General features: G+C 45.7%; 2 protein-coding genes across 2 annotated transcripts in view; both read right to left on the bottom strand.

Annotated features, from left to right (window-relative positions):
- Positions 1–16,116, bottom strand: part of SLC22A7 (solute carrier family 22 member 7) — a 23,154-nt gene extending 7,038 nt beyond the window's left edge. The window contains exons 1-5 of the mRNA XM_074168921.1: positions 15,739–16,116; positions 13,763–13,866; positions 8,412–8,566; positions 5,756–5,924; positions 1,186–1,303 (exon numbers count right to left, since the gene is read on the bottom strand). Coding sequence (XP_074025022.1) covers positions 1,186–1,303; positions 5,756–5,924; positions 8,412–8,566; positions 13,763–13,866; positions 15,739–16,116 — 924 coding nt within the window. The remainder of the gene's footprint in view (positions 1–1,185; positions 1,304–5,755; positions 5,925–8,411; positions 8,567–13,762; positions 13,867–15,738) is intronic.
- An 18,000-nt stretch (positions 16,117–34,116) lies between these two features.
- TTBK1 (tau tubulin kinase 1) lies at positions 34,117–131,573 on the bottom strand. The gene is made up of 15 exons (XM_074168396.1): positions 131,523–131,573; positions 131,222–131,380; positions 118,868–119,015; positions 103,773–103,846; positions 96,813–96,953; positions 95,449–95,553; positions 81,636–81,701; positions 80,005–80,097; positions 79,148–79,273; positions 72,491–72,645; positions 70,994–71,213; positions 67,308–67,483; positions 64,031–64,589; positions 35,663–37,254; positions 34,117–34,543 (listed from the first exon to the last, which is right to left on the bottom strand). The coding sequence occupies exons 1-15, from the start codon at positions 131,571–131,573 to the stop codon at positions 34,117–34,119; spliced, it is 4,092 nt and encodes a 1,363-aa protein (XP_074024497.1).
- Positions 131,574–144,179: the final 12,606 nt, after the last annotated feature.

Below are 144,179 nucleotides of genomic sequence, written 5' to 3'. Positions count from 1 at the left end.
CCTAGAGCTAGGACATCACTTGAGCTTATCACCATCCCCTGGAGCCACCAGCGTGTCCTTAAGAAGGTGGCATGGACCAAGGTCTCAACATGTGCGAGTCTGAATGCAAAAATACATTTTTAAGATTGAGCTCATCACAGGATGAAGATCTTCAGATCAGCCTCATACCTTGAGCTTTGGAGTTGAAAATGGATGGCTATTTTTTAGAGTTCTCTTTCCCCTTTATTTGTTGTCATCTAGCTGAGCATCTTCACTCCATCCTTTACGCCCCTGGGGTCAAGGAAAAACGGATTCGAACCACATGCCTACTTTGCCAATGGCTGACCCTTGCCACATTCCTTTAAAACTGCTGGCAGAGCCACGACTGACTTGAGAGCAGAGCTTTAGCCAGGGAAAAAAAGCTGATTATCATAGAATCATAGAATGCTTAGAGTTGGAAGGGACCTTAAAGATCATCGAGTTTCAGGCCCCTTGCCATGGGCAGGGACACCTCGACTAGAGCAGGTTGCTCAAAGCCCCATCCAGCCTGGCCTTGAACACCTCCCAAGTGTTCTTTACACCCGCACCCACCGCTGGGGCACTGGGGCTGACAGTCTTCCAGTTTGACACGTACAGCAAGTGCAGCCTGAGGTGGATTAGCTTTTACAGTTTTGGATAACACCACCACACGCAGTATCTCAAGTGCGGTATGAGAGAAAATACGCTAACTGCATGCTATTAATGTGTGTCTGCTTTCTGCTAGCGCTGTACCAACACCTGGCAAACTCTACGGCAACCAAGGCGGCAAACATTAAGCTGCACTAATTGCTCATGCACCTGCACACTCTCCTCTCTGTTATGGCAGTGATGCCTCTGCCTTATTTTTTTCAGGCTGTGCTTCTCTCTCGCTGTGTATTTAGTGCCGTGTCCGGTGCATTGAGGGTTTTTGTCATGGCAATAATAGTTGGAAGGAGACTCCACCTAATGAAGGGGATTTCTGGCCTTATGGGAGCTGAGCCACTGCTTTATCTTTTGGAGTGGATGTAGCTCCTTCCTAAGGTTAAAATGAGCGTGGCTCCCTGCGGACCACAGTGCCCCACAGAACACATTGCAGGCTGAGCAGTGCTTCAGGTTTCAAACAGAAGTAAAATAGAGAGAGAGAAAGCAGGAGAGGAAGAACGTGTGTCTGGATCTTCAGTTTCTCACCTCTGGTGAGACAGCGAAGTCTTTACTTCCGTTCATTCTTGCACATCTAAGCAGATGCCTGTGAGCTTGTTTCACTTTGCCATTGGCTATGAGCCACCGGGCAGACTCCGGGACCCACCTGGTGCGAGGAGAGAAGACAGTGTTCCTGTTGGCACTCCATGTTTTCCACCCCACATACATGGCCCTGGCCAAAGAGTCTTCTCTGAGACTTCAAGCTCAGCTGAAAATAGCAACTGTGGTGCATGAGAATAAGAGTAATGGGACAGCCTTGTTACACATACGTAGTCTTCTACCCTTAAAGGAGTACAGTCTGCTAATTGAAGTATGTCTAGCCAATTTTTTTATCATGTGATCTTTGAGCAAAGCTTGAATTTTCTGAACTGGTTGAAGTTTCAAACTCCTATCAATTAAAATTGGTCCCAGAGTGTTTATATTTACAGATTCATGCTTTTGGGACTCTTTAAACTTTGAAATCTTAGGATGTAAAAAATTACTATGTAGAAGGGATTAGTGGGCTCTATACTTACTTTGTTAATTGCTAAAATTGTTTGTTTTTCACAATAATCAAAGCCTTCTGCACAAGACAAGTCGACTGTGGTCTAAATCATTGTGGCTGTGAAGTATCAATGCTAGTCCTTGAGTGACAAGGGACGCTGTACTGCTGTAGAGCTAATTAGCAACTCTGAGAGGTCTGCTTAGCAGACCTGTGTAGGGTGGGAGTCCTGTGACTCTCATTTTTCTGTCTGTTCCAGCAAAAGATCCAGCACTTCTCATAAAGTAGCATCTGCAACTCCCTCTTCCTGGACTTCTCCCCGTTCTTGCATCTGGTTGCAATTCACGGATACATGGCCCTGTTTGGCTCAGAGCTTCCCAGGCCACAGTGCAGCCTGTCTGGCCTAGAGGGTACAGCGTGTTTGGTTGGGGCCGCATAGTGGTCAGGGTCCAGAAGACATTGGAAATACCCCACAGTGGCTACATTCTGCAGGAGCAGCCAACACCTACCTCCTGCTACCCAGATCTGTCCCCTGAGAGAAGCAGAAAACAAAATCCGCTGTTTTCATGGAGACTTTCAGCTGAGCATCCTGTGCAGTCAGTGGGAATCATAGAATCATAGAATTGTCTAGGTTGGAAGGGACCTTTCAGATCATCTAGTCCAACCATCAACCTAACTCTGATAAAAACCATCACTAAACCATGTCACTAAACACTATGTCAGCCTGTTTTTTAAATATCTCCAGGGATGGTGCCTCAACCACTTCCCTGGGCAGCCCATTCCAAGGCTTAATAACCCTTTCAGTGTAAAAATTTTTCCTGATGTCCAATCTGAACCTCCCCTGGCGCAACTTGAGGCTGTTTCCTCTTGTCCCATCGCCTGTGACTTGGGAGAAGAGACCGAACCCCCCTGGCTACACCCTCCTTTCAGGTAGTTGGAGAGAGCGAGAAGGTCTCCCCTCAGCCTCCTTTTCTCCAGGCTGAACACCCCCAGCTCCCCCAGCCTCTCCTCACAAAACTTGTGCTCCAAACCCCTCACCAGCTTCATTGTCCTTCTCTGGACTCGCTCCAGCACCTCAATGTCTTTTTTTGTGGGAAGGGGCCCAAAACCGGACACAGCACTTGGGATGGAGCCTAACCAGTGCTGAGTACAGGGGGACAATCACTGCCCTACTCCTGCTGGCCACAGTATTCCTGATACGGTCCAGGATGCCGTTGGCCTTCTTGGCCACCTGGGCACACTGCTGGCTCACGTTCAGCTGGCTGTCCACCAACACTCCCAGGTCCTTTTCTGCCAGGCAGCTCCAGACACCCTTCCCCAAGCCTCTAGCACTGCGTGGGGTTGGTGTGACCGAAGGGCAGGACCTGGCACTTGGCCATGTTGAACCTCATCCCGTTGGTCTCAGCCCATGGATCCAGCCTGTCCAGATCCCTCTGCAAAGCCTTTCTACCCCCAGCAGGTCGACACTCCCACCCAACTTAGTGTTACCTGCAAACTTACTGAGGGTGCACTCGATCCCCTCGTCCAGATCACTGATAAAGATGTTAAAGGGAACCGGCCCCAGTACCGAGCCCTGGGGGACACCACTTCTGACCCACTGGATTTCATTCCATTCACCACCACTCTCTGGGCCCGGCCCTCCAGCCAGTTTTTAACCCAGCAGAGAGTACTCCCATCCAAACCATGGGCATCCAGTTTCTCCGGGAGGATACTGTGGGAGACTGTATGAAAGGCCTTACTAAAATCCAGGTAAACAACATCCACAGCATTTCCCTCATCCACCACTTTGTCAGAGAATCACTTTGTCAGAGGAGGAGATCAGGTTTGTCGAGCAGGACTTGCCTTTCATGAACCCATGATGGCTGGGCCTGATTGCCTGGGTGTCCTTCATGTGCTACCTAACGGCACTGAGGATGATCTGTTCCATGACCTTCCCAGGCACCGAGGTCAGACTGACAGGCCTCGGAAGACTTACAACCTTGAAGAAGTGTGTGGGTATGAGGTCTACTGAGGCCACACAGTTGTCAAGAATCTCTCACTGGAGTCTCCCACTGGGGGAGTCCGAGACCAGTTCCCTGTAAGCTGTTGGTGATTAATGTGCCCTAAATCAGGTTACCAAAAACCCCTAATGAACAACTGCTGTCACTTTTCAAGCAGTAGCTGAAAAGGATGTGCAGTGCAAAAAAACTTTGCAGAACAGGTCTTCTGGAACGTTTTCAGCTCTTTCCCATAAGCTTAAAACCCAATGCGCCTTGGGAAATATAAAGAGTGAAAGATGGCATTTTGCACTCATTGCCACCATTTCCAGAGTGTAATATTAGGTCTTTCGATCGTCTAACGTCTCAACCGAGTTCTGACATTGTGTCAACAGTATCTACAGAGTGTGCTAAATTAGATTTTGATTCCATACTTCAGGGACTTTTAATTATCCAACAATCACTGACCTCTTGGGTGCTTGAATTTTGATCAGACTACAGTATAATTTGTTAGAGAACTAACCTCCATAAAAGGCATTAACATAAGAGAAAAAAAATCAGCTATCATGGAAAGGGTGGGTCCAAATATATCTGCGAATTTCAGCACTTGCCAGGACTCTTTTTTTTTTTTTTTATGGCTGGTTGCCCTAGAGAAAGAGCAAAACAACTCAAACTAAAAAAGTCAGCAGAATGCATATTTTAGTTGTGCTGGACTTCATCAGCGAAATATCAGATGTTACTCTTTGCCAGAAACCCCTCATCACTAGCAAACCAACGCATCTTTTTTTTTTTTTTTTTTTTTTTGAGCCATTGATTAACGACAGCATCAGTTTAGATCCCGTTTTTCTTAAATATTACTTGAGATATTTCGGCTAGATCTGCGCGGCTATTTCATCTACTGCTTCATGCTGATGGACAGACCTAGTAAGCAAGCAAACCGTAGTCTCTAGAAGCCTCTTTGATGGCAGCTGAAAGGCACTTTTGCATTCAGATATCACTCTTTCTGCTCAGTGATTATGCATATAATTTTGCGGCTCAAGTGTCTGACAAGCAGAGCTTATTCTGCATGGTTTCCAGGGAGAGCTTCCCACCGTCCTGACAGACATGTCTGTGATTTCTGCAGCGTGGTCCAGCGCCACAGCGACGTCCGAGAGGAACCAAACAACCACTCTAAGGCGGAGGAGACCCAGGCCCCCATTTCTGAATGTTTTCAGTGGGGCAGTTGTGGGAATACCTGCTTGCTCATTTCAACGCAGGACTTTTGTCCAGCCAGGAAATGGAGCTGCTTATTCAAAGGACTGGTTTGGATCATCGAATCAACTGATCCAATACTCTTCACACTGCAGCCACAGTTGGAAAGAGTCAACCCTGTATTCTGGTCTGTGTTTATACATGAAAAAAAGAAGGAGGAAAATGAGTTTCTTTGGTTAAATGAACCGTCTCCGATTTTAAGGCTTAAGAGATGTCAGGTATTTCTTAAATAAGGCTACAGGAGGGAAATAGCCCACAGTAAGTGGATGTATTTTACCCATCAGGATGGTTACACAGCTGAAAAAGGCCACGGGGAGTGCAGAGATAAATGCACCTGACCCAGCCTGGAGATGCCACTGGCTCATTTGGAAAAATTGGTACCAGAGGTATCCTCCCCAGTGAGGTGGGGACAGAGGATGGGTAAATTATTTATCTTGAGTCTACCTGGGATTAAAGCCAGGGACCTGGCCTGGCCCTGCCTCCCTTTATTGGGCTCTCTTTGCTTGCTCTGAGCCACATCTGACAGCACTTGCGGCACCAAATCCTGCTCCTTTGCCCTACAGTTCCTGTCCTCAGCCCCAGTCCTGCCTCTTCCTTGTCCCCAGAGCTGTGGTGCAACCCTGGCTCCTGGCCTCATCGGAGGTAAGGAGAGATGAAATCCAGTTTTCAAAAGCTGCCAGGCCTGGGCAATCCGAGTGCAGGACACGGGCGAGTCCAGCTCCTCTTTGGGTTGCCAGAGCCAATCCTAGGATCAGCATTGGGATGCTTGCCAGGCTCTCAGAGCAGAGGAGGCAAATCATAGCCCACTCCCATCCCCACCAGCCGTCTGGCTGCAGGTGGCTGCACTCACCACAGGCAGACGATGCTCAGAAGACAAGGTCCTGTTACGGCTACTAGTAGCCAGTGCCATTCCCGCACCAAGTATGCCACCATGGCCAACAGCATGTTCCCGATGCTCCAGAAGATGCTAGTCAGGATCCCGGTTAAGGTGCGGTGCTGTATGTCCACCCACTCCATCCCTGCAAGAGAGAGGCAATGTTCAGCTGGGACACACAGGACTCCTCCAGGAAGGGGTCTGCAGGGCTTTTTAACAAGGGCAAAGTGAAGTAACATCCCTGTTCTTCTCCTCCAGGAGAATTCCACTGTTTGGCCAACATCCCACACATTTAAAATATTCATCCACAATGCTTAACCTCTTGCAAAGCTGTAAGCAACTAAAATAAAGCCTTAAAAGAAGAAATACTGGACATATAGTAAGAGACTACTAAAAACACTTTAGGTGATAGATTTTTAAAAAATCCCATTACATAGCATTCAAATGGTCATCTTCATCAAACAGATAATATTTTTTTCCTTAATCATCCTGGCTGCACAGTTTCCCATTTCTGTGCCCACTCATTATTGCAGATGAAAGAAATATATTAAGATGAATTGACATTCATGTGGAATCTACCCGAAGTAGATACTAATGCACATGTAAAGCCAGGACAGATGGTGGTCTCCTTGCTTGTGTGTGTGAGCTAAAAACCAATTTTCCTCCAAAGATCTGCACATCTTGCTGCAAACTCTAACAATTAGAAATGTCCCTCCCAAGCTCTACTTTGCCTTGCAGGCATCAGCTTTTATAACAACGAAAAAACATAGCAAGCCTTGGAATTTGTCAGGTCTTGTGTGGAGTTTTTCAGTACCGAAGCCACTTTAGCTTGATTTTGGCTGTACCTGCAAAAATCCTGGAATTTTTTGCTGCACCTGTAACTTGCTCTTGGGTACAATGAGTCTTGCCTAATATGTCCCAACTGTATCTGCAAAATCATCCAGTGCTCTGTTGGATACCTTGAAGTCTGGAGCTTGTTCTTATTATACAATTACCTAAATTCTTCAGCTTCAGTTTTGCCTAGGTCTGTATGATTTTTTAATTACTTTTTTTGGTGGTTATTTCCCCCCACTCTTTCTAAAAATACAAACTGGGAACTTAGGAAAACTGTGAGCAAACTTCAAGTCTGGGGAGGTAGAAACACCCCGTGAATGACACCCCGTGAATGACACACCGTCCTCCTCCTGCTGAGAACATGGCGAAGCTGATGAATTGTCTTAACAACGTGTTTGAAGGGTGAGAACCCAGCCTCAGAGGAGAGGGGCAGATACTTTGGTCTATGGCTGCATTGTGCTGCTGCTGATCCTTAACAGGAATTGGGTAGCATGGATTGGAAGTGTTAATGTTGTAACAGAAGTACCAATAAGTGGTTGTTATATTTTGATTAAAGGGTTAAAGCATTAATTAGACTAACAGAAAATCGTAATCCTTGGATCCTCCCAAGCGGGATGTTCTTTTGGCTGCCTATAGAGAAACTGCACACGTAACGTTTTCACAGAATCACAGAATCTTCTTGGTTGGAAGGGACCAACCAAAAAAAAACCCAAACAAAACAAACAAAAATACCCAAAAAACCCCAACCAAACACCAAAACCAAAACAAAAACAAAACCCACACAAAACAAACACCCACAACCACACCCCACACCCCCCCACAAACAGACACAACCCAACAATCTCGGGCACTAGAGCATGCCCTGAAGTGCCATGTCTACACGTTTCTTAAATACCTCCAGGGATGGCGACTCCACCACCTCCCTGGGCAGGCTGTTCCAGTGCCTGACCACCCTCTCAGGAAAGTCATTCTGCCTAATATCTAATCTAAACCTCCCCTGCCCCAACTTCACACCATTTCCCCTGGTCCTGTCATTATTCCCTTGGGAGAAGAGGCCAACACCCACCTCTCTACACCCTCCTTTCAGGGAGTTGTAGAGGGCAATGAGGTCTCCCCTCAGCCTCCTCTTCTCCAAACTAAACATGCCCAGTTCCCTTAGCCTCTCCTCGTATGACTTGTTCTCCAGACCCCTCACCAGCTTGGTGGCTCTCCTCTGGACACGCTCCAGCAGCTCCATGTCCTTCCTGTAGTGAGGGGCCCAGAACTGAACACAGCACTCGAGGTGAGGCCTCACCAGTGCCCAGTCCAGAGGCACCATCACTGCCCTACTCCTGCTGGCCACGCTGTTCCTGATACAGGCCAGGATGCTGTTGGCCTTCTTGGCCACCTGGGCACACTGCTGGCTCATGTTCAGCCGGCTGTCCACCAACACCCCCAGGTCCTTTTCTGCTGGGCACTTTCCAGCCACTCTTCCCCAAGCCTGTAGCCCTGCAGGGGGTTGTTGTGACCGAAATGCAGGACCCGGCACTTGGCCTTATTGAACCTCATCCCATTGGCCTTGGCCCATTGATCCAACCTGTCCAGATCCCTCTGTAGAGCCTTCCGACCCTCAAGCAGATCAACACTCCCACCTAGTTTGGTGTCATCTGCAAACTTACTGAGGGTGCACTCAATCCCCTTAGCTAGATCATCAAACTGCTGTTCCTACCAGCTCTGGTAGACAAGTCCCTACCGACCCATCCCCCATCAGAAGTCCCCCTCTACAATCTGGCCAACCTGCAAACCCCAACATACGTACCCAAAGGCAACACGATAAGGGAGACGCCACTCAGGGCCACCCCGGTGAGGGTCCGCGTGATGGCCAGCATGCTGTAGGAGACGGAGGTGGCGCTCAGCATCCCAAATAAGAGGGAGCACACAAGCGACAGCAGGAGCATGGCTTTCCGTCCGAACCTGCCGGGAGCACAGGCTGGGTTACAGCGGCTGGAGACCTGTCCCAGGAGTAGGCTTTGAAATGGGACAAACTGGAGACATGAGAAGGAGAATGAAAATGCTGCCCGCTCTGCAAAGAGTGCAAGATGCAACACCCCAGGGAGGAGGAAACAGCTCTAGATAAAGCCTCTGCCACAGCAGTGCAACCCCATTAGAGGGCCAGCATGCTGCATGAGCATCAGGCATGAGGCTCTCTGATGGAAAGAGCATCCCCCATCAAAACACTATATCAAGCTCCCCTGTTCAACACCATCATCAAAAAGCAGTGATGCCAGCTTGAAAACCCGTGCTGCTGGCACACCCTGCTCTCTCGAATGAGTGTCCCCATGCCTGGCTCAGCATGTCCTCCTCCTGCGGCTCACCCAGGACCAGCCACTGCCACCACTCTCAGGGAGGAGAGGGAGCCATGACACTTTCACCCCGATCCTTGGAAGACCCCAAATAAAAAGGGAAAATAAAAGGAATCCAATCATCAGCCCACATGTGCAAATAGCCCTAATGTCCTAAGGGATGTCTGAGGAATCTGCTAGGAGGTCGTTCCCCAAGAGTTTTGGAAGTTGTAGGACCATCTTCCCCCTGGTGCAGAGTGTGGAGAAATACAGAATGTCAAATAAACACAAATGCACATGTATATACACACACACACAGAGGGTGAGAAATACGTGTGTATGTATGTCTACACAACCTGTGAAAAACTAAAAATCAAAACGGAGCCCAAGGCATCAGGCTTCTGATGAACATCAGGACTGTGTGTTATGAGAGCTTAGGTACAAACTGGAGTAGTAAATTAACGCTGTCAACAGGCAATGTTCAGCCTATAGGCACTGAAATTCTGGTCTGATTCTGGCATTAGGGCATTCTCTCTTAGTGGCCACCTGAGAAGGATGATGGCAAGAACAATTGCTCCAGGGGAAAAAGTGATGTGCTGGGACATAATGCCACAATAACATTCCTAAAAGTGACCATAAATGACATCATACAGCAGATGATAGTTAAAGAATCCACTGGAGAAAAAAAACAACTTGTGGCTTGGGCTGGGGCAGTGTACTGCATCTGCTTTGAAATTTAAGCATAGCCAGTTTGCCAAAGTCATCGTAATGTCTCTGGGTGGGAGCAGCAAACACCCAGAAAAACACCAGAGCTGGATCCAGTTTCCAATAGGGTAACTGCCTAAGAAAGAAAATATGCTTTTTAAATGAACGTTTTTCTTGAAAATGCAGGAAGAAGGATATAAAGCCATAAGAGTCCCTGCAGTGCGCAAGGCAGCTATTTATGGACCCATTACTAGAGTCTCTCAGCAAATGCGTGTCACCTGCTAGGGAACCCAGAGGCGAGCTGGCAGGATTGAACTGCAGGCTATAGGGAGGCTGCTGGAAATAACGCTTTTAAAATTGTCTTCAAAGGGAGAGGCAGGAAAGCACAACCTCTGAAGGATTAGATGTAGAAGATATAATAAAAGGAGCAAACTGCACAAGCATCAAAATTAATATAAAAGCCATTTTCATAAATAGCCCAGTCTGGAAGTCTGCCAAAACATCATGCAGCCAGTTCAATACAAGGACAAGGTACAAAAGGAGAAACTATATATATATGTATCTATATATTTGCATATATACGTTCACAGTGAAGGTTTTTGGAGGGTTTACCAGGGTAAAATTTGTCAGTAGAGATGCTCTCTGTAGAGGCTTAGAACAAAACGAACCCGGACTGTAGCAAAATGTGAGGACCAGATGGTTTTCAGCCTGGAGCACTAGAGATGAAATCTCTGCATTACAGTTAGCAGAAAGAAGTGGGACATTGTCTCCGTTAAAGAAAAGGAAGGCTGCTAATGGGGTTGCTTTTAAGGGGTCTTAGAGGAGAGGTGGGGGCACGACGCCCAAGTTTTAACAAATTTACTGCAGATCTACTGGATGCACGGTCCTCACTGTGATCAGAGGGGCTGCAAACCTCTCCTGATGTGACCTGTGGGCCCCATGGCCAGGTAGCTCAGGTGGGCAGTGCACAGTCAGCTCTGCTCCTGGCTGCTCATGAGGGCACAGCTCGCTGTCAAACCCTCGTTAGCCACCACATCAGTAGACTGAAGGGTCCTGCTCCGGCTAATTGGAAGTCAAGCCATGACTTGGTCTTTTTTTGTTAGCTGTTCCAAATTTTCTCCATTTCTTCTGTATCCTTTTAAGATGGGGAAGGAGGGTGAAGGGAAGTCAAAACTGCACTCGGTATTCAAGATGTGGGGCCACCATGCATTTACATGTTACTGCATAGTGATATTCTCTTTAATTTTATATTCCTTTCCTAATGATTCTTAATTTTCTGTTTGCTTCCCCAGCCACTACTCATTGCTGAGTGGATGTTTGCCTGCAGCTGTCTATCATAACCCCAAAGTCTTGCTCCTGAGCAGCTTTGGTGAGCTCAGAGGCCTCAGTTTTAAATGAGAAGTTAGAATTGTTTCTCCCTTTATTTTAGATTAATCTATCTTGAAACTTTGTCTTCTGATGTTTCCATCCAGTCACAGCTTTTTAAGCTTGTTCTGCAGTTCTTCACACTCAGAACTCATCCCTACCCTTATCCCTACTCATCCCTAGGGAGGGATGGAGCACCTCCCCTATGAAGACAGGCTGAGAGAGCTGGGGTTGTTCAGCCTGGAGAAGAGAAGGCTCCGGGGAGACCTCATAGCAGCCTTCCAGTATCTGAAGGGAGCCTACAGGAGAGCTGGAGAGGGACTCTTTGTCAAGAAGTATAGTGACAGGACAAGGGGTAATGGTTTTAAATTGGAAGAGGGGAGATTTAGATGAGATATTAGGAGGAAATTCTTTACTGTGAGGGTGGTGAAGCACTGGAAAAGGTTGCCCGGGGAAGTTGTGGATGCTCCATCCCTGGAGGTGTTCAAGGCCAGGCTGGATGGGGCTTTGAGCAACCTGCTCTAGTGGGAGATGTCCCTGCCCAGGGCAGTGGGGTTGGAACTTGATGACCTTTAAGGACCCTTCCAACTCTAACCACTCTAGGATTCTATGATTCTACCAGCCTGGTCACTCAGAAGCAGCTGCCCACTCGCTTCTTTTCCAGATAATTTATAAGTGTGCTGAAAAGCACACAGATCCAAGCCCAGGTCCCCATAGGTCTCACTCCATCGTCAAAAGTGAACACTCACATCTCCTTCCTGGCTTTTAATCAATTATTTAGTCATGCAGAGACCTTCCTTCTTATCCTAGGGCAGCTCAGTTTCTTTAGGAGCCTTTTGTAAGGAAACTTCTTGAAATCCGTGTAGATGGCATCTCCCCTGTTCACATGCCTGTTAGCACATTCAAAGAAACCCAGTATGTTTGTAAGGCATGAATCTTTTGCAAAAACCCCACTGATTTTTCACTGGTATCTCATATCTACCCCTGTGGCCACTGACTCAATCTTTCAGAAGAGTTTCTACTAATTTTCCCGGTACAGATAGATGTCTGGCTGCCTGGCATGTAGTGCCTGAGATCTTTTTTGGAGACCAGTTTAAAAACTGTTTGATACATGATACCTTACCAGCTCCCTGCTCTGGAGGTCACACAATGCCAACAGCGTTCCAGCTTTTTCATCCCAAAGGTCCTGTGGGGCTCTAGGATGAGCACTCCCTGCTCCTGGCACTTTACTGGCCATACACATTCACCTGGTGTATTTCTCCATGCCGCCTTCTATCAGCTTCATACAATCATAGAATGGTTCAGGTTGGAAGGGACCTTAGAGATCATCCAGTTCCAACCCCCCTGCCATGGGCAGGGACACCTCCCACTAGAGCAGGTTGCTCAAAGCCCCATCCAGCCTGGCCTTGAGCTTATTTCAAAGCTCCAGCTTCAACACCTGCCCCTTCACATTCTCCCTCTGAGCACAAACTCATTTATGTTCTCACACTACAGCCTTTTTGTTTCCAGATGCTCCTTTTACACCTTCATCTTCTACTGGCTCTTCCCCCTCACAGTCCATTTGAAAAACAAACTATTTTTCATTTTGCTCAAGCAGAGACCTTCTCTTCTGCCTTATTTTGTCCTGCTCCTTTTTTTTTTTGTGATTCTGAGGTTCTTTCCCTCCAACTGTGCTATAAAAACCATTTTAGATACAAAGCCAAGACAGACAGTTTGAAGATCAGCCAGGTGCCTTGGGTCCTTGCAAAAGTATACTGATAGACTCCTATGCAAAGGTACGGATGTAAAAACGCCCATCTTCAGCACAAAGTCTCTGAGTGTGAAGCTAATTCCCCTCTGCTGTGTGGTGATTTTGCAGCTTGCTGTACACTAATGCTTGTTTCCTCCCAGGGGAAGGAAATCGGGAAGCAGCTTCCTGCGCAGGAAACTCAGACATTAAATAATGAAGAGCGGACAGTGAACGGCACATCCCGATCGCACGCCTGCACAATGAATTCTCTGGAAGGTTTCCTGGTTCTGATGTTTGCAAAAATATTTAATTTCTTAATCGACGCCCTTTCTAGATTATCACCAGACTTTTTTCAGGTTTATGTTATCACATTCTAACATTTAACCAGAGGGCAGTTTTGTTCCCGTTTTCCTCATTGCCTCAGCTCTTCCTCGAGGAATACCTCCCTGCTTCTAACAACCTCATTTACATTTCTTCTCTAGTAATGACAGAGTCACTTTTTGCCTTCTGGAGACTCTTATTTTTTCCAGATATGGCATGCATCTGGTCTGAGCCCCTCACTTGGGTGTCCTTAACCAATTTCCATATAACTTGCAAGAAGTTAACTCTTTTAGCCTTCTGTTTTGGCTTTGTTTTAACCAGCTTTCTCTCTCTTTTTTTTTTTTTTTTTTTAAGACAGTTGTCTTTTCTGAAATCGGTCTCACGGACAGTGGATTTTTTTCAGTTTTTACTGTTCCTGCAGCAATGCTGACCACAGCATCGTGGTCACTGTTGCAGTGCATCTGACTCCTGACCAAGGCCAGATCTGCTGCTCTGGTGGTCTGCTAACTGGCTGCTCCATTAATTTAGCCAATGCACTGCTTCCAAGTATGACTTTAATCCAATTATCATGTGAGAGGCTGGATTCTCCCTTCACGATTGTGTTTTCTCCTTTCTCTGACCCTCTGACTGCCCTTTGCAGGTCACAGGTTTGTGAAGTTCTCGCTGTGGAACTGAAGCTCCGGAGGAACAGCCTGAAAGGGGTCAAACCTGTCTGAAAGGTATCCGAACACCACGGCCCCCATCGTAACGCCAATGAAGAAGAAGGTTGCCGTTGCCTGGTTCAGTCCACGCTGCTCACACACAAGGTCCCACTGAAACACAAAGCCAAAATGACACTTAGTGCCCAGTTCGGTCTCTGTTGACCTTTCATGCCCCTTCCCTCCGGTGGTCAGCCATCATGTCTTGCAATTTATATTGGCCAAATCTGATGGAGGGGTAGAATCCTGCACTAAACTGCACATAGGGCAGTGCTGGAGTCCTGAAAAATGTAAAGTTGTATCTTACGAAGCTCCCAGTTATCTGTCCCCACTGTGGCAGCCTCTCTGTGGACACTTGTCGGGCATCAGAAAGCTTTCCTGGGTAAAACTAATCATGGAGACATCCCCTTTTCCCTCTCCTGTGATAGCTGCTCTCAACCTGCCTGGTTATTTGTCTCCCCAGCTCCCTCTGTCATGCCCTGGGACTGTCCTGGTAAGGTGGGCATTTGCAGGGTGCCAGCACTGCCGTGAGCTGTAAGATGTGCCTCAGCCTTCCTTAGGGAACGTGGTGTTGAACTCCAGTTCCTGCTGCCCTGACCAGTTTCCTTCCTGACCAGTAGTCCCTGCAGGGAGGAAGGAGGGCAGAGGGGGAGTCAGGCCAAATGCTTGCTCCTGATGGTAACTTACTGATTTCTTACTGAGAAGTTGGTCTAGACAGTCTTCCTAATCGAGTTAATGAGCATCATTTCCCTTTCTTGGAGGTGCAAACGTCGCTAATCATTACAGAATGCTGTGGCCGAGCTGCAGAGTTAATTTTCTGTATGTGCAGACTTGGCAAAACTTAGTTTAATCATCAACCCAGCCTCGCAGCCTCTCTGACCAGGCCAACCAGACCTTGAGCAACCTTTCTTGCTGCAAGAGCAAAAGACTCCGGAGAAAGCCTTGGCCTTGAACATGTCCCGAGGCCACTGCACCATGGGTGCAGCACCACAAGGCTCCATGCTCAGCATCCCTGCGGCAGAGCACCTCCCCTGCCTCTTCCCCCAGGGGTCCTTCACACCTTTCTCCCTGAAACAGTGCAGAAATCAGGTACAGACCTGGTACCGGACCCTCACCTCTGTGTCTGACGAAAGCAGGGTGGTTGGGAGGAGGCATCAGCTCTAGGTTAAGACTTGGCCCTGCTCTCACTGAGTCAGTCAGCTGCAATCATTTCCAACCCAACCATGCCCTTTTTGTCTGACCAAATTGTCCCCTTCCCCAAGACCTCCTGTGATTTGGGCTGCTTTTCAAGAAAGGTAAAGCATTAACACCCAGAGGTATCACTGTCAGCCCTAGCAAAGCGTTTCAGAAGGTGGGTTGTTAATGTTTGATGGGCAGGGACCTCGGGCAGGCTCAAGGTTATGGCTGGCCAGCATGCTGCATCTCAGCAGGAGGCCCTTGGAGAGAAAGAGACACCTCGACAGCAAGAGACACGGGTGGGAAGAGAGGCAGCAGGATGCTGGGGAGAAGAGGGGGAAGACGGAGATCATTGAGGAGCGGCGGCCAAGGGAATAGAGGTTACAAAGTGTTTGGAAAATCAAGAAAGCAAGTCGTGGGCTCATATGACATTCTGTGCAAGTGCCATGTGGCCCAAGCAGAGAAAATCCTGTATGTGTGTCTTCACCCCACCCCCCCAATCTCTCAATCACCTGGAGAAACTAAAATGCTTAGAATGAGAAATGTTGGTTTCAACTATCGATATAAGCAAGACTAATAATAACAATATAATAATAATAATCAGAAAATAATAAAAATAAAATGTTAGCTTCTTACTCTGAGATTCAGAGAGCTTCCCTGTTCCAGGAAATCTTCTCCAACAAATAACTTCCACTACTTAAAATGCAAAGATTCCCTTCTGATTCTGTGCACCCAGTGAATACCTCTCCATCTGGTCCTCAAAACACCAAGCTAATTTCATTTTCAGCTAGATCACAGGGCAAGCGTTACCTGGGTGGAGATGGTAGAGGTGAACTGCGAGTGGTCATAGACCCATCCATGCTGACAGGGCTGGATGATGGAGTCGTTTTCTGGTTGCAGAGAGGAATTGAGCAGCAGGTGAAACTGAGGCTGCGAGAACATCTCACAGGACCTGAAAGTGCCATCGGGCTCCCGGGGGATGCTGATGAGCAGAACTTCCTCCACGGTGAGGTTCACAAATGCCTCTTGGTGTGGAATGGCACAGTGATGAGAGGGGGTAGCAGCAAGAAAATTGTGCAGCAGAAAATGCATGGGAAGGTTGATTCTTGGGAGGCAGAGGATAAACAAAATCAAAATCTGGAATCTGCCAAAGCCACCAATTTCCAGCAAGAGATCCTCAAATTTCATCTTTTCTGTGGAGTTTGTTCATTCAGAGCAGCTATGTACCAAGGTGCAGCCACATGAGCTTGGAAAGCTGTCTCTGTCCTTGGAGCTCAACTTCCTATGGCTTTTCATACAGCCACTTCACTGGACTTTGAGACCTCGCTGAAAGGCTGTCAAAAGTCACAGTGAAACTCTCCATTTGGGGTAGAGCCAAAGAAATTACCCTGTGTGCGCGCAACACATCCATCTCAAGCGGACGCAGCACAAGGCGCCTCTCCTCCTGTTGGAGGAAAGGACAAGAGTCCTTCCCTCCTGTTGTAGTTTTTGAGAGGGAGATCCGCATTAGGGAAGGAGTGCTGTGGGAAGTGCGCTGTGAAAGCACTGTTGTTTCTGGTCTGGGGGTACCATGCAGCATCTCAGTCGCTGCAACAAACTCCGTCTAGTGTGAGCTGATCACCAGCCAACCCAGTTGGACCATAAAACAGGCACTCAGGAGAAGAAGGGTGACCCACTGTGTAGGGATGCCCAGGGGCACCAAAGCCTGGCTGCTGTGCATTTTCAGACGCTTCAGCTTCAGCTATGCGTTTTTTAGTATGGCTTGTGTCAAGTGATGACCTGGGAGAAGGGAGTATGGAGAGAGTAAGAAGGTGCTCAGAAGAGGAGATGAGTCTCTGCATGGATGCAAACAGGGAGATAAGCGCTTTGGGGAGAAAGGGTGGGCTGTGGGTGAGGGCCACCTGCTCACCACCATCCTCCAAAGGCTTCAAAAAGTGAAAATGTTTCCCCACAAAGTCCCTTTCTCCAACTGGGAGAGTGCTTTCCCACAACACATGCACGGAAGCGATGGGAGCTGCAGTGCTGGCACACAGAGAGGCTGCCCCTGACATGAGAAGGACCATGAAGTACTCCTGCAAGGTCACGGTCTTGTGCTGGTGTGCTCTGGGGGCTGATGTGACAGCCAAAGGAGTGAATGTGCAGCCCCTGACAGGGCCACTGCTGCCAACCACTGCATGGGCCTTGCATCATGGTTCCTCCATTGCCTGCTTCAGGTAATGGTTTCCTGGAAGAGGTGGGTCTTTAATATGAATTTCCACTCTTCTTACTCTCTTAACCAAGAAAATGAGCTCTTTACTCAGCTGGAGCTACTGTAGAAGAATGATAACAGATGGAACACATCAGAGGCTGAAGGTGGCTAGTCATCAAAGGTGTATAACACACAGTATTATGTCACACAGCTGCTGGGCAAAAGCTTTGACCCCAGGGTGGCAGGGAGCAGAAAAATTGCTGAATTTTTGGAAAACTTATAGAAACAATGCCTGGAAAATGCAGGAACTAGGGGGATGTGGCATCAGAGCTGGCACAGTTTGGTTCACGCAACCAACATGGTTCAAAGAAAAGTCCCTTGTCGGTGAGCCAGGAACGAAAACATCCAGCAGAAGTAGCAGCTCCAGGTACTCCAGGCATGCCAAAATTGCTAGGAGGTGTACAACCTCTTCCATGGCTGGCAGAGACCTGTCAGATGACTGGCACTTCAAGACAAGATAGATACAACTCCCTGCCCCACAACTGAGCAAGCTTAGGAAAAGGGGTGAGATTAGGGCAGTTAAACTGGGAGCAGTGGGAAGAAGGGGGCACTACCCTGACTCTGGAAAGCCCACAGGACCCTTTCCTGCAAGTCCCTTTACACCCTGGCCACGTCTGGGTACAAGACATGGGTACAAGCACTCCCTTGCAGGGGGTGCTCTGGACAGGCTCATCCCGGGACGAACATGAAGAAAGCACAGAGGAGTGAAGTGGGGACATCTGACAATGCTGCGCCTTCAGGGTTACAGTTTAAGCTGAAGTTGGACTACGGGACAAATTGTTTTTCTTCACCACTGGTCTTCTGAGAGCAAGGAACAGAAACTCTCATTGATATGCTGTTGCATATTTAAACTGCGAAGCAGCTCTAGCCTCCCCACCAGAAGCGAGGTTATGGGTCATTGCTCTGCAACTCCTGGGGCTCTGCTGTTCGTACTGCGATTGCTTAAAATCTACGTCAGTCGATTGCTGTAGACCAGTTACCAGATTTAGTTAATGACCACCACGTGTGCAAACCCTGTGACTGACTATACCCTACCACTTGGTTAATTAGACCCAGGACCTGACTCAAACAGCTTGGACTTGCCCGGCAGTGGTGAGAGTGGGCTTTCTGCTGCTGCTTTCACCTATAAAGCTGGAAAAAAAAAAAAAGAGTTTACCTTTTACTTCACACGTGTATAATTTTCTTCTGCAATCTTTCTTTCTTCTCCTCGTCAGGATGCCAAATGCTCATCGAGAGGGAAGATTAGTAAATGACTTAGTGACTAATGGGCTGGCTTTTCTCTTTCCAGCAGTAATTTCATAACACCTTGCGTGGAGCTGTAATGGGCTGGATGATGAGAGTCATGAGGGAGCTGATTTGCTCCTTTAGCAATTAGAGCCACCCCATGGGTGTCTCAGCCGCTGCAGAGTAGCTGGAGATCTGATCGGTTGTTGCAGGTTGGTGCTTAAATAGTATTTTTCTCCTACGGGAAAGCTGTACATCCTGAAATCCTCCCTCCCCTCTGAGTTATGCCTGACTGCCATGAAAATACGTGTCCATCAGAGCCAGTGAGCAAGACTAACAACGCTCTCAGAGGGTAAAGCTGTCCCCATCCGACTGCAGCTCATCGCAGGCTGGGATGCAGGAGGGAGACATGCCACACACGGGGAGTCTCCATTTTTTCTGTTATCTGCAAAGGCTGTATGGACAGCGAGGTCCTGCAAAGTTGGCCAGAGCCAGCTGAGAATGCCCGCAGTACCAATCTAAGGTGCACCATACTGCAGCGGTGTGTCCAAATGCTCTTGACACGATGTGTGCACACCAGATTTTGTAGCTCAGTTGGAGAAAGCAGAGGAGCAGCCAATAAAGAGGTCCATGGGGCTCCTGAAGATCTGTGGTGTTAGAAGAAAGTGACTTTGTGCGATTCTGACTTGGTGCCACGTTAACAAAACTCCTATACTTTCAATTGCTTGCAGTGGTCTTGTGTGCAGACATTTTGCTTGGTCACATAAACAAGTAACAACTATTTTGTAAATAAGCTGGTTCTGGCCAAAGCTTCTTTTCTTGCCTATCAGACATAGGAACGTTGATCCTGCTTTAATGTGAAACCACGTGAGCCACTTCCATGTCTTCTGCCACGTGTGATCATGGGTCCACGACCAGTGCTTGCACCCTCTCTGCTCCCTGGCCAGACCCCGCAACCTGTTTCGTGGCCCCTCCCATGGTCATCTTATGGAACTATTTTCTTTACATTTTCATCTCACCAGTGCTGTTAGGAAGCTGTAGCAGGCAGAGATTCAGCCCAAATGATTAGGCTGGGTTTTACTGAGGGAAGGGCAAACCCAAACTACTCCTTCAGCCAGTGAAAGAAAGAATGAGAAGGAATGGGAAGACCAGGCAGGATCAAATCTTTTCTGGGGTGAGATGCCACCGGATTAAATCACTCTCACTTGCAGAGGATAATCCTGTGTAAAGTGAAACGTTGCCAGGGAGCTCAAGACATGGACCCACTGGTTCAGGGAGCAGCACCAGGAGGGGCTGAGCCAAGAGCCAAGGTGGCCATGCCCTCCCCAACTGGGCACAGTGCCTCAGGGTCACAGCACATACAGCAGAGCCAGCGGTGGGACAGGGTCCATCAACAGCCCCAAACCCAGCAAGGGGATGAACTGGGACAAGAGTCCCTCCGGGGAGCCTGATCTGGAGCAGGAGATGGGGTAGGAGACAAGGCTACAAGACAGGTCCAAGGTCCATGCGGCAGCCAGGCCTGGAGACAAGGACACATACAGGGACAGGGGACCCAGACCTGAGCTTAAACGAGCTCCTGGGCCATAAGCAGAAGGTGCATGGATGGCAGGTGCAAGGCAGTTAACACCCATTAATGATCTTGAGGCCCTGACACACTGCCTCTTAAATGAAGTGCTGGGGTTTTACATCAAAATGTAATGCCATGCTGCCTGGGGAGCTTGGAGCAGGCTTTAGCGCTGGCTGGAACACTATTTTTGGAAAGCCTGTGCAGACAGTAAAGGTGTAGGAGTGAAGGTACACACAGTCACATACTTTTTTCCACTGACAGAGGAGACAGGGCAACTGGATGCTGGGAGTGATTTGTAGGTAACCGCTGAGTGGGCGAAGTGAGGTCTAACGCTCTGCTGCCCCAGCAGCTCCACAGCTTTGTCCTGCCCTCCCTTCCTCTCCCAGGCCATTCCCAACATGTCTCTCCCCAAAAAGGAGTAAAGAAAAGCTGCAGAGCATCCAGGGGAGCTGCCTTCACCATACAGCACCAGACCTCCAACCTTTACATCCCCCACCATACCTTCTCTGTCAACAAGCAGCAGGTCAAGCAGGGCTCTTTCCCTGGTTGGCTCTCTCACCAGCTGTTTTAGGAAGTTGTCTTCCACACACTCCAGGAACATCCGGGACTGTTCCCTCTCTGCTGTGTCATATTTCCAGCAGACATCTGGGAAGTTTGAGTCCCCCACGAGAACAAGGGCGAGTGATCACGAGACCTCTGCCAGTTGCTTATAGAATATTTCATCAACCTCTACATCCTGGCTGGGGGGGTCTGTAACGAACTCCCACCGTGAAGTCTGCCTTATTGGCCTTCCCCTTGATTCTTACCCATAAACACTCAACACTGTCATTCACATTGTAAAGTTCTAGGCATTCAAATCTGTCCCTAACATAGAGGGCCACCCCACTGCCTCTCCTTCCTTGCCTGTCCCTTCTGAAAAGTTGGTAGCCATCGATGGCAGCACTCCAGTTGCGTGAGTCGTCCCACCACGGTTCTGTGATGGCAACTATATCGTAGGTTTCCTGCTGTGCAATGGCCTCCAACTCCTCCTGTTTGTTGCCCATGCTGCATGCATTCATGTAGATGCACGTCAGCTGGGCTAATTGTCCTGCCACTTTTTGGGGGGGACGAACCCTAATTCCCACCTGACCATGCTCAGACCCTTCTGTAGTTGCCATCCTTGGCCCTTTACCCCTAGGCTCATTACCAGTGGGCCTGGTTTTATCCCTTTCCCCCTTTGATTCTAGTTTAAAGCCCTGGCCATGAGCCTTGCTAACTCTTGGCCTAGTACCCTTTTCCCATTTCGGGACAGGGTTTTCCCATCCTTTGCCAGCAGGCTCGGTGTCCTGTAAATCAAACTGTGATCAGAGAACCCAAAGCCCCGCTGGTAGCACCAGTTTTGGAGCCAGACGTTGGTCTGTCCAGTCTTCTTGTTAACCCATTCATCAGTCCCCAAAACTGGAGGGACAAAGGAGAACATGGTTTGTGTTCCCGAACCCTTGACAAGTCGTCCCAAGGCCCCGAAATCTTTCCTCATTGCCCTCAGGCTTCTTCTCTCTAACTCATCCCTCTCTACCTGTAAGACCAAAAGAGGGCAATAATCTGAGGGCCCTATCAGGCCAGGAAGCTTCCCGGTTACAGCCCTAACATGGGCCCCAGGGAGGCAGCAGAGCTCCCTGTGGGAAGGGTCCGGCCTGCACATGGGACCCTCAGTTCCCCTCAGAATGGAACCACCTAGAACTATCGCCCTCCTCTTGCTCCTCACAGAAGCAGCCTTGATACATGGAGCCGGCTGCTTCGGCAATTCCCTGGATTGGGCTTTATCAAAATCCTAAATTCCCTCATTGTCTGTCTCCAGAGGCCCCTGTCTGTTCTGTACGGGCACCTGGGAAGGCGGGGGAGGCCTGGAGGGGACTCTCCTGCTGCCCCGAGAAGGTACCTGCTTCCATTGACCCCCCATGCTCTCCTAGTTCTGCTCCTTCTGCCTGGTGACAAGAGGGCAGGGGATCCTCTACCTCCCACGGAACACGATCAAACCCTTACTTAGGGCTGGGTTGGGCTAGGCTGGCTTAGCTCGGGCTAGTTTACATCAGGCTAGGCTAGCTTACCTCAGGCTGGGCTGGGCTGTTTTACCTCAGGCATGGCTGCACTGGTCTAGATTACCCAGGGCTGGGCTGGGCGGGCTAGCCCAGCCTGAGGGAAACCAGCCCAGAACAGCTCAGCCCAGCCCTAGGTAAGCCAGCCCAGCACGAGGTAAGCCAGCCCAGCCCAGCCCAAGATAAGTCATCACAGCGCAGCCCAGCCCAACACGAGGAAAGCCAACCCAGGCAAGTCATGCCAGCCTACTTCGTGGTACGGCAGCCCAGCCCAGCCTGAGGTAAGCCTGCCAAGCCCAGCCCAAACCAGACCGAGGAAAACCATCCCAGTCTAGCCCAGCCACTCAGCCCAAGAGAAGCCAGCCCAGCCCAGCCCAGCTATCCAACCTGAGGAAAGCCAGCCCAGCCTAGGCTACGGTAAGCCAGCCCAAGGAAGCTGGGCTCCCAACCTAAGGGAGGCCAGTCCAGCCCAGCCCTAGGTAAGCCAGCCTAGCCCAGCCAAGCCATCCAGCCCAAGGTAAGGCAGCCCAGCCCAGCACCAGCTAAGCCAGCCCAGCTCAGCCTGAGGCCTGAGGTCGGCCTGCCCTGCCTAGCCCAGACCTAGGTAAGCCAGCCCAGCCGAGCCCAAGGTAAGCCAGCCCAGCCTAACCCAGTCCAAGGTAAAGCCAGACAAGCACACCTCAGCCCAAGGTAAGGCAGCCCAGTCCAGCCTGAGGGAGGCCAGCCCAGCCCAGCCCCAGGTAAGGCCAATGTAAACCAGCGCAGCGCAACCCAGCCCAATGTAAGCCGGCCCAGCGCAGCCTGAGTCAAGCCAGCCCAGCCCAGTATGAGGGAGGCCAGGCCAGGCCAGCCCAGTTCGAGGTCAGCCTACCCTGCGCAGCACAGCTCAGCCCAGCCCGAGAGAAACCAGCCCAGCCCAGCTCAGCCTGAGGTAAGGCAACCCATCCTAAGGGGTGCCAGCCCAGCCCAGCCCGAGGTAAGCCCAGTCTAGCCCAAACAAGCCTGTGGTAAACCAGCCCAGCAGAGCCCGAGGTACACCAACACAGCTGAGCCTAAAGTAAACCAGCCCAGCCCAGCAGAGCCCGAGGTACACCAACACAGCTGAGCCTAAAGTAAACCAGCCCAGCCAAGCCTGAGAGAGGCCAGCCAAGCCCAGCCTTTGGTAAACCAGCCCAGCCAAGCCCATACCCAGGTAAGCAAGCCTAGCCCAACTCAGCCCAGCCCAAGGTAAGCCTGCTCTGCCCAGCACAGCCCAACCCAGCGCAGCCCGAGGTAAGCCAACCTAACCTAAGACTAGCCCAGAACCAGATAAGCCAACCTAGCCCAGCCCAGCATAAGAGGAGCCATCCCATCCCAGCCTAACATCAGCCTGCCCTGCCCAGCACAAGCAAGCCTTAGGTAAGCCAGCTCAGCCCAGCACAGCCCAAAGTAGGCCTGCCCTACCCAGCCCAGCTGTGCCCAATGTAAGCCAGCCCAGCCCAGCCTGTGGTAAGCCTGCCTAGCCCAGCCCAGCCCAGCCTGTGCTAAGCTTGCCTAGCCAAGCCCAGCCTCAAGTAAGACAGCCCAGCCCAAGGTAAGCCTGCCTAGCCCAGCCCAGCCCACCCAAGGTCAGGCTGCCCTGCCCAGCACAGCCCAGCCCTAGGTGAGGCTGCCCAGCCCAGCCTAAGGTTAGCCTACCTAGCCCAGCCCAGCCCGTGGTAAACCTGCCTAGCCCAGTACAGCCCAGCCTGTGGTAAGCTCATTTGGTGTGTTAGACTGTGATTAGGGCCACGAAGATGATCAGATGATCAGAGGGATGGAGCACCTCCCCTATGAAGACAGGCTGAGAGAGCTGGGGTTGTTCAGCCTGGAGAAGAGAAGGCTCCGGGGAGACCTCATAGCAGCCTTCCAGTATCTGAAGGGAGCCTACAGGAGAGCCGGAGAGGGACTCTTTGTCAGGAAGCGTAGTGACAGGACAAGAGGTAACGGTTTTAAACTGGAAGAGGGGAGATTTATATTAGATATTAGGAGGAAGTTCTTTACTATGAGGGTGGTGAACCACTGGAACAGGTTGCCCAGGGAACTTGTGGATGCCCCATCCCTGGAGGTGTTCAAGGCCAGGCTGGATGGGGCTTTGAGCAACCTGCTCTAGTAGGAGGTGTCCCTGCCCATGGCAGGGGGGTTGGAACTCGATGATCCCTTCCAACTCTAACCATTCTATGATTCTATGATGATGTTAGCCGAGGTATTTTACCAGATACTCAAATGTTTCAAATAGGCATCCCAGTCATAACCGCACTCATGAAATTAGGATAAAGTGGATTTCATGTCCTCCCCATCTCCCCCTGCTGCTGCCTGGGGGCATTAATGCCTCGTAAACAGTATTTTAACCTGTGATTTAAGCCACATTTGGATTATTTTTAATGCCTAACCATCTTCACTGGTGTGGCTAGTGGCCACACTCATTCCTGCTTGGCCCTTTTTTTGTTGTTGTTGTTGCTGGCTCTTTTTTTTTGAGCTTGCAACTGAGCAACAAGAGAATGAACCTCTGTGGGAGCCCCGGAAGCCGACACGCACTTGCCGGCAGATGGCTGCTGTGTGCCTGCAAGGTGGCCATAAGTTTATGAACGTTTAGCCAAGCGTTTGAGCCCTGTGCTACCTGTGCACCAAGGATGGCCGCCTGCTTGCAAGCTGTGTCTGACCCTGCCTGCAGAGCTCCTGTGCCCAGTAAAGGCGCCCGGGAGAAGGTGGTGAGGGGTTATGAACCGAACCAATGGGTGAAAAATGATCCTTCACAGCTGCCCTGTTCCCTCTTCCACCGCTCCTTCCCAAACCTAGGTAAGAAACTGTGCTGCACATACCTGGATGTGGTCTGCACACACGATAGCCACTGGGCAACTTGCGCACGGAGAAGTGACTGTTGTAGGAGCCATCCTTAGCTTAAATCTCAGGCTGTCAGAAGGTCTTAAAAGTCAAACTCTGCCAAGCTACTGGTTTGCTTCTGCTCCACTTCCACCATATCGATGTGCAGGTCCAGCTGCAGCCCCGGCTGGCTGGTCTCAGAGCAGATGGGGCCAGTGAAATATTGTCATGCTCCCAGTGGTGCTCATATTGGGAAGACTGTATTATCAAGCAGTAAAGCAGGAGTCCAGTCGTGTAACACTGGACCTGGCCAGCTCTGGAGTTCAGTAAAGATCCTACAAATGGCAGGTCCCACATGGACCAGCCAGGCATGGGTCCCGCAAACCACTGCACAGTTACTTAGCTGGGGCATCTTGGCTTCTACCCTAAAAGCATATGAGTTTGGGTTTTTTTTTTTTTTTTTTGTTAAAAAAGCAGGCTTTGCTCTCTGACAGATGCTGTTTTGGAAGTGGATAGCTGAGCCTGCTGCCTGTTGGTCCTGAACAAGATTCATGGTGAAGGAACATGTCTGTGGTGCAGAAACACTCCCATGAACACCAACAGCCCTCCTCCGGTGCATTCTTCCAAGCCCCTCCTCTGACCTTACCTGCTTGCACGACTCACAAGCCACAAGAGAAGGGACAGTAGCATTACCCCTGTGGCACAGGGAAAGGCTACCAGCAAATCAGATAGCTCTGAGCTTTCTGGCTTTTATTAGAAATAGCGTGACCAGCAGAAGCAGGGAGGTGATTGTCCCCCTGTACTCAGCACTGGTGAGGCCACACCTCGAGTATTGTGTCCAGTTTTGGGCACCTCAATCCAAGAGAGATATCGAGGTGCTGGAGCGGGTGCAGAGGAGGGCAACGAAGCTGGTGAAGGGCCTGGAGAATAAATCTTATGAAGAGCGGTTGAAGGAGCTGGGACTGTTTAGTATGAGGAAGAGGAGGCTGAGGGGAGACCTCATCACTCTATACAACTACTTGAAAGGACATTATAGAGAGGTTGGTGCTGGTCTCTTCGCACAGGTAATTAGTGATAGAACGAGAGGGAATGGGTTAAAGCTGCAACAGGGTAGGTTTAGACTGGACATTAGGAAAGAATTCGCCACAGAAAGAGTGGTCGGGCATTGGAATAGGCTGCCCAGGGAGGGGGTTGAGTCACCATCCCTGGATGTGTTTAAGAGTTGTTTAGATGTGGTGTTGGGGGATATGGTGTAGGGGAGAACTTTGTAGAGTAGGGTTGATGTTGGACTCGATGATCCCAAGGGTCTTTTCCAACCTGAATGATTCTATGATTCTATGACCTGTTTACACGCACAAAGCAGGAGCCACATCATTGATGCTCATATTAAAACAAGGGAATGCTCCCGGTCCTTGCCAGCATGTGTTTTGGGGTTGGTCGCAGCCATCTGAGCTGTCATGATGTAGGAAAAAACAACATACCTTGTGGGGAGATTTTATGGCAACCCAGGGCACAGCTCTGCAGGAGGTGGCAGAGAAGAAACGGGGGCCACAGCTGCCACACAGCTGGAATGAAACCCAGGCACAATAGTAGCCAAGGTCCCCTTGCCAACAATTCACATGGTATTTCTGCTTCACAGGGCAACACCAATGAATGTGAGAAGACACCAATGAAAAGGTAGACAGGTTTTAATGGCATGATCAAGAATCCCCTCTTAATAACAAATCTAATGACAACTGTGTCTGATATGAACAAGAAATGGCATCATCATTTATTTTTATTTTTTTTTTAAGTGGTGTTCTGAAGTTACGCCAGGTGGATCTGTACACAGACAGGGCCTCTGTGATGCATGCCAGATTTTATGGCCAAGAAATTTGCCATGCAGTTGAACCGGATTGTGGTTCCTCGGTCGGAGTCGTACATTCTGTTTGCAGTGTGTAAACATTCTCCAGCTGCTTTCCTAAAGAACGCAAAGAAGATATGTAGAGAGATTTAGCCTTGGGACCCAGTCACATTTCCAGGCAGGCAGTACCAAGGAGCAGAAGTCCTGTCTCCGGGCCAAAAGACTTTGTCAGACTGTGCCAGAGGCGAAGGAAAACAACGTCGGTGCGCCAGATACAATATCTGAGTGTAGAGTCACATGCTATCGTGTTAAAAGGAGATATACAAAATCATCTGCGCTTCTAGCTCCAATTCCTGTCCGGAGAAGAAGCAGCCCAAGTCCCATAGCGTTGTTGACACCGGTTTTCACACACAGTGTGGTGCCTGGACTCCTTGCCTAAACCCCGGCGTCCTGCAGAGCTGGTCACACCGTCTGCAGGCGACGGTCCAAGAGCCTCTGCCTCGCACCCCGGCAGCCATTTACCCAAGCACTGAGTAAATGTCAGCCCCCGGCCTCCTCCGGCGACCCCGCGTCAGACCTCCTTGCACTCCGGGCAGGGGCAATGTGAGGCAAGCCCCACGCTGATGCCAGCCCAGCAGTACCCTCGCCAAAGCAGAGCTCCCAGCCCTGCAGCCCACTCTGGTTTAGGAGCTGGGAGCAGGAGGAGTTCTCACCTTGGGACCCTGCCTGGAACCCACCTCTGGGTTTGCTGTGGTAGCTCCCTTCCTCCTTTTAGCACAGAGGGCATCAATGCGTACTTTAAACCTGCTTTCCAGAGATTTGCAGCTCCAGAAATAAAAGGGATAATGTTCCTCCTTAGAACCCGGAGCACCAGCCTGCACGGTGCGAGGCCAGCTGCATAGGTTGGTGGCCAAGTCTGCCTCCAGCTTTGCAGAAATCCAGGAGGGCTTCAAGCCCCCAGCCAGAGAGGGACTGAGCTGCAGGGAGTACACGGTGACTTTGAAGAAGACAAGATTCGCTAGAGGAGATAAATTAGGAACGAGGGGACAGGAGATTTATGGTGTACAAATCACCGTCATTTCATGGGATCCTGGCTGTGCTCGGGACCATGGCTCACCGCAGCCAGGGCTATTCTCTGGTCTCACAAAGATACCAACCCCAGTGTTCATGGAGATGCTGCCAATCTGTCTTAATGTTTTAATGTCTTAATGCCAATCTGTCAGCTCTGCAGCTGACGACCAGCATAGTCCCAGCCCATGCTCCCAGTCCCTCGGAGCGCAGCAACAGCCTGAGGAAGAACAAAACAACCATTCATGGATCTACAGGGGATTTTGGGAGCCTATGGGCACCCATCCAGTATCAGTGGTACAGGCACGCACCACAGGAGGAAAGGGCCTGAGCCCTGATTCCAACAAACATACGGAATCAAGTGGTTGCAAACTCCCAGGTGGTCCCCATGTGCTTTGTGAAACCAGCCTAGCAATGCCAGAGCATGGGAACGTTTCAGTTAAGCCAGAAGAAACTCATTTGAAACCAAACTCGTTATGTCCACAACAGGACTTTTACTGTGTTCACAAGACTAATTTAACTGCAGTTGATTGACGTAATTGATTGCAAGGCCTTAGGTGGGCATCGGTGTCTGTGCACATGGGATAGTGGTGGGATCATGCCGAGGGTGAGTAAACTATACAGAGTAAAGAAAGAAGTGTGCTAAGGGACCATCGAGCTGCTACTGGAGCTGGTCAGGCCATCAATAGATACTTAGCCACCTTCTTACAGAGGATCTACACTGGGAAAATACCTCTGTGTTGGAAAGGAGAAACATTGAAGATTTTCTTGCCCCAACACAACTTGCTTTGGATTGAAGCGTCTCAATAGCAAACAAACCACGCTTGTGTTAGCCAAGGGCAGCCACGTGAGCAGGGACTCTCCAGACCACGATCCATGCCACACACAAAGACGTGTGGCAGTCCACCAGCTATTACAGCTCTGGTGGCAAGCACTGATGGCTGCCCACCACCCAAGCTGAGGGGTTTTTGCCCCTGGCTCACGCTCTGGCAAATGGAGCTTCACAGCTCACACGTGGTACCCTGTCCCTCCATCCACGTCCACTGTGCACAGCGGTCAGTCCTGCACACACCAGAAGTCACAGAGCATCAGGGCACTTCTTTGAAGGTAGCAGGATCCTTTTCAACCTTTAGCCACTATATATAATGGGCATTACTTATATTATATCATTATAATAATATATATATTATAATATTCTTTACTTAGAAAGGGCAAGCAAAGTCTCCTGCCTCTCACAGATTCCAAACACACTGACCCAGAGGTGTCTGCTACCGAAACACCTTTTGCACCAAGACAAGCAGAAGTGTTCGTGCTGCCAACCAGACAAATCGAGTTGAGGAGCTCCATCCATGTGTTCAAGCCGCTCCATGGCATCACTCTGACTGGTGCCATCAGTCCTTTTGCTTCCTCTGCTCATATAACCTGTCATCACCCTGGCTTAGCACTGAGAGCTTTCAGATTTGCCACTTGGCACGTTCCCCGCCCTGTATCACTGTTTCTTTGCAAACATCTCCTGGCCAGACGGCAGCCATTGACTCGTTTTTACCATCTTCTCAGCTGGCAGATAAGAAAGCAGGTGGGACCTTCGCAGACCCCACCAAAGCGAAGACTCTCAGCGGAGCGTTTGCTGTATCTCATGATACCAGGCTGTCCGAAAGACACTAATGCTCCCAACACGCATGGGACCCCACAACGCTTCCCTGAACAAGTCCTGTCCGTTCCTACCACCCATGCACCTGCACGCACAGACGCAGGCACGGTGGCAGCCTGTCCCAGAAGTCCCTCCAAAACACACATGGGCACAACCATCTGCAGCTGGCCAGGAGAGACCCTGCAGCAAACATACTGATGGGGAACTACTTAATGTCAGGCTGTTCCTAGAAATTCCCACAAACATGGAAAAGTGCTGAGAAACCTGCTTCTCCTCCCCCGACCCCAAACAGTTTTCTCTACTCTTCCTAGCCATTTCCTCTGCTCTGGTCAGCTCGATCTTCTTTTTGATCTTCTTTGCAGTGAAGCAAGAACGCAGCTGCACACCACCAGCAGTGTTTGAGCAGCCCTGTGTGTCCTCAGGGCTTGACAGAGCTTGCACACCGTGTTTCTTAGCAGAGAACAGCAGGGTCTTACCTCTCCTGCCTTTCTGGGATGTGGCAGCCCACAACGTCCTGCGATGCCGGACTGGATCATCTGGCATCCCTCAACCACCTAACTTCTCCCTAATATCACAGACCCCCCCATCCCCTCCTGCCACAAACATGATCTCCTGTGTTTGCTCCAACTATGGTAGGTGCCCTTCAAGCCTCCCTGTGGCACGGAGGAAGAAGAGAGGACACAGAGTCGTCGTTGACACTTCCGTAGGGCTGTTTTCACAGTAACATTAGCAGAGAGCATCACTGCTGGTCCACCTGCCTGCCAGAAAATCTCTCCAGAGAGACATACAAGAGGAATTTCTGCAATCGGGGTGTGCTGAGCACCCCAGTGATGGGAATACCCTGGGGTCACACTCACCACTGAGCAATTGAAGGGCAGAACCTTGAATATCAGAGCCAGGGAGGAGATCCAGAGCAGCATCCACATGGCAGGGGCTTTCTTGAGTTCCTCTGCTGACACCTGAAAGAGGGATCAAGCCATCACCTCCTGCAGCACGTGGGCTGCTAAAAGGGGGCTTACAAGCATGCCTGGGCCAGGTAGCACCCTGTGACTGGCTCTGCCAGCAAAACGTGGCTCTGTGGACCACCTCTTGTCAACAAATTCTTGATACCCACTTAAACTGGAAAAGCTCAGCACCAAAGCTCCTGTAACAATAACTTTAGTGAAGGAATGAAAGAGGCAATGTGGATCCAGCCAGGATCACAGCATCTCTCGCCACAGGGAAGGGGAGCAGGTCCAGAGACCCAAACCTGTGGGATAGACGGAGACAGTCAAGCCTCATGGGAATGACCCTTGAAAACCTCTCAGCTCCTGCGCAGGCTCTCCAGGGAGAAAGCACTGCTGCAGTCAACCATCTCTCACTGCCATCACACCTGATGGCGCAGCCTTTTCTCATCCAAAACGACCGGGGGAGCACCATGCCCACTCTCCTGCTCCCCTCCATGACAGGGAGAGCCGGGAAGCAGGTCTGTGCTGGGGCAGGGAGGCTGGTAGCACAACCACAAGGAGAGATGACCCGTGCCAGCCCCAGACCTCTGTGGACCTGGCTGCACCCTCAGCCAAGCCCCATCAAACAACACTGGGAATGGCTGTTATTTTCTGTGCTGGAAATCTCTCACTGGCTTTCTGAAAGCTGCAGGACCTGCCTGGTGGTTCTCCAACGTGTGACAGCTTTGGTATGTGTTCAGCAGCACCAAGAATCTACTGGACCACAAAGAGAGTTGATACCTTGGTGTCACCAGCATCCTGACTGCTACCTGTGGTTGGGTCGTGGTAGGAAGACCTCTAAGAAGACAGCTGGGTTTCTCAGAAAACCCTTTCATAAGAAAAAGTCTCCACATTCTTGTGAAAGATTGCACTGGACAGTTGCTTCGCAACTAAAAGCCTGCCTGATTTCTTCATCTGCCATTCTTGGCTAATCCATCTTCCCTGTTTTCATGGGCCAGAGCTTCCTTCCTGACATGGGTATAGCTGGGGCATGGAAAGCTCTTCTTTAAACTTTCTCTGGAACAAATACGTTGATTGTGCTTTATTGGCCTCCCGCGATAAGGCAGGTTTGCTAACCCTGTTAACAGTCCTGTAGCCCTCTTTCCAAGTTCTTTCAATGTCATTTTTGGCATGTGTATCTAAGACCCAGATGGAGTATCTGGTTAAGTTTTCTTAAGACTGTCATCTGTTAAACTCACATGAAGTTATAGTGCCACCAGAAGAACTGTTCACACCCTCTGTCCTCTCCTTCCCCACTTCTGTTGTGTGACCAAATGCTGAACCAGACTGATGAACTCAACCAGATGAAAACCAAACCAGCAAACCGGAGCACTTGGTGTCATGCTGCATCAGCCTTTCCAGCCCCTTCACCCAGTAAGTAAGTGCCCCAGTGTAAGGGGGTGGGACAGTGCAATGAAGCAGCTGGAACTCGGAGGGACCACCGCTTTTGGTGGCAACATCAGCTCAGTCCATCAAACCACAACCTGACCTTGGAGTCCCCAGTGCTTCTCTGCAAAGATGAGGCCATATTTTTAGACTAGAAGCTGTGCTTCTTACTCTACCAGGGTGAACAACATCAATCAAAAACAGCAAATGCTTTGAGCTAGATGAAATAAATTCTTAGCATTGGCAACACTGAGGCTGTCATATAAAGAGGTAATTCCTGTCACCTGTCTTTTCAGAGGTTTTTCTGTTCAGATCAGGCACTGGAACAGGTTGCCCAGGGAAGCTGTGGATGCCCCATCCCTGGAGGTGTTCAAGGCCAGGCTGGATGGGGCTTTCAGCAACCTGGTCTAGTGGGAGGTGTCCCTGCTCAAGGCAGGGGGGTTGGAACTCGATGATCTTTAAGGTTCCTTCCAACCCAAACCATTCTATGATTCTGTGTCTAAGGAGTACCCTGTTCTCTCAGTCACCCCGTCACAGCTCTCATGCTCTTTTCCAGAACAGTTCCTGTAGGTGTGAACAACTTCAGGATTCCTCAGGCGCGATGGCTATCAGTGTGACTGCTTGTACCTATTTTAAAATGAATCAAGGTTATTACTATTACTGTCCAGATTCCTCTATCAAGCTTTGTTGTCTGCAAACAGGAAATACTGGCAGGTAGTTGCAGCTGTGGGAATGGGCGTACAGAGCAGCCCCATTTTTGTTCTGCCTCATGCAAAACTTCTTTTAGGCATCACAATGATGTGAAGCCTGAAGTACTTGTGTCTGGAGTGTTTCTCCTTGTGAGGTGAGGGGAAAATTTTGCGACTACTTCAAGATCTCATCAAGCTCAGACAGGTATCAGTCTTCCTGGCTTTCATTTTCAAACCTTCCTAATTAGTCTGGGGGCTAAAAAGTTGGTTGATTTAGTCCTAGCTGAGCGCTAAGCTTCTGCTCTGATAATATTACTCGAAGAGCACAGCCCTTGCTTTTATGGTCACGTTGTTAGTTCTCAAGCAACATGTGGAAGAGCTGAGCACCAAGAAAAGAGAAAGACATAAACTCCACCTCCGCTACTCAACCCACTCTGCTCTCGCACAGAAATGCACAAGGTGCCCACGGTGTGCCAGCAAACCTCTCATCGCAAAGCAGCAGCTTTTGATTATACTACAGGATAATAATTTCCCACCCTGCCGTGAAGGGGAACTTTCAACCACAGTGCCAAAATTCACAAACACCAAGAGCGTGACAATAAAGCACAAGGAAGTTAGGTGCAAGGGGCACCCAAGCTAAAGGCATCCAGTGACTATTCACATCTTCAGGATGGAGCTGTGTTCGGTGGACTACGGGTCTGTGGCACCAGCCACACTCAGGTCAAGAGGAACCACCCATGTTGGGAGATGTGGTCTCCACAGATCACAGTTTGGTATTTGAGACAGAAGCGGCTGCAGCGTGCTCCCTTCCCTATCAATTAGCAAGTGCTCTTATTTCCCAGCAAGCTGCCAATGCACCCTACTTCCATCTAAATACCCACCACACAGGCATCTGCTGAAACAGCAGCAGTGTCGCTGAGCAGCAATGCCAGACGGCCTCCTCTGTGGGACGTACTGGAGCAGGCAGGAGCATCCAGCAAGACCTCCCACCTGCAGAGGCATCTCTGGAAAGGAGGGAAGAGCCCCCTCCACCCTGCCCCTGCTCTTATCTCAGCGCACAAGGACGCATCCATCCCTCATGGCTAAGCTGGTGACGATCCCTTGCTAACACGGGTGGCAGGAGGTGAGCCAACACTCAGGTAGATGGTGGTGGTCAAGGCTGGCGTTTTCCCAGCGAAGAGAGCGGAGGGAGCTGCCTGTGGGACAGGAGCCTTCCTCTCCGGCAGGCCTTGCTCTCCTCACCTCTGCTCCTCTTTCCAAAGCCAGGGTGAGTGGTGGCAACTGGTATTGCTAACAGAGAGAGGGGAATGCCTGGGGAGGGAGGAGGGTCAGGCACTAGGAAGGCTGCCTGGGTCGCTGCTGCTTGGTGCTGTGCGTTAGCAAGCGTGAGCTGCGGGCTGGATGTCTCCCTTGAAGAAGGCTCCGTGGCTCAGAGGCTCTCAGGCCCGTGGGAGCTGATCGCGTCGGTGTGGGGTGAGAGTGAGTGAAGCATTGAAGTACAGCTACTGCTATACACTCGTGGGTCCAGCATGGAAGGCTGTGCTGCAGCATCTCAAGTGTATACTATATGCAGAAGTTACCCAGTCTGTTGGGCTGGCAGAAGAAGATCATTATCTGGCAGCTGCCTTACTTTCCAGGGACACCTGCTTTCCTTTGGTTGCTGGACTCTGAGTCTGGGTTTTTCCTCTTTGTCGTTTTTTGGCCACATCAGGAGAGGGCAGGGAATCTCCTGTTGGCCCCAGGGCCTGAGCTGGAGGCTGAGGTCGGGGGGAAGGAGGAACTCGCTGAAGAGCAGTCCCTGGCTTATGCTGTCGGCAGGGAGAAGGACTTTCCCTCCGAGGCGGCAGCTGGCTTCTGGGGGAAGCACTGGGGTTTCTTGAAGGAAGGACAGGGCTCCGAGGGGATACACAGCTGGACCTCCGCGAGCTGCTCCGTGGAGGAAGAGAAGTGGAGCTTGGCGAAGGAGGAAGCCGACTTTGTATCTGCGTTGTTCGGCACTCGTTTGGGACACTGCCAGCCGGTCTCTGTGCCTGAAGCCTGCAGGGGAAGAGAAGAGGGAGGATGAAGGAGAATTTCTGCAAGGGGCTTCAGGCTCCTGGCGGGTTTGGCACGAATGTGGCCGGGCAATTACAAGAAGTCTCTGGCACCAGGTTGACAGGAGCTATGCTGTGAACAAGATGGGACACGGGTTTGAACACCATCCTGTAACTCTCAATGCTGTTAACTAGTTAAGCATTTGCCCTCATCCTCCAGCACCCTCTGGGACAACCCACAGGCACGATTTGGCTGATAGCACAAATCTGGGACTCTTCTTAATATACAGCAAGGATGCAACAGCCTATTTCAAGGCAGGAGATACAATCTGGGACCGTGGGCATGAGCTGGATTGCACCAGTTGGCCTCTGACAATAACTGTGCTGGAAGATAAACCAACCCACAGGGATCCTGTCCCTTCACCCCATGCCTCTGAGAAAGCAGAATTTGCTGGGCCTGTGGCAGAGCCACAGCAGCAGCTCTGCTCCTTGGCTGGACCTCCAGCCCCAAGGCCAGGCAGAAAAGCCAAACACTGCTAAATTCAGAAGGTCCACCTCTACTTACATCTCTGCGCTTATTTGATAGAGAGCCAGGTACCTCCCAAAAAAATCAAGGCACAGAGGGATGTGTCAAGAATTCAGACCATGTGGAGGTGGCCCACATGGTTCCAAAGCCCATGCATGTGCACCTCCCTCACTCCAGCTCTTTGCATGCTAGCCATCTTCTGAGGCAATCACAACTGGCAACCTCACAGCCCTTCCAGCTCTAACCTCAATAGCCAGGCCAGGTGTCCCTGCAGAGTCATGCCTGTGCCGAGTACACTGCAAATTGAGAGCTCAACACCAGAACCATCTGCTATTAGCAGGACCAGACCAAATGAAAGAGCTCGTGGAAGGCAAAAAGGGGCAAGAGAAGAGGGGCTTGGCACTTTGGCCACACTGAGCCAAAGAAGACAGAGAGGTAGGAATTTCACACCCCGGTGAGCTGAAATGACTGTAGGAAACAGGCACGGATCACACACTGAAACCAAGTGAAAGGTAAAGCAGTGGGAGGTGAGCAAAGCCCTGGATGATCTTCCTTAACAAGTCCAACATTTCGCATTGCTCACCGTTTTGGTCTTACCTGTAGGCAACAGCTGCATCCTGCGGGGAGCTACACAGCACTGACATCCCGACGGCCGCGGAGCTCTCGGACTTTGCCACTTCTAGTGGTATTTTCACCGGGGTGATGGGCCGAGGAATTCTGCTCCTTGTGCTTATGGCTCTCTCTTCTTTCCCCAGGAGGGCAGCCTTCTCCTTCCCTGCCTTCCTCGGGATGGAGTCATCAGAGTCGTGGGTGTCCTCCTCAGAACCGGTGGCCGACAGGGTTTCTGAGGCCCGCCGCCTCTCATCGCTGGAGGACGCTGAGGAAGAGGCCCCTGAGGCCAGCCGAAGAAGGCGGTTTTGCCTCTTCTCCATCACTAGGCGAGCCAAGTCAGGATGCTTTGCCCTCTTATAAAGCCTCTCTTTGGCCGAGAGAGAAGTTGAAAGGTCTGAGCCAGTGTCCTCCTCAGAGAACAAAATGGGTATCCGACTTCTATACCTGGAGCCCAGAGGTCTTCTGGGGCCCTGCTGCAGTGTGTCCAGGAGGGGCTCTGCTCGCTTAAGGTGTTCTACCGATGCTGACTTCTCAAGCTCAGGTTCCCTTGCGACCACCTTGCCAGGCTCTTCCAAATCCAGCGAGAGCACCACTTTGTCGGAGAGCTCCGGCTTGTCCTCAGGAGGCTTTGCTACGCCATTGGGAAGCGTCAGCTGCTCCCCCGCTGCCTCTGAGGTGGTTTCAATGTGATTAACTGAAAGTGCGCAGCTCTCCGTCTCTGCCCCCTCTAGCCCCGAATGTATGCTTCCGTTCTCTACCAGCACCAGGTTGTCCTCCAGCTCTTCTTCGATAATGACCTCCTCAAACTGGCCCGGAGGGCAGTATTCCTCATGCCTCATCATCTGGCCGCTGGAAGACATGACATTTAAGTGGGTCTTTTCAGCAATATGAACAAATGTGCGCTCAACTTTGGTAAAGGGGGAGGAGGCTGTAGCCACGGCCACGGGAGGCTTTGGTTCAGATTTAAGGACTGAGGAGAGGGTCCCTGGCTCGGATACATCCAGTTGGCTACCCATAGGCTGTGGCCGCTCGCTCTGAGGTGTCAGTGCAGCAAGAGTGCCCAGATCAACTTCTGGAGCCAAGTCTGTGGTCACCGGCGACTTCTTCAGATCACCCGGTGAAAACAGCACTAGTGTTTTTGAGCCTTCCTCCAGCTCCAGGTCCCCGTCAGCAGTGGACGCTCGACCTTTGGATCCCTTCTGGTCATCAGCCAGGAGCGTGGATGGTGCGCACTCCTGGCTGTGCTCTGTGCTTTTTTGACTCAGGTCACTGCTGGAACCACTGTGCATGTCAATCTCGTCCCCTTCCTCCTCCACCTCCTCCTCTTCATCTTCTTCCTCCTCGTCTTCTTCCTCATCTTCTTCCTCCTCCTCTTTTCCGTTCATTTCCAGATAAGGCTCCAGAGGTTTGCAAGGAGCAGTCAAGACAACATTTGAAAAATCAACTTTCTTTATCCGCTGGGATACCTTAGGCTTTTCCCAGTAGTCTGACACATCTTTTCTGAAGTCTTGATAAGGCAAACTTAAAGGCACCGCCTTGGGCAGACCATTCATTTCAAATGACTTCAGCATATATGCCTGCAAGAAGACAGACGTGACAAAAGAAAAGGTCAGTATTCAGACATAGCACGGACACAGAAGATATCAGGACCAATAGCCTTGGGAAGCATCAGTGGAAAGCATCTGGTCCATCACGCTTCCAAAATACATGCCTGAGCAGCGATCACTTGATCATTCAATTTGTACAAACCTTAGAAAGGAGAGATTCACAGAGACATATTAATGAAGGCAAAAAAAAAAATGTGCCAAAAGAGCTCCTTTGTTAGCAGTCTTTAACCTGGACCTATAAGAGCTATTTGCAAGCACTTCCTCAGGACTTTCTCATGTTTCCCCATCTTCTTCGGTATTTATATATTTATTTCTGTATTTCTATATTTACATATTCCTTACTGGAACAATTCAGCAACTCTCTTTCACGCCCAGGCCAGAGTGAACTCAGGGGGCGCCCCTGTGCTAGATGAATTTCTCGATCACTTTTCAGTACCATCCACTGCTCTTGTGGGGACGATACCCCTTGTAGCGCTCATGGTGCTCCCCTGCTGTGCTGTTCCTCCCTCCCTTCTGCTTCCACCTCCCTCCAGCAACTCCCAATTCTGTCTTTTCCAGGCTTCTGCGTGAAAGCTGATGTATAAAGTACCATTATTGGACTCTGGGGTGTCCGACCATGAAAAGCAACGGGAGGACAGGACAGAGGACGTTTCTCGAGCAGCAGTCTGTGGCGGAGACAGCCCATGAGGCACCGGGAGGAGGCTGTGAAATGATTGCAGATAATACTAACAGAAAAGCAGCAGCTCACACACACACACACACGTGCGCGCGCTTGACCAAGCAACCAAAACAAAAGGGCAAAATAAATAAGAAATGCCCATCCGTGTTTGGCCTAATTAACAATTGGTTGTAAATGATAAACCACAGCAGCACCACTCTGCAAAATGGATTTAAAAAAAAACCACCAACATTTAGGTCACCCTTCTATTAAGAAGGCTGGAAAACAAAAGCCTCTCCATAAACTCAACCAGTCAATAATGTGTCACGTTACCCTTGAAAAGTCCTAATCATGAGCAGAACATCTCACGCTCCAAACATCTGCATTTTCAAGCGGCATTTGACAGCGTCAGAGGATATTTAGGCTACACGACTAAACGAGCACCCATTTAACTACGTGGGTCACGGAGCTGCCAACAGCTAGCACGTTCACCTGGCTGGGGGAACAGGTCTTTTTGGTCTCTGGGTTGGAGGGGGGGGAAAGCTCTCAATAGCTTTTCAGTCCAATGAGACAATTCCAAATTGTCCTGAAAAATCTGCATGTTGTTCTGTGCAGAGCAACCGCCCCATTAGTATGCCTGAAAAACGGAACGTCTTTATGTTCTTGTATAACAGGGACATTTCAAATAGATTGGTGGGCAGCATCAAGCTGTTATGCTTGGTGATAAGCTGTTATCCACTTAATATTTATTTTTATATCTTATAATTAAAACACACACTCAGTTTGGCAATACTTCTGGAGTCCAAAGCTGCTTCTCTTCTTTCATTAAAGCTGAAGCCTGTCCCTGGTGACTGTGGAACTTGGACTGGTAAGAGGGACTTACTACCCTTCACAAAGGAAATTACCCACTTGGCTTCCTCCCTCATCCTCCTAATTTCTCCTCCCTCCTGATTTCTTGGAAATTAGTCCATTCAGCAGACTGGATTCTGCCTGTTGGCTGGATTTGGTTTTCCCAAGAAATACACCCACAGCCGCTGTCCCTGAAGTTCTGATCAAACAGAGGCGCTTCCCCAGTGGGACTGGGACCTAATAAAGAAGCCCTGACCAGCACCATGCCCTTGTGCTGAGCCTCCCACTGGAAAGAGCACCCCCATCCCCAACAACCTGTTGGCCTGCTGCTCTACTTCACCCTGTTCTCTAGATGCTGTTGTTGATGGTACAGCTGGAGGACCGCTGGTTGCTCTTGGCATATGTAAACCTTCAAATCTCCTCTCGGCTCTTAGGAACTTGTGTCATCTCATCTGCCTTCTGCTTAAGGAGAACTGAATCCAGTCCTGCAGCGCACATCCTATACAGGCCAGAGATACGGTTTCCGTGCCCTACAGTCTGTCCCACCAGCAGCCCTGTCTCCAGCAAACCCCTCTTTCCCTTGCATGACATCAGAAGTTTTTTCTGAGATGAGATTGCGCTAATGGATACGGCACGACATTGAGTTGGACAGCAGGACGTTGCTGTAATAAAAATAACAGTTCTTTCCTTCTTCTGCTCTGGTTCCCCTTTGCTGTCATTGAGTCGTGCTGTAGACACCATGTACTTCCATCTCTGGTTGTATAAATTCCTCGTGCTATTTAGCAAATGGACTGTCTTTCTGCCTGTCATTTCATTTTCCCTGTGTATTTTCTATTTCCCTGTGTGGACATTGCACCCCGAAGCACAACAGTGAGTGCTTCGCTTCTACTTCCCTTTGGGAGCCTTGGACTGCTTACCCTGTTGCATGCAGTACCCCAAAATTACCAGAACCTATTCCTTAAAGCAGCCTGAGACTGTGATTGTTTTGCCACTGTAAATTTACCATCCAAAGAGCATAAATATGCCAAAAAATACGAAGGACAGAAGTTACCTACAAACCCAACTAAAAGAAATTTCGCTGACATGACTCTTGTGTCAAATATTATTTTAACACATATTTTCTTACCTTCATTACTGTCATCAGCTGAAGCTGTTAACAAGGAAGACCGTCCTAGGGCATAAAAGTCTGACACTGTCTTCACTGCTGAGTTAATGTGACCAGCAGCTGGCTGCAAGTGGACACCCTGCTGAACAAGGTGTTCCCAGTTTGAAACCCCTCACTAGAGAAGCTCCTGTCCTCTCTTGGCAGTCATCATGTGTCTTTGGTACTACAGCACACTCAGCTGCTCTAGGACTATCCTCCAACGGCTGGAGAAGAAATTTGCTGCTCTGCTGTAGCGATGGGGAGGAACTGCGGGAGGATGCCAGAAGATGAGGAGGGGAGAGGCATAGCCTGTATCTTAAAATTGTAGAGTAACAAAGGTGTAAAGAATCTCTGGAGGTCTCTGCTCCAACCACCCCTCAAAGCATGACCAACTTAGAGCCAGCTGCTCCAGGCCCTGTCCAGCTGAGTTTTGAGTATCTCCAAGGGTGGAGATCCCACAACCTCTTTGGGACCCTGTCCTAGTGTATGAGGCTCTTCATGGTGAAAAAGTTTTTCTTTACATCTAATTCCTATGTCTAATTTTCTTTTCACGCAGTTTGTGTCTGTCACATCTCATTTTTTTCGCTGTGCACCTCTGAGAAGAGTCTGGCATCATCCTTTCATCAGGTAGTTCAAGGAAGAAATAAGATCCCACCCCTGTCCTTCTCTTTCTAAGGTGGAACAAACCCAGCTCTCTCAGCCTCTCCTCATGTCATCTTTTCCAGTTCCTCATCATCTTGGTGGTCCCCTGCCAGGCTCACTCCACCATGAGCGGGAACTCAAGCTGAGGCAGCCACCCCATTTTAAAAGCTACCAAGACCGAATGAGAAGAGCTAAACTGGAGCTGGACCAATCTGAGTCAAAAGGACTTTACCTCCAGCAAGCTCTGATCCCTGCCTATGTTCCCCACTTTCTCAGAAGACACACTGCCTGTCCTTGGACAGTGAACCATTTTTTCCCACCTGCTTGGGCTCAGATCTTCACTCCTGACTGTCTTTTGACTAGTCAATCGTCCAGGAATGAGGATGGCAGTACATGTGTCCGAGCGTGGGTTCCCCACAAAGTCTGCACATTTCACCTCTTTAGCACTCTGTCTCACCATAAAACTTGACTGCGCTTAAATTTAATTTGGCTAGCAATGACTTTGGGTAACAATATCTATTTGGAAGGCAATAAATATCTCTGCTTTAAATGGAGGCCAGAGTTTGAATATAGAAGGGAAGAAGAGTCAGGAGAGAAAAAGATCTACCTGCTCATATTTGGCAGAGGCAGAAACCAGACCCTTCAAGTCCATCTCTGCCCTTATGGTTATGAACAGCTAAGTGGAGACTGGGAGTTTGTCTTTACTGTAAACTGGTGGGGTTTCAAATTAGCAGGATCGTTGGCACTGGGATGTCCTCAGAGGAGACCTCTACCACCCAATATGGGCAGCAGTAAAGTTCCTACACCTCAGTGATGCTGCAAATACTGCAAGAATCAGCAAATACTGCAAAAATCAGCAAAGATGCAGCCTCCGCTTTGCTCCAGCAAGTTTACAACCATGCATTAGAAGCTCCCAGGTCTCCTTGTAACCAGGAATGTAGCCAGAGATGTTCTTCTCGGACAGCAGCATGGAGCAGGCTCATGCTGGTGGCTTCAGGAGCAGTACCGGCATCCAGCCTGTCAACGTGCTCATCTACGTCCTGCCCCATGCCAAGTCATCCCCACTCTACCCAGATCCCTACGGTAATGAAGAGTGATGACAGTGCCCGCTCTGCCTCTAGGGCTTTCTGGTGATCTCATGATTCATGAGGGCACAGAGAAGACCTACAGCTTGCCTGCGCCTGTGGCCCCGTGGCAGAGCACAGAGCCGTGCCCGGTGTCCACCAGAAAAGCCTGGTCTCTTGAGCAGCTCTGCACTGACATGGGGGAAAGGGACCAGCTTCCCGTGCGAGTCTAATCATTTTTCTCTTAGACGGTAGGATTTGGGTGTGGGTTTTTTTTTTTTCCTCTCCCATCTCTTGGTTTTAAACAGTTTAAATGCATTAATTTGTAAAAAAAAACAAAACAAACCCAACAACAGTTACAGGAAAAAAAAAATCACAATATTTGCCTAACTCATAAAAGCAGGAAACGCCACAACTCTTCTATCTACCGTTCTGTTTAAGCCCATGCTCTGAGCCTTATCTCAGACCACAGTTACCACCATGGCATCAGTGCATCCTTCTCCAGACGTGCACATCTGCCACATACCAACAGCTTTACAGAGGCAAAATAAAACACACTTTGAGGCGTTCAGCATGGAGCAGATGGGCTTTGGACCCTGCGAGATGCAGACTCAGAAGAAAACTGACAATCCGTACAATTCCCAGGAGAAAAAAAAGGGCTCACACACTGCACAACCTCCTGTCAGTCCCAGAACACAGCCTAACCCTAGCTCTTCCTCCCAGCCCGTCACCTGCCTGTACAAATTGCTCTCTGCCTTCGAGGAGGTGGGGTCTCGTGCTCCTCCTGCAAGGGGGAAAGTTTCCACCACCCCTTCCACAGGTACCAGAGCCTTTGCCCGCAGCCTCGCTCTCCAGCAGCTTCCAGAGAAACACTGAATTAGTAACTGTGCACTTCACACCACAGAAACAGAGTCTATCACTGTGTTTCCTCTTCCAACCTGATCCCAGACAGACCAACAGCAACTGGGGTTGAATCGCATGCCGCTCTCCAGCAGAGACTGCTTTCAGATGGTTACCATGAAAGGCAGAGCATGGATGGATCCATTGACCAGCCCAGGCAGGAGCACTTTACTTGCAGGACAGCCACAATTCTGCATCCATCTCCCTGAGGGAGGTTTTGGGGAGGCGGAGGGCCTGGAGGTCTACTAGATGTTCTTAAACACCTCGTCAAATGTCTGATGGGAGAGAGCCACCCACCGGCTCTACGCATGCCGCGCTGCCAGCCAGGGGAAGATGCCCAGAGTAGAGAAACCAAGAGAAATGTGATAAGCCGTTTCTGCTGTGTTCATAGGCGTTGAACAGTATTAGCTTAAGTTTAGACAGTTTGGATGCTGGTAACCATCAAGGCAGAGCTCTAAAAAATTACAGAAGCTGGGGCTAGTTGTAACCCGCTGCTGTGATATGACTGGGTTCAAGTCAGCGAAATCGGGACAGGCCTAAATTTATGTAAATTGAACTCACAGCGTGGCCTTCCCAAAGTGCACGAAACACGTCTCCGACAGTCACGGAACTTTGTTTCTATTCCCGCATCTGTCTTAACTGCAAGTTTTCGGCGATCGCATTAGTAAACGATACTTAAACTCTCCCTGTTCTACCAGAGCCCCTTCCTCTCCCTGCCCGATGCTCCCACGTAGGCAAAGATGAGCAGAGGACACCCCCCCCGGAGCTGGAAAGCAAAGGGAGTAAAAAAACAAAGCAAGAAAGCAAACAAAAAACCCAGCCATCACCAAGGTGCTGCCTTCGATTCTTTAATAAGATTTTGGTAGTATACAAGCTTTTTTTTTTTCTTTTTTTTTTTTCTTTTTTTTTTTTTTCCCCGATTGTCTGGATTAACATACATGGATTTAAAAAAGGCACAAAATCCATTGCACAGCTTCTGTTTCGTTTGTTTTTGATGACATTGCCTGTTCATTGTGGTTTCAAGTGTAGGATTTTACAGTACTCTGCAGCATTTACAGCATGGTCTACATACAGGTAATCAATGCATGCTTTTATACAGGAGACAGAATTCAACTTCTCTCTCAATATTTCTATGTACACAATAATACAGTGTTTTTCTTCTGAAAAAAGCTTTAAATTGGTCTTGCATGCTCGGTGTGCCAGAAGAATTAGTGCAAGCATATATTACAGTGTTATTGCAGTACAAAAAGGGGTTAACCTTAGGCTCTAAAGGGATTAGGTACAGGAAGAATAAAAAGACTCAAGGAAAACAAGCTTTGGATCCCTTCAGTCAACTACGTCCTTCCAAACGGATCCCTACTCAGTACCGCCGTTAAAGCTACAGCAGGCTGCTTCCCCTCTGTCTCCCTGCTGCCCTCCCCCTGAGACGACCTTCCACAGCTTCTTCAGACCTTCTGTCCCTAGCAGCCGATGAGGACCTCTGGTAATTCCCAGGAAGCCCTTCTGCTGTGCCTCCGAATGCCGGAGACCTGCTTGAAGGGGACTTTCCTGAGATCCACTGCTTCAAGCAACCTCAATTCCCAGCAGATGAAGTTTATCAAGCAAACCAGGAAGCACAACAGGTCACCTACAGCTTTTGTCTCCTCTCGGTAGCAATGACTGCAGAAACCCACGTTCACCTCCCACTTGAACAGCAGTTGGTTAAATATGGTTTGGACTCTCTCCTGCTTAGCAGTGACAGAAGTCTAACCGGTGACACAAGGTAATGCAAAGGAAGGATATGCTGGTCCCTGAGATTCTTCATGGGAGCTGGAAAGTCCGAGAAGCAGAAATCAAGTTCCCAACAAGATGTTAATTGCTCCATTGGGAATGGGAAGAGGCCTTAGTCCTGAGAGATGCAGATGGCACACAGAGAGCAAGAGCCGTAGTCCGGTCTTCCCTGTAACAGCTTTGATTTGGATACTATCAGGACCTTAGCATATCCTGGAAGTGACATTATCCTCTGCCAACATAGACTAAAGCTTGTTTGGGACTGGGAGATCTGGCAGGATTGACAACAGTGAGTGGAAAAAAACCCTAGAATCTGAGTTTCTGAAGCAGCTCTTTCTTCAAACCAGCATCAGATGAGGTAAAAGTAGCAGGGGCCTTAGAGCTGCCAGGCTTGCTTGCAGGACCTCCACGTTCCAAGAATCAGCACCATAAATGTCAGAGAGATGTTCTTTCCAGCATCTTACCATCAAACAAATGCTCCACAGCCTTTTCTCTTTTTAAATTTTTTTTTTTTTTTTTTAAACCAAGGCAAATAGGACACTCCGGTCCTATGCTGGGTAAGTGCTCTGCTCCTCCCTATTTGTGCTTTCACATGTTGTTAGGTTTGTGCCAGTTTTCCTAGCGTCTTGGACGGAAGCAATAGCTCTGTAAAGGTGGTACGCCTGCCACTTAGCTTCCCACCTCTGCACCCACCGGTGGCTCCAGCAAGAGTCAAGGCAGAGCTCCCTGTCTGAGCAGACACGGGGACCACCTCATTTTCATCAGTCAGAAGAGACTCGGGAAATGGCGAGCAAAGTGGAAGGAAATGATAATTCAAAAAATTGTTCTAGTCCCTAATTGTAAAGGCAACTTAATAGCAGCAAGAAAGAAGAAGAAGGAGGTTCTGAAAGCTAAACATCTTCCTTAGTCATAAAAATAACCAGAAGTCAGCAGTGCTGCGTTAAGAACCTGATCTGGCTTTTTTTTTCAGGAAGGACTAAGCTGAAGGGGCAAGAGTCCCACGGAAATCCTCCTTATCTGACTTGTTCAGAGGAAATTTGTCATTACTGCGCTTCATGTTGCCAGATCAATTAATTGCACTCATAATTAAACTGAGTAACTTGTTGGAGTCGTCGGAGGAAGCCCTGGGGATTCTTATGAGGCAAGTGCACTAGATGAGGTAACCGACTTGAAACACTTTGCATATGAAAAAATAAAACCTCCAAACATAAAGCAATTTTCTTTTCAAACACTAGAAGACATGCAAGTGAATGTAAAGTGGGGATTGCCTCCAATCCCCAGGTTACATGTTTAGCAGCTTGTTTAAAACGTACATTCATTGTAACATCATTTTTTTTTTCAATGGCAGGTGTAATACAAGGAGTTGCAATACATCAAATAAGACTTAGCAACATTTCCCAGAAATTAATCCTTGCGCTTCCCGTGGAACTGCAAACGCAGGTCTGTGTGTTACAGCCACCCAACCACAAAACGCACGGTACAAAGATGCAACAAAAAGGAAGGCAGTACCGCAGTGATCAGCCTTTACACATTTTATTTAAGGTTTTAAACATCACCCAAATTAGGTGTTTGCATACTAACAAGTGATGTCCCAAATGGCAGCACCGCTCCTAGCGCCAGAATACTCTGCCACCAGCTGATGGCGAATGGAGGGGTACGCACGCTACGAGACACCGAGTTAAGAAAACTGGGCTGGGCCAGGTTGCCAAAATCAGATCTGCAGCGTTTAAAGGAGGCCAAGTGTGCCACCTGAACCAGACACCACCTTCTGTAACCAACCCAGATTCGTTCTTTTGCAACAGCCTGTTGAGCACTTGGACGTGGGTGAAGTGGCCCGTGACCAGTCCAGAAACGCTTCTGTAAGGGCATGACCACGTGTGGCCATTCACGCTCCACGTGTGGGTCATGAACACATAGAAATATACATACAATCAGAAATGGAAGCTCCAGCAAAAAGCATCCCAACATCACCCTGGGGGTAAGAGTGACATCAGGAAGCACATCTAGCTTACTTTGGTCAGCCTCTCCAGAAGCTGTAATCTCCTCCAGTCACCCTGGGGAGGGCTGGCGACTACGGGGGAAGCAGGTCAAGAAAAAAGCACCCCACGTTCTCCAGCTGAGAAATATATGGGGTGATTTATTGACTTTAAACACTAACAGGAGTTTAGGGGTTTGTAAATCGTCCGTGATTTCCAAGGCTTCAGACCTTGCCCGCTAGGAAATACAACTTTATTTTCTTCAGCTAGCCTCTTGAAGCCCATCTGTTACCCAAGCAGAGCTAGACAAATATACAATAGCTATCTCCAAATAGTTCTTTCCTCTTTGTCACCAAAGTAAAAAGAGAAAAGAAAAAAATAAAAATAAAAGTTTCTCTTTTGAATAGATTGGGATAAAAGAGCCCTTTCTTATTCAATGTGAAAGTGTAAAAATGGTCTCAGCTCCAAATAAAGTTCTGAAAGTGGCGTGAATAGATGTCCACTGACAGCAATTAATCAAAGGAGTCATTCATTTAACCCAGCAGTTTACAATAAAAATAAATTAGGTCATTGACGCAGTATTATGTGGCTGTAATATAAACATGACTGGATACCACAGAGACTCCACCTCGCCTAAGGGAGGGATGGAAGACCCACTGGACAAACACAGTTGCTGTCTGTCACCGATCCCTCCAGATGAGCAGTAGAAAATCTCCTTATATTTCAAGAATAATCTTGTGCCGCTCTCAGGCACTTGAAGTTCCACATCATGGAAGATTAACTGATGGAGGTGTGAGAGGAAGGACACTAGAGAACAGGAGAAGGACTGAACACACCTTTCCATGCTTCCTGATCTTCTGTCTCACAGTGCATCCTACCGTGGAGCTATTTTACGATAGAGCGCTAAACTAGCGATGGTTCTGTTTTCTGGCCTTAATTTATTTACATCGGAACACAGCACCAGATTCAAATAGTGCATTTTTACACGAGAGAGCAAGTGAAGTTCCTGGTGATTTGCAGTCAAAGAAATGCCTCAATGATAACTTGTTGTATTTGGTATAGAGGTCCCACCCACCGTCCCGACAACTTCTAGATCATGAAATAATATTCTGCCTCCTGGAATTCTCTCTCTGCAATCAAACTCTTCACATCTGGCTTCATCCTGACGTATCCTGGAAAGGCTTTATTTGCTGCTACTTCCTCCAGTGGCCCCCATGTCACACAGCGGGGAAGTGACTCAAAGGAAAAATAAAGCACTTGGGGACCTTTTGGGTTAAGAGGCCATAGGAGGATACAAGAACTGGGACTATTAGTGTTTCTGAATAAACTCTGGAAAGGCTAAATCGAGGTGTTTGCCCTGGTTTCCCATCTGACCGCAGAAGACTTCTACTACAAAACAAATTATCAAGTCTCTCAGAAGAGGCCGTAGGCTTTGGGGCAGTGTAGTCAATGACAAAGATGGTACCCAAGCCTGGCGATGCTAATGAAACAAAAGACAAATGAGGTAGTTAAACACTCCAAAGCGAACCCTTTGGAAAGAAATGTTTGAAGCACAGAGCAGAGCAATCTCCCAAATGACATTTGTTTTGTGTCTCATCTTGAATTGCTCATAGCCTAGAGGAGCTAGAAAAGAAGGTGGATGTTAACTGGCTTTAGTCACCTTTGGAAAAGAAAGGCAGAAGTCTAGGGAAGCTGCCAAGGACACCCTTCCCTATTATCGCCGATCAGTTTGAAACAACAGGGCTCTTTGCACAAGTCCTATACGCAAAAAATACATCAAAAATCAATATTTTTTTTTTTTTTTTCCACCTCAAAAAGGAGAAAAGATTGTTGACTGCTTCCTAAAGGCACGCTCCCTTCTCATATAACACCCGGGTTTGAGCGCTGGGGAGAGCCAGCTGCCAAGTGGGAATGCAGAAGAAACCTGCAGCTGGTTTAAAACAAGCAGCTACTTCGATGGCGTAATGCCAGGGGCACAGGCCAGATCAGGGAAGAACTGTCATTGTACGTGTCAGAGTCAGGAACGCTAATCCTCGGGGGAAAAAAAAACACCACTCTGTGATAACTCCAGACAAGAGAGGCAATGAGAGGAAACACCAGTGAGCTAAAGTTAAGAGTTAACGAACAAAGCGTCTCTCGCACTTAAAATTGCCCCGTCCTGGTTGTTGGAAATACCCTAGTTATTTATATTTTTATTTGGATCCCCTTCTGGCAACTCCCAGGCTGGAGAAAGGGGATAGCCAATTTTACCAGCTCGAAAAACATCCAGTTGGAAGAGCTTGTACTGTTTGCAACTGGAGTTGAGACATTTTCTCACTCACAGAGACCAGGCATCAATTTAAATGGAACTTAGAGACAAGCTCACAACAATAGAAGCGGTGTTTAACCAGCTATTTACACGGTCTGCAACCACAGATGGTAGCTGTGTCTTAAGGGAAAGCATTTCCAGCTCTCTAAATTTAGCTGCTCATGTACACAGCAATTTGGGGGAGTTTTCTAAGTCCCAAAGATTCCAGGATTTGAAACACCTGAAACAGTCCTGAAAATGGAGGGTATCTTTCATTATCATCTCCGAAATGAAACTGCCTCTAAACAACACGATCACTATTCCTCACACAGACTCCACATAGAGCTGAGACTGCTCCAAGTGCCAAAATGTGCCGGTTTTCACTGTCTCCTCCAAGGAAAGCAGAGGGAGGGAAGGCAAGAGGCTGATCAAAGTGCCGCAGGGACTGTATGGTGCCACATGAGATACGCAATGCGTAGGAAACTGGTGCAGGAAGCAAACCTCACAGATTCTTGGGAACGGCAAAGGCAGGAGTTAGTGCGGGTACCCAGGGATGCGATAAGGATGCGAGGGATGAGATATCACATATGGCAACGGAGGTAGACCAGGAGGGCAGGTGATTGCGTTGAGTGGGACCCGCACTGGCAACTGGGATGGAGTAAAAAAGAGTTCTGTCACCTAGCGAAGAGATGGGATAGGCAAAGGGGAACAAAGAGGCAACCAGATCTAAGAGAGCTTCTCACATCAGGTGAAGATGAGGGGGTTCTACCTTCTCATCACATTGTATGTGAAGCCTACCAACAGCGCAGGGCTACACCTAACCACTGTGGTTCTTGCACCCAGATTCAGATTGAACCATAAGCTAACTGGGTGGCAGCTGAGCAGCAATATCTCTGCTTACGGAGCAATGGATGAGATCCCAGAGGAGAATGTCAGCCAGCCCTGCAGCCAGCTGCCTTATCTCAAATCCAGTCTGGAGGCCAACTGGCCAAGTACAGCTTCTTCATCTTGGGCTGGGGAGCTGGCAACACCCTCCCCAGCTCAGCTGGTGCCCTGCTGCATCCCAGCACTGGAAGGGAGAAGGTGTGCTCAAACCCTCATCCTCAGCTGAGTACTTAGCAACTGAGAGGCAGCTGGAGCTGCTTCCTACACGCTCTTCAAAAGTCACTTGGACACAGGATTTGAGGTGGGCTGATCCTCCTCTGTCCTTGGGGACCCCTGAAGAAACACCACACGAACTACAGGAAAATAGCTGAAGGGGTCTCAGAGTCAACATCGGTGATGCGGAAAGGAAAGCATCAGGCCAGGTTGGAAGTCTCTAGGAACCACAAAGACACTTAGCCCAACAAATGCAACTTTTGGACCAGTTTGTCCCTTTCAGAGCAACAATCTTGCAGCAGCCTGGACCACAACGATGTCCAGGTTCAGACAAAGAGAAGGAGTGAAAGAGCAAGAGATACTTCTCGTCATGAAGAGGTAGCATAGGGATGGGATCATATCACCCATATGGCTGTCTTAGAGGGCATTTGTATCTTAAACTCTGTCATCACTGTAACAAAAGAGACTTTAAACAGTGAAAGAGGTGATGTAACATAACTCTTCCACTTACCTGCCCATCAACACTAGCAAAAAAGTATGGGAATGGTGGACAAAGTCAGGTTCATACCAGAACAGCTTATCTTCAGTCAACCCCCTCCCACCAGAACCTTCTCTACACAGAAAGTGAACGTGTGCCGGCATAACTACATGTACCCAATTCATGCTAGCTGAACCCAAGTATTTACAGTAACATTTTTACAGAAGTCACATCTCACTAGCTCCTTCTGTGGGAAGGAGGCTGGGGAGAGAGTGACAAATTGGAAACATCTCCCGTTCTGCATAGAAAGAAGGTGAAAGGAACCAAGAGACCAAGATATAAAAAGATGGCTTTTGTATGTATATACAACTGATGTGCATTTGCTCACTGAAGTAGAGCATGAGATCCTAGCAACAGCCACCTGTCCTTCTGATGCTGATGATCTCTGTAAAGGAGTGACAAATGCTCATTTCAATCCTCATTTTGGATTCCGAGGAGAACAAGTGCTATGTACAATGGGAAGTAAAACCAAGAACATTTCTTTCAGGATGCAAACCCTGTTCTTGGACCCTTCTGATGGAACACGGTTTGCCTAAGAGTCGGGTGCTGCCAGGGAACTTTATTTCACTAGTATCGATTTACACTGACTTTCCCCAGCTGATAAGGAACCTTATAAAACATAAAAGGAAAAATAACCAGGGGAACTGGAACATAGCCCCATGATCGCTTTTTGTGTCGACAGCCCTCCATCAGTCGGTTTTTTCCCTGCTGATGGTGGCTTTCCAGCGCTGTCAGTTGTGTAAATGAACAGGGAAACAAAGCAGGAAATGAACCGAAGCTGAGAACACATTTCCTTCTCCCCATGCAGGTCCATGCAGCCACATGGACACCAGCACTGGCAAAGGGGAAAGGGCTGGAAGGGCTGGATTGGATGGGGGTAGGAGGGTACCTCTTAGAGACCCAGTACTTCTATTCCCCTAACTTGACCACGAAAACTCTGCCTTCAATGGGAAACAGCTGCTTGTCACTTCCTTTGAGCTTTCTAGGTGTTTGGGGTCTTTTTTTTTGACAACTGATTTTGGACATATTTACATTTATAATTGCAATCATTATAAATGAAACACAATAAATAAATGCAATATAAATGTAATCTACAGAGTTGTTTCAGAATTGCACTGTAACTAGTTTTAATATTAATTTATTACATTTCCATAGATATAAAAGGAAAGCTATTTTCACATTTCTTTAATTTGCCAACTGTTCCTCAACAATATGTGGATTCCACAGTAATTATTACAGTATTAGATGAAGATGTTAAAAAAATCTGCAAATTGACTGTTTTTAATACTCTTTGCATACTACTGTAACATCAGGATTCCAGCCATTAGCACCAATTAATTTGTTCAGAATTAGATTTTAAAAGCCATATTGATTATGAAATAAAACTTCCCACCAAAACCCGGGTGACAGCAACATGTCCAATTATTCTGGTATAGAGCCCAAATTTGATGGTTTAACAGGATCGGTTTAGAAATCAGTATCCCACCTTACAGAATCTGAACAGCAAAGAATTCAATGTCTTTTAATAATGTATTTCAGCAGTTTACAACCCACCCGTGTCTTTAAAATGAGCATTTTGCTTCTACTTTGACCTGTGTTACTTTATCTTCCAGTCCGTAGACCCATATATCTTTGCCTGGCAGCTTAAAAACCCATCTCGCTCTTTTCAGGCACGTACTCCTAACAGCAATCGTGTCACTTTTTAGTTCTGTCTTTTAATGACAGATTGCATTTCTTCAAGCTCGTTCTACAAGGCAGGTTTTACAGAATCGAACAATTCTCGTTTCAACTCTCCTTTTTTTTTAGGTTTTGAAAATCTTTTTAAAAAAAAATTTCCATACAAGACTTGGATATGATGTCTGGTGGTGAGCTCACCAATACAAAAGATCTCCCCTCTGCTCACATCTTCATTTCACACTTCATCTGCTGATACATCAAAGAAGACTTTTTTTTATTTATTTAATTTTTTTTTTTTTTTGCTATAGCAGCATAATGAGAACTCACATGCAGCTAATTATTTCCCCTAACTCCCACCTCATTCCGGGAGACAGCATCTCCCAGGGCACAGTTTCTCCCACTCTGTGCGTGTGACCTATATTCTTTGTACTCGAAACACGACCTTGTCCCTGGCCGAATGCAATAATTAGTTTGAACGCAAGCAACTTATCAAGCCACCCAGATCTTTCTGCAGAGCTGGCCTGCCACTGTGATTTTATCAAGCCACCCGTCTTCCTGTCACTGAAAACCTTCTCCTCAGGGATGTCTTTTTTTCTTCTTGACAGGCACTAGGGGCATGGAACAGCGCTGAACTAAGGGTAGGAGACCAGGAGTCCTCATGAGAAACGTCCCCACTTGTAAGAGATACCAACACATAAACACATTTTGTTTGGTTAGTTGCTTTTCAACTTATTAATAATTTTAAATAGAAGAAAGTCTTACTGAACTCTATATAGATCGATCATTATCAATCAGACTTTTGAACTCAGAAGAGGAACAGTATCAAATTTACTTGGAAGGAACAGTTCTACGTATAACCATGATGAGTAGCGTTAGATAGATTACTGCCCTTTAAATTTCATGTATGGAGCTACTTATCGGCTAGTCATTGTTTTTATTTGAAACAGTCAGGCTAGAGTTTATAAATACCCAGTTACCCTGTTTGTTCTCTTTTCTCACTGGCGAAACTAAAAATTGATTTTTAAAAAAATAGAACAATAGAAACTTTCGTTTCTAAAATTGACCTTGAAAAGTGAACATCGGTGTTTTGGAGATGATGAACTAAAAATTATTGAGACCTAAGATTTTAAATCTACTTCATTCCCAAATTCCTTTTTCTCTGGAATCTGCTGTTCTATTAAAGTCTCTACCGAACATGGGAAAAAAACCCATCAGAGCAGAGTCTACTTAAGGAAATCATCCCTTCTCATGTCACTTTGAGAAAAGCAAAGCCTTGCTCTTTCTGGTTTCTGTGCTTGACAAGAGAAGAGCTGCCAAATAGCATTAGGTTACTGGTTAATGCAGTCTAAGCATTTCTGGAAATGCCCACTGCCTTTTTTAAAAATAAAACTGATCAACAAATTGCAGATAAAAAATTTTGGCTGGGCACTGAAGTGTCCTGTTCACTCATGTTCTTGGGGCAAATCAAAAGATGTCAGCGATTCAAGAATGACTGTGGGAGGAGACTGGTCATGCCTTTGCCGTATCTTCTCAAGGAGGGTGTGTTGTCCCCTCCATCTACATCCCTGAACCCACCGGGATGCTCTGTGGGCAGGCAGGAGGCCCTGCACACCCAGTTTGCCTGAGCATGTCCTGTAGCATGCAGACCCACCGGCCCAGGTCCGACGAGCTTCAGAAAGCACCACCCATCCCATCTGGGGTTGCACTGTCTGGAGTTGCTCATAGAAGGGTGAATGTGATATTACGAAAGCCTCAGGCAGGCCAGATATACCTACAGAAATCCACTGGAAACACCCTACCTCTGCAGTAATATCTCCATGTCACATCTGTCTTCCAACACTCATCCCACGCCATTTTCACATCTGCCTGAGCTTTCTGTTCCATGTTTCCTTATCTGCATCCTGTACTTATATGCTTTCTGCAGGGTATTCTACTTCGAACTTGCACTTTCCTACAGCCCTGAGCACCAGCAATAACCCCTTCTTCTTTAATATTCATACTGCCTCTTCTCCCAGAAGACTGAACCAAAGGCTCATTTCAATAGAAGGCAGTTTCTACTTTCACTTAACTACAGAAGGTCTTCATACAGCCTGGTGCGTTACACTGCAGCTACACTGCGAAGGGCAACGTACGACCGCTAACCTGGGGAAATAAGGGTATTTGTGACAATTTAAATTAACTTCGATCTCCCTTTTCCTCTGAGATTCAAGTCAGTTTTAGACAAGGGCTCCAGGGGCTCTGTATACCAAGTGCTGAGGCCGGTTTATTTCTCGAGTGAGATCTGTGATCACAGGCATTTCCAAACAAGGCCAAGAAGCCGGGCTGCTCTGCCATTGAAAAGCTGCAGGTGCCTAAAATTTCTGGAATTTGGAAACAGCGCAATATACAGCTGGATCAGTAAGAAAATCCTTGCTATCCAGCTCTTGACAGTCAGCACCTCTGGGGGAAGGCAGGTAGATTTGGAGCAGCTTAGCAGTGGAGAGCAGGCAAACAGGTCCACTGTCACGTAACAGAGGCGAAGCCAGAGAGACAGAAACCAAACCGCAACAAAAGCAAAGGGATTTCCAAAGCCAAAGCAACAAAGAGATACATGATCGTAACTCCACAAGAGGGATAAACCCTGAGGTCCTGCCTCAGGTGAGCTTCCAGTGGGAGTCTGCCTCTATCTAGATGGAGTAAAACCGCCTACAGATTTGGCCCAGTGTAAGATATCAACAAAGATGCTCGAACCGATTTGCTCAGTAACGCTTGCCAATACCTCCACGGTCTCTCCACTCCAGTCATAATTTGACAATGTTTGTGGCTCGATTGCATGTGTTCAGTGAGGCAGCCCTGCACTTCCTACCCCGAGGCTGCAGGACACGCCAGCGAGTCTCTGAGATGAGCCCTGGCATCCACCTCTGTCACACATCACACCTTCACCATCTGCGTTCTCATCTTCGGCCATGCTGCCGCCCCTCGCCCAGGTTTGCTGGGAGGTTTAGAAAGGCAGATGTTTTCAGTCTCTGTGGGGTCTGGTTGCAGGGGCTTTGGAAGTTACAGTACCTTAGGCCAGTGTTGTCTGGGATTCAATATTGCATTAAGTGGTGACACATTGTGGGCAGGTGGGATCTATTATTGCATTATGGAGGCTGCTGCTTCCCTGAACAGGCTATGTTTTGTGTGTGAAGCGGGCCCACACCTGCTGGAGCTGGGACCTGGAAATGCGGAGGACGGAAGGCATGAGTCTGTGGTTTCCTGCCGTGAGGGGCATGTGCCTGCGGTGGGGCATGCGCACGGGGCTGCTCTCCGCCGAACGGCTGCGCTGTATGAAAGTGCCACCAACGTGAGGGTAGTGTTCTGTCTCCAGGGTTGAGGAGGAGAAAACGGAGGACGCCAGTCTTCTCAGGGGGCTGTACCTCGGGAGGGAGTGCTGAGAAGGCCTGTCCTCCTCCAACTGAAAAAGACCAAGAAGAGTGGAGGAAAAGGTGTCAGGCAAAGACTTGACTCGCCCCTGGTTTGTGATGCGCATGCTGCAGACATCTTCGCCGGCGGATGAAAAATGCTTTTGCTCTACACGGGGCTTAACTTACTGCTCTGTGTCTATAAATTCCCGGGGATCCTACGGGCACCACGGGAGCCTGCCATTACCGGGGGCCTGCCATGCTCTCCCCAGCCACGCTCGGACATGAGCGACACCAGCAGCGTCAGGCTCTGCTGTGTCAGTCCCCTGTCCTCTGGCTCTTCAGGCCACGCGCCTCACCTCTCTGTTCCTCTGGCACCACACATCTTGACACGACACTAGGCTATTCATGCATCTTGCACATAGGTTAACAGTCAAACTCTGAACGCACTTGGAAACCACGTGTACAAGAAAAAAGGTGAAATCCCTGGTGCTAAAATGATTACATGTATTTAAAAGCTCTTTCAACGAGTCTCATTAAAACTCGCCCCAGGGATTTGCAAGGGCAACTTTGGGGGCTGTTAGTGGACTTTAGTTTTCTCACACTCACGGCCTCCTGATATACTTTTATATTGAGTACCTGCAGGGGGAGTGTTAATGCTTCCAGTTTTAGGCAGCAGCTGGAAAGGCAGGCAGAGTAGAATTCTTTCAGTGAGAAATTCAAAACACAGAGCCACAGGAGGACATGAGGAGAAGATGCACTTTTAGGTCCCCTTTTCTGCTTCTGTGATCCTGGGATGGCCAGGAGAGGGAGGAAAGTATACTCACAGAGGACAGCTTGTGCCAGGATGAGATCACAGTCCCTACCTTCCCTTTACGCACTGAACGGAAGAGAGAGGCATTACGGGAGCAACTTCAGATTCTTCACCCTGAAAATGCCTTCACCCTTCCTCCCCTTTCCACCTCTGCTACGAAACCTGCCCTTTCACAGGGGTCAGCAACCTCAATTTCCAAAACCAGACCATTTTTCCTGGAATTACATTTTTCTTTAGAAATAGATTCCCTTCCTCGTGCTGCACTTCTTTTCAGGAAGTCTCTGCAGGTTTCAAAATGTAATTGTGAAATGTGAAAAGGCAATACTGTATTTTCTTAAGCCAACACTGCTCTCCTTACCTTCCTAGAGATGTTGCCCTTGCAAACGATACGAGAAAAAGAGCTGAACTTCATCCAGACTCATCTCTTTGCTGTCACCTTCAATCTCTTTGCAGTGCTTTGAGGCAGGTATCTTATCTTCATAAGTATCTGAGAACTACTCAGCTCGCGGTGGGCATTAAATGTGAAAAGCAATTATTCACAGTCCTAAATTTACTGCATGTCACTGCATAGATCAGACTCTCAGATGATAATAATGCAATGCTGTCATACAGAGTATTTGAGAGAGACAAAGAAATTCTAGACAGCAGGACTAATTTCTCATAAAGACAACAATCTCTTCTTTGCGTAGATGGAGCAGAAATTCAGTCCTGGGTATACTGTTTGTAGACTGCACAACTAAGTATACTGGAATTATTATTATCATTACTTTTTGCTCCGTCTTTGGGCTCGGCATATTGTATGATTTCCAATGTATACATCATCCCAACATGGTGAAGACTTCTCAGATCAAAAAGGATCACTCCATCAACTATCCAGATGGATCTCCTTTGCAGCACAGGATCAAGTACCTGCCCAGGCCATGAAGGGGCAAATTGCAACACCCCACCAGCAAATGCACTTAGGTATTGCTGCCTCCTGGCTGAAGCTGAGGTTACAGACACACCACTTTCCTTCACTGACGCTCTAATGCTTAAATTACGCAGTCAATGCTGGAGGTGCTGCCCCCTTTTATCCTTTTGCCCTTGGCAGCAAACAGGCTGGACCAGCTTCCATCAGGCCTGTGTGGACAGGAGCAGTATGAGACCTCTCCTGTGAAGTCCCCGAAAAATGTGATGTTGATAGAGCTCAATAGATTTTAAAGAACATAAAACGTAATTAGGAATTTCTACTGAGCTTAAAGTTTTGATTGTTTTGACCTGTATATATATAACGAGAATACCTGAGCATTACTTCTCTTACAGTATCACCCTTTTGCTGATCCTTTATTCCTAACACAAGGAAGGACAGGGATCCTGAATCTAAAAGAGCACAAAGGACAGAGGCCAACTCTACATACATCCTTCTCCATCTGCTGGCAAGTTCTTCTCATGTGGAGGGAAGCCGGAGGAGCTGAATGTCAAAGAATTGCATCATCTACAAGAGGCACTAAGTGAAGTTCAATGGGAATTACACGGAGTGAGGGGCAACGGCAGTCTGCCCCTCTTCTGCAAATGCCCATTTCTCACCGCTGAGAAATGGTCCCTCATGTCCCCTCAGAACAGCCCACAGACTATGCTGTGGAAGGGAAAGGAAACCAAGAGACACAGCACCTTTTCATATCTCATTTTCCCTGCCACCTTCTTCCCCCAGCCTACCTCCTCTGCCCAGGGTTATAAACCTGAGAGCCTGCTGTGTTTTGCTTCTACCCGTTTCTCAATTATTTCAGCCCAGCTTTTCTTCTTTCTGCCTCCAAGACAGTGAAGTAGTAGCTCCCATCCTCTTCTCCTGCTGTCTATAGTATAGGCACTCTGGGAGTGCCAAGGATTTCCCTCATTGCTGCTCCAGGGTCTGAGGCCACAGAGGCCACTGGGCCCAAAATTTAATCCAGAGAAAGCCCTGCTCAGCTCTTAGTCTTCAGCGCAAATCAGAGTTTCTCCAGGTAAGAGACCTGGGGTAACCCAGGGCTCTACACCACGCGAACCAAAGAGGCAGCACAGATCACCCAAAACACTAGAGCCCTGTCCTTGCTGTGAGGCAGTCCTCTCCTGTGTCTCCGTGTCCCTTTCCAAGGAATAATCATCACCAACTCAAATCAATGGAGGAAGAGAACAGCATACTGGGGTCGCTGAAGTGGTCATCCCCTGACCAGCTGTGCTTGTCCCAAAGGTATCAGGCAACATCACAACTACAGCATCCCTCAGATGAGGCAGTGATGAAGTTCAGGAGCACGTGGGCTCAGCACCAGAACAGAGAATGTTTTCTCGGCTGAGTGAGGGTCGCAGAGCAGCTTTTTACAGGAGAAAACCAGTGATTATAGATAAAGTTGGGCTCCCAGGTGAAGCTGGCCCAGGCAGCCTGTTCAATGTGCTTCTGACTACCTCCTGTCCTACCCTTGGTATTACCAACACCAGTTTTCACACTGAACATCCTTGTGTAAACTCTTAGCAAAGACGCCAATGGTGGGGTACGGTTGAGAAGGACTCATAAGCTTCACAGCTGCTACCCTCTCAGGGTCAAAACATGGACAATTTTAAATAAGTCCATCTGTGACGTTCTCCTGGCTGTTAGAGGCTGGCTGGGGGGAGAAAAGAGGCTTAATAGAGCACCAAGGGAGGTTTTTTTAAGAGTGATTCTAACTACACAGCTAAGTTGGTGAGGAAATACACCAGTGCCTCTTCACATTGGGACCTTTTCTAAAAGAAGAACTCTTGGCTCTGGGAAATGGGACTGTAAGACACGGTGTAAGTAAAAAGCTCCCTGAACACTGCAGAATATATCCAAGAATAGCTAAGGAAGCGTTAACATAATTTCCCACTACTGCTTCACTTTTCTTGTGTTTTTTATATGCAATATCATTTGGACAAGCATGTTTTAGGCAGGCAAGTCTCAAAACATTTTGTTCAATGCCAACTGCACTAGCAGCAAGGGAGATTCAGAGTCAAGAAATACCTATCTGCACAGACCTAAAGTCAGAAGTAATTGCTAAAACTCATAAATGCATGAATATTTGTATTTTTTTTCCAGTGCAGAAGGCAGCAGTAAGTTGCCATCTCTGTCAAGTGTCAGTGAATTTACTCAGCAGATTTAAGAACTTGACAGATTTTAAATTATACTGCTAGGTGTGGATATAAATGATTTCCAACAATAACAGCAATGCTATGCCAGGATTAATAAGTAAACGGAAGCGCAGGTCCAATCTTTTTTCCCTACTCATTTTTAGCTATTTCTATAGCTTTATCTGCACGCTAGTGCATAAAAACGAGCAGAGATTTATTAGTACATTCTTAAAATGCACACATTAAAGTAAACCCTAAGAGCTCTGTTAAAACGGCTTGCTGGGTGCTCATTGCCGTGTTGAGCGGTGCACAGACAGAAGGGCTCGAACAGGACATAGCCCGACAGACCTGTTCTCCCTCTGTACCAGGGCTTCCCATGAGGTCTACGCTCCACTGCAGCTGTCTTCTTGTCAGCTGAAACTGGAAGATATCTAATACTTGAGAATATTTGGGTGAGAAATTCCCCCAGGCTATTCAGAGCCTCCTCTGTACTCGACTTTTCCCACAGCAGCATCCGTTCATACTGTGCTCCCTCTTACACCCACACGTTTTCACGAGGACACCACCATCCCTCACACTTGCACTACATTTTTCTTCCAACAGATTCATAGAATCATAGAATCATCCAGGTTGGAAGAGACCCTTGGGATCATCGAGTCCAACCATCTGCCCTACTCTACAAAGTTCTTCCCTATATCATATCCCCCAACACCACATCTAAACGTCTCTTAAACACATCTAGGAATGGTGACTCAATCACCTCCCTGGGCAGCCTATTCCAATGCCCGACCACTCTTTCTGTGGCGAATTCTTTCCTAATGTCCAGTCTAAACCTACCCTGTTGCAGCTTTAACCCATTCCCTCTCGTTCTATCACTAATTACCTGTGCGAAGAGACCAGCACCAACCTCTCTACAGTGTCCTTTCAAGTAGTTATAGAGAGTGATGAGGTCTCCCCTCAGCCTCCTCTTCCTCATACTAAACAGTCCCAGCTCCTTCAACCGCTCTTCATAGGATTTGTTTTCCAGGCCCTTCACCAGCTTCGTTGCCCTCCTCTGCACTCTCTCCAGCACCTCGATATCTCTCTTGGATTGAGGTGCCCAAAACTGGACACAATACTCGAGGTGTAGCCTCACCAGTGCTGAGTACAGGGGGACAATCACCTCCCTACTTCATACATTTGAACAAATAGCTGAGTTCTAAATGAGGGTAACTTGAAGAACTACAGGCTGGTCAGCCTGGAAAGGTCATGGAGCAAATCCTCCTGAAAGCCATTTCCAAACATATGAAGGAGAAGAAGGTGATTGAGAGCAGTCAGGATGGATATATGAAGGGGAAATCATGCCTGATGAACCTGATAGCTTTCTGGGATGAGATGACTAAGTGGGAGGTTGTTTACCTCAACTTTAATAAGGTTTCTGACACTGCCTCCCATAACATCCTCATAAACAAAATGATGAAATATGGGCTAGATAAGTAGACAGCGAGTTGGACTGAAAACTGGCTGAGCTGCTGGGCTCGGAGCACCGTGATTCGGGAAACAAAGCCCAGCTGGAGGCCAGTCACTAGTGGTGTAGCCAGGGGTTGATACTGGGGCCACTAGTGTTTAACAACTTCAATAATGACCTGGATAATGGAACAGAGCGTACCCTTACTAGGTTCACAGATGATACAAAACGGGGAGGAGTGGCTGACCCACCAGAGGGTTGTGCTTACATTCAGAGGTGCATGGACAGGCTGGTGAAATGGGCAAAAATTAATTTAATGAAGCTCAACAAAGGGAAGTGCAAAGTCCTGCGCCTGGGGAGGAACAGTACAGGCTGTGAGCCAAATGTCTGGAAAGCAGTTGGACAGAGAAGTACCTGGACGTCCTGGTGGACATTAAGCTGAACACAAGCCAGCAAGGTACCTTTGTGGCAAAAAGGGCCAACAGCCTCCTGGGCTGCATTAGGAGGAGCGTTACCAGCAGGCTGAGGGAGGTGGTCCTTCCCCTCTGCTCAGCACTGGTTAGGACATACCTGGAATGCTGTGTTCCAGCTGCCCAGTACAAGAGAGACAAGGACATACTGGAAACAGTCCAGCAAAGGGTCACAAAGACGATGAAGAGATTGCAACACCCCTCATTTGAGGAAAAGCTGAAAGAGCTGGGACTGTTTAGTTTGGAGAAGTCTCAGGGGGGGCTCTTGTCAACATACATAAATACCTGATGGGAAAAAGAAGATGGATCCAGGCTCGTCTTAGTGGTGCCCAATGAAAGGACAAGAAGAAATGGGCAGAAATTGAAATACAGGAAATTCTATTTAAACATAAGAAAAAAGTTTTTTTACTGTAAGGGTGATTGAACACTGGAACAGGTTGCCCAGAGAGGCTGCAGAGCCTCCGTCCTCAGAGATGTTCTGATTGGACGCTGTCCTGACCAACCTGCTCTAGTTCATCCATCTTGGAGCACAGGGTGGGACTAAATGATCTCCAGAGGTCCCTTCCAACCTCTTGCTCTCAGTTAGCATTCTACTGACATGAATAGATGATCACCAGTTTTCGGGAGACCAGAATGAGGTCCCAAATTGTACAAGAAGGCCTATGACCTGCATGTCATAGTAGTTCTGCATTTAGAGACATATTTACGTATCTTAAAGACTCAGTTCATATTCAAAGATAAGGAAGATTTACTCACACACACTATCTAATTACAGTTTCAATCAAACTGAGAGGAAGCCCAAGCCTAAGCTAGAGGAAACATCTCTCATTAGTAGTGCGGCCTTCAGTATTTTCATTAGTTAAGCCCTTGGTTGACTTCTTATTAGTGTCCTAACCAACTGTCCTTCCATCTCTGCTGTACCTGAAGAGAAGAGGCTTCTGCTTTCCTTTATGCACCAAGTAATATTTCCTTGGAGAGTTAGCAGTTGGTTTTGTGAAAGCAAATGGAAGAATATCACTGCAAAGCTGTATATATAGAGGCAACCGAAGGAGCCAGACATCAAAGGAAGCACAACTAAATACCGGCCAGCCAACGAAGTCCCGTGTTAGTCTGCATGTACAAAGCGAGGCCCAGGAGTAACTAGAGGGCATTTCAGAACACAGGAGCAAAAAAATGTGCAGTCTGCTAGAGAACCAAGGCTGTCTAATGCATTAGCAGTGACCACCCACAATCCCATCAATTTACCTTTTTCGCCTGCTTTTTAAGTATCACTGTGAAGTGATAAGCAGCCTTCATACTGCATCATACCCAACTCCCCCAGTCATTTCACACAGCTGTATTACGTGCTATGGCCAAGAAGATACCTCCAGTCTTCTTTAGCTACGCTACATATGTCACTGCGTCCCTGCTGGTTCTTACAGCAGGTTCTTACCAACTGGCTCTTACCACGTTCATTGCATCTTGCAGATCTTGCACAGGCCTAATAAGTGTACAGACAGCAAATTCAGACACGGACCCTCTCCAAACCTTCCAATCTCTAGATATCTGGGGTATTTAACATATTTGCTTCACACAGAAAATATCTCCACCTTGCAACCGGATGCAGCCTCCATGAGAAGCATGTATGGCTACTATTCCATGCTCAGCAGGACAGTCCCAGTACTGCCTGCTGTCACGACTTCTCTCCTGCCTGTAAAAGCTGCAGTCTCGTACACCTTAGCAAGGAACACCTTGCCTGGCAGGCAAGGATTTGGTTTGATTCTTTTAATATAGTTTATTGTATCATTCATGTTTTGCTGCCAAAACTAAGCCCTTTTTATCTTGTACCTCCCCAGGATCCAGAGAAGAGACGAATCTGGGCAACGCCTGAACGGAAAAATGTTCTTTTAACATGCTCCACTCCAGTGAACACTTCCTTACAGAATAAGATCAAGAGGCAACGGGAGATGGAGTTATCATCTTCCAGAGGGCAACAAGCAGACTGCCCGAATGCCTGCTGTAGGAAGGTATTGCTGTGCACAACCTGAGACTCGCCTGGTCTTTGCTGCACTTATGGATCCCACGCACGAGAGGTCTTCATTAACATACAAATACAAAAAAGCCCTCAGGAGAACAATTTTATTGTCTCTTGCAGTGAACGCTTTGGGACAGCCTTCTTATGAATGTCTGAGAAATGAAGATTAGATATGATGGAGGAACTCTGAGCCTAACAGTGTATCATGTTTTCCCAGGTAATCTAATAAATTACCTCCCACTAAAAACTGAATTTCTCTATATCTTCAGAGGACCACAGGAAAAAAAGCAAAACTGAAAGAAAAAAAGCCCTCTACTATCTGGAAAAAAAACAGTAGGTAAAGAACATTTCTGTGAGTAAATACCTGGCAACAACAATACCAGTCATTGAAGTAAGGTCGATGGGATGTGTGCGCTGGTTACTCTGAGCTTTTTATAAGGTATTTAGAAGAAATTTTAATTTCAGGGAGCTATTTTACGATTTGTATTGCTGCAGGCCTGCCCAGTGCTGATATGTGATTAGATTAGAGGGTATTCTCTTGCTATACACCGCTGTTGCTGCTGAGAAACTACACGGAGAGGAGTTGCTAGCGACACCTCTGTACAACTAAGTGGTTATTAACAAAACACCGTGGGAAAGCAATAAGAGAACTGATTAAAAATACCCACAACCGTGCTCTCCTCTTGTCCCTGTGCCAAAATGGCTGAAAGGCCTTGAGAACAGCGTGTCCTTGGTAGGGGACAAAATTACTAGCTATAGGGAGCACTTCTAAGGTGTTCACAACATTTGCAAGCGCTGTCAGAGAGAGTTTCACAAGAGCATCCATGCTTGGAATCACAGGCTTCTCCAGCACAGCTAAGGTTTCCTAAGATGATGGCTTAGCTATCTAGGCAACAAGACACAGACCCAGGGATCTTACCTGTCTCTGAGGACCAGTAGGTTCAGATTCTCGTCTCCTTTGTCGGATGGCTGGTGCTGAATGTAGGGGGGAGTGGGCTGGACTTCCTGTCTGCTGTTCGTGTTTACTGTCAGATACTGTTTGAGAAGGTCCTTCGTGTCTGTGGGAACTGTCCTCCTCAGTTACAGGCTGCATACCCCGACTTCGTCCATCATGCGTCTTCGGCCTGACTGCAGCATCTGCCCCCAAGCGCCTTCTTTCTTCACCCTCTTCAATAGGTCTTAGTTCCTCAGGCTCCTCATCTGTGGTTCCAGAGGTGCTTGGCTCAGCACCTGGGTGAAAGTCCTTCAGCTCTGTCTCCTTATCAATGATAACCCACTCCTTGCTATCAAAGTCCTCCTCCTCTGCGAGTGGAACTGAGCGGAAAGCATTGCTGAGGGCTTCATGTTCCACTGAAGCAGACACATCCATCCTACCACTTGCCTGCCGGTCAGCCTGGCCAGTATCAATGGACAGCATCTGGGCTGGCTGGGAGGAGCATACAAGCCGTGATGGAGAGCCAGGTAAATCCATTCGAGATCTAAAGACAGAACATGAAGCCATTAAAAATACATCAGGTTTGCGGTTAAAGTTAGGGATCATAAAAATTGAGAGAAAACCTGTATAGTCCTTCTCACTAATTTCTTGGCACGCTTCAGAAAGACAGGCTTAGGCAAAATTACTTCTCTAGAACCTACAATGGCTTAAAGATGTTCCCCTAAAGTGCTTCAGTATGACAACCAATTCAGCATCTCTCTTTCTTGTAGATGACAGGATGATAACCAGTTTTCCCCAGCAACATAAATATACTCCATCCCCTTTGGTAAATTCTACTGGTCTATGAAAAAAAGACCCAAACAAAACACCCCTAAATCCTCAATCTACTGTCTGACTTAACAGCATCTCTGCTGGGCCCCTACAACATCTTCAGCTGCACTGTGCTATCTCTATGGTGATTTCTGAGGCAGCTACATGAGTTCTTCAAAGACAGCAAGTATCTTTGATCCCATTGTGCATAGACGACCCCAAAATACTTTGGAGGAGCAGGAAGGAAATATAGCAAGTATCCTTTTACAAAGGCCAGTATAATGTTCAGTGGCTCACAGTTTACTTAGCAGCAGCTTCTGCAGCCATGCAGAAATACCTTTCAAAGAGGGTCTGGAAACCCCCTGTGCCCCAGTGGCCCTGGCAGCATCTCAGCTGGAAATCCAGTGGCACTTCTGTCTTTCTGCTCCACAGCGTTATGATCCACGCTTCTCATTCAGCCTGCACCTGCTGCTTGCTTTGCTTCTCTATCACAGAGGCCAGCTCTTGCTGCACAAAGCAAGAGTGTCTGCTGCCCAGAAAAAGGCAGCTGCAGTGTGTTTCACAAAAGGATTTCAACAAGGACCATACAGGAGCCTTGCAGACTCTTCTGGGAAAAGCCTTCCATGTGTGAGAAAAAATGAGGGGAAACAGAGAAGTGAGTGACCATCAGGCAGGGGTTGCGGAGAAAAACGAGGTATCTTGAACACATTGGAAGGTCAGAGCTGAGATGGAAAGAATTACAAGCAAGAACAAAAGATTTTTGATAAAGAAAGGGGAATTAGAGAAGGAGGTGAACTACAGGTTGATGTAAAGAAAGTTGTGAGCAAAACCAAAGATCTCAGCAAAAGCCACCTGATGGATCTGAAAGAAGCAAGGCTGTATTTGTTAAAGTCTTAAAAAGATGAATAGGAAACACTAAATATGCAAAGTAAGAATGAAAAATGGCCTATACCTTGTGTGTGAAGAACCGGGATTTAAAGAGCTGTTGCTAAAAAAAATAAAAGAAACTCTAGATTTAGCCAATGTCTTTATCCATTCCCCAGCAAAGGAGACTCCTGGAGTGGAAGAATTTACTCCAGAAAGCCAGAAGAATTTCTCAGGGCTGGAGTCACGTTTGTGTTGTGAAAAGACGAAAACAGAATAAAAAGAAGACTCTGTGGCAGAGTGGAATTGTATTTGCCTCAGACTACTTCAAATATAAAAAAGATCTTGATTTTAAAAACAGCAGCTGAGGGAAGAAGGCAGGAGAAGGGATGTGTTTTGGATAATGCACATTTTCTATATCGTTAGCATAGACAAAGAAGAGCGGGAGAAATAAAGGCAGGAGTTAAAAGCATTCAGTGAATACACAGGACTAGTGTGACTGACTGTTTTTTTTCCTTTCCTATTTTAAAGAGCCTTTCTTCTGAGCAAGAAAAAGGAGAGGCAGCAAGATCCAAGACTTGTTAGTCAAACCCTAAATTATTTATAGCAACACAAACAATCTTTTGTGGATTACAGAGAAGCACTACAGCTTCCCCCGGCCACTCAGAATAAAACAGTACCTAACAAATTTGGAGTAGTGCTAGGGCCTCATTCTCTCTCTTGTTCTTTTTGACCCTCCTTCATTTCCAGCTATCGTCTCCTTGAGACTGTTCCTCTTGACTGAAGTCTGACAGATTTTCTCTGAGAAGAAGGCCTGTCTCTCTCCTACCTCGTCTAGAGAGGCCATTTCACCAGTACATCCTGCAACCACAGTCCATGCCCTGGCTTTCCATGGGAAGAGGAAGACAGAGTAACCAAGGATGTGAAGCGGGTTACCAGCACACCAAGAGCTTATACGTCTTGTAACACACATGTTCTCCAGCACACAATACTTTAAAAAGCTTCTTTTCGTTATTCGTATTATTCTTTGGTTTTTGTTAATTTCTTTGCTGTGGATCTGAGAGAAGATATTCGTATTACCCTCAAAATCAGGGTGTAATGTGTACTTTTCACAGGGGAAACAAGTGCAACGCTATACGCTAAAAGATTAATACTATTATTACTGTTAATGAAAAATAATGACATAATGAAACCCACCAGATCAGGATCTGCCAGCTAGCTCCCAGAACACATGCATCCCTGTATGTATCCTAACAAGATCCTTTCTTCCCTCCCACCTCAGGTCAGCCAAAAGCTTTGTGACTGTTTACGTTACCCCCTAACCTGATGCTTTGCCTTCCCTCTGACAAACGTCCCTCCTTCCCGCTGTGGAGTTCTTCCCATCCAGGGACAAGATGAGAATCATTCCCACTAACTCTCCTTATTAACAGACATGAGGGTCTCATCAAAAAGATCATAAAGGCCATGAACACCTCCACCCAGAAATGACCTTCCAGTGCTTGCTGATCTAATGACTATGTTGGTCTCAAGACCAACAATCTCCAAGACACTCCTAAAAGCAGGAGGAGGCTACAGAGGGTGAGCAAACCTTCTTTCGTGTAGATCTGCTTTGCCATCGGCGGTGGAGAGGCGTTCTGACTCGGGGCTGTTCACACGGCGGTATCGCAGGGAGCGCACTTGTGCGGTAGGGGACTCCGGAGGCACTCGGACAGGAGAACTGGGGCAGACACCATTTCTCTGCTCCTCTTCCACCATGCACTGAGTCTGTAGGGGGTAAACACAGAGAACCTCAAAATCTGACCAAAGACACTGATTTCCCATCCTTCGCTCTTGCTCTGTGCTTTTATCCAGGGTACAATTTCAGCTGCATTTTCACAATCTACACAAGCAACGTTTGAAGGAACGCAAGGGCCCATACACCCCGGCAACTATCTAGTATTAAAACAAGGCATGGATTTTAAATCAATTCAAATATTTAAACATCTTTACAAGGTGGCCTTCGCATTTCAATAGCTGATCCAAAGGAGTTATCAGGGGCTAACCTACTGCATGCACAAATCCTAACTGCTTATCCAAGATATGCAAGAGCCCTTGTTTGTCAATATTTGTCTATGCAGCATCCATGCATTATATTGCAATGTACATAATTTTTCTTCTGATGAACTTGGTATGACTAAACCATCTCCTAATTCCCAGGGTGGTTTGGGGTTTTTGGGGTTGGTGGGTTTTGGTTTGTTTTTTTTAAATCTTGGTCCTCTAAACAATCCTCCAGGACATATACTCAACCACAACATCTGTAAGAGCTTTCCACAGACCCAAGGTCATGCAGGAAACTGAACATGCTCGTTGACACTTGCGAACACTGAGTGTTCATACTCTACCAGTACATATTTTATGTTTTCATATGGCCTTAGTGAATTTTTTTTGTTTTTAATTTAGCAGCAAAGTAGCAAATGTAGGTGACTGTAACACAGCTGCCTCCTGCCTTCCACTGCGCTGCTTCACCTTGGAAGAGAAGACCTGCTTGGGCAAAAGCACAGAGGCAAAACATTCCGAGGGCTACAGCAGCAGTCGAGGATTTGGATTCGACCATGCCGTGCTGCCAGCTATGCAACAGCCGCTGCTACACCCCGCTTCTGTGTGGGGATGTGCACTGAGATGCCAGTGCAAGTTCCTCATGCGGAGAACTTTCACCCTTCTCTGTAGCACGCCCTGCATTCACTTGTCCTCTTTTAATGCCAGAGGCCCTGAACGTAAGCAGGCTTCTCAGTAACATGCTGCTGATCAAGACAGTTGCCTTTGTGCATGTACTGTGTATAAGGCAAGTCAGTCAGTGTCCATAAATTAGCAGATCTAAACCATCCAGGCTGGGTTTGGAATGCATAACTAAGGAGCCTCTGCAGCTAGGGAGAGCAGAGGAAAACCTGCAGGCGTTACAGGAAAAGCAGAATAGATTATAATGATTCAATCTGTAATCCATTGAGGCCAGGAGAAAGTTACTGACAAAGGAAGGTCAAATGCGTTTCTGAAAGGAGCAAAGTGCTGATGTAACTGTAGGGTAACAGGCAGTTTGGCAAGATCCAAGAGCAGAGAATTGGGGGAGGGTGCGGGAGAGAGGAAGAGGCTTCTGAAAAAAAAAACAAAACAGAATGACAACTTTGATCCAGTGGAGGAAGGAGAACCAGGAGGATTTAGTAAGGTCAGTGACGGTAAGCGAGGAAACTGCCCTTAGCACAGAAACAGGAGAAGTGGGACAGAAGGAGATCTGAACTATGTGAACAGAGAAATAAGGATAACCTCAGAGAGAAAACTCCCTGAGTTTTTTTTCCCTTTCTCAGGGAGAAAAAACATGGCAAGATCTACTCATCACCTAAATATAAAGAGCAAGACAGGGAGAGCCAGAGTTACTTCTAGTGCTACAAGACTGGAAGATGAAGGAAGGTGAAGCTGTGAATAGCAGGAGGGTGTTTTACACACCAGCTGCCCTTGCAGTTCTGAAAGACGCAAGGGATGCCAGAGATTACAAGCTGAGGTGAAGCTATGCCATTACATATCAAATCTGCAGCCTCCTTTTTTGTTCCATGTGGTGACTGTGACTTAAATAAAAACCGATTCTCTCTCAGAGAACAGTCAGATAATAAGCCTAGCAGAGCGAAAGGACAGGCAAGAGCCAGACTAGAGATAACAACCCTCACAGAGAGAAAGGACAGACTTCTTTAGCTTTGGAGAGCATGATGCCCTGGGCTCTGTATTTCATAGACTGCTGCATAGCTACACAGCTTGTCAGAACTGAAGTGCTCATTGCCACGCTGACTAACTCCCTAAGCTCCTTTGCCAGGAAAATGAGAAGAAAGAGCACATCCTTTGGCAGGAAAGTCACCTGCCAAGGTGACTCTGGTCATGGGTCGTGTTGTGGATGTTGTCGAAAACTCTCCTGCCTCTGGCTGCTGTTAAGACAGGGCTTGTGAATGACAGCGCTGGGTACCTAAGACCTGACATACAACCAGCAGGCAGAAAGGACTTTTAGGACTCCCTTGTGCACATCTCAGTCTGACTGAAGAGCATCAAAGCACCTGGTGGTTCAAAGGAACAGAAAAACACATAGGAGTTACCAGGTTTTTTCTGTAATACTCTTTTTTTTGTATGTTGTGGAAACAGAACTGTTCCACTTTATCGGGCTTTCCTTTTTTTCATGTCCCTTCAAATAAGAACTTTTGGGAATGCTCACAGTTTACCAGTGAGAGATGAAGAAGTGATATGAACTTGGTTTATAATTCTCAGCTCTGGGGAATGCCACTGGTACTGTTCCATACAGGTAACACATTGATCCAAATTATTTGCATTGCAGAATTTTAAGCAAGTTAGATGAGACTATTTCTTGTCCATGAATAATGTTTTCTATAAGACTAAGGATAGTGGAAATATCTATATTCTATCTATCTATATTCTATATTCTGATTTTTAAATAAGAAATGAGATCAGGACAACAAATATTAATTTACGTACAATACGTAAGTTGATCTAGCAAACAAACTAACTGGTAGATTCTCATACTTAACATTTTCTATGGAATCATCATTCAACTGGGATAGGGATGCCTCCAAGAAACAACGTAACATTTACATGAAAGGACTGAGAAACAGCGTGGGGATTATGAGGAAAACCAACTGAAGTATATGCTTTCTGCAAGCTAAAATGTCTAATATGATTCTGGAATGCAGAAATATGAGAATATGAAGTGATAGTTTCTCTCACTGTTCACGGGGGTGAAACCATGATTACATGCTCTTTATAGATTGTGCTACTCTTAGAAAAGACAGTTAAAAAATTGGAAGAGAAAAATTAGTGATGATTCAAGATGTAGAAAAATATGGCTTATGAAGAAATCTCTGAATAAATTTATTTACCCAAAAGGTTAGGACACAATAAAATTTTTGTTTATGATTTCCAAACCTGGGACATTTCTGATATTGTATCAGCTATACAAGGACTAGAATTCCACTCCTTGAAGTATGAAGATCCTAGACAATGACTGTACAAAAAAGCGACTCTAGCATTATTTGCACCCAAAATGTCATTTGCATAAAAATCCCAATGCCTTTTACGTTGTGAAGAAATTGTTTGCAATTTTCCATTTCCACAGGGAAATTCCACAGTGCTTTTTGGGCTGCACTATGTAGGATGCTACATCAGTGGATCCGGGCAGCTTCTAGCAGTCTATGAATCCATTGCCCTAAATTCAACAGCCAGAAGAGAGAAATAAATGTTCTTTACTTTGCTGATGCTGATCCTGAGTTTGTTGCGATTCACATCTGTCTCTTCCCAAACTTCAGCCTCATTGAAAGCCGTGTTTGGTGCCTGACCAAGACCTTCTGTTGGCCGGCCTGTCAGGATGGGAGGAGCATTCTCTTGATCACTCAGATGTTCACCCTGTAGGACATCCTCAGTGTTCTCACGAAGCAAGTCCCCAGGTACCGGAGTGACATTAACCACCCTATGGAAGAGACAAGAAGAAAGGTAAAATTATTAGTACTTACAGAAGGAGGCCTATCACACTGTCCCACAGAAATTCCTCAGCAGCTTTTAGGGTACTACCAGGTTGAAAAAACAGGCAGATATCCCAGATATGACAACCTGAAACAGCACAGGAGGATTCCACCTAACATATAGACACAAAACCGGCGGGATGGATCACTGAAAGCATCTTGGGACCCTTGATATGCAGCCTGCAAACTTCCGAAGGAGTTTGCCCGTTACACAATATTTAGATTAGAAGAAACTTCCCGTCTTTGCAAGAGCAAATGAGGCTTAATAGGCCTTATAGCTTTTATCTTTTATGATATTAAGATTGTATCATCTATAATACCACTAAGGATTACTGTTACTCCCTTAACATCAGCCCATCAAAAGCACCAAGACAGACCAGTGAACTAAGCCTGATCAACTTTTGGTTGGACTCATTTCTGTCTCTGAGCACCAAGCTCTGAGTACCTGTGCACCTGCACATGAAACACCCTGTAAGGGCCGAGGAGCTGTGTTTGAGGTGTGACCAGTGCACGCACTCTGCTGTGTTCAGCTCACTATCAATCACAAACCCGCCCCACAGCAAGCCAACAACTGCCTCACAGCAGGAGTTCTCACGGAAGCTCCAGCCACGTGTGCCATATAATATCACAGAATCACAGAATCTTCTAGGTTGGAAGGGACCTTCAAGATCATCTTGTCCAACCATCAACCTGACAAAAATAAACACCCCCAAAACAACAAAATGCAACACCATCACTAAACCATGTCTCCCAGCACCACGTCAACCTGTCTTTTGAACACTTCCAGGGATGGTGCCTCAACCACCTCCCTGGACAGCCCATTCCAATGTCTGATAACCCTTTCAGTGAAAAAACTTTTCCTAATATCCAGCCTGAACCTCCCCTGGTGCAACTTGAGGCTGTTTCCTCTAGTCCTGAATATGCCAAACATACAAGCATATGGACACCATCAATCCTTGCCAAAAGTCTGCAGACATCCTTTAATATGACTCCAACCCACACACTCAACCCCAGCAGAAAATGTGTTTTCAGGACAGCAAGGGTCTGAATCTGGGTTCCACCACCTGAGATACATGTTAAAATATAAATAAAGCCAAATCAAGTGGTGGCTGCCATACAGCTCCAACTTCCCAGGATCATATCCATAATCTTTCAAAAATGAACTTGCTACTGAGCTCGTTATTGAGGATGTCCATAGTCTGACTGGTGCAGCTGCAACACTCACCCAAACATGGCCGCTGTTTGCCTCGTGTTTTGCTGCGGTGGAGTAGAGGTGCTAGTGGACAACAAGATATCTGTACCAGCCTTCTCCCAGTCAAAGGCTTCATTTTCAGTGATGCCTCTTTCTTTCATGCTGTTCTCGAAAACGGACATGATTAACTGGAATAAATTTACACAAACAATTTATGTTAAGTAGGCGAGGGTGGCTCTCACAAAAAAAACCACTAAAGTGTGAGCAAGAAGATCAAGTCCAGCTTATAATCTCCATCTTGCCAATGAAAGATACCAAAAAATGAAAGCAAATGTCATAAAATCGTTATCAGTTGTGTCTCAGGCTGGTTTTGGCTTGGTAACTGAAATTTCTTTACATCTACAAAAGAAGAGCATGCAACATTTTGACGCTGATTTGATGAAATCTCGCAGTTGGCTTGTTACTCCAACTCTTAAATTTAAATTCAGCTCTGCTTTCCCATAGATTAGACATACGCAGAATGGTACATCTGATACGTAGAGTTCAAGGGCTGCCAGAAGACGTAAACACAACAGAAGGACACAGTCCTAGGATGCTGACTCGTTGCAGTGCCTGGCTCAAATAGAGCTTGGTCAGGAGCCCTACGACAAGCTTATGCACAACGTGGCCTGCCACATTTGGCTGTGGAAGAAAATAAAACCGTAAAAGGAATGATAAAATCTCCTTGATAAGACGGCAGGTACAAAAGCTCACGCTAACACAGTTTATGTTTGTTGCTTTCTAAGAACAGATATTCTTTAGGAGAGAATGAAACCACCAGCAACAGTGCTCAATGTGTTACGCAGGGAAATCTGATGTTCTGCTGTCAAAGGGAAAGTGGATGCTATAGGGCAACACAGCCCGATGCGAGGTCCTGCATTTCTAATAAAATTATTCAGCTGGGTAATGCAGAACCGAGAGGATTCAGCCTAAAGTCTATACGGAGAGATAATATGGTGACAAATAAATTTGGCTTATGGCACAGAATTAGCACCAAGTTATGAGTAAAAACTACCATGAACAAACCCCACCCCCCCATTTGTTTACATTTATATTCTAGTTCTGTTTATCAGCATGATCAGAAGGCCAGGAGAGCCTGCCATTTCCTATTGCCTTCCACCAAACTACAGCAAAATGCCTATTTGCAGCTTTCAGTCGAGCTATTTTTTCCTCCTTTTTAAGACCCAGAATCCTAGAATTCGGTGCTCCAGTCCTGCAGTGGCACTACATTTGATTAAAAGACTTCCCAGTGTTGACTGTTGATCAGGCCAAGGAACAGGTAACAGAGACTGCATGTGACATGGCAGTGGTAGCAGCTTCTTTGATTTGGAAGGGATTTTACTGTTGTGACAGTTTAATATGATAGGATTGTGCTTCTGCTTGTCAGCTTCATGTCACAATGCCCTCCTTTCACCTCTGATGGAAACGGGAATTGTGCTGCCGCTGTTGGCAGGGAATTTCTTGCTCAAAACTGAGTGTGAGTAACTGAAGGGTCACAATCTTGCTTTTAGTAAATGCATTTCTGCTATTTAGTAACCTTAGATGGATGTTTTCTCGTGAATTTGCCTAATTACTTGTTGAATACAGAAGCTTTTGGACTACATCTATCTTATGGCAAAGAACGCACCTATTATGTGAACAATCTTCTTTGCTCATTCAGACCTGGCACCTGGTAATTTCATTTAGCAGTTCCTCATTTTCATATCAGAAGCAGAAGAAAACAATCATTCTCCATTCACTTCTTGCCATTTTGCCTTTGATTTTAAAGACGTTGTCTACGTGTCAGTCCTCTCTTCTTTTCAGAGTGTACTGCCCTAATCTAAAGCCTTTCCCTATCCGGAAGTAAATCCATCTCTAGCCTTCTTGTTACCCTTCCCTATGATTGTTCTGATTTCAAGATACCCTTTTTGAGATGCAGGAATGGAACTACACACCGTATTTAAGAGTATGCTTCCCAGACATTTACATAGTAATATAAAGATATTTTCTGTTTACCCTCTAATACTACTCTAACCATTTTTAGGATTATATTTGCTTTCTGACTGCTAGTTTGGCAAGGATTACTGTCAAATGCCTTTTAGAAATTAATACCCTACATCCTTTAGGGGGAGTCTTTAAGATTCCTTCCAAGAACTCCATACGTTTGTAGACAGATGCCCTTATAAAAGCCATACTGACTTCTGCTCATTAGATCATCCTCACCTAACTGTCCACTAATCCCAGCCTTTATCACAGTTTCTGATTCTTTGTGATGTAAATGTCAGTGTAGGGACTGGTATCTTCTAAAGCCATTTAAAAATTGGTACTGCTTTTGCCACCTTCCATTCCTTTGATACTGAAGCAGTCTGAAGTAAGAAACCATATGCTAAAATTAGAAGTTCAGCTGCCTTATTCTTAGCATTCCTTCATGCCGTCAAGGACCCGCTCAGTCAAAACAACTTTTGTCACTTTCTGCTGTAACTTCTGTAATGCTTACATTTGACTTTGCAGGCCATTTGGGATTTTACAGACCTCTACTGTATTCCCTGAAGCAAGGTCTTATTGAGCCTTCTCAGCTTTCTCTGAATCCTTTATAATTCTGATAAAAGGTCAAAGCTTTACAAGGAGAGTAGAGTGGGAAAGTGCACAGAACAGTCCCAACAACAACCACAGCTCAAAGAAGTCATGCAAAGAGTTACTGGATCTGTCTAGGGATCCTCTGCCTGCAGACACAATATTATTAGGGACCAGAAAAGTTTCCACAGTTACTGCAAGCCTCCCATACTGAGTTTCCCTCTGCTGGGCCCAAGAACAGCTAACGTGGAAAAGCCAGGAAGAAGATGACAAGAGAACCCTCAGTTACACAGGAGATAAGGAGCACAGCAAGAGCCTTGGCAGGAGATGCTACAGAAGCAGAGGGCTGGAATTCAAAAGATTTTTAAGTTGTAAGGGAACTCAGGTGATCATCTAGTCCACCCCCTACTCAAAGCAGGGCTTACCTTCAAAGCTTGCTCAATGCCCTGTCAAGTTATGTTCTGACCATCTCCAAGGATGAAGATCCCATTACTGCTTGACATCCTCCTGGTGATAACTTTTTCCTATATAGCTAATTGCAATTTCTGAAAAGAATTGCGGATTGTGTCAATTGCATCTCATCCTTTCACTGTGCGCCTCAGAAGAGTCTTCCCCATAGGCAGCAGAAGGCAACAAGCAGGATCCCTTTTGTTCCTTCACTTCTCAAGGTCAAAGAAACCCACTTCTCTCAGGCTCTCCCTTTATGGCATGTGCTCTAGCTCCCAGTCTTCTTTGTGGCCTTCCACTGGGCTCACTCCAGTTCGTATGTCCTTCTTGTACTGGACACAGCTTTCCTGATGTGATTTAACAAGCACCTAACAGAAAGGAATAATCACTTCCCTAATACTGCTGGCCATGCTTGTCCTAATACAGCCCAACAGGCAGTGAGCTTGCTCTATCACAAGGTCACACTACTGCTTCACGGACACCACGAAGACATACAGGCTGCAGAAGCAGAGCTCCTCCCTGGCCAGTTAGCTGATCCCCAACCTGTACTGCTCCACATGTTTATTCCATCCCAAGTGCAGGACTTTGTACTTGCACTTGCTGAATCTCCTGCGGTTCCTGTAAGCCCGTGAAGGTGTCTCTGAGTATTAGTACTATCCTTTAGCATATCAGCTGCTTCTTCCAAATTAGTATCTTCTGTGAACTGGTGAAAGTGTGCTCTGTCCCCCTGTCCCATCATCCAGGTCTTTAATGAGTACACTGAACACTATTAGCTCCAGTACTTTTCCCTGAGAGACACCACTAGTGGCTGGCCACCAGCTGAACTTTGCATTGCAGTCTAGACAATTTGCTATCAACCTTGTGGTCCACTTATTCAAACCATACCTTTCCAATCCGGCTACGAAGACATTATGAGAGACTGTGTACGGTCAAGGTAGATAACATGCACTGCCTTCTCTGTATCCATAGAAGTCATCTCCTCACAGAAAGCTGGTCGGGTTGGTCAGGCATGCTCTGAACTGGATAAATCCATGCTGGCTCTTCCCAGTTCCCTTCTAATCTTCCATATACCTGGACATGCTTTCCAAAGGTATTTATTTCATAATGAGGCCAGCAACCCTCTTCAGCATGAATATAATGCCCACCATAGCTACGCCTGTATGCACCACTCCATTAAGAATATTTTAGTTTGTATACCATGGACCTAAGGGTAGATAGAGGCTAACTTGCCATATTTTCTTGTCAGTAACGCTTTTAGTGTCTGGACAGAACACAAAACCAAGGAAAGTGATGATGTGTGGCTTGGAAAGAGGAAAGCGGCCAGGGACCAGCGTTCACAGTTACGTCTGAGATGTAAGGGGCATTAAATAAGGCTGGCAGGTGGCAAATTTAGAACAAACAGAAGAAAGTAGTTCTTCTCACAGCAAGCACTTTTGCTGTGGTGCCTCCCTGACACATGGTGGATGCTGAAGGTTTATATGAATTCAGGAGGAGACTGGACAAGTTCATAGAAGATAAATTCATTAAGGGCTATGAAATACAGAGACACTTTTGGTTTAGGAGATTTTTGAGCTTCAAGGATCCTTGATCCTCGAGCTTTGAGAGTTTTCTGGGGAAACGTCACTGAATGCTCATTCTTTTATGATCTTCCCACAGCCAACACTGTTGAAGATATGCTACTATGCCAGATGAACATTTTTCTCCAGCCCAGTGAAGCTTCCCTTTCATCATAATTTCTCTCAAGGAGAACTCAGAGGTTGCCTAGAGCTGGGCAGCTATATGAAACACCACATCTGTCCAGCTACAGGACAGCATTCAGTCATAATCCTCACCTGGTGAATGGCATACATCTTAAATTGAAATATATTAAAGAGCTAAGAAGGGAAATGGTGAACTGTGACTTCAAATTATATTCATATATGTTTTATTCTGTCTCCTTATTTCTAATCTTGTCATTCCAATTTTTAAATAAACCATGACTTTATACACTAGTAGACATACTTCTCCAATTTCCTTACTTTCCCTGAGGGTCTGGTACTGGTAACAAAATCAGACGCCATCTGATTAAATTTTTAACATTACACAGTAATAAATCCAGATAAATGTATCTGGACATCTCTAAGATGTCCAGATATAAAGACATCCCTGGAGCTAAGATGTCTGGAGAATTTGCTGGCTGGAATAGGCTTCCAAGTCAAGCTAGAAGAATCAGTGTTTGGTGGCAAGCTGCATGTGCCAGACTTTTGTGGCGAGCTCCCTTTTGAAAGCTTCTTCCCAGAGCTGCACCTGCAAGAAACTGAAGGCAAAGATGCAATTCACAGCTTCAGACAAACTCCCTACTGTGAAAGAGCTGTTTGTGATTTGTACTGCACTAAAATTGTCTCAAAACATCTCCTTCCATTTCCATCTCAAGGATGGCTTTTCAACACTATCAGGAGACAATTATCTTAAACTCTATTGAGTATAGGAGGATGTAAGTTCCAAAGGAGCTTTGGAGACCTCTAATCCAACCATCTGCTCAAACGAGGGCTAACTGCAAAGTCAGATCAGGTTCCTCATCCAGTCAATTTTTGGAAATCCCCAGGGATGGAAATTCCACAGCTTCTCTAGGTACCTTTTCTGTACTTAACAACCCTCATTCTGATTTTTTCCCCCTTTAGTCACAATTTCCCTTGCTGCCTCTGAGAAAAGTCTGCCTCTATTCTCCCCACAACTGTCCTTGAGGCAGTGGAAGACAGCATTCACATCCCCTCTTTGACTTTTCTTCTCCAGTCTAAACAAATCCAGTTCCCTCAGCATCTCCTCAGTCCACCTCCATCCCTCTATAGACCTCCATCTTAGTGGCAAATGTTATTTTTCCACTGTACTATCCAGAAAGTATTAACCCTTTTTTTCTTTCCTTTCTTTTTTAAAAAAGTTGTGGTTGCTATGCTGCAACACGTATGTGGCTAAAATAAAAAGCACTGTTGGAGAGAGTTTGCTGAAACACCCTCCTACCATTTGCCCACTCATTTGATGCACTATCAACGGGAACAGACACTCATGTAAGACTGCACAGATCTGCTAATAAAGTGTTGTTTTCATCACTCTGGCTTTAATGTACAGAGAAAACCACTGTGATAAAAAAGGGACACAGAATCTAGTTGTCTCAGTTACACCGTGTTAGTTGAGCTACTGTAACTCATCGCATATATGCTGACAGCAAACAGTGAGTGGGAGAAAAAAAATAACGTTAAGATGAATATTAAGAAAGAGATAATAACAGCTGAGGCCCATATGAGTCTGCAAGAAAACAAAGGAGTTGGTGTGCACTGTTGAGCTGTTGGCATAGGCTCTTTGCAGACTTCGGCAAGCTGTGCTAAAATTTTGTCAAATTTGGAGTATCTCAGAACTTTTATGTTTTAATGAAAGCCAAAAGCACCCTGTTGCTTGGGAAGAGCTTTCTGGTCTGGAGTACAGGATTATTTTGGACAGGGTGGAGGAAGGAGAAGAACAAACTTTTGAGACATTGAAGAACTGTATAGTCCAACCTTTTTCTCTGGTCCTAGGAAAGGTATTCCTCAGCTAGATATGAACATGTGCATGGAAATGTTAGAAAATCCAAATGCCAGAGTGCCATGCATCAGATTGGTAATAAAGAAAGGCTCCTACCTGATAGTCTGGCTTGGTGAAGTAGTCTAGACTTGCAATATGATCCAGAAAAAGGTGGAACTCTGAAGGCATGTGTTTTAGCAGCATTCGGTGTTCGTACTTTTCTTTTATCATGCCAACCTGCTCCTGGAAAAAAGTAAATATCTCAGAGTCAAGAATCTCTTCTATTGCTTCATATTCATACAGCCTTATCATTCCTGGAATATCATCTAATTTTATCATTCCTAGAATACAGCCTCTTCTTAGACCCAGCACTGGGTCCACACACTTCTCCTGTTTGGCTTCCCCAGCAAAATGAGGTTGGTCACTGCAGGCAAAGGTCAAAGGGGAACCCCAAGTCAGAAACACTCTTCAGAAGCTGTCCCTTTAGCACAGCCTTCTGCACAGGTGACCTATTTCTTTCCAGGGATTTTACTCTCCAGCACAAAGTATTTCCAAGACAACATGAACAGTTAGCTTTATTCTGTTTAACTTTCCAGTTGCAATTCCCATATAGCTTGCTTGGCACAGCAAAGCATTATCCTGCTGCCTTTCTAGAGCTTCTGTTTATTTATTGAAAGGACAGCTCAGCCTTTCCGCTGTTGTTGTTTGCTTTGCAATAACGAAGTCAAAGTTGCTTGATCGAGTACGATTAACAATGTGCAGAAGAAATTGTCTAGCTACTCCAAATAAGACAAACTCCACACTGTGCATCAGAACACACAAAAGCAGGTTAGCGTCTTGCAGCAAGATCTGATGAAAAGCAAGCTCTGGCTTTACTGCAGCAAAAAGCTGCACTGAGCTGCAGGAGAAACAATAAGAGTCATAATAATAAAAATGTAGTGTTTTATCTTAAGCACAGACACTAGATTTCCTACCTTATCTTTGATCTTTCGCCACGGAAGCTGACCAACCGCAAACTCCACCAACATGTAAAAGAGGGACCAGAGATCATCATGTCTACCCATCTCCTGGAGAAAAGAGAGACGAAGACTGAGGAGCAAAGTTCCATGCTGCTCAGTAGTCCAGGTGTGCTCTCCAGATGAGCTACCTCATTTTAAAAAGCAGGAAGAGAAGTCATACTTCCCATTCAATGATCAAAGAAGCCAGATTAAAGACTAAAGACGCAAAATCAAGCATTTCTTAAACTTGGCAATGTCAATACAGTCACCTGAATAACATCATTTTCCCCCCTTTTTGTGAATATATTAGGAAAGATTTTATCTATACAATAAAGCACAAGTTTTCCATAGGACTCTCCCTCACTGAATATACAGGAGTTGAATATTTATTAATGGGATGTGGAGTAACCCAGATTAAGGAAAAAAACCATACTGTGTGTAGAGAGTATTTTTTATTATTGTTTTAAGCTAAATATCATTCAAACTCTTTTCACAAGACAGCATTTCCTCAAAGGCTTTTGCAAAACATCAAGCACCACAACAATTTACAGATTTGTAACGTTTTCACATACCACTCTCCTCCTGGCCTAGCAAATGGGAAACTGAAACATGGGGATTAAGGCTGAAATTGTCAAAGCAGAGGAAGCCATTTTTGGTGCTCAACATCCAATGTCTAGAACATGATTTCTCAGAATAGCATGCATTATACAGCAATTTTTGTGTCTAAATATACCTTCAGCTGATGCCAGCTACAGCTGGGACTATTCAGCTCTTCCAAAAATTATACCTCAGGTTTCTCAGTGTCTCTCAGGAAATAGAATGAATTAATGAAGGCGTTCAACTGCCCGCCCCATATCACACTTTCCACCTTCTGCAGACAATAACTTCCTTTCCTAAAAAAATATGAAACTTGGTCGTATGTCACAGGTCGTCCTACAGACTCATCCCAAATAAGGCCAGAAACCTGGAGGTAATGCAAAACGGCTGATAGTTTCCATCTGGTGAGCGCTTAGCAGCAGAAACAGAGGACTTATGGTTTACCGTCTACAAAGGAACGTTACTGGAATAGGACAAACGAGTGTTTTGAGAAGAATGTTGGATGAGACTTCTGGAAGCATTTAGAATGAAACAGGCCAGACATTATGTAAATAATGGCTCTTTTCAGGGAAAAATAAACCTAGCTTTCACTAGGTGGCTCTTTGTCTGACAGCACTATGTTAGTATTAAAAATATCAGGTGGAGAATGGATTTGGGGATCCAGCACTCGGTAATTCTCAGCCACGTTCTGCTAGACACTAGCAGCAAGCAGCCTGGCACTTAACCTAATTTCTACTTTAGCAGGTGATTGGGTTTTTTTTCCCCTTAAAAAGTGTCTGATAATGCAGTAATTACAATTATTAAGGCTGCCAACTAGAAAAGATTCGATAACTGAATCATAATTTTGACTTTACAGTCAACAGCCTTGACCACCTAATGGAATTCATCTGCTATACTAACTTCTGTAGGTGACAACCAGAACTCACGCCTCTTACTTCTCTGCACCTGAAAACAGGTTTCTGAGGAGAAATAACCTTGCTGATAACTCCTTATAATCAAAAAATACTCACTCGGTTTTTGTGTGCATTCACCGAAGCGTAGCGGACCGTTCCTCGAAAACCAGCAACATTGCGAGGCTGAAGGGAGACAACAGAAAATCTCAGAGACAGAGCAGATTCCTGAATCCCCTGCGCAGCTAACTCCTGAGAACTTCTCCTCTATACTGGTATTGCGTATGTACCCAAGGGATACAAAGCTCTTACTGCCTTCGTATTCTCTAGCAGCCAGCTAAACCGACAGCATTCTCCAATTCTGCATTTCTAGAAAAGCTTATTTTACAGAGAGAGGGCAAGGTGGTTACAGTGATAGGTTAGAAGCGTAATACAGTGATAGGCATAGAGCTAAGAACATTATCCAAGATCATATTTTCCTTTCTAAGCTCCAGGTCAAGGGAAAAGCTAGTAAAGAAGTGCAAGTGCAAAACTGAGTCACATGAGCTAAGCAAAGCTTGAGGGCAGCCTGGTCAGGCCAGATGACCATACACGTTTTGCTGACACTGCTTGTCAACATCCACTGTAAGACTTAAACAAAATAAGAACCTCTGACTTTCAGAGTTCTTGCTTTTTTCAGATTCTTCGTGGTATATCCTACAGCATGTATCTTTGTTTTCTCTTTCTCCGATTCTCTTGTTCTTCACGTCCTTGAGAAATAAAGGCTTGATATAGAGGCCTTTGGAAGAAGGCAGTTCTCCTGTGACTGTTCCTCTGAGCTGGAGGCTTTCTCTGTTCTGGGGGCTAAGCAACACTTCCAACTCTTTCCACTGCTGCCTCCACAAGAACATTAGACCATGTGAGTTCACTTACTGAAGATGTCATTGTCCTGAAAAAAATGCATTTAAATAAGGACATCCACCAAATCTTTTCGGCTTAGCTAGATGCACCAGAGTTAACAGCAGTGCTTTCAGAATTCACCTGGCAAAACCAGGTTCAGACCTAGACATCTTCCATAATAAGGTTAAGCTTGGGCAAAGAACTAAACTTACTCATAATTAAGATCCTGCTCTTGCAGAAGTTTGAGCAACAACTCTAACTGGTAACTTCTCCCACTTGGTTGATTCATGGTTGTTCTTTCAGCTGCGCCTATGCTTTCAGAACTAAGCCTAAAACTGTACTTTTATTCTAGGGCACTTTTCTGTCTCCTGAAATACATACAACTCGCTTTCATTTGGGTTCAGGGAAGTTGCTCTGCGTTTCAATACTCTCAGAAAGAATAAAACTTCAAACGTTTTTCAAACAAGTTCACCAACACCGTGCCACTAACACACACCTGAATGGCGTATAATGCAGCTCTTAAGTTATAGTGACTCCAAGAAAAAAAAGCTACAAGTCTACCTTACAGCTCCTTTACATTAATCAAATACTCCACAAGGAGAACCCATAAACATATCCCATGCACTTAAAGCAGCATTTCATCTTAGAGTTTACCAGTTTGAGCTGTAAGCTACTTACTTAGCAGCAGGTAATAATTGAGATATTATATATTATATTCATGACCTTGTACCTCATTCCTCCCGGAGCATACATTTAGGATTCCCCCTGACAAATGGCTGCAAAATATTTTTCAGAATTCCAGTGAATTCACTGATGTGAGTTCCCGAAAAGCATAATACTGGCCACTGGAATACAGCTGTTGGAATCAGCCATCACCATAAATGTCCTCTACGTATTTAAAAGCAAGAGGACATTCCTCTCTTCCATTATGAGTGGAAGCTAGTGTGTTTGGACACTTTCCATGAGCCATAAAAAGTGAGTGTATTGGAGCAGTTCTGCTGTGTAAGACGTAATGTTTTCAGAACAAATATTGTTCAACGTTTGCAGTCCATGGCAGTTTGTCTTTCATGTTCTTTCCCTACTTCAGTGTCTTCAGTTATCAACTGTGTATGTAGTGAATCAAGTCCCACGTGCCGGTTTCAGCGTGGTTGGCGATGTCTCTGAAAATCTTTTTAGATCAATACGTACTATTTCTGGCAGACAGGCTATCTTTGCAGCCTTTAATTAGATCTGTTCTGAAATCAACTCTAGGCAGTTTGCAAATGTACTCCCCTCCTCCTTCAGAAGCAAACCAGCCATCTTTTAACTGTACATCTGTCCCACAGCCAGTATGACAGAGTTCACCAAGCCAGTCCTGCAGCTGAACCCAAAGGGCTTTCTATCCAGTCCTCTCTCATGTGGTACCTCAGCACTGCAACTGAGCAAGACTTTGCAATTGTTTTGACAGGATGTTTAGAGCTTTGAACAAAACAGGCAGATGCTAACTGTGTTAACAGCACCTTTTTCTCATAAAGGTTTCACCTCTTTTAACGGTATCTGCCTGCCCTGTCAGTCACAAAGCAATTAGTCATGCCTTTTGACTGTGTCACTAATCACTGCGATCAAATATTTCCATGGCTGTGGAGATACCTTGTTTTTCATCCAAACAAACGGCTCCCGCCTGAGCATTTATTGTAACGCATTCTACGTACCCAACTGTTACTGACTTTTCTTCTGAATTCATCAACATTAATTTTCCAGATGATTTCTTTACACACTTCATTTCTTTCAGTTAACAAATTTCATTCCACCACTGCATTGCCCAACAGTGGAAAAGAGCCTGGATAAAGCATCCTTGCTGTCCAGACCAGTCTGTATTTGTCATAGAACTGAAACTGTAACAGTTCAGAGCTTCAGATGATGGAATCATATATAACCCAACTGATTTGAATCCCCAAAATGATAAGAAAGGAATAAGCTAGCAACCTGAGACACAATTTTAAACCATACATGATTTATTTAATTTTTTCCACATCAGTATTACTATCAAAACTGTTACTCAGGGAAAGTACCTCTCTTCCCGCATCCAGATTGTGTCTAGCACAAAGCTGAAGTAATTTATTACACAGAGCTGTCAGGGAGACGACAGAGATATGAAGTATATTGCATTGTGTTAGAAGCTTGGTTTAAAATGAGTTTTAGCTTAGAATGTATTAGATCACTACCACAGAGCAAAAATTATACTCTGTGTTCCTTTCAATATATTAGTAATGTACACTACCTCACAGACAAAGACAGAATTAGGTAACAAAATCCTATACGAAGTGGATGCATTGTTCCAAACTGTGCTCTTTTGCACCCATCAGCTTTTCATCATTCCCCAGTTCAAACAGTCACGATCATTCGTATTTTAAGTGCCAACAACACATTCATATTTTAAGTGTCTCCCTTACGATTCATGTGAAGTCTGCCTTTCCTGTACGTGCTCCCTTTATTTCAAGAGTGTTCGTATTTCCTCACTAATCTGAATCCCTGCTCCTTACACCACATTCATACATAGAGAGTAAATTTTTTCCTCTTGCCCCACTAATCCCTAGATTGGTATTTCGAATGTCAGGGTTTCCAGCTTCCTTCCTAAAAACTTATATTTGGATGCCAGTACTTTCCTCCTGCTATTTCTTATGCCTCTGGTACTCTCACAGAACATGACTGCTGGTTCCTCCACAACTTTCTGGAAGCTTGCACAATCACCTCATGAGATCCACCATCTTTGCCCCTGGCAGGCCTGCTGTCATCTAGGATCATTAACCCACCTCTCCTGGAAACAGGAAAAGGACTTCCAGCAGTAAGAAAATGAAAAGAAAGTTAGCGCAGATTGAAGAGAAGGTGGTAAGGGGAGAGAGGAAATGCCACAGATCACGAGAAGCACTTGGAGATATATCTTGGATTGAAATGACTTGTTGGAAAAGTTGTAATAAGAAGGAAAAGTGAAAGGAAGATTTTACTGAACTAAAAGGCAGTATCTATGTGACTTCTAGGGATCTCCTGCTTCCATAGTTACACTCATGGGGGAGATGCTGGGATATGCATCTCCACCTCTCCTGTGGAGCCAAATTCTCCACCTCTTGAATGCATTTTGTCCGCTAATTTAAACAGCAGCACTTTGTAGAATCATTAATGACAGTAGCATATTTTATCCCAATGGAGAGTCAGAAATGAATAGAGGAAGCTGGGGCCAAAATTTTAAGATGAGAGAACTCCCCTCCCCTTGCCTCTGAAGCCACAGAAGTGACAAAATCAGAGTCTCTGGCACCACCCAAATGTCTGCCAGCCCCTCAGGCAGAATCCCAAGTGTTCTAGGCCTCTGCATCACATTTAGGTAGCTGTCACGATCCTGCTGAAAAACAAACATATCATGAGGAAAAAAAGAAAACCAGGTGTAATTCGGACTTCCATATATAAACAAAAGCACAAAACAAAATGAAAACCCAGAAGCATGGTGATGGCTCACTCACAACTCATAGCAGAGATGGTTACGAGCAGCGGATGGGAAGCCAACGCATCAAACACAGCCTCAAAAGAAGAGCCCAAAAGAACTGTAAAACAGAGAGAAACCCAAAGAAAAACATGATAAAAAACAACAAAATGAGAAAAAAATTAAACAGAAATGAATTAAAAAACAACTTAATATTGTATCCCTCTAGAAACCTGGGTCTCCTGATCAGCTGTTGCCACCTCCCAGCATCCTTCCCTGGGCTGTTGACCCAGGCTGTATTTAGTTTCATTTAGACACAAAACGTTGGGTGAGCCTGTGTGGTTTGTGAACGCTCTGTAAAGTGGTGAGAGGGGTCCCTCTAGAGACTAACTTCCCCCTGCTCACACATCACACCTAATTGTATAAAAAGCAAAGTTGAGAGCGGAGAAGAATGCAGCCTAACCACAGGTGAGTTGTACGGTTCTACCATGATTTTCCTTCCTAAAATTACCTGATACCTACACCTCCCTTCCTCCCCCAATCAAACTGATCTAAAAACCAGCAAGGGGATTTGCTCTCTCACCTCTTGCCCTTTTAACCCAGAGCAAGTTCTAATGTTAGCACGTAAGTTTCTAAAAATGAACAGAGATGCCCCCCCCCTTCCCCATTTTAATTGTCACGGGTTCCCACCAAGGTATTTGGCTTTTTCTGCAGCCACCCCCTTGCTTTCTCATCAGCAACCTCCATACAATCGCCGGCTTCCCAACTTTACAGGTTTCACAGCTGCCAATTTCCTCTTCCCTTTCTCTGATGACTGCTGCAGGGCTCCACCTAGAGATAGCCAGGGTCTGCTCTGGCTGTGGTGGGATGCAGTGCGGTGGTTCATTTGTAAGCGAGCGGAACGAAAGTCAGCGCTGCTTTTAGGTCCGGTGAGCAGTCGCTGTATCTTAAGATACGAATTGCGCCGTATGAAAACATGAGGGCCAGCCTGATCAGAGGCAAGAGCTAATATTATAATATATTATATAGCCTTAAAACTCAATTCAGTAAACTGAGGGAAGACCTCGGCTGAGAGATACTCATTCCAACAGAAATCAACTAATCTAAAGCAAGTCTCGGTATTCTTCTTCCCTAAAAATGTGCAAATTCTAAGAATTCCACAGATTTTGCACAAAATTTAGTTTAGAGAAAGTTACTTAATAGCCTCCTACTATTCTTTCCAAAGCAAAAGACCCAAAGGAGATGAGTTAAAAATGCCACCTTTCCTTCTTTACTTTAGGAGAATTCAAAATTTCCAATGGATTTTTAACATCAGAAAAGACCAAGGTAATAATTTTGTCTTTCTGAATAGCATGCACCAACCATCTCACCATGCAATCCCTGCGCCAGAACTTGTGCTGGAGATGACGATGCCTTTCTCACATTAGAAACGGGGTTAAGAATGAGCAATTTTTTATCAAAAGCTTATTCCAGCTGTAATCCTATTATGCAATTATAATTCGATTTTAACAAGAGAATTTTGGCCTCAGAGCCGCACTTGTTTCTTACATGCATGGTCCCATAGGGGAACAAGTAGCACAGAATGTCCCCATGGAAATCATGGAGAGTGCTAAGTAAGAAAGATAAGTTTTTCATGTGCTGTAACACAGAGAGGGAACCGCTGCTATTGAAATGTTTTGGAGAGCGTTGTAGAGTGTTAGTCACATGCCACTTGTGATTTACAGCTCATAAGGCGTTCCTGGAGTCAGATGGAGAAGACAGTCCTTTTCTACCAAAAGGAAGACAAAAGACAGTCGTGGCAATCACCGAGATGCAGCAGAGTTAAGTTCAAATCTCTCCACTCCTTGGACAGGGATGAAAAACCACATCTCCAGAGTACCTTCCAGAGTACACCCTGACCCCTAAGCCGCAGGGTGCTTCGAGATGCAAGTCTAAGAACATCCAAGTCGGAAAGCATTCCTTTTACACAGAATAATTGAATACTTCTTACCAAGAGAAAGTGTATGACAGGCACTCTCTAACCTGGCAGCAAACGCACTTACCTGATGGAGGGGAAGCTTGACCTGCAATCCAACTCAACACGCACTTGCCCAGGGAGTGAAGTCCCCGTTCCCTCACCACCGGACACAGTAATCGTTTTCTGTTACTCTCTCTATAGTCCAGTGGGAAGAATAATCAGAGTTTCAAGTGGAACAGCATCGACCAGAAGGAATGACACACTCAGACGTACCATATCCCCCATGCAGCTTGGCAGTAAAGACAATCAGAAATGGAAAATGGGATCTCAGTTCCCTGCAGGAACATACGGGATTTGAACCTGAGCTGTCCTTCCTTTCCCCTCACCCCTGTAGCACAAGAGCAATAACCAGAGAGCTGCAACATAAAATAAAACCACCAACGATCTGATGTAGATGATCTGAGGTCACTCTCACTGAACCAGGGCTTCCAGGGGAGGAAAGCAGAGAAACAGCTAGTTATAACAAGATACAAGAGTCCCTGCTCACTAATAGATTTTTCAAATCCATCAGCTAGGCTGCTTGCCATACATTTAGTTTCAACTGCATCGGCTTTCTGTAGTTGCAATGTTTTAAACCAGAACATGAACTCTGTTCTCAAGTCCAAATTTGCTGCACCAACAATGAAAGTAACAACAAGAACCGTTATGTAATTTTCACGATGATCTGTTTTATAACTAACCCGTTCCCACTTCTGTAGTATATTAAGTGTGCAATATTTTTAAAGACATAGGTACTTTTTCTTTTTTCTTTTCCCATCTCGATGTGAACCAATGTGACTATGCTGTGCTTTCAGCCTTTTCTCCAATTACCTTTTTACAAAGTTCAAGACAAAAATTGTATCCCTTTCTAAGGGATATAACTCTGAGTACTACAGCTCCACAAATCTCTTTATTCTACTGCACAATGTTCCTCTCCTACACAATATTACATATATTTCAAGTACAAAGTAAGTATAAAAGCTAATGGGCTCCTATGTTTGAATATTTGGGGTCTTAGGGATGTTGGAGTTAATATCCTTTGTGTTATTTTATAGCTCGTTTTCCAGTGAGGGGAAAACTACTTAGTAGAAAAACATACCTTTCTGTCCTGTGCTAATACCTTGTTCACTGCAGCAGTTTATTTTTAACACTACGAACAGACACTATGGAAAATGAATACCTTTTTCTCAATTAGCTGACACATTTCTGCAGCCTTCATTGTGCTCCTCTAAGCAGGCTGTGCACTGTCCTGCCTACAGCATCTTCTTTCTGCCCACTGACTCCCGGAGCTGCCCTCGCACATGTATCTTCAGCCAGGCACCGCAAACTGCTGCAGTGCAGTCTGAGCCACCAGGAGATCGGGATCTAATCCACGGGGCTGCAGCTGACTAAGCTAAAAAAAAAATGCTTGCTGAGCACAACAGCCCAGCGTCAGATCCTGCAATGGGAGAGAGACCCCAGGAAAAAACATAGCCTCTCCTCTATTTTCCAATAAATAATTAAGACCAAGCTGCTAAATCCTTGACCACTTTCAATTAATATTTGTAGAGCCACATGGAATGTTTCTGAAGGCAGAGGAAAAGTATAATGCTTTCTGTACTGCATGTTAGTGACAAATCTAGCAGATCTGAACAAAGACCAGTAACAATCAAGGTGTTATTGTCCAAAACCTGACCTACATTAGCACAGAAGACCTTCATGGCTCAGAACACCTCCACTATGTTGTGGAGCATATGTTGTTCATCATACGATCTGTATAACAACATTTATGTCTATTTTCACCTCCAAGTTCAAATATTCTGCTCAGCCTTAGTTCTCCGCATCAAACACGTTCTGCTAGTCCAGCTCCCTGCTATAAAAATTAATACGAGGTGAAAATTTTGACTTGTGTGCTTTCTATAGAAGATACTTCCACAAATTTAAAAAAAAAACCAAACAAACCAACTTTTCAATTCATCCCCCAGTTGCTTAGCTCTGTTGTCTTAAGATGTGCATCGACACTGACTGCTTATACTGCTGCATGGCAAAGGTGGGTTGCACAACCAGGACATCACAGTGAATAAAATTGCTCATATCTCTATCATCTGAACCATGGCAGAAGGTTGTATCTAGAGGAAATAATAGTTAAATCCCTAAAAAAGCTCGCTGCATCTTGTAATACCAAATTTGTTACAGAAGATCTTGGGATTCACCCCAAAATGGACTTTTTCACAGGAGGGAAAAAAAAAAAAAAAAAAGAGAAAACTAGACACGTTTCTCAGAAGAGTGCCCTCTACATCTGAAAGCACTTATTAACTAGAACTGAACCAATTCAGATACTCTCCATAAGCCATCTCTGCTTAAGGATATCTCCAAGCCCTCCATGACTGAGAAACACATGGCTTGAACTACTGCCCACTTCAAACCCACTTGGGTGGGAACCCTCGTGCTGATAACAAAGCATCGGCATAACCATATAAAAACCTATGCTTCCTTGCCACTAAAGTGATACAATAGCACAGATCCTGGGAAGATCCCATGGAGAAAAACGTATGTGGGGTGCGGAAGGTGCAGAACGTAAGCTCGAAAAACAAGAGGATTACCATAACCTGAAGAGAAACGGAAGAAGAGAGGCTGTGAGGTGTCCTGGGAGAGGATGATAGAAGCTCTCATGCATGCCTACCTGGGAAAGCAGCACAACTGGTGGCTCACCTCAATAGCCTGTCCAAAAAAACCTACACATGTGAAACAAACAGGAGGAGTTACTGGTCTATGTGCCGTTGCAAAACTATGATCTCACTGGGATTACAAAGACTTGGTGGGACAGCTCACATGGCCCAAGTGCTGCAATGAATGGAAAGAACTACTGGGAAGGCAAGGAGGTACCTTTGTGCAGGAGTGGCTTGAATGTATGAAGGTCTCCTTTCAGCAGGTGCTGAAACAGTCACTGCTGATGGGTAAGTGATCAGCACCAATTAACACAGGTAATGTAATGGTAAGCATCTGCCATTGACTGCTTGATCAAAAAGAAAAAGTAGATGAAGCTTTCTTTAGACAACTGAAGGAAAGCATTGCAGTTACATACCCTGGTACTCACAGGGGACTTGAATAACTCCTGCATCTGCCTGGAGAGGCAATACAGCAGGGTGAAGCAATCCAGGCATCTTCTGGTGAGCAGAACCAGAAAAACAAGAAATGAAGGTTCAGAGTCACAAAAAAAGGATGACACTGAATGGGAACACAGTTTCTTCTCTCCAGCATTAGGTCATTCACCCAAAGTTTGGAATTCTCAGGTTCAATAACCTCCTCTCCTACAGGTTCATGCATTCCCACCTGACAGCAGAGTACCACAAACATGGTGTATTTAAGCCACAGGCAGAACGGGAGCAGGTGTATTGTGATCTCTCTCATTGAAGCTTCACAACTTTGCATAAAATTAAGACATATTCCCTAGAAAAGGGGTCTCAGGAGCCTCACAGCCCTGAAGATGGTCCTGTTTACTGTGACTAAGTAATTTTTCCTCTCTCTGTTTCAGTAAATATGCAAGTATTGAGCATCAAAAGATGCTACTAAGGTTAATGGACCAGGAATACTTTGTGAATTATCACTTGACAAATGGGAAATCCCAGGTCAAACATACCCTGCTGAATACAGATCACAGACCTTATCCAGTATGTGCCACCTTTCAAACAGGAGAGAGTGGGGCTTGGAGGGGCAGGGAGGAGCAGTAAAGAAATGAGCATCTCCTTCAGCAGTTTTTTCAAATTCCCTGTCTTTTCCTTCATTTCCCTGTCCTCACAAGTGTTTGAAAACAAAACCTTCTGGAAATATTACATTTTTTTTGCACTGGCAGTCTGTCCTGTTTATCGTAATAGCCAGAGTCCCTCCTGCTAGCCAGGATGTTGACTCTGATCCAAATGACAGAAATACTGATGGTAGCCAAAGAAGCAGCCTTCAGCCAGGCCCTAAGCAGTTCTCAACACACAATGGACACCAAATGGCTACACGACTGATGCACATCTGCTCTACCTGTCCAAAGGTGTGACTACCAAAGACTGACTTCTACAACCCTCAGTATCAAGTAATGAGACTGTCAAGAACAGCTGAGTCCCCCAGATTGCTAACGGAGGGAAAATTGTTGCTGATGCTTCCTTACACACTTGCTGGCTCCAACCATCTTGTGTCTTTATACTGCAATGTGAGTTCCTACAGACTATAGGAGACTCCAGAACCCAGGAGATTTTGCAACATCTGGCAAGGGCCAAGTAGTAAAAGGGTGAGACCGTTCCCATGAAAGCAAATCTGTGCAACAACAGCTTTTCCCCAAAGAGTAGTACTTGTGCTCATATTAGCATCCCACATAAGGTAGCTCAGGTTTGTTTTCCTAGAAGCACAGAATAAATTCAGATTCAGAATAAATTTGGATCCAGTTAAGCCAAGTGGCCCACAACTTTACAAATGTCAAGCAATCAAGTTGAACTGTCAAGTAGCTACCCTCTGTAAAAACATACAAACCAAATACACAGTACTCATCAGAAGCTTAGCAGAGTAACAGCTCCCCAGGTAAAAGCTACTGTGGTGGCCCTTGAAAGAAGGTCTGGAAAGCCAGAGTTGTAACAGCTGAGGATGGAGGAAATAATGCTCGATGAAGATCATGGACAGTAGAAATCATCCCACTTCAAAGCTTTAATCAACCTTTAGAAAATCCGAATGAGACCTTTTAACAACAGCCTATGCTACCTGCCTACTAAGGAGCTCCTTGCCTTTTCACATTAAAAACATTCATACTGTTTGGCATCAGTGAATTGCACATAAAAAAAATAAATACACAAAATCAGCGCAAACACAGGTTTCTGGAGGATTTGCTCCACAGAATCACTGGCTTTTCTATTTTGAAAACACCTTTGATTTTGAAAAAGAGAAAAGTGACCAAAAATAAGAAGGCAAAAGGTAAGTTAAAAAAAAACCAAAACAAAGCCACAGCATCCTAAAGGCCAGGCCCATTATCTGTCTTACTAGCAAGTCATTCAGAGTCTTTCTGAAAAGCTGATAAGCAAGATTGAGGTTATGAATTTCAGAGGACAGGAAAAAAGCAAACACTTTTTATGGTATTATTCATAAACTATGACAATGGTTGTGAAACTGCAGGAAACTGCACAGAACCTACTTGAGCAGAAAACATCTGTTAATAAATGAATACTACTAAAAGCAAAATTCAGACACACTTCCAGAAAAAGAGAAAGCAAGCTCCTTCCCCTACCTATCTTTTGTATTGTACCTCAGAACCAAATCACGAAAAAAACTAGGCTCAGGATGATCATGTTATAAATCTGGGAATTGTATTCTTCATGGATAAAGGTACTGAAAGAGAATGGAGAAAGAAGAATCTACCTTACTGGCTTGAAACAATCTCGTTGGGGAAATAAAAGATAAAGTTCGTAATTAAATGAAGAAAAAAACCTACACAAAATCTCATTTCACTTGTCTTCATACCGTCCTTCACCTCCATCCTAATGCTTCCACCTCCTTCCTAATGCTCAGTGGATTATTTGGGCAGCAACCACAACATGCTTCTCCAAGTAAATGTCCCAGTCCTGTAAGCGGGACTCAACAATGGTATCAGGCAGCTGGGACACAAAAGGATCAAACAGCCCAGTGACTATAACATAATGTTAAAAGGGACTGAAGTAAATATTTATGTAATTTTTATTTTATCATTTTTGTCAAAAAGCCTCAGCACCTAAAGTGTGGCACGGGAGAATAGGTACATTAGGTATATGAGACTTTGCCCCTATGATTTTCCCACATCCCAAACAAACTGAGACTTTTTACCACTCTCAGCAGAACATACTCCCACCCCTCAGGTGATCCCTGTGTCCTTTTGTCAGGCAAAGATTATGTGCCATTAGTCCTTCTACAAGGCCCACCTGTGGCAAGCAACCAACCAACCAACCATCAGAATGAGCACATTGAAAACCGACCTTCTGAGAGTCTTGTGTCCTTACAAAGCCCCACCTCACCCACACCAACCCTAGCATGACACAGCTTGTGACACAGCTGAAGAATCTTTTCCTCTGAAAAACGTCAAGGTTGAATGTAGTGCTGTTTGCAAAACCAGGTCCTGGGAATACTCCCTAACAATGTAGCAAAATAAAAGCAAAGGTCCCTTCCAACCACTAAGATTCTGTGATTCTGTGATTCTGTAATTTTAAATTAGTGAGAGAAAGGGAGGAAAGAGAGGATCCAAAAGAAGAGACATCTGGAAAAAATAGTTTCTTTAATTGTAAAGAAAGAATAGTGTTCAAACAATGGTATTTGAAATACAGACATAAAACAGTTCGTTTCACTGAAGCAATGAAGAAATTTTGCAGAAAACCAAATGCCAATTTCAATCCATAATGAGCTTGAATTTTGACTGCAGAAAGAGGAAAGAAGTGGGGCTGCGTTTTGAAAAGGGCAGTCTGGAGAACGGTTATCCCCAAACTAAGCAGCTTTGACAAGGAAGACCAGTAGCACACCATAGTGTGTTTCTTTTTAAGACTAAGATGCAGACACAACCTGTGGAGCTGCTCCCATCTACAGCTAAATAGAAGAGGCTTGCAATGTCCAACTGAAAATACTTGTAAAAAAAAAAAAAAGAAGAAAAAATAGAAGAAAAATCCTCCAGCTGTGTTCATCTGCTAAAGACACAAAACCTGCTCTCTGATCTTTACTTTCTTCCCACTCCCCAGCTATATCCTGCACTACAGAGTCTCTGAATTTAGCTCTCACATTGTCAAGATGTTCTGGAACAACAATTATCTTGCAGATGGAGAAGATGTGCAGACCAAAAGGTGTAAGCCTAGGATGATAAACAGAGAGATTGTCTGAGCCCTTCCTGCTTGCCCTGTGTTCTGAAATTGATCTAGGAATGCTCTGACTGATACCTAGAGCATCTGAAGCTTAACACATCCTTATGAGTGACCCCAGATAACACAGTGCTGGTAAAAGGACTGAAGATAACACACAAGTCACGTCGCGCAAGTTAAGCCCCCTGCCCTTACCTCCCCCTGCAGCAGGCACGCTGAAATACTCTTGCTAAAAAATCCGGACAGGGGGCAATATACACAAAACCAAAGCCAGGCAAGGGTGAGAACAGCGTTACAAGTTGCAGTTCACAGTAAGCTCAGCCTCTGAGATCAGGTCAGCCTCTAACTTCAAGCTTTTTTTTTTTTTCATAAAAAGCTTTAAAAACGCACCAACCTAGTTCCCCAGATCACAGAGAACTGAACTAGGCCAATACTCTGGGACTACAGAAGTTACATGGCCAGCATCGGGCTCACCCCTCTTTGCTCGGCCACAATGTACTCAGTAAGTATTCCAAGCCTGTGGAAAATATGATTATCCTAAAGGAAAAAAAAAAAAAAATACTAAAAAAGCCACACACCTTGTAAGACAAATGCAAGCATCCCTTCTTAGATTCCCAACTCAGCTGAAGTCACCTGCTGCTTCTCACCTTGCAGGAAACGCAGTCCAATATAATCACCAAGCATAACAACCACAAAACAAACAAAATCACAAAACCTTTCCATGCCTAAGCAGTTGCAAACCTCAAAAAAAAAAAACCAAACTTAAAATTTACTCACTGGCCGGACTTCACCAGTAGTGTTGGTATACTGACGGGCCAGACCAAAGTCTAACATGTAGCACTTCCTGTATGTTGAAGGTAAGCGGCCCATGGCAAAATTGGACTAGACAAAGAAAGAAAAAAATCAAATTAATACCAGCAACTTGGGTAAGAGTGGCCATTTCTTAACAGAACTTTGTCATATAGACCCACGTGCCTCTGGTGGAAACATATGAGAAGAATTTTAAGATACACCTTAAACATCATGATTAGAGAGAGAAGCACTGCAACGTTAAGCAGTTCACTTTGCAGATAAGAGACTGGAGTCTCAAAATAACTAAAATTCACATTAGCTTAGCTAAATTTCAGCTGCTATGAGGAAGAGCTACATTTAACACCACTAACTCTGCAGTGAGAGCTCCATCACTTGCATAACAGGCTGGAGTTATTGTAGGCAAATGCTTCTGTTCATGGTTCAGCTGCCAGCATGTGTTATTCTGCCCTAACTCCCATAATCTCCATCCACTGTATTGCATTACCTAAATTTATCTGAACGTTCAGACATCTAAAAAACAATGGATTTTGGTTCCTAGTAAATAAAATAAAACAAGCAAATGGAACAGCCCTTCTTTTAATCCCCATCTTAAATTATATCCTTTACCATAATGCATGGCTACTAAAGGATTTGTGGCCAGCCGCATTAGTGACTGATTTTCAGCTGAATCTGATCAGCCAAAACCAGCTGATTTTAAAAGCAGCACATGATTTTGCCAGAAGGAAGATGGTCTCAGGGATGGTTCAGATGTTCATCTAATGTTCAGATCAAGCAGTGAAGAACTACAGGAAAAAGACTGACTCCTACAGTGAGACTTTGAATTATTGTGCCTCACCCAGGCAGATGACTGTGTTTCCGACACTGGAAACTGTACTCCAATTTTTTTTTGCCAATTGCTCAGAAAAGTTTAAGAGGATTATTTAGCTAAGTCAAAACACGAAATAGCATGTATTCAAGCAATGGGTCATACAGTAAGATATACTCTCTGAACCCTTTTTATAGTAAAAATTGGTTGGACTCCAAATGGTTCAAAATTAGATGGCTTCATCAGATGATCTTGACTGGTACAAGTATGACTGACAGCTACTAACCCACCATGGAGTAGCCTCTGCCAATAAAAATTAGTTTACTCTGCCCTTAACGGAATGACAATACTATATTAATATTCCATACTTATAGAAAATAGCCAATGTGTCAGATAGAAGGATTGTGCAAGGAGGCCTAAATGTCTCCAATGAGATCTGCCCATATTCAGACTGTCTTTATTGGCTCAAGCAGAACAGGCAGACAAACAAACAGTCAAAAGAAAATTTTTCAAAACAACATACAGGCTTGATGTCACGATGCAGGAATCCCACAGAGTGAATGGCTTCTATTGATTCCAGAATTTGTTTGCCTAATCGCAGCGTTGTGCTCAGCGTGAAAGTCCCTCGAGGCTGACTCCTTCTAAGATCTGCAAGATTTCGGCCCTGAAACAATCAATAAAACATTTAAACCATGACATTAAAGCATAGCATTTCACAGCTGCAAATTCTAGCATGCATCCCCCCAAAAGCAGAAATGCTAATCGGACAGGTGCTAACCTTACGTCTGCTTTATTTCTTGTGTATGATTTTCCCGTACTTCCTTTTGGCTTTTAAGTGATGTATTTGCTGATAAGAAGATACCAGACCATTAGCTGGGAAAGGCAGCTGATGTGCTGTTTGGGAAAAAGGCACGGCACGGACAGCAGTGCCCCAGACTGCGTGGGCCCAGCATCTCCTTACTGTTAAAACCGGACTATATAGAAGCTGATTTAAGAACAACCTTTGACTGTTCTCTAAGCCATCTAAAGCTTAAAGCAGTACAGATATGATAAGCGGGTCATGAAGCCACTATATATTACAGCTCATAGAAGCAGTTTCATTAGAAACTCCCTAGCACACAACCGTCTGGCTCAAGCTCAAGTCAGCATTGTTGTGGCAACGCCACGATGGGGAAAGCTGTTGATCAAGAGAATCACCCCCAAAAATCAGGAGAGGAGGACTTTTCCACTGACTTAAAAAATACTTATTTAAAAAAAACTGGTAATTTACCTCATTAATTAAATTTGTAGGACAAAAATGTCTACCAGCTGTACATGAAAATAAAGACAATTTAGGGAAAAAAAAAGGACAGACTAAACACCAGAAGAATCACAGTATTCTTTGATCTCTATCATCTCAGTTTTGTCTATACCTCTTTATTTTTGTAAAGAGAAAGGTGTTAAAATGAGTGTATTCTATGGCAGTGTACCCCTCTAATCCACAGAACTAATGCATTTATCAACTGATCAAAAACATTATGAGTAAGTCCACTATTTCAGAGATCATGCATCAAGACCAAAAGTTACAGGGACATGCTAATTATCACTATACTGTAGAATCTCGTGATTCTGCTTCTGAAAAGACATACATGCTTGTAATACAAGTCCAGATGTATTCAAACAAAAGGCACAACAGAAGATACAGAAAAGATTCCAAACACTTCTAGTGAAATGCCATCTATTTATCCACCCATTTCCAGTTCTCAAGTTATCTACAGACATTAAGGGGCCAACTGCAACTGGCTCTTTTAGCGTATGACTGGTCTCTCAAGCTGGTTTGACCCATGTTTCAATCCAGGACAGCCAAGCCACCACAACCAGCCCAGGTTCGCTCCTGAGCATGAACAAAATAAGACTAAGCTACTTCTCTAGTGTTTATCTTTTTTAATTTCTGTGACAGCTTATTAGAGGCATCAGGGATATCCTGAAAGATCCGTGTTACTGAATTGACAGCAGATCTTTCTTTCCACTGTAAAGTGGTTCCTTAGACACCAACTCTCTTATTCAATAGTAATAAGGAGAGGAAGATTTTTTTTCAGAGCTGCACACTGGTATGTGCCATAATTTTCCCCAGCTGGTTTGGAAGATGGTTTAAGACATCTGCTCTCCAGAAAAAACCCAAGGCACGTGAATATCCAATACGGCCCCCAGGAAAAGACAGAAAATGGCCATTATTTTCCATATGAACACCATAAAGCTGGCCAAGAAACAGAGCAGATGCAATGAGTTGCAAAGCTTCGAGTGGAGACTTCAGTCCCAGTGACTGAAGAGAAAGGGAGAACCGCAGTACACAGCAGTCAGAGGGACACATGAGAAACCATGTCTCAGCAGACCTTGAAGCTGAAGGAGAATTTTAGCTTGAAGAGTGATGGTGGGGCTGGCCTGAGCAGTAAAGACTGAAGCAAAGAAGGCATTCGGCAACTCCGCCTTCTCTGCATCCTCTGTCACCATGGCACCATTCAACAGTGGGCCCACATTTTCTCTAGTTTTCCTTTTGCCTTCAATATACTTGAAAAAACCCTTCTTGTTGACTTTGACATCCCTTGCCAATTTTAATTCCAAGGAGGCCTTGGCTTTCCTCATTTCATCCCTGCATACTCTAATGGCATTCTTGTAATCTTCCCAAGTGGTCAGTCCCTTCTTCCACTCAGTGTAAACCTCCTTCTTCCACTTGAGTAGTTTTCAGAAGCTCTTTGCTCAACCACACAGGTCTCCTGCTTCCCTTGCCTGATTTCTTGCTCTTAGGGATGCACCAATCCTGAGCTTGGAAAAAGGAATGTTTGAATATTGACTGGCTCTCCTGAGCCCCCCTACCTTCCAGAGCCCTATCCCATGGGATTTCTCCTAGCAGTGTCTTGAAGAGGTCTAAGTTAGCCTTCCTGAAATCCAAGGTTTCAGTCCTACTTCTTGTTTTGCATGTACTGCCCACGATCCTGAACTCTATCTTTCCATGGTCACTGCAACCAAGGTTGCCCCCAACCTTAATGTCCTCCACCAGTCCCTCTTTGTTTGTCAGTACTAGGTTCAGTAGTGCTTCTCTCCTTGTTAGCTCCTCCACCAGCTGAGTTAAGAAGTTATCATCAATACACTGGAGGAACCTCCTGGACTGTAGATGCCTGGCTGTGTAGCCTTTCCAGCAGATATCAGGGTGGTTGAAATCCCCCACGAGAACCAAGGCCTGCAATTGTGAGGCTACTTTGAGCAGATTGTAAAAGGCCTCATCAACTTCCCCATCCTGATCAGGTGGCCTGTAATAAACAACAGCCCACAACAGTGTCCTTCATATTGGCCTGCCCCTTAATCCTCACGCACAAGCTCTCAACTCTCTCTTCATCTGACCCCAGGGAGGGCTTTAGGGACATCTCCTCACTCTCTATCCGTTCGTTAACATAGAGGGCAACACCTCCACCCCTCCTTCCTCACCTGTCCCTTCTGAACAGCTTGTAGCCATTGATAGCCACACTCCAGTCATAGGATTCAACCCACCAGGTTTCAGTGATAGCCACTATATCATATCTTTCCAGCAGCACGGTAGCTTCCAACTTCTCCTGTTTGTTGCTCATGCTGTGTGCATTCGTGTAGAGGCACTCCAGCTTGGTTGTGGTCATGATCTGGGGTGTACGCTTTTTTGACTGAGGAGGCATCTGTAATGTAGATTGCCCATCATCTACATCCTCACTCGACTGGCTTTCCTCAACCAGAACCTCTTACCTGTTCTTCAGAGGTACAGGACGGGGCGAGGTGGGCAAGGGGAGAGTTCTGCTGCCCTGACCATGAACCTGCCTCCGTTCACTCTTATCATTTAGGCTTCTACCTTTAGCCTGACTGGGGCTGGATACAGGGGCTCCTAGTCCCTGGCTGCTTTCCTCTCTAGTACACCTCAACCTTTCAACTTCCCCCCTCAGCTCTGCCACCAGGCCGAGCAGATCATTCACTTGTTCACATCTCACACAGCAGGGCTCGTAGCCGCCACTCACTACCACTAAAAGATCCTGGCGCTCCCTGCAGCCTGTGACCTGGACAGCCGCATGCTTCTGTGGGAGCTCTGTCTGTGTTCCCACATCCATTCTGGTTGAGGATGAGAGCATGACCTTCCTCCGGGTGGAGATCATTGGCTAAGCTCTTTCTGAGGGGGCAATGCCAGCAGCAGGACTCACCCACCGAGCTGACAGAGCTTCAGTTGCTCCCTACATGCCCTTTCCCTGCACCTTGTGGCGGTGCTCCTAGGTGGCCCTCTGGGTTACTCCCAGTCACTGCGCTCCTGAAAAGCCCCTTTTATGGGGGGAGGAGGATGGGAGCGGTCCCGGCGCGGTTACGCCTCATTTAAACCTACCGCCGGGGGTGCTGGCCCCGCCCAGGCCGCCTCAGCAGCCCGCCCTCAAGCTGCCGGCTCCCGCTACAGGCCAGCCCGGCTCTGCCCGGCTTCAAAAACCTCTCAAAAAGAGCTCCTCGCCGACCCTTTTTTGCCTCGATTCCCTTTCCCCAGTGCGGGCTTTCCGCACCCGGAGGCTTGTCCCCTCAGCGAATGACCGTTAGAGCGGTTACGCCTCGTTTAAAGCTGCCGCCGGGGGTGCTGGGCCCGGCCGGGCCCCCTCAGCAGCCCGCCCTCAAGCTGCCGGCTCCCGCCGCAGACAGGCCGCTCTACCCGGCTTCAAAAAGCCCTCAAAAAGAGCTCATCGCCGACCCTTTTTGCCGCGATTCCCTTCCCCCAGTGCAGACTTAAAAAGTCGTCATTTGCAAACAGTGAAATGATTTTTAGCTCTGCCTGCTCTACGAGTTCAGCTATGTAGTCCAGAACAGGCTAGAAAGTAAGAGGTTCTGCGCAGAGACGTTTTTTTTCCATGGTGTAGTCGTCTTCATCAGGCTTGTTAAGGACAGGATTGGTGGGGTTAGAAGCCTTGTTCTTCCATTGGAATAGGCTGCCCAGGGAGGTGGTTGAGTCACCATCCCTGGATGTGTTTAAGAGTCATTTAGATGTGGTGTTGGGGGATATGGTGTAGGGGAGAACTTTGTAGAGTAGGGTAGATGGTTGGACTCGATGATCCCAAGGGTCTCTTCCAACCTAGACGATTCTATGACTCTGTGAGCTCCAGATTAGAATCATAGAATCATCTAGGTTGGGAGGGATCTTTAGGATATTCTAGTCCAACCATCAACCTAACTATAATAAAAAAACAAAAGAAAACCATACAGAACCCCCCTCACCGCCCCCCCCCCCCCCCCCCCCCATTACTAAACCATGTGTCTAAGCACCATGTCAACCCGTCTTTTGAAAACCTCCAGGGATGGTGCCTCAACCACTTCCCTGGGCAGCCCCTTCCAATGCTTAATAAGCCTTTCAGTGTAAAAATTCTTCCTAATATCCAATCTGAACCTCCCCTGGAGCAACTTGAGGCCATTTCCTCTTGTCCCATCGCCTGTTCCTTGGGAGAAGAGACCGACCCCCCCCCGGCTACACCCTCCTTTCAGGGAGTTGTAGAGAGCGAGAAGGTGTCCCCTCAGCCCCCTTTGCTCCAGGCTGAACACCCCCAGCTCCCTCAGCCTCTCCTCATAAGGCTTACTATCCAGATTAACCCTTTCAAGAATCATACTCACACTCACACTGCAGCAGCAGCAATAACCAGGGTTGTTTAGAAAGCAAAAGGTTTTTTTTTTCTATCTGTAACAGCAGCTGGGATGCCAACGGTGCGTAAAAGGCAACACCAAGCACCAAGACATTAATGGCTTTATACATCTGCCTTGCAAAGTAAAACTACTACACTTCAAAAGACTCAGAAGTTTACTTTCAAGAAGTACCAAGGTCTGCTGGTGTCTATTTTACTTCATTCACTATTCACTAATTAGAAATAGCCTTCCAGGTTATGCAGTAGTTTTACTTCTCATTACTTCAGCAGATTCTGTCACCCAAATTCTACGTAAGAAACATGACATGGGCTGTAAGCTCTTCAGGGGAAGGGTAGGCTCGTATTGTATAATCATACAGTGCTTTGCACAGCAAAGCCCTGATCACACAAACTGCCAGAGAGACAGGACAAGCTTCCTGTCAACTCTTATGTGAGGCGCTGAAATGCGCCAGCTTCCAACTGGCAACTGTGTCACAGAATCACAGAGTGATATGGGGTTGGAAGGGACCTCTGGAGATCATCTAGTCCAAGCCCCCTGCCAAAGCAGGTCCACCCAGAGCACGTTGCACAGGAACGTGTCCAAGCAGGTTTTGAATGTCTCCAGAGAAGGAGACTCCACCACCTCCCTGGGCAGCCTCTTCCAGGGCTCTGCCACCCTCAAAGTCAAGAAGATCCTCCTCATGTTTAGGTGGAACTTCTTATATTCAAGTTTGTGCCCATTTCCTCTTGTCCTGTCCCTGGGCACCACTGAAAAAAGACCTGCCCCATCCTCTTGACACCCTTCCTTTAAGTATTTATAAGCATTGATCAGATCCCCCCTCAGCTGCCTTTTCTCTAGACTAAAAAGACCCACGTCCCTCAGTCCCTCCTTGTAAGAGAGGTGCTCCAGGCCCCTAAAGCAAATGTCAGAAGCAAGCACCTTTAGTTAGAAAGTATTGCCCTCGAGCCAGGGACAATCTCCCCCTCCTTAAAGGCCTTTCTTCCACGTGTTTTTGACTCAGCCATCTCTTCCCGCTTGCTCCCCTCCAGTTTATTCTCCTGCGACTGTATGCTCTAAAACAAAGCTGTTTTCGTGACAGTGCAACCATATTTGGGCTCCGAAGATCTAACCGTGTAAGTTTTCTTGGTGAAGTTCCATGCTGAACCATGCAGAGGTCCCTGCAGCTCCTGCTGTTACTGTGGCCTGTGTAGACACCCATGTAAGACTCCAGCTGGCTACCTCTGGTAGGAGTAGCTGGCTGCCTAGCAGTACAGCCACTGTGTGCCAGCTACCCTAGTATTTAACCGTGTTGACTTAACATCAGCAGTGCTCAAACAGGAGAAAACACTTTCACAGCAGAAGCCAAGGTACTGCTGAGCTTGGTAGAGACGGGGGAGCCACTCCTTTTCATAGAGAGCATTGTGCTGCTGGTGTGACACCACTGGCTCCCACCGCTCTCTGAGCCCTGGTACAAGACACGTATTTTGAATGCTGCATCACTGAGCTCAGCAGGAGATACTTCAAACAGCTGCCACTGCTGCAGGATATTGTGGGTAGCTCTTGCGAGCGTTCTGATTTGAGTGCTTTCTCAGAAAATTGACAGAGAGCCATCTTAGACAGAAAAGGAGAGCTATGAAATATCTCAGCGCATCTTGACAACTGGAGCTACCCCAAGGGATATCACAGCAACACCACCCCTTCTCACTGTCTCCCATTCCACCCACTTTCGATGTACAACAAAGTCTCTACATCAGTGTTTGGCCTTATTCTCTCACTGTAAATCCTTCGCTATGATGCCATCTCCATGGGAAAGGGGGGAGAGGAGAAGCACAAAACTCACCTGAAGCTGCATGACGACATAATTAAATTTTTCATTTCTTCCACAGCCAATAAATCTGCAAACATGATCCTTCCCTGAAAAGAAACAGAAACATACAGAATGGAAAATAAGATAACAACCCTGTGATGACAATTTTCATAAATACGGTTTCTGATCAAGGGCTTGTAACCGTAAGTGGCCTCAGGCAGGGAGTTTTGCAGGACAGACTGATTTTGTTTCTACTTCCCCATCTCATAGCTCATGAGAGTACTGACATTCAACAAGAGAACTCCTGTGAAATAGCTATGAGTGGAAATCAGTGTCAAGGATCCTTGAATTCTCAAACTGACACAGGTAGCGCAAGTGAGAGTGTGACAAACTGCAGTTTATACCACCACCATGTGCATGCAACACCACCACAGCCACCACCAGCCCTGAACTAAACTATGGGTAGCACACATGACCACGTGGTTTCACAGGTTCACTGGCAGAACGCTTAAGCTCATTAGAATCATAGAAAGGTTAGAGTTGGAAGGGACCTGAAAGATCATGGAGTTCCAACCCCCCTGCCATGGGCAGGGACACCTCCCACCAGACCAGGTTGCTCAAAGCCCCATCCGGCCTGGTCTTGAACACCTCCAGGGATGGGGCATCCACAGCTTCCCTGGGCAACCTGGGCCAGTGTCTCACCACCCTCACAGTAAAGAATTTCTTCCTAGTATCTCATCTAAATTTCCCCTCTTTCAGTTTAAAACTGTTACCCCTATTGCTCCACTCCCTGATCAAGAGTCCCTCTCCAACTTTCCCGTAGGCCCCCTTTAGGTACTGGAAGGCTGCTATAAGGTCTCCCCGGAGACTTCTCTTCTCCAGGCTGAACAACCCCAGCTCTCTCAGCCTGTCGTCACCGGGCTCCTCAGGGCTGGTCTCCATCCATTCTCCACCCAACCTGTATTTGTGCCTGGGATTGGCGTGTCTGAGGTTCAGGACCTTGCACTTGCCCTTGTTGAACTTCATGAGGTTTGCATGGTCCCACCTCTCAAGCCTGTCCAGGTCCCTCTGGACGGCATCCCTTCCCTCCAGCGTGTCAACTGCTCCACACAGCTTGGTGTCATGGGCAAACTTGCTGAGGGTGCACTCCATCCCACTGTCCATGTCCCCAACAAAGATGTTAAACAGCACCGGCCCCAGTACCAACCCCTGAGGAATGCTACTCATCACTGGTTTCCACTTGGACATCGAGCTACTGACCTCCACTCTTTGAGTGCAGCCATCCAGCCAATTCCTTATCCACCAAGTGGTCCATCCATGTCTCTCCAATTTAGAGACAAGGATGTCATGCTGCACAGTGTCAAATTACACCAACTTTACCCAGTAAACGCTGACTTTTACACACCATCACTACACTTGCTCTTAGCACTGCTTACCCCGAAACAGCTAAACTAATGCTACTTCAACATGGACAAACTCTGATTTTAACAGGCAGAAACATCTGGAAAAGAAAGATGCTTATGGAAAAACTCCATTGGAACACTGAATGGAACATTAGAGGAATTTCATAATAAAAGAAGGAAATAAACCTGGGTGATATCATGTTGAGTTCTGGCATGGTGTTACAAGCACAAACTACACCTATTCAGGCAAAATCAAAACCAACCAGCCACCCTGCAACACTCAGCTAGTCCTCTAGGTTTGTTCTCTGTGCTACAAAAGTGCTGCCACAACGTCTACATTCCATCAGGTGGCACCAGGCAGGATCCGTCTTAAAAAAATAAAAAAAAAAAAAAAGCAGAGAGAGAGTGGAGGCTGTGGTTTCAGATCCTGACCTGTAATGGATTTGTGATGGCAAGCTCTCTGTGTTAGCAAAAGGGGAAGTAAGATGCACGTGGTCCTCTAATAGCAGACTACTGATAACAGAGTAAAGGTCGATGCACAGGAGAACGGTGAACATTTGGTTCCTGGTGGGGTTTCTAAGTGGGAAAGAGGGTGACCAGCATTGCATAGCTTTGCCCTGTATTTCTTTGAAGCACTTGAGCAATGGTGATTTTAATTAGCTTTAAACCCAAAGCTTATTGTTTGATACCACCTACTTTTAAAATAAAAAAAAAAAAAAAGGAAAAACATTAACATATACAGTAATAAGTAACTGCACTGCCTGCAGCACCCTTGGGACCCCGCTATCGCTCTCATTGTGTGCACCATAGGCCTGGGGCATTAAAAACTGTTGGGGACAGCAAGATGTGACAGAATAGGAGCCTGGAGGGCAGCAGGAGACAAAAAAGCAGCTTTCTCACTGGAGAACCAGAGCTTTGATCAGAGCAATATGTATGGCTGTGGAATATGGAGCTCCATCCCAGGGCTCTCAGAGCATCAAGAGCCTGCCCTCCAGGATCCAGCAGCATCCCACAGCAGAACACCCACACTCTCTCTCCTACCAAAAGGAGATAAAGAGAGCTGCTGGCAACCAGAACTGGAGGGACAAGAGGCCTTGGCTACCCCTTACTCCCTTCGGAAGAACAGGCTTAAAACAAACCAACCAACCGACGAATCAATCCTAGTATCCACCTATACCTGGTTAGATAAGCAGGAAGGTTATGCGGCTGCAGATCCTTCATGTCTCTAGCACAGACTTAAAGACATTGTCCAGCTTCAGGACTGAGTGTGGAAGACCATGCTGAGCCCATCAAGGAATGTCACAGACCACCATATTTCAGGAAGAGATATTCAGAGATCAGGAATGTAACTCTCCTCAGTATACATCAGGGCAGCCAGCACACTCCTGCTTGATCCTTTTTCTCACAGACCAAGCCCGTGTCCTGTCTGTGCCCATGAGTACTGGGTGCCACTGGTTTCCAACTATCTGCAAATTCATTGCAAATTCAGTGTTGATTTTGACATACAGGGTTTTGGTTCTCTGAGGGAACTCCTTAAGACACTTTCTGGTTGTAGCACACGTCCTGGCGTGGGCATTACCAAGAAGGGACCGCCAGCAAGCCCCAGCTGTCCTACACGTCTTCCTGCCACGGGTCCCGACGCGGATGGCTCTGCTGCCTTCCAGTCGATGCAAAGGCAACCTCAAAGCCAGATTTGTGGCTGCTAGGTCAACATACCTGGATAACCTCAGAAAAAACAAGCTATGTTTCTTTAGGCGCTTATGATACTGGTGTGCTTCAGCAAACTGGGAGCCTCCAGAGGTCTCAGACAGGATGGACAGGCCAGCACAGGTCCATGCTCACCCTAGACCTGACTCCTTTAAATCCATACAGATTTGCACAGACCAGCCTGGCTTATTTGCAGACACACTGGGAGTCCCACTTTGCTTCGTTTTGCCTTTCGGAGCACCAGGAGATGGATACTGAGGTAACAGCCAAAACAATGACTGTTTCGACTGGCAGTGAGAGCTACTGCACGGTAAAAAGGGTAAATGACTCCAATTTTTGCTGGCTTTTATGTTTTAAATAATTGCAAAGCACTGATAAGCAGGACACCACGTGCTTTTTATTGCTGTCAGACTACAGACAAGAACATTAAAAACCAATCTGCTGACTGGGAGAACCTGGCCACCTAAATCAATCACTTAGTGAAACAAGAGTGGTAGTGTCCAATACACTTGATTGTGACTTAAAACACATCCCTGCTAATTCGGTACTGCCTTTTCTGATTTTGATTATATTCGTGAGACCTTTTTTTTTAATTTTATTTATTTAAATCAGCGTCTTCCATAACATTATTGTTTTCTGGATCAGAAAATTTTACAAAAAGAAAAACCATTTACATTTTTAATTTATTATCCCTGAGAATTGTGTGCACATTTAGGCTGACAATATGTTCCTGCTTACTATAATTTTTGAAAATGATGAACTGAATGCTGATGATTCTTGATGACCCACATCCCAGACTGATTTGATTTGATATTGAATCCTCCTTTCCAGCCTAAAATGGGCTCCGGCCTGATGTTTTGGTCTTAGGAACTTAGGCTCTCCCTGGAACAGCTCTCCCATGCACTATTCTGCAACACAAGCAACACCAGTAAAGGAAGAAGAAAGCGGGGGAGAGAAGACTGTTCCAATTCCTCCATGAAAGAAAAAGGAATATAACAGAGCGTAGAGAAAGCAGGCTACATTTAGAGGTGGTGTATGCACAGCCAGCTGGTCATATAAATGGGATAAATGCTTCCAGCATCAACCCCTCTGGGTTTTTGAGGCTTTTACTCATTTTTCAACTAAAGGAGGCACCAGCTTACAACCGTTTGCTGTCTCGGAGGAGTTCATGCCACGCTGAAGTAGCAGATGGAGGCTGACAGTCAGGCGTGACTGGGATTCCTGCAGATCAGTCCTGAGGCTGATCAGAATTATGAAGCCCACAAGAACAATCACGTTAATAACCTCCTGTGCGGCCAGGATGATGGCAGTGTCATACTTTCCTTTAAGGCAGAAGGAAAAAGCCCTCTTTCCTCACACGCGCCCTCCTCAAGCATGAAGATCATAGCAGAGAGAGCAGCACAGAAAAGCAAGAAAAGGTTAAAAAAAGTTATTCCAAGCCATAGTTAATACGGAGAGCCTCACAACCATTTTACTGCATTAACCACCAGATCACGCTTGCTCCTTTGCTAGACTGTTCCACTGAACAGCCACTCCGATATTACAGATCACAAGCCCATACTCTAGAAAATATGTCCTATATCCTTATTTGTTCATTACTAAAACAAAGCAGTTATCTTCCAACAAAGTAAAGGAACAGAGCAAGAGATTATAAAGAGTTTTGCCCTGTTAACTAACCAAGACAGGTTGGAGGAGTAAATCAGCCTGATGTTCATAAACACTGACCTGAGAAAAGTTTCAGAGAACACGTGCTTTATTTTGTTTCACATGCATCCATTTTTCCAAGCATTTAGTTAAGGCAATGTTTTAATGTTCATTCATGGAAGAATATTCTTTCTACCACTGCCTTTAAACTAAAATGAACTAAATGAAGTTACTGAAATGGTCTTCACCGTTCTTGTTCTGAAGGAACTTAAAAATTACAGTCAATAACCATGTCCTCATGTCTAAAAATAACTTCAAGTATCTGGAAAACCGGCCCTAGGACAGATACTCATCATCGTGTAGAGATACGATTAAAACCCCCATGTTAATACTTAAAAACTTTCATCACATGAAAAACTTTCATTACACAGCACTTAAAAAATTAAATGATGATCCTTTTGTGAGTGTATTGTTCCACACAGATCAATTTCAAACTGCTGCAAACCAATATTCATTCCAATCTTCTATTTGTTTAAGTTCTTAAATACTCCCAATGTATTTTCAATACAGGAATGAAACTAATCAAATAAATAGTAGGAAAGAAATATGTGACATTATTGTTGCAATTTGAAATGTCTTTTTTTTTTTTTTGGTAACAGACTCCGTATTTCCTGCATTTTCACCTGCAGAAAACAAATAACCACTCTTCTCCCCAAAGAAGTTCAAGAAGTTAATCTTTTAAATTCATGTTAGAATTATTTTGTGATTCATCTCTGTAGATGAGCTGTCTTGTTGCTAACAGTCCACCCAAAACGCTGAAGAAACTTCTACCGCACAGATTATCATAAATCTCATTACAATTGCTGTTACTCTTACATTTCCTCTGCAGTTCAAGACCAACACTGACATAACAGCACGAGTCCGGCAGCGGACACCAGGATGGTTGTGGGAAAAGGAGAACGTGATGCTCACAGAAAGTGTCAGAGAAACGGGGAAACGGGTTTGTTCAGCCTCAGGAAGGCGGCAGAGGGGGATCTAACTGCTGGCTGGAGCCACCTAACAGAGCAGCGCCCAGAAGATGGAGCCTGACTTTCCTCAGAGACACATAGGGAGGCGTTGGACATGAGCTGCAACACGGGAAATTCCCACTTGGTGTCATTTCTTTTTCACCACGAGGGTGGTCAAACCCTGGAACACTCCCCCCAGAGATGCTGTGGGATCTCTATCTTTGGAGATCATTCAAAACTTCACTGGAAAGGCCCAGAGCAACCCGATCTATTTCTTCCTGCTTGGAGAAGGAGATTAGATTAGAGGTTTCCACCCCGCCAGCCTAAATTATCCTCTGGATCTATGCGTGTCAAACAGTCACTTTTCTTTAAAGCCTGCCTCTCGCATCAGCAGCAGCCTCTGACCTCTCTAATCACAAACTCAGCTTAATTCCAGAATCATCAGTCAAGTTGCTTTTTATTCAGGTAATACATGAAGTATCAAACCCAATGGTACACCGCTGGCCAAAAATAACCAGCATGGCACAGCCAGCTAGCAGCAAAACCCAAAAGACAACTGCATAGGAAAAGCTCCAGCACTTAGTGACATAATTTCATTGAGCACTTGGCACTGCCAGGGTCTTGATTATATGCACAGTTACAGAATCATAGAACCATAGAATGGTTTGGGTTGGAAGGGACCTTAAAGATCACCGAGTTCCAACCCCCCTGCCATGGGCAGGGACACCTCCCACCAGACCAGGTTGCTCAAAGTCCCATCCAGCCTGGCCTTGAACACCTCCAAGGATGGGGCATCCACAACTTCCCCGGGCAACCTGTTCCAGTGTCTCACCACCCTCATTGTAAAGAATTTCTTCCTAATGTCTAATCTAAATCTCCCCTTTTTCAGTTTAAAACCATTACCCCATATCCTATCGTTACACTCCTTGATCAAGAGTCCCTCCCCATCTCTCCTGTAGGCCCCCTACAGTTGTGGACATCTAGCTACACAATTGCTCTTACCAGCATTTGGAAAGCTGCAGCTATTTCTCAGGCTCTACACGATAGACATAATATACATTTTCCAGCTATCCTCTTTTTTATTCACCTGTCAACATCAGCATCAGGTTTATCAGCTTATCACAGATTTTGTATTGTGGGGATATTGAATTCACTTCTGTTCAAATATTCGAAAGAAATGGAGGATCCATCAGGACTAGAAAATGAAACCAGAGTTATTTTCATCATCTTCTAACTTTACTTGAAAATGGTGCCTCTATCTTGGCAAAGCTGACTAGCGTGCTGCTTTCTTTCCTTTGCAGTTAGCAAGTTTAATCTCTGGCCGGAGAAACTAACCGACTTCAGGGACTTGTCAACTCAGCTGGAGACAAGGAGTTTTGAACATGAAAGAAAACAAATTCCGTGCTGGAAGTAAGGCTTAAATAACTACATTATCCAATAGTAACCGACTAGGATTTAATCAACTGGGTTAACCTTGCTAATGCTTCTATAATAAATGAATGAGCTAATGGATATAAAAACAAAAGGCTGGTCGTCATCTTCTAATCGAACAGTAAAAGGCAAAGCTGCCAGACTTTGCATGGCATCATTCCCTCTGCTTGTTTCCCGAGGCCACTAAAAACTTTAAGATGAGCAATTGATAATAGACCCCACACAGGGCAAGGCAGAATAGCAAAGGAGTAAGAATTCGACACAGCCTCAAAAACCCCATGTTTTAAATCCTCTTTCATCCATCCCATGTCCTTCTCCCATCCCGTGGCACCATGGTTGACACAGAAAACATGGGGCTCAAATGGCAGTTTATTCAAACACCCGTAGGATTCTTCCACACGGAAAAATGCAGTGTCGGGCAGAGAGGCTACAGCTACATCAAGTGTCTGAATCTGCCACCCTGTGATAGCCTAAAAACCTGCCAAGGGTCATCTACCCTGCTTTCCAGCCTTTACAAATAGCTTGCTTCCATCAGCCTAGCAAAACACTGCAGAAACATATAAAACATGTCTACAAAAGTAACAGAAACTGAATCACAGAGAGTTAAGGCACCACTTTAACATGAAAAAATGCACACGTGCAAAAAGAAAAGACCAGGATTGGCAAATGAGAAACAACAAGCAAGATCCCCTCTCTTTCCTTATTTTATTAGGAAACCCTTACCTGTCCAACCCCTGGCAGTAAACAGGGAACAAGCAAGACAGCTCTGCTTCACTATCTGCTGTAATAAAATCAGGTACTTAAAAACTACAATGCCTGTGACCGGGCTGCATCTTGCACAGCTACTCAATATGCAGAAGATCTCTGCACTGCAGAATAAAATTAATCAGAGTCCTACGCAACTGAGATCGGTCACACTGAAAAGAAGGCATTGACAAAGCAAATGACACACCGAAGAGAATTTAGGAATATCTGGCTGCCGAGTGAGGCCGAAGGCAAGCACGTGGGGCCCCGTAGCCTCACACCAGGGCAAAATTGCCACCGGGGATGAACGGCAAACAGTGCTCAGCACCAGAATAATCTGGCCGTTTTAACTGACAACGCGATTGTTACGCTGCTCCATGGTGAATCCCAGCAAAGGAAACTGAATGCCGTGGCCACATCCATATTTTTGGAAGTCAGTGGACCAGAAGGCATCTCAAGTGCATGCCTCATGAGAGATCCTTTTGCACCAGTCTAGTCTCACAAGCCCTCTGCGTGCTCCCAGAGAGACCTATCAAGAAACGGGTAAGGACAGGAAGAATGCTTTTGAATTCAAAGGATCTGCTGCTGGGTCTCACACAGCCCCAGTTGAGCATCCAGAGCAGACACAGTGCCTGGTTTGGCACGTAAAGATGGTTTCTACACCTCTGTAGCAGCCTGAAAGCAAGAGAAAATAATCCACTGGATTTAATCAGGGATACTGGTTTACTATTCCTGCAATTAAGGCTGCTGTTGGAAAGGCAGAGTGACAAGCCAAGCACCTCAAAAGCTGTGCAAGAGCTGTTCTAACAGAGCCATTGCGTTTTGATTAACCTTAAAGACCCCAGAGATTGGCAACAGAGTCTGGATAGTATTTCACAGGTGCTCCTTTGCCACCTGGATGTTGCTCCACAGCAAATCCAGGGTGGGGAAAAAAAAGTCACAGAGAGAGCAGCCAGATTTCTTCCTCTCTGTATTCCAAAGGGTTAGAAAAGCATCGAAGATACGTAAAAACATCTATGCTTCTAGAAGTGACAGGACTCTTCCTTCGACATGCTCAATGACAGGAAACCACCCAATTTTTTCTCCCCATGATTCCAAAGAACAGGAGTCACAGAGTCCTGGTTTATAATAGCAACGAGGTTTTAAAGCAAGCCCCCACGCTGCCTTAAATCATCACAATTACCATGTGTCAGTGTTGCTCACAGAGTGGCTTTGGGTCATATAAACTTTTCTGAGCAAACAGACCCAGAAGCTCCATTCCAGATGCACGCCAAATAGTCCCAAATCCTAAAGAAGACAGTCCAAAACAACAACTGGTCCCTCAGACAGGGGGACCAGATTAAAACTAACCCAAAGGAGAATCCCCTGAACACATGCTGTTTATAGTTTAAAATCCCCAAGCCACAGATGCTGGAGATGTGTAGGCCTGAGCTTCTATCCACTGATCTGCTGGTAACACACTGCTCGCTTAATGTAGACATAGCTCAAGAGGGTGAAACGTAGAAAAACCAGCAAAGGCCCCTTCTTGCTTTCTGGATAATTAAGCTGCTAATTCATTTAGCCACACAGATCTTATTTCCATTCGCTTTTTAACGTGCGTGATCAAAAGACTTGTCTACACAGCAAAACACTTGCGGATACAACTAAACCAGCATCCTGCTCTGCTGGAGACAAGTTGCATCTGCAAGAACTATTTTGCCACTATTTTGCCAATGCAGCTTAGGCTTGGTTTCAAAATGCTTGACTGCAAAGTAGAAAAGCCCAATAGATTAAAATTATGTGCAAATGGTACAATCATATACAATTATCTCACTAAAGATAATTTTGCAGTAGTGATTAAGGCAATAAAATGAGGGCTTAGCCCTAAAATAGTATTCTTCTGACACAGAAGCTGTATTCATGCAGAAGTTCCCTGTGCTGATGTGCCAAACTGTCCCTGAAACAGCTTCTGAATTTGTTATAGATAAGATTTTCATCCTTAGTAGAGTAATTCTCTATTAGCTGTCTATAAAATAATTTTTGTATTATCTTTTTTCATGCTGTTACTTTATTATCCCTATGCTTCACAACTACATACACACATTTCTTACCGCTGTACACCATGAATTTTTCATATCATTTCCATATTGCTTGTTACTTATTGCACACGTTTTAGAGATAAATACATACATAAGAGAGACTTAGATAGGTTGGATTGATGGGCCAACATTAATGGTATGAACTTCAACAAGACCAAGTGCCAGGTCCTGCACTTGGGCCACAGCAGCCCCACGCATCGGTACAGGCTTGGGGAAGTGTGGCTGGAAAGCTGCCTGGCGGAAAAGGACTTGGGGGTTCTAATTGACAAGTGGCTGAATACGAGCCAGCAGTGTGCCCAGGTGGCCAAGAAAGCCAACGGCATCCTGGCTTGTATTAGAAAGAGTGTGACCAGCAGAAGCAGGGAGGTGATTGTGCCCCTGTACTCAGCACTGGTGGGGCCACACCTGGAGTATTGTGTCCAGTTTTGGGCACCTCAATACAAGAGAGATATCGAGGCGCTGGAGCGGGTACAGAGGAGGGCAACGAAGCTGGTGAAGGGCCTGGAGAATAAATCTTATGAAGAGCGATTGAGGGAGCTGGGACTCTTTAGTATGAGGAAGAGGAGGCTGAGGGGTGACCTCATTGCTCTCTACAACTACTTGAAAGGACATTGTAGAGAGGTTGGTGCTGGTCTCTTCTCACAAGCAAATAGCGATAGAACAAGAGGGAATGGGTTCAAGCTGCAACAGGGTAGGTTTAGACTGAACATTAGGAAGAAATTCTTCACAGTAAGAGTGATCAAACACTGGAACGGGCTGCCCAGGGAGGTGGTCGAGTCACCATCCTTGGATGAGTTTAAGAGTCGCTTAGATGTGGTGTTGGGGGATATGGTGTAGGGGAGAACTTTGTAGAGTAGGGTAGATGGTTGGACTCGATGATCCCAAGGGTCTTTTCCAACCTAGATGATTCTATGATTCTATAAGAATATATTACTGCAAAAGTCTATTCTCTGATGTTGTTCCTTGGACTCTCCATGACACCCAGCAGCCTTCTTCAAGGAAAGAAAATTTTCTGATCCTCCAGGCAAACCAAAAAGAGAATGCAACTTCCCTGTTCCCCAAGCAAGCTTACCAACACACACTGAGAAAACGGCTTTGTTTCAACAGAACCGAGGCCCTGTCAGAAGAAGGGAGCAACAGGACAACGTAAGCCAAACAGTGCTTGACAAAGATGGAAAAAAAAAAAAGTTATCTTGTGGTGCTCTGATTAGAATTGGCCAGATAGAGTAGCAGCAGACAGAATGTCCTGAGCCCTGCAAGCCCAGCAACTCTGTGGGACCAAGAGGTTTTGATTTTCACTAAAATAGTCTGCGGAAGGCAAGAAAAAGACAGAAATTTTGCTGGAAACTTTTGGGGTAAATGTACAACAACAGGACAACTGAGAGCTTCAGCTCATCACCTGCTTGAGGAAGAAATGCTGTAGGCTGACTTCTCAATCATGTTTTACCCAAAGCCTAGAAGGGCATCGTTGTTGGTGCTTCCCAGCCCCAAGACAGTATAAAGAATTGGAAGGTTGATCAGAAGATGATCTACCATCCTTGCAAGTAACAATAGAAAGCAAAAGAACTTTGCCTTTGGCAAAGACATTAGTATCTAGACAGATAAAGAAAAAGCACTATACAGCTAGAAAAAATCAAATCAAGTAAGAGCTGAACAGAACGAATCTACAGGGCAGTTGAGGGATGCTGAAGCGGCAGTGATCTCACATAGCCAAGCACAAGTATCACAGAATCATGTCAGAAGGAACTTCTTGAGATATCTACTCCACTCCCACTGTTCAAGCGCAGACAGCTAGAGTAGGTTGTCCACAGCCACATCCTGTTGGGTTTTGAGTATCTCAAAGGATGGAGACTCTACGACCTTTCTGGGTAACCTGTGATAGTGTTTGACCATGCTCACCACAAAAAAAAAAAGCGACCACCCTCACAATAGAAAACTACACACAGTGTTTATTAGAAGACACAGAGACTCGCCAGAAGAGTCATTAACTGGTTAGCTCCCCAGTTGTTCTGTGTGGACTGCCAGTGCAGAAAGGACACTGTGAAGGACCTGCGGCTGCGTTCCTTACGTGGCCATTCCAAAAAGTGTCCCAGAAATCTGGCTGTTGGCGACGGCCTGCAGTCCGAACCATTCAGGAGCTACTGCACTGAAAGGTCGGGCTGCACCCAAATCACGTGCTGAAGAAAGTCTGCAGTATGGGGTAATGGCCAGCCTTCTCTATCCCAGACTCTGGGAAGCTCTAGCAACTTGCAAGACCCTCATCAAAAGCTCTGAAAAGAGCAGCAGCTCGTTAGTCCTTTAATGTTGGTGTGATACCTAAATAGAAAGCAGTAAAGCTGTACTGCTTAAGAGGGACTGCAATGTTAAATTCTATCAGAAAAGTACAGAGGAATTTTAGACAACACTGTTCCCTTGCTTTTCACCTGGAAAACCATGAACCGACTGTATCACCTATGATAATGCCACCAGCTTCCTCCATCCATCAACTGTTTGGATAAAGTCAGCATCTCCCTTTCTGAAATGTTTCTCACCGCTTCGCAACAGCTCACAGTGAAAACATACACAACACATGATTCCCAACTCTCTCAACCTTATTTCTTATTTTAACTTTATCATTTATTTCAGTAAGGCATTTGGGGATTAACCTTGAACCAAAAAAAAAAGTTAAATTCTTCACAGAACAGCTTGATTTATAAAAATATGGCCGAAGTAATTTGTCATTCTTAAATGCAGGATAGCTGATGCATAGCCAATTCTGCTGCTTCTGTCTTTTCTGTCCCTTAATATTTGCTAACTGCTTTGCCAAGGGACTGTCCTAATTCCACACTCCACCACTCCCTCTCCCCAATTACCAGGATCATGCTGTGTACAACTGTGGGTGTTTTTTCAAGCATTTGGTATTCTCAACTATTTTCCAGAAATAAACACTGATGGCAAAGCGTGAGTATTAGTCAACTTCTTGCACATTTTCTGATGCTGGTTCTGATTTGGTGACTTCAGGTCATGTTTTTCAAGCATCCCCTGCCCTGGATGTAACACAAAGTGACACTAGCCAGCACCATAGCATCGTCTCTTGGTATTCTAATAGTCCACCGCTCTACACAGTCACACCCTCGCTCAATTCAGAGCAGTTCCAAGCGTATAACCAAATGCAAAAAATCTAAATCTCTGCCTTGTTTGCCCTCACTACATTGCTTTCAGACCGCCTGCTCTGCTGTTTTCTGGGAGCTCTGTGTATCCAGGCCTTTCACAGATCAACAGCAACCTTCCTCCTAATGACATGGGTTGAGTTCTCCTTTGTTTCAATTCTCTTTACACAGCTCAGCTGCATCTACTGCAATATGGTGTATTCAAAAAAGGCCTTATCAGTCCTCCTCTTAGAAGAGCTGAACTGTGGAAAACTATTTGACCTTCCAAAATAATTACTGACTTTTGCCTCGAGGCTATCTGTCACAAACATTGAGTAAACCCTGTTACACAAGACCTGCAACAGTCTCACCCTCTAATTCATATCTCTGGAGATTTTGTGTAAGGGCAGAGGTACAGACAGGGACAAAGGGCCACAACACTATCTCTGAAGCATGAGCCCTGGTGATAAGGACACCACTCACTGCTTCATGGGAAGGTGCTTCCTCAGCCCAAGCGGGAATCCTGCAAAAAGGAACATCCCTTCAAAGGCATATTATACTACAACATGTAAACTGTAACCTGTCAATAGCTGGCCTTGCCTTCACAAGGAAATCCATGCACAATGCACTTCAGCAAACAGCACTTCTCAGTTCCTCAAAGGCAGATTTGGAAATTCCTTTTTTACATCCTCCCCTAGTGATCAGTTTTTCGTAGAAGCCCCCTCACTCTTCTTTCAGCCAGGAACAACTGCAGCAAGACTGCTCCCTTGCGCCCTTTGTTGTTAAACTGGATCTCATCAGCACTGCAAAAGCCTTCGGGATACTGGCTGGCTTCTTTCACCCTGTTCTACCAGTTCACTCCTGAGAATGACTGTGACTTTAAAGACTTTAAAGATCAGCACAGGAAGTTTCATCTGAGCAAACAGAAACAGAAAAATCCTGGCATAAGGCAAGTCCCCCTTCAGTGTAATTTCTTAGGTGTAAGCAGGGTTGGACACGAGTCAAGGAAGGCTCCCTTTTTGCTGCTTCCCAGTCAGTTTGAAACCTGCTTATAAGCTTTGCCAAGGTCAACTAGAGCAACTGATGGTCCCAGAGCTGACTTCAATATCCAAACCAATATAAAGTTGTGTTAGGGAAAATTAACAATAGGCGTATCATTCAAATTAACATAATTCAAAACCACCACTCCTAAACCTAAAAGACCTAAAATCATTTCATACTTTGCCTTCAGGACAGTCAGGTACATGAAAAATTAACTAATTGCCAGTTTCCCTATACTTCATGTTATCCACTTTTTGCACTCAGAATCACAGAATCACAGAATCTTCTAGGTTGGAAGGGACCTTCAAGATCATCTTGTCCAACCATCAACCTAACTCTGACTAAAATAAACACCCACAAAACAACAAAATGCAACACCATCACTAAACCATGTCTCCCAGCACCACGTCAACCTGTCTTTTGAACACTTCCAGGGATGGTGCCTCACCCACCTCCCTGGGCAGCCCATTCCAATGTCTGATAACCCTTTCAGTGACAAAATTTTTCCTAATATCCATCTACTCATCTACTTATCAACCATTTTACTTGGACACTCTGTCACGCTCACAGCGCTATGGTGACAAACATCGTCCCTGCCCTCTGGGAGGCTATCACCTAACCTCCTTTCTTAGTCCAACACTGCTTGCTCTATTCCTTATTATCTCGTCAGTAGTACTAAACTGCACAGAGCAGTGTACCAATAATTACGTTTAAGTCTCCTCATTGTTCTTACAGCCTGGAAGACAAAAAGAGTCCCCGTAGTTGGAACTCACTTGAGTAGGACGCTTTGCAGAATGTAATAACTTTCTGAGCTGAATGACTTAATGTACCATCACATTTAGACGGAATCTGAAGAGAAAACTGTAAATAACATTTGCAACTTTGGATTCTAATTGTTAACACGTACAGTGACTTTTAGCACTTCCAAAGAGCTTTCTGCCTTACCTTGCAGCTTTTTCAGGACAGCCACTTCCATCTTGAGAACTTGCTTGGGCTGCTGGGCTGATTCCACCTTCAAGGCCACATTCTCACGGGTCAGCAGATCCATCGCCTCATAGATCTCCCCAAAGCCACCGCCACCAATCTTCTTCAACTAGAGAAGTACAAAGAGGGTTGGTACAACGTACAAGAGAAACAACATCAAATCGGCTCTCACAGAGCCAGGCACCAGCTTCTTTCTTTACTGCTTAAGGAGAACAAACTCAGCTCCCAATCTGTGCTGTGCCTGAATCCCTTCACTGCACAGCTAGGCAAAAGTCCAGCTACCCACTTGACTGTGCTATGTATAAATTCCTTGCTGTAACAACAAAGAACAAGCCTAGCGAGCGATGACATGTGATGCATTTAGAAGCAAATGATAACGCCTATTGCCTCAATAATGTTCTTGCCAAAATTCAAGGAAAGACCCTTCAAGGAGATAGTAGAAGCACTATCCAGACCATGGTAGATAAAACCTGTCATTTCCTCTCAACAAGCACATCTCTGCAGTAAAACACAACCAGGGTAGTTGGAACTAATGCTTTCAAGAAATAAGTTAAATGAAGTTTACGTCTCATTCACAGGATTTTAAATACAGAAAAAAAAAACCCCACAAACATCCACTGGAATATTTTACAAGATGCTTCACCTGCTCTGCTAGTGAGGTTACTTCAGTGCCACGTGTCAGAGAACTGCCAACTGCATTACCACAAAATAGTTACATAAAAGCCACAAGTGCAGCTCCATTGTTTCTCATTTTCTCTTACTCTCTTTTTGTACTTTTTCATTTTCAACCACACCAAATGATGCTTTTTGTGTCTCTGAGCAAAAATTAAAGACTGTTTCCCAATAGAAGGATATCACAGCTCAGAAATCAAAAACAATTTCAATTGACATAAACTCAGAGCTAAAGATGTCTAAGTTTCAGCGCTGTTGATATGCACCTACTAGAGACAGATCGTCTGCCTGTTCTAGAGCAGCCACCCACTCAGAGAGCAAGCTGGGATCCTCTGCCGTTCCTGGAAGGTGATTCCTTGATTCTCCTTCTGCTGAGACTCGACAGCATATGCACATATAGTTATACATATGCATGTATAAGAGACTCCTAATGTGTTGCAAGTGTCAACGTCTATGCCAGGAAAATTATTTTATAAGTGTTTCTTTTAGATATATTTAAAGCATACTAGGCTGCCCAGGAACAAATTCATGTTTACAGCAGAGCGACATCAGGGCTCCTTTGACGTGCTTAGCGCTTGTTCATTGAACCTTGCTGCAGGCCTTCCCTTCAGCATTTCACGTTCCCTCTATTCACAACTGCTCAGAAAGCCCTGTGCTCTCCTTCTTTCCAACGGCAGCAACGACACTTGAAGAGAAAAAGAAGTTTAAATCGGGCAGATAGTCAAACATGTATCTTACACAACGTTTCATGAGGTTGGGATGATATTTTAGAATCACAGAATCTTCTTGGTTGGATGGGACCTTTGAGATCATCGAGTCCAACCACAAAAAAAAAACAAACAACAAACCCAAAAAAACCCAACAAAAAAACCCCACCAAAAACAAAACCCACACAAAACAAACACCCTCAACCACTCACCACATCCACCCACAAACAGACACAACCCAACAATCTCGGGCACTAGAGCATGCCCTGAAGTGCCACGTCTACATGGTTCTTAAATACCTTCAGGGATGGCGACTCCACCACCTCCCTGGGCAGGCTGTTCCAGTGCCTGACCACCCTCTCAGGAAAGTCATTCTGCCTAATATCTAATCTAAACCTCCCCTGCCCCAACTTCAGACCATTTCCTCTGGTCCTGTCGTTATTCCCTTGGGAGAAGAGGCCAACACCCTCCTCTCTACACCCTCCTTTCAGGTAGTTGTAGAGGGCAATGAGGTCTCCCCTCAGCCTCCTCTTCTCCAAACTAAACATGCCCAGGTGTCTTCTGCACCACGGAAGGTCTGTCCTGTACATCCGTCCGGTTTGCTGAGCAAAGGGCCCTGCCTCTCAAGGGCAGTTGGTTTTTTTTTTTCCTTAAGGTGACTCAAACCATTTGGTTTTCTAGCTCCCAGGTCAAGAAAAACAGCTCTGCATGAAGGCGGCAATACTTTCCGTATCAACAGCCTGACTATTGTCTCTGAAGCCATTTCTTGATAACCCTTTGAGAGTTGCTGCCCGGAGCCATTCTTCTTCTCCTTTTACTTGTTATTTTTTCCTCCCAACCTTCCACTAGGGCTAAACAGGAACATTCTTACAGTAAACAGCCCAATAACTAGGTCACCACATATTATTCATAAATTATTACAGTGCAGCCCTATTTCTACTTGGAAATTCGCACTAAGTGAGCTGGCTATTAAAAATCTTTCCATCAAAACAGTGCTATGTTCAGCATAGCAACAACATGCCAGTTGATACCTTCGGATTCAGGACACGGGATCTTCTGTTGCCTGATGTATTGGCAACACAGAATGAAAAAAGAAAGGGACAGTAAAAGCCGCAGAAGGCCAAAAAGTTTAGTTGGGATCTGGAAGGACTCTGAGGAAGATTTAAAAAGTCTCAGTGGGAAAATGGGTAACATAATAAGCAAAAGTCAACCGTAATAAATATAACAACATAGCTGGGATGGAGCGGAAAGAAACACAGGCTACCCAAACATCTCGCTGGGTTGCAAATTCAAGAAATGAATCTAGGGAGGAATACTGCTGAGCCAGCACAGACCCGCACAATGATCCTTTTCCATGCACTGGCCTTAACAGGGGCAGCTCCCACGTGCAACGCAGTTGTCCAAAAGCAGAGCTACTACAATATAAATGGCACAACACAGTAACATGATTAGGATAGCGGCATTGTAAGGATCCGTAGGAAGGTCTGGTCATGTTCAATGCACAGTATCGACCACCTTGGTGCTAGAGGCTCTCACTGAGTTAGGAGTGGTTCATTTCATGGTTAGGAGAGTTCACCAGTGCCTCTGTACTGGGCACTGGTGAGGCCTCACCTCGAGTACTGTGTTCAGTTCTGGGCCCCTCACTACAGGAAGGACATGGAGCTGCTGGAGCGTGTCCAGAGGAGAGCCACCAAGCTGGTGAGGGGTCTGGAGAACAAGTCCTATGAGGAGAGGCTGAGGGAACTGGGCATGTTTAGTTTGGAGAAGAGGAGGCTGAGGGGGGACCTCATTGCCCTCTACAACTACCTGAAAGGAGGGTGTAGAGAGGTGGGTGTTGGCCTCTTCTCCCAAGGGAATAATGACAGGAGCAGAGGAAATGGTCTGAAGTTGGGGCAGGGGAGGTTTAGATTAGATATTAGGAAGAATGACTTTCCTGAGAGGGTGGTCAGGCACTGGAACAGCCTGCCCAGGGAGGTGGTGGAGTCGCCATCCCTGAAGGTATTTAAGAACCATGTAGACGTGGCACTTCAGGGCATGCTCTAGTGCCCGAGATTGTTGGTTTGTGTCTGTTTGTGGGTGGGTGGGGTGTGGTTGTGGGCGTTTGGTTTGGTTTTGGTGTTGGTGTTCTGGGATTTTTTGGGTGTGGGTTTTTTTTTTTGGTTTTGGGGTTTTTGGTTTGGTTTTGTTTTTTTTTTTTGTTGGTTGGACTCAATGATCTCAAAGGTCCCACCCAACCAAGAATATTCTGTGATTCTGTGATTCTGTGATTTCAGGATGAAGAGAATGACCAGGAGCCTGGAAAAACTAAGGACAGACTAGGACTGCTACCTCAAAAAAAAGTATCAGAGAGGCAGGTTCAGGAAGCAAGGTGCAGGTATTGAGACTGCTCACCTGGGAAAACAGCCAAATCGGAGGACCCATATAAGTCAACAGAGGAACGAATGTGAGATGAAATGAGAACAAGACCAGAGCTTCACTGAACCAAAAAATCAGCCACACTCAAACAAGAGCTCAATGTCCAAGTGGAAACCAGTGACAAGTGGCATTCCTCAGGGGTCGGTACTGGGACCAGCACTGTTTAACATCTTTGTCGGAGACATGGACAGTGGGATAGAGTGCACCCTCAGCAAGTTTGCTGATGACACCAAGCTATGTGGTGCAGTTGACACGCTGGAGGGAAGGGATGCCATCCAGAGGGACCTGGACAGGCTTGAGAGGTGGGACCATGCAAACCTCATAAAAGTTCAACAAGGGCAAGTACAAGGTCCTGAGCCTCGGTCGGGACAATCACAAACATAAATACAGGCTGGGCGGAAAATGGATTGAGAGCAGCCCTGAGGAGAAGGACTTGGGGGTGTTGGTGGATGAGAAGCTCAACATGAGCTGGCAACATGCACTGGCAGCCCAGAAAGCCAACTGCATCCTGGGCTCCATCAGAAGCAGTGTGGCCAGCAGGACAAGGGAGGTGATTATGCCCCACTACTCTGCTCTCATGAGACCCCACCTGGAGTACTGCGTCCAGCTCTGGAGTCCCCAACATAAGAAGGGCATGGACCTGTTGGAGCAAGCCCACAGGAGGGCCACAAAGATGATCAGAGGCTGGAGCCCCTCTCCTGTGAGGACAGGCTGAGAAAGCCTGGAGAAGAGAAGGCTCCAGGGAGACCTTATAGTGGTCTTCCAGTACTTAAAGGGGGCCTATGGGAAAGTTGGGGAAGGACTTTTTATCAGGGAGTGGAGCGATAGGACAAGGGGTAACAGTTTTAAACTGAAAAAGGGTAAATTTAGGAGATCTTAGGAAGAAATTCTTTACTGTGAGGGTGGTGAGACACTGGAACAGGTTGCCCAGAGAAGCTGTGGATGCCCCATCCCTGGAGGTGTTCAAGGCCAGGCTGGATGGGGCTTTGAGCAACCTGGTCTGGTGGGAGGTGTCCCTGCCCATGGCAAGGGGGTTGGAACTAGATCCCTTCCAACTCTAACCATTCTATGACTCTAAAACTGATTTTATACGACATTCCAGCCAATGGATGCACCTCACTGTCCAAGAGCCCTCAAGCTGCCTCTCCTTCCTCACATCCTTTCTCACTCTCTTATGGAAGTCATTCTCTGGCATACTTTTCCCAGCACACCAGATGGTCCTATTTTCATCATTACCAGCGCTGCCATCCTCCTTGATTTTTCAGCAACATCCGGAGGCCATCAGCAGCCATTTCCTTTTCTTTGTTGCAGAGCAAGTTGTTATCTTGCAACTCAAGGTCTTGGCTGAGATCAAGGGCTTACCACACATGCATTTCCTCCTTGCTTGGGTACTCTGTGGAAGTTCACTGTTTAAGGTGAACTCAGCACAGCCTTCTGCTGGACACAAAGGAGTGATGGGCATATACCACTCAAGAAAATAAATCAATAATGAAACCGTTAACCACAAAGTCAAGAAAGAGAAGGGAACATCTCACAACAGTCACCTAAATGATAATCGTGAGTCACCAGCCCATGCTAAGACTCAGTGCTCTGGGAATAATTCTCTTCTCATCCTGTTTCCTACCTTCCACCAGATCATTTACTAATAAGACTGGGATACAGGCTGACAACACCAGCAGGACTCATTCTACCTAAACGCACAAGCCTATGTCCAGATTTCCATTACAGCCTGTAGAGTCAAGTAAAGAATTCCTCTGATTAAACAAAGGCATCTATTTGGACTTGCACATACATAAGTAAAATTAATCAAACTACATCTCAGACGTGATTTCAGTCCTTTCAGCATCCCACAAATGGCCACACAGCCGTACAGCTCATTGCAGGGCTTCTTCCATATTCTAAGAGGTTTCATACCACATTAGGCCCTTGGAGTAAACTGTTACCAAAAAGCCACTCTACTTAACCCCTCAGTATGGCAGTCTCCAACTAGGAGGTTCCAGTAATTCCCCAAACTGATCTCAGGACTGCCGACACAAACCAGCTATGTCCTGATGAGAGAAGCCAGTCGGAAAAGGCCTCCTGGATGTATCAGCAGTTACACAGCACACAGATGGCTCCCTTTGAAGCCTCCTTTAAATATCTTGAAATATTTCGGATTTATCCTGAAAAGACTCTTGCAGCACAATCCTCCAGAGCCTATTAAAAAAAAAAACCCAAAACAACAAACACACAGCCTTCCCACTAAGCAGAAATTAGTACTCACAGAGGGACAGTTCAAAAAACCAAGGCAACACACACCCCCAACCAAAAACAGCCTTCAAATACAAATTCAATCTTTTATTCAGCAAGTGTATTAAGACACCACTGCTCTAAACAAAACCTGCTAGAGATTAGAATAAGACTAGACCTTCCCAGGAAAATGCTCCAGGACCAAGGCATGAGCGGTTCAGTCTCAGGATTGGTGGCAAGGTCAGGAACAAGAACATGTGCTCTGAATCCAGAGCAAAGGACCAAACTGAGAGCCAGTGACCTATGGTGAACTCAGCCAGGGTCAAGGCTGTCACCCACAGGCTTCAAATGTTGACAAGGTAAAACAGTGACTACTGTGACTGCCTTTTAGGAGCACTTGTATAGTCAAGCCTGATACTCCTGCAACCCAACTCAATAGGCTACTTGATCCACAAATGGCTACCAGGCCTCATCTGACTTAACAAGAGGTGAGGAAGAGTGGACCTACATTCACCAAACTCTCAGAGTCCACTCAACTTGCTTAGGAGGACTGGAGTAATAATGATCTCAAGGGAAAACTAACATATGTAAAACAGATGTGAACTGAGAAGCCAATCAAGGAAAAGTCAACCAGCCCCTTTCTAAATCATCTGAAGATGATGCCAAAAGCCACTGCCAAAGCCCACTTAAAGCAATTCTGTACAGAACAGAGACCAAAACAGGCCCCAAGACTAACAAAGAACCTTCATTGTCCCAAGTTCCCTTTTGAAACCACAAATGGCCTTTTTGACCAAGACAAGGTGAAGAATCCACAAAAATTTGTGTGGCTTCCAGCAAGGTTTCCAAAATAAACAGAGGAAGGACAAGTGTAACCACAACTTCAGTTCAAGAAACTCAGAAACCTGGAAGAAACCAAAGCGTGGATTGCACCTGACAAAAGAGCATACACATGTTCAAGAGTCACCACTTGTACTCAAAGCTCAGTGCAGGAGCTGCCAACTCTGTCTTGCTAATAAGTCTCAGTTGCAAATCTCCAGTACAAAGCATTTAGGTGAAGTAAAGAGATACATCCATTCAGCCTTAACATCTATACCTAGTTCAAAGCAAGTACAAGTTATGTTTGATTTTGTTGCCTCCCCTGAACAAGGCGGTCCACATCATTCAGAGACCATGTGGATCAAGTCACCCTCTGGGGTCTCAGAAAAAGTCACATGGTTCCAGTAATGTCCAAATTTCATCCAGTCAAAGCATAAAAAATATCTGCAAGTAAAGAATGATGACTAAAAAGAATACTTCTTCAAGTCCAAGAGTTTTGATAAAAAACATAAGCTCTCCCTGTTCGTGCCTTTCCCCAAAAATAAGAACAAAAATATAATTGCTGTCAGACAGCCAAAATTTACTGACTTGGAGTGACAGGAAAATGAACTACAACAGGCCAACTGCAGAGAACTAACATCTTCATTTGTCAAAGCTTTGTCAGCCAGCATATAGGAGAAGAGGAGGAAAGGAATTCAAGGAATACATTACACTGGTCTAAAATTAGAAATTGGCTCAATGCTGGAAGTATGCCAGCGCTAAGAACTACAAGGTTCAAGCAGATGCCCAGCCAGAGACAGTCACAATGGGAGGACAAATTACACAAAAAAGCCTTCTGGCAGCTGAACCCCAGCATCACATAAATATGCCACACACCTGCTTGAGCGGCATCCATAGCTCGCAGCAAAGCTTGGACTCTCCGGCTTGCATGCTACGGGTCAGATTCAGAAAGGTCTGGGGTAAAGAAAAAAATGCTACTACTGTCGTTACAGCTGTACGCTGGCTTTAAGGTACGCTGCCTTTTTCATCTGTCACTTGATCCTGTGCTGTCCATTTCTTTCGGCCAACGGAAGTATTTTTATATTTTTTTCCAGGTTACTTCGAGCCCCATACAGCTCACAGTTCTGACTGGTCCCACACCAACATCAAGCACAGCAAAGGGACAGAAGCACAGGCGGCTTGCCTGAAGGGTATGCGCTTTTTGGGGGGGGGTGTCAGAAATGACTGTAAACGAAGGCTCACACGACACAGCTCAGCTTACACAGGGCCAAATTCCCAGCTCTGCTCAGAGCTGGGAATTAGAATTTCTTATTGCTATTTACGCCCTTTAGCAAGTCATGTAATTTTTCAGGGCTTTCAAGTGGGATAATGACCTCACTGCAGTATTGAAGACTACTGTGAGCCAACATTATAAAACATAAAAAGCTATTTCTCTAGTTGGAGGTAGTTGTTGTCAACAATATAGCTGCACATTTCTATATTTTCTAAGGTAGAGTTAGCGGGTAAAGCTTCTAGTAATCCCCAGTCACAAATACATGCAACAATGAAGTCACTGAATCCCACATTTAATCCCTTTCCCAAATTTAAAATCAGTTTGAAATGTTCCCCTATGAGCATAACTGAGCATATTTTAGGCTTTATTTGGAGTTTTTGGTGCTTTTAAGAGTTCTGCTGTTTCCAAGAACAAAGTGACTTTGTTTAGACTGTGTTAAAAAAATACTCCCATAATTTACGGAAGTTTTAGCATTCCTGTCTATGAAGGAGAAACTCAAAGTTTGAGGAACCACAGGAATGGTACAAACCAAAGCCAGCTAGGGTAAAGGAGAAGAGAGAAAAATGAGTAACGTGTACCTGAAGCTATGGCTTAGCATCAGGAGAGCATCTAAATTCAGCTTCGCAATGAACACGCACCAACCTGACCAAATTGCAGGCTCTGAGGAGATTTCCATTTGTGCAGGGAAGGTCAGATAAAGCTGCAAGTGGTATTTTCTGAGCAGTCCATAAGCACAGAGCATGTTTCAAGTCCTCTACGTCAGTTAACCAGCACACGTATCATCCTGCCAAACCAAGTGTGCGTGCTCCAGCCCAGAGAGCTGCAAGAGCACAGCAAGACTTTCCTTCAGCTGTGCCAGAAAGCTTTGGGAGGGGGATAGGGGCTGTCTCCGTTTTGGTATCTAATCACTGAGAAAATCAAGATTCTCCATCTGCTCTCAGGAAGCACGGAGAAATGAAGAGCAGTTTGAATTGCTTTAAATATAAATAGGTTGTTCAGGGATACACCAGACAGAAAAGTGAAGGTTGTGGAGAAAGCAAAGAGCTAGGACGGAGTGGCAGGCAATGGGGGATTAACAAGAACAGAGCAAGGTGGGGGCAACAAAGGGCTACAGGCACAAGCCCAGTCTAATGGAAGGATATGCCAGACACCAATATGGGTTAGGGGTGGACCTGCTGGAAAGCACTATCGAGGAGAAGGATCTGGGAGTCCTGGTGGATAGTAAACTATCCATGAGCCAGCAATGTGCCCTTGTCGCCAAGAGGGCCAATGGAATCCTGGGCTGCGTAGGGAAGAGTGTGGCCAGTAAGTCGAGGGAGGTCATTCTCCCCCTCTACTCGGCACTGGTGAGGCCACAACTGGAATACTGTGTCCAGTTCTGGGCTCCCCAGTTCAAGAGAGACAGGGAACTACTGGAGAGAGTCCAACGTAGGGCAACAAAGATGATTAAGGGATTGGAGCATCTCCCTTACGAAGAAAGGCTCAAAGAGCTGGGGCTCTTTAGCCTGGAGAAGAGAAGGCTGAGGGGAGACCTCATCTATGTTTACAAGTATCTAAAGGGTGGGTTGAAGGATGATGGAGCTGGACTTTTTTCAGTAGTTCCCAGTGACAGGACGAGGGGCAAGGGGCACAAGCTGGAACATGGGAAGTTCCATTCAAATATGAGGAGAAACTTCTTTCCGGTGAGGGTGCCAGAGCCCTGGAACAGGCTGCCCAGGGAGGTCGTGGAGTCCTCTTCTCTGGTGATCTTCAAGACCCGCCTGGATGCAGTCCTGTGTGATGTGCTCTGGGCAATCCTGCTTTAGCAGGGGAGTTGGACTAGATGATCTCTAGAGGTTCCTTCCAACTCTGACAATTCCATGATTCCGTGATAATATGTTGACTGAAATGGGCTGTCGAAAATAACCTATCCACAGGCTGGAACCCAAGTGAGTTCAGAATCCTGAGTCTCTTTAGTCCTCTGCTCTTCACAGCCCACAGCAAAACTCACAGGGCAGCTGTAGCACAGCTAGTTAGCACAGTTAGCACAGAGAAACGACTTAGTGCTATAACTACAAATCACTTGTCATCCAAACTAACGAGGTTTCTGCTGTGAGTTTAGTGATTCAGACACTGCTGGTAATACAAATTAAAAATGGACAGAATGGCACACATGGGATTTAATTTTTTTTTCCAGCTTTTTAAAAGAAAAGCTTTTAAAGCCAGAAAGCAAAAACTCTCAGAAAACACATACAGAATTTCAAGAAGTATTAAAGGTAAATCACAGAATATTCATGGTTGGAAGGGACCTTCGAGATCGAATCCAACCATACACACACACACACAAAAAAAAAAACCAAACACAAAACCAACCAACCAAACAAACAAAAAACCCCCACAAAACGAAACACCCAACCCAACAATCTCAGGCACTAGAGCATGCCCTGAACTGCCATGTCTACACGTTTCTTAAATACCTCCAGGGATGGCGACTCCACCACCTCCCTGGGCAGGCTGTTCCAGTGCCTGACCACCCTCTCAGGAAAGTCATTCTGCCTAATATCTAATCTAAACCTCCCCTGCCGCAACTTCAGACCATTTCCTCTGCTCCTGTCATTATTCCCTTGGGAGAAGAGGCCAACACCCACCTCTCTACACCCTCCTTTCAGGGAGTTGTAGAGGGCAATGAGGTCTCCCCTCAGCCTCCTCTTCTCCAAACTAAACATGCCCAGTTCCCTCAGCCTCTCCTCATATGACTTGTTCTCCAGACCCCTCACCAGCTTGGTGGCTCTCCTCTGGACACGCTCCAGCAGCTCCATGTCCTTCCTGTAGTGAGGGGCCCAGAACTGAACACAGCACTCGAGGTGAGGCCTCACCAGTGCCCAGTACAGAGGCACCAGCACTTCCCTGGTCCTGCTGGCCACGCTGTTCCTGATACAGGCCAGGATGCCGTTGGCCTTCTTGGCCACCTGGGCACACTGCTGGCTGATGTTAAGCCGGCTGTCCACCAACTCCCCCAGGTCCTTTTCTGCTGGGCAGCTTTCCAGCCACTCTTCCCCAAGCCTGTAGCATTGATCCTTTCAGGTGTTATATTGTAATTTCTTTAACTTAGGTGATAATATAATGCCACTTCCCCCACCATCCTGGAGACCTCACTTTACGACTAAAGAGAAAGTCTTACACGTAAGAGGAACTGCATCCTCTGAACAAATCTGGTGGCAATGAAACATGTGTCTAGAGGATGAGATTCTCCCCATGTCTCTACCACAGCATTTTTTCATGATTCTGGTCAAGGTGCTGAGTTCTGCCCACAAATCATCACTAATTACATGTTCATCTGCTGGGTGCCTAAGGCAGGACAGACAGATCCAATCTATAGAAGTGATGAGCGTGCCTAGATGCCCATGATGTCTCGAGGAGTTGTGCTTTGGTCATAAATATTAAGCACTCTGCAAAAAATAATAAAAATCAATATCTAACTAAATTTGAAAGCCTATCTGTAAAAGCAAGCTAATAGTTCTCTCTTGATCATCTGGTAAAAGCATGAATAAAATATATATATCTGACACAGATAACACAGCAATAACAAACATAAAGAGCTGAGTTTAAATGGCAAACTCATGCCATGAATTTAAATGGATAGTGAGATCTGCAGCCGTACAATGAATACATAAAAGATGAAATGGCTACTAATTCAGTGTACTTCATCCAGCTTGCTCAACAGATGAGACAGCCATCCCATGAAGAACTAAAACTTTTAACATGTGATGATATAATTTTAAAAAGTATCCTAATAAATTTACACAGAAGTTGTACCAACAAGCTAGTTATGGAATTTCTGACTTTTGAAGTAGCTGACTTTCCAACCTGTAACATTTGCTTTTAAATTATTTTATTGTAATGCAATTTATTTATAGGCACATCTGTAGTATTCTTTACCACAGTAACTTGAAATCTAAGTTTCTTAGTAAAAGATGATTCAGCCTGCTGCAACAGCTCAATCCTACCTAAAAATTCTTGGCAGGTTTAGTCTTCTAAAAATATCAAACATTCTAAAAACACTAGAGCAATATTAACCATCTCATCAGTATCTTACCAACACGCCAAACCATACCACTCCACTGTTGCTTGCCAGAGCCCAGGATTAGACAAGTTTCTATACTACTACAGGAGATGGAGATCTGTTTGGGCCACTAAAGGAAGCACAAAGTTGGAGCTACTCACCACTTTCCAGCGATCTTTGACCACATAATTGGCCGGAAGAATGTCGACCTGTTCCCCTCCTCCACTCATGTTTGGTTCGTCCTTGATGACTGCTGCTAGGCACTGCATTTGCCAGCCAGAGAGTATTTTAGTAGCTCCCAATTTAAATGAGCCATTTATCTGGGGAAAAAAGGGATGGGGGGGGGGGGGGGAAGGAATGACAAAATTAGTAGAGGTCACGGCAGAAGTACATGCTACATTTCCACAGGTTTGGCTTATGACTAAATCAGAACCGGCGTCTTAGGAAAGAAGGCAAACTCACCTTGCAAACACCTGAGCTCACTCCATGCATAAACTGGGCAGACACAACCATGCTTCAAGTCAGCAGCACAAACTAAAAAGGTGACAATTACCGGCTACACCATGCAGGAGTCCAGCGCTCTGGGGCCTGACAGCCAACAAGTCCAAGAGAATCTAATGCCAAATGCTGCAAGAGCTGTTATTGTTACCAGGCAAAAAGGTCTTGCTTTAACAGAGCAGCTGCTACATAGGCAGTTTGTATGGTTTTCTTTGGACGACATCCAACACAAATCAGAAAGGTTTGCCAGGTATTGCATTCAATAAGCCTAAAAGCATCTGAATAGGGTAGAAGGGCCTTTACAGAGCCAGGGTTACAGACACTATCACTGAACAGCCAAGCAAAGAAGATGGGGATGGTTAGAAAGGGTTTCAGCCATGTACAAATTAGTCCTCCTTACAGCATACACACAGTGCTAAAAATGAGCAAATTAAAATACGGAGAGATATCTTGTTCCTATGGTGTTTGCGTTCTACTTCATGTCCCTTTTTCCTGCTTTTATAGGGAGCTCCAGATAGCCTATGCTGAAAATAATTTTATTTTGAAGTTTTTGGTTATAATTCTTCGACAAAAGTGACTTTCAGATACACATTAACTCTACTTTCCTGGAAGAAAATGAATTATAACAGGACTGATAAAAGATCTTCCTATTCCATTTTGTCTCTCCCTGTAAGATATTTTTCTGGTTGTAGAAGTAGGCCAGATCTTTTATTAAGCATGGATCTTTTATTAAGCTTTCTCGGCAGTTCTATCGTCCTTTCCCCAAAATATGTAATATTTTCCTTCCTAGAAATGAATGTTACTGTAGTACTCTGACTGCAGACTTAAATAAGATTACAACATAAATACCAAATTAGGAAAAAAGACTTGGAGCTGGTCATTCAACCATCACACTTCTTCAGGACCAAAAAAAGGAAAAAAAGTCACCAGTGAATTATGAGTTCAAGTAGAGAAAAGAGCTTATTCCCTGGCAATAAAAGGACTGAGAAGGAAGGATAGGAAATGGCCAGCATGTAGTGTGCACAAGGAAGCAGCAGACAGAAGTATGTCAAAAGTGCAAGACATGGAGGATGATCAAACAAAACACGAACAAAAGATCTCAAAGAGATCCTCTCAAAAGATCTTCACAAAAGATGATTTCATTCCCGATACAGAAGATAACCACATGGAAAAAAGGAGCAGCCGACCAATATAGTGAGAGGGTTGCCGAGGAATGTCCATACAATCCAACATCTGCTGAAGTACAATCAAAACGATGGAAGAGAAATAAGAAGAAACTTAATATTAGAGAAATTCAGAAGAAAGGTGCTGCAAAATGCTTCGAATCCTCGTAGAAAGAGTCCTGCATCCATATGGGGCAGCAGCCCCTTCAATCGTCAGGTACTGAAGTAAGAAACTGGAAAGCTCTCCAACGAGAAAGTACACGCTGTGTTTGGCAGCACCACATTTGTGCTTCTTCTTCCTAACGAGCAAGCCTAATGCCATTTCCAGGCTCCTTTATGTTCACCAGAACATCTGAACTGACCATCCCTAAGCTACCAGCGAGCTCTGCATATGCCGGGGACCCAGGCTCCCTTGCACCTCAGCGCAGACTGCACAGGAGAGAGAATCCTCACAAAAAAAAATCTCTTCTAAGGCTGGCTTTTCTTCTGTTATTTAAAGAAAAGTAATTTAATTACAGTGTGTCCCAAACCCTTAACATTACAAAAAAAAAAACCAACAAAAAACCCCCCAACATTAACACACGGGTACAGAGGGAGGTATCCCCTCCCTACTCTTGAAGGTCTGTTGGCATCACTTCATGAAGATGAGTACAGCACAAAGCAGGCTCTAGATTTCAGGGGATACACGGGTAGCTAGAGATCCGGGACGTGAGGTGGTAGTAGTAATAAAGACAGGTAGAAAGAAGTTTTAGGAGTTTTCCAGAAAAAGTCAGCCATCCACTATTTTTCACTTTGAAGCAAAAACACCGAAAAAGTATGGTACATGATGTATGCATTAGCAATGCAAGCGCATAATAAGATTTCAGTCAAGTGACCACCGGTGGAAAATAATCCCAAGGAATAATTTTAGAGGAGAGAGAGAGAGCACGGAAGTCTATGAGCGCTCAAAGCTAGGCAAGGTAGAACGGCTTTCGCCGGTGCACAATTCCACTTTCGTTTATCAATGTTATAATACATGTGCACAATGATAACACGTTTATTATTTGAAGGAGTCGCATAAATCTTCACCGGCTTTCAAACAGAACAAAATCCTCCTGGCCACGACCACGAATAGCAGGCATTTGGCAATACAGAATTACAGAATGGTATTCAGAATGGTTCATGGATATGCTCTAGTATAGCCGGAGTGATGCAGCCAAACCAAAAGCCAATTTAATTACAGGCTGAGACAAATTTCAAGCTGTTTTAGATCACAGTAGCAGCACAAAACAGTGTTAACATATCAAAAATTTGTTCCTGAGGCAGTACTAATACTGCAGAAACATGTTCGGGCCCATGGACCAAGGGTTTACCAGACTAAGACTGAAACATTGCCTACACCTGTGGCAAGATGTAATACATGTTAACCTAGATCTCCAGAAGCATCACAAAGAAAGGGCAGAAGAAGGGAAGTATGAAGTAACCTTTGTGCAGAAAACGTAAGCACATTATTTAAATGACGCTTTTAACTTACACGTTATTGCAATTCTTTCTAAATCAATAAAATATAGTGTAAATATTGTTTGAATAACACCAAAGTTGCAGCCAACCCCCCCCTGCTAGAGCTGAATTTGCTAAAGTAGCTGTAAATGGGAAGAGGTGAAGGATGGTTAGTTGGGGAGAGATAAGCCACTACCCTCTCTTCCCAACATACAGCAGAGAGCATCATTTCTGTATTAAATGTTAAGTGGTGTTAAGGGGAACTGGAGGAGAGACAGAAGGATTATACCTCTCTTGAACGGAAAGCTGTACCTGATTCAAAGGGTGACGAAGCTTATGAACTTCGACATATCTGCATTACATTCAGCTTTAAAATGTACAGACCGTAGAATCTAAAGATACATAATTTTGAAGATAGCAGCTGAGAAGATGAGAACTTTCAGATAGTCTTTTTCTGTAGAAAGTGTAGAGGATGTCGAGGAATGATTGTACCCCTCTCTCATGAAGACAAGCAAGAGAGCTGAGCAACCATAAGACACTGTAAAAAGTGGCTTCCTAGAAATAGCAAGTGAAGCAGAAATGAAAGCAGCTGTGAGAAAGGAATAGTGATAACAGGACCAAGTCTCGTCTCTTGGCTAACCTCAGCATGAAGAAGTGTGAAATCAGCCCATGCTGGAGAATCTTTATAGTTTTATAAATTAAGTCTTGGCCTTTAAAAAAAAAAAAAAAAAAAAAGACATTAAAAAAACATGCTTAAAAAACATGAAATTAAAAAAACAGGCTAATAAGCCCCACTATGTATTCTGACACACTGCTCTGCCAGCCGTTCCTTCCATTTGGCATCAAGACAGTTCCAGTCAATAGCACTCGTGGGTAAATGGTCTCCTTATTTTTAAGGCAGCTTACAAAAATCCGATGCACTATAGCAGCAATTATTTAGCCGACATGAAAATCAAGACCCGGCAGAGAAGCATGACTGGGATAGGCAACAATAACAAAATTAAGAGGAAAGTCTACAAGGATTTCACTGCAAGGCCTGATGTTGCAGTTAGTGTGGCAGAGTCTTACATCAAATGCATCTGCCTTGTTCACACGTGTGTTCATCAGGAGGCAAACCAGACCAAGCAAAAGTAGCTTCATACAAGTTGTTAAGCTGAAGAAATCGTCGCTGCAGATGCTAAAGCTTACATAGATTCAAAAAGTGACTTGACAAATTCACTAAAAATTATAAAAAAAATAAATCCATTAAACAGTTACATACAAATATTTCATGTTTAGCTTAGGAAGCCTTCAATTCACAAATCACTGAAGGTGGCAAGAGCATTCTGCGGAGTCATTTTATACGGTTTCCTGCTTTTATTCTCTACCCTAGATATCTACTCTTGGCCAACTTAGGATGGGATAGATGACCTGTGATATGACTCAGTATGGCTGGACTTCAGTTTTTATCAGAGGAAGTAGTATATATATAATATATATGTCTCCTTTACCTCTTCAAGGAGGTCAAAGACCAAAATACAAAAAAATCAATCAAAAAGTCTCATATAGACAACCCAATTACCTATCTTACAATGTTCTCTTTCATGTAAGCAACATTGTAAATAACTGTAGTGGAAAAAATATTACCTGCTTTTACAGGATCACAGCACTCTTAAAATTAAACTTAAATTTGGAGCATTCCCTGTGGAAATTCCTAACGTATATATGAGATCTTCCCTATGTTAGCTTTCCTATGTCTCAATATACTGTGGCAGCAGTGCTCAAAATACAGCCAAACTCAAACAAACATCAAGTCGAAAACCCATCAGACACAAGTCGGTTATTAAACAGCAGAACAAAGCTACGGAAGTCTGTCTCTCACCATCTTACTAAAGGTCCTGGATAATCTTAGTGCCTTAATCTCACTGTGGAGGAATTGCAATATCCCACTTTATTTCAGGACACATCCTCACCTCTGGAAGCCTACAAATTAGAACAATTAGAACAAGTGAAATTTATTTAAACTGCCGTAGCCCATAACCCTCTTTACTCGATCAAATTCCCAACTGTGAACATGAGATCCACCTTAAGAGCAGATCCCACTGGTGTTTCAGAAAGCTGGTGCAAACTGTAGCTTTTTAGGTGAGACAAAGCTGGACATCTGCGAAAAACAAAAGTAACCCCAGTAAATTGGAGTCTAGAAATAGATCAATCTCCCTGTCCAATACTTGCACGGGAGGAACAAACAAAAACCAGTTGTAAAGAGAATTTAAGCATAACTTAGCTGTTCCCAACATGAACTTCACTGGCATTAAGCCAAAATGAAGCAGATGGGGTGGGGAATAAGAGGAGAATATAAAAAGTAGGATTGAGAGTGCTTAGATGTAAGAAAGAAAACCAATGGAGTTTCCAAGTGCAACCGAGCAGCAGAACTGAGGTTCAGTTAATGGCAGCGCTAACTGCACGCACTTGGTGTCCCTCACTGTTTTACAAAGGTCATCTGCTTCCAACACACAATCCCGATTATAAAAATGAAATCCCTCACATCGAAACAAACAAAAAACCCCCTTAAAATCTTCGGATAAATAAGTTGTACCATGCACTAGCGTTCTGTTATTAGGGTAGAAATGCATATGACAGTACAGGAAACGCGGTGATTAAAAAAAAAAAAAAAAAAAAAAAATAAAGTGCACTGGACTAACAGCCCCTCGGCCCTGGAATACATCATACCTCCTGCTGAACTTGAAACAGCAATTAAAAACAAGTCATACGCTGTTAGGGTAGGTCTGACAGCAGGAGCTCGAAAGGTTCTGAATTGTTCCTTGAAGACACATATCTTCCTTCATTGCCTGCCTCTGCTGTAGCAAACCCTGCTTAGAGGGCAGGCTCAACTCCTAGCAGCTGCGGCTTAAAGTCTCCTCTGTGACATATTCTTCTCATAGGCATGCAAGGGCAGCAGCCTTAGAAATTCTGGATTTGCTATTCACAGCATTTCATTTCTGCAAAAAACAAAACATCTAAAGGTGAGGTTGCAAGATACCGGGACTGTTCTTCACCTTTGACAGGTTTATGACCATTAAGGAGCGATGTAGCCGTGACGGGGAAAAACAAACCCCAAAAAGGCAAACCAACCAACCAAAAAAAATAAATACACCCCATCCCACCCCCACCCCCCCGCAAAAAAAAAATGCTGCAGTCAAGACAGACAGGTTCAGACTCTCTGCTAACACGAAGCTGCGCTGAACAGGACGTACAGAAATATATTAAATATAACAGATGCACCTTGACAGCATTATTATGGCTACCCGGTTGCATGGCCAAGTGAACGGAGTATTGCCCGCACAGCGACACACACAAGTACCACCCTACGACCTCAGCAAACCAAAGAAATACCCCCAAACACAGAATTTCATACCGCCAGAGACTGGGTTCACATACACTACAGAGCAGTCAGACGCGCCAGAGATTGCTGTGCCAAACCCACCTATCTACGGGGAGAATCGGCACGGTTAATTATGACAACAAATCATTAGGAACGCACACCAGATAGGAGAGTTTGAGAGGGAAGTCTATTACCTTCTACCAATCTCCCTGACAGAGCTGCTCCAATTTTTGATCCGAGCCGAAAATTTAATCCAATGCCAGGAAATCCCTCTAGTATCATAACCAGCTTAACCTCTACTAATTTAACAGGCAAACATTATGGTCTGCTTAAAAATAACATTTAACTGCAGCTTAAGTGTATCTACCCGCAAAGTAAATAGAGATCACTACTTGCAAAGTTTGTAGCATATATATGAATAAAAGCAAGAACTAAGTAGAGGTTATGCTTATGGTATCAGGCTTAATCTACACCTGACACCTGATGTTTTCATCACCTGCTTCTGGGACCGGTTTGTTTAATTGATCCTTAGGCAAGTCTTCTCCTTTCTCCCTGCAGAGTGCTTTTGTGGGGAGCCTGTCACTCATCCTCCTTCAAATGTCACCATTCCAAGTTGCTTTTCATAGCTGGGGTCAACAGTACCTTCCTCGAGCCCTTATTCTCAGAGAACAGTATTTTACCTTGAAAAATTGATTCAGCCATACAGAAAACTGATAACATCTGTTGCTCAATGGTCTTGTATATAATCTATTATATTAGGTTATTAAAAGGCCCCCAGCCTGAGATCAATCATTTTAAACTTCCATTCCAGGGAAAACAGTGCTCGTCTTACCCATCCAAATAATCTTATGATAGATTATTATCATAATTATCACCATATTATCATAATAATCACCATAATTATCAAGGATTAAATAAACTTGTCAAAAAAACTATTCAGAGGTTAGGAACATATCAGTAAGCTCCTGATCAGAGATTTGGTATTTTCATTCAAATTATGGAAGACAGGGTATTTTGCAGGGAAAAAGCATCTATTTATAGATTTGCTACATGGACTTCATGTTGCCAAGCGCTGACATTTAATAAAAATTAGCCTAAGTGGAGTAACTGCCACATGCTTCCCCGATACGTCGTATCAGACTAAATGAGACTAAGCAGGACAAAAATGTTGCGGTTTTCAAGCCCGCTGCTGATCACAGCAGAGATTCTGTTTGTAATTACACAGAAGAGATTTCCCCGCATTGACAAAGAAACGTTTTATCATGCCAACTGTTAGTCACTTAAATCGTCTCTCCACAGCCCTTCTGTAACCGTTTTTCCCATTTTTGTAAGGAACTCTTCCCCCCCCTGCTTGGAGCATGCTCAGGGGAGCACGTTCAGCCTTCCTGCAAATCTATGGTCTCATGCTCTGATCTGCAGCCTCACCATATTTTAGTCTTCAGACAGCTGGTGACTTGCCCGAAGGTGGATGTCCTCACGGCTGACCCACTTTTTCTTCTACCCTTGGGAAATCCCCACTGCATTCTCAACCAGAAGTCCCCAGAGGTGTAAAACTTGGGTTTAGACTGGAAGCTCAAATTTCATTGCTATTTGGAGGATTTACGGTTCTAGAGGAATTTGTTTCCTCCGTAGTTAATATCTAAAGACAGTATTAAAAAAGAAAACAAGAACATCAAGGCAGGTAATGGCTGTGGCCTGCACCTGTCATGCTCTTTGCCTCAACATCTTGGAAAGATAGATGAAAACTCTCCTATATGCAAACATGGTCTGTTTAATTTCTTTCTGCGCTGCTGTGTCACTTTCTGAGGAGAAATGGTGTTACTAAGATTATGGAAGGGTTTTACAAGCTAGTCTGGGTGGCATCTATATAAGCCACTTCCACGCATGTCAATGATGCCATCTAGTCTACAACTGTCAGAATCTGCTTGTATTCTCCCAGCACATGCACATAATCGTTCCCCATCCATAAGTCTTCCTATCTGTTGTGTTAAGCAGTTCCATGACTTAGGCATCTGTCTTCTCATTCTGCTGTCACATCTTACACCAGCCCATTGTGCTTGACGGAAAAATCCCTTGAATGTTATTCTCAGGGAAGAAAAAAGCCCCAATTTTTCAAAATGTGTTCTTCAGGGTAGAATCATTGTAATAAACCATATTTGTACTTTGATCCTTATTTGCCGGTGCTATGCCAGGTCCTGAGAATTTCCTATTACAGACCACAGATGGTCAGAATTTGTTTCTATAAAAAGCATCATAAACCTTATGTCATATTTGAATGTTAAAATAATTTCAATTCTATTCATAGCTGTAATAAAGTAATGGAAAACTAAATTTTGTACCTGAGCTGACCAAAGCTCATAACAATTTTTCAAACTGATCTCAATCCGAAATGGGTAATTGCGCATTCTGGGCTCAACCTGCCAGAGTAAGCTGGCTACCGGCGAATGTTTCTAATAATAAACCACAGACAGAACAATTACTGGTTCAAGTCCACCCCAGAATGTTTGAAGCGGGGGGAAAAAATGTATATCATTTCACCACAATCAGAAACACACATAGCAAGGTTAAAGAAAATCTGTTTCACACAAGAAGCAACAGCCACACTAAAAATAACAGCTGCTGAGTTTCCATTAAACTTGAAAATAGGCTGCAGAGACCCACGCGACCAGATAGCCCTGAGTCCTAGAAGCCAAATGCCTCCTGCCTGTTCCCCCACATCAACTGTCAATCTGTCAAGAGTGAGAAAATACTTGACTACCTGCTCTTGGCATCTGCACCATTTGTATTTTCTTTCTTTTCCTGTTAGCTCAATGGACAAAGCCCCTTAAGCCTCATCTCTGCTTGATAAGCAAGCGCTCTTGATTCTTTCTAGACATGGAAAACAGCAGAAATTAAAAATGCATCTTCTACAAAATACATGCAACAAAGTCACGCTCAGACATCTACGAGTAAGTCATACAGGTCATGCACACAGAGCACAGCATTGCTACAGAGAGAAGCAGATAAGAAGGGAGGAAATTCTGTCCTTGGCTACAACTGGGGAGAGACAGTGGAGTCCGGTGAAAGGCCACCATCCATGCCTCACGGTCACTAAAAAAGCCGGAGCTGAAAAAAGGCGGAAAGATGCCTTCCAGCCACCTGAAAACTAAACTCTTTAAAATGCACATATCTTATCCAAAAGGCACACTGAGAAGTAAATGAATGTAGTGTAGAAGTATCTCCCTATGACAAAAATTTAAGAAACTGAAGGGCTCTCCCATTCTAGCTCATCTTCTGCTACAAGATGAAGCCTGACAACTGCAAATTAGTTTTTCATGGGAGTTTTCCTTAAGGACTGGACCTAGAACAAGGGAGATGGTGGATTCTAGATCTCTTGCTCTTTTCAGATCAAGGCTTGGCACCTTTAAAAAGGCATGCTTTAGCTACTGTAAATTTTACTAAAAACAAAAACAACAACAAAACCAAAAATCACATTTTTGGGTGCTTAGACACTAATGAATTAAAGCTGAGAATCAATATGGAAGTACTCTTACACCAGATTACCTACCTGCCCTCCTCCAGAAAGCCTACAAACAGATGCTGACCCTGGATCCAAAGGATCCAGGTTAGCCAATCTCAAAACCTACCTGCAATGAAGAGAAACAGTTCCCCTCTCTCCCGCCAGCTCTGAACTCCTGCACACAAGATTCCACAATGGGCCAGTCCAGTGACTTGTACCAGCACAAAAATTATTCCTCTTCCTAATAAATACGGTTATTTCCTTGGCTTAGAGCTCCTTGAAATGGTTCATTGTAGGGTCAGCGAAAGGCAAGTGCCAGCACAATGGAGGAGCGGTACCTCAGATCCATTTCAGCTTCCGCCAAGGTGTGCTCCGTGTTCACCTCCACAGCAGGAAGCCTTCAGCCTTCCATGAGATCACAGGATTCAGTCACTTCTGCTTAAAAGTAGCAGACTAACTCTACCTGGGGCCAAGTTTTTTGTTTTCAAGGAAAGCAAACTTTAAAGAAACCAGTTAGTTTCGATAATTTACTTGCATAACCCCTAAACTAGTAAATTTTAGAGTCTAGAGTTTAACGCAGCTAGATTCTGTTTAAATAATTCAAGACATAATTAAACCACAAAGCTCTAAGTCTCCTAACGCAATGTCGCCACAAAGGTGACTTCAGTTCTCTGACTTCAGCAGGCAACAAGCAACTTTCTCTTCTTCATGAAATGAGGGGAACAAACCACACGATTTATGGAGTGTCCGATCAAAAGAAGCATTGTGCTGATGCCTAGATGAAAAGTATGAGAGCTACACCCTCCCCTTGTTTGAGTGAGCAGAACATGTATTTAACAAGTGGAGTCCCCCAGGGGTCAGTACTGGGTCCAGTCCTCTTCAATATGTTCATCAATGACCTGGACGAAGGCATGGAGTGTACCCTCAGCAAGTTTGCTGACGATACAAAACTGGGAGGGGTTGTTGACACGATGGAGGGCTGTGCTGCCATCCAGCAAGACCTGGACAGGCAGGAGAGTTGGGCAGAGAGGAATCTGATGAACTTCAACAAAGGCAAGTGTAGGGTGCTGTACCTGGGGAGGAATAACCCCATGCACCAGTACGGGTTGGGGGCTGACCTGCTGCAGGGCACCTCTGAGGAGAAGGACTTAGGAGTCCTGGTGGACAATAGGATGACCATGAGCCAACAATGTGCCCTTGTGGCCAAGAAGGCCAACGGCATCCTGGGGTGCATGAGAAAGAGCATGACTGGCAGGTCGAGAGAGGCTATCCTCCCCCTCTATTCTGCCCTGGTGAGGCCCCATCTGGAGCACTGGGTCCAGTTCTGGGCTCCCCAGTTCAAGAAGGACAGGGAACTGCTGGAGAGGGTGCAGCAGAGGGCTACAGAGATGATGAGGGGCCTGGAGCATCTCTCTTAGGAGGAGAGGCTGAGGGACTTGGGTCTTTTTAGTCTGGAGAAGAGAAGGCTGAGGGGGGATCTGATCAATGCTTATCAATACTTAAAGGGAGGGCCTCAAGAGGATGGGGCAGGTCTTTTTTCAGTGGTGCCCAGGGACAGGACAAGAGGAAATGGGCAAAAACTTGAAAGTAGGAAGTTCCACCTAAACATGAGAAGGAACTTCTTCACTTTGAGGGTGGCAGAGCCCTGGAAGAGGCTGCCCAGTCAGGTGGTGGAGTCTCCTTCTCTGGAGACATTCAAAACCCACCTGGACACGTTCCTGTGCAACCTGCTCTGGGTGGACCTGCTTTGGCGGGGGGTTGGACTAGATGATCTCCGTAGGTCTCTTCCAACTCCATGTGATTCTGTGATTCTGTAATTTAAGCTATATGTCAAGAAGACTATGAAGTTCTCAGTCCCTACCTGTAGAAGTGAAATAAAAAAAAAAAAAAAAAGAAGAGGGGAAACAACTGAACTGCCTACTGACTGCTCTCCACTACCTCTAGAAAGGCTGGAAGCTGGGAAGCAGGTAGCAGCTCAGCAGAAAGGTGAGATGGCTCCAGTTTCATTCAAGCACTGCATGTACAGCTACCTACCTGTGAAGAGAGGTACACGCACCTCATGGTCCTCAGAAACAACCTACTGCTTTTTCACATTGGGATGGATGAACTGTACAAATTGGGGTTTGGGGAGAGGGAAGAGAACTTCAGATACGTTCCTACCTTCAGACTATGCTCCTCCCCACCGAGGAAGGGAAAACACCCTGTGGCAATAGGTCTTAGGGTGACTAGCAAAGATCCTGCTGGTGAAACCTCCTCACTGGATGGCAGTATCCCATCCTCTTGCACCAGGAATACCCACCCATTGGGTAGAGGAAAAGGAAGGCTGCAGAGGCAACTCAGAGACCTGGCAGGCACACAGATGAATCTGTGAAGTGAAAGGACAACGCGGTGACCTGCCCATCAGGTGCAAGAGTGGCACACCCGGTGCTGGGAGGCAGATTCTTACAAAGAACAACAATTTCACGTGCGTTATGATTGATGTCTACACAACCAAGTTCCCTATGGAGACGGTGAACAAGAAATGACTGTTCCTTGCTTTTTCCAATGCGCTGAGGAAGCAGCAGCAGGCAACTCTAGCAGGTGGCACGTTGGAAACAAATGCAAAGCACAGAGGAGTTGTACAACGCCCTGCTGCAAGAGACAATGGAGGTTAGCAGTTACACTGAGTCCAAAGAACTGGACAAATTCATAGGAAAAAACAACTACAAAAAAAACCAAAAGCCAAACAACCAGCCAGTGGAAGACAACTGAATACGATGACAAAAATCTTTGACCAAAATTCGCTGAACTGAAAGCAACCGAGTGCTGAGAAAGCACTCCAGGAAAATGGCACTGCCCACCAGCTCCAACCTCCATCACCCCCCTGGGCATTCGGCATTGGTCATGGTCACAGGTAACACAGCGGGTGGTCTAATCCAGAACAGCCATTTCTGTATCATCCCTGGAAGAAGATGGCAAGCATGATCCGTATGGCTTCCAATGGTACAAAGGTCAGGAATGATACCCTGGATGAAGTCTCAAGTTCTGTAACTTCTGATGCAGGGTAGGGAAAAAATGAGCAGAATTTTAGAAGAAACACCCCTGGTCCGGAAGAGCAGTTTTGGGAGCATGTGATATTT

Source organism: Numenius arquata, chromosome 2 (assembly GCF_964106895.1).
Source record: "Numenius arquata chromosome 2, bNumArq3.hap1.1, whole genome shotgun sequence".
NCBI lineage: Eukaryota > Metazoa > Chordata > Aves > Charadriiformes > Scolopacidae > Numenius > Numenius arquata.
The sequence above is the reverse complement of the archived record's forward strand: the minus strand, read 5'-3'. Positions and strand labels throughout refer to the sequence as shown.

Bases quoted from the DNA above. Each gene is read 5' to 3' on its own strand.
- TTBK1 (XM_074168396.1), bottom strand. From the start codon at position 131,573: ATGGTTGTGTCTGCCCAGTTTATGCATGGAGTGAGCTCAGGTGTTTGC. The intron at 119,016-131,221 runs GTGAGTAGCTCC...GTACTTCTCTAG, and splicing joins TCAAAGATCGCTGGAAAGTG to TTGAAGAAGATTGGTGGCGG. The intron at 96,954-103,772 runs GTGAGTTTTGTG...TGATTGTTTCAG, and splicing joins ATGTCGTCATGCAGCTTCAG to GGCCGAAATCTTGCAGATCT.